The sequence below is a fragment of the Bufo gargarizans genome, chromosome 2 (assembly GCF_014858855.1).
Source record: "Bufo gargarizans isolate SCDJY-AF-19 chromosome 2, ASM1485885v1, whole genome shotgun sequence".
Classification (NCBI taxonomy): domain Eukaryota; kingdom Metazoa; phylum Chordata; class Amphibia; order Anura; family Bufonidae; genus Bufo; species Bufo gargarizans.
The window spans coordinates 78458921-78603099 of record NC_058081.1 but is presented as its reverse complement, the minus strand read 5'-3'; the positions used below and the strand labels follow the sequence as shown (position 1 = coordinate 78603099).

The 144179-nt window shown below is 43.6% G+C and overlaps 1 protein-coding gene across 2 annotated transcripts; it reads right to left on the bottom strand.

The window, feature by feature from the left end:
- Positions 1–50098: 50098 nt before the first annotated feature.
- LOC122929494 (serine/threonine-protein kinase 10-like) lies at positions 50099–114802 on the bottom strand. 2 transcript variants are annotated; one of them, XM_044283097.1, is made up of 18 exons: positions 114318–114802; positions 88901–89065; positions 88668–88716; positions 85750–85899; positions 83696–83768; positions 83145–83339; positions 82688–82769; positions 82457–82570; positions 80071–81702; positions 78614–78801; positions 67758–67881; positions 67264–67443; positions 64379–64505; positions 62918–63042; positions 59875–60060; positions 51757–51882; positions 50393–50506; positions 50099–50306 (listed from the first exon to the last, which is right to left on the bottom strand). In XM_044283097.1, the coding sequence occupies exons 1-18, from the start codon at positions 114462–114464 to the stop codon at positions 50202–50204; spliced, it is 3882 nt and encodes a 1293-aa protein (XP_044139032.1). In that variant the 5' UTR covers positions 114465–114802; the 3' UTR covers positions 50099–50201. The 2 variants fall into 2 exon arrangements, with proteins under 2 accessions (XP_044139032.1, XP_044139033.1); XM_044283098.1 differs by having other exon boundaries at positions 78614–78783.
- Between the last annotated feature and the right edge of the window lie 29377 nt (positions 114803–144179).

Genomic DNA, 144179 nt, shown 5'->3' with positions numbered 1-144179 from the left:
GCTGTACTCAGGAGAAGTTGGGGAATGTGTTTTGGGGTGTCATTTTACATATACCCATGCTGGGTGAGAGAAATATCTTGGCAAAAGACAACTTTTCCCATTTTTTTTATACAAAGTTGGCATTTGACCAAGATATTTTTCTCACCCAGCATGGGTATATGTAAAATGACACCCCAAAACACATTCCCCAACTTCTCCTGAGTACGGCGATACCAGATGTGTGACACTTTTTTGCAGCCTAGATGCGCAAAGGTGCCCACATTCCTTTTAGGAGGGCATTTTTTGACATTTGGATCCCAGACTTCTTCTCACGCTTTCGGGCCCCTAAAAAGCCAGGGCAGTATAAATACCCCACTTTGGAAAGAAGACACCCCAAGGTATTCAATGAGGGGCCTGGCAAGTTCATAGAAATTTTTTTTTTTTTTGCATAAGTTAGCGGATATTGATTTTTTTTGTTTTTTTTCTCACAAAGTCTCCCTTTCCGCTAACTTAGGACAAAAATTTCAATCTTTCATAGACTCAATATGCCCCTCACGGAATACCTTGGGGTGTCTTCTTTCCGAAATGGGGTCACATGTGGGGTATTTATACTGCCCTGGCTTTTTAGGGGCCCTAAAGCGTGAGAAGAAGTCTGGAATATAAATGTCTAAAAATGTTTACGCATTTGGATTCCGTGAGGGGTATGGCGAGTTCATGTGAGATTTTATTTTTTGACACAAGTTAGTGGAATATGAGACTTATATGATGTACATGTCCGCATGTGTTTTGCGGATCCGATCCATGTATCCATGGATCCGTAAAAATCATGCGACGTCTGAATGGAGCCTTACAGGGGGGTGATCAATGACAGGGGGTGATCAATGACAGGGGGTGATCAGGGAGTGTATATGGGTGATCACCCCCCTGTAAGGCTCCATTCAGACGTCCGCATGTGTTTTGCGGATCCGATCCATGTATCCGTGGATCCGTAAAAATCATACGAACGTCTGAACGGAGCCTGACAGGGGGGTGATCAATGACAGGGGGGTGATCAGGGAGTTTATATGGGGTGATCATGGGTTCATAAAGGGTTAATAAGTGACGGGGGGGGGGGGGGTGTAGTGTAGTGTAGTGTAGTGTAGTGTTTGGGTGCGACTTTACTGACCTACCTGTGTCCTCTGGTGGTCGATCCTAACAAAAGGGACCACCAGAGGACCAGGTAGCAGGTATATTAGACGCTGTTATCAAAACATGTCTAATATACCTGTTAGGGGTTAAAAAAATCAGATCTCCAGCCTGCCAGCGAGCGATCGCCGCTGGCAGGCTGGAGATCCACTCGCTTACCTTCCGTTCCTGTGAGCGCGCGCGCCTGTGTGCGCGTGTTCACAGGAAATCCCGGCCCTCGCGAGATGACGCGTATATGCGTCGTTGAGCGCAGGGCTGCCGCCTCCGGACCGCACATCTGCGTTAGGCGGTCCGGAGGCGGTTAATACGCAATGGCGCAAAATACGTGAAATACTTACTAACCACTGGCCCATACTGCTCTCAGATAATGATTTGCGGGCGACACTTTGGGACTATCCCCAGGTTACATGGTGATGTTCCAAAAATCTGGGTGATATGCTTACCAACAGTCACTATGTATCCCCATCGCCATCCTATATCTTTGGGAGTAAGGGCCCTAAATGGGGCTCTTACCCATGTAACAACTGCCAGGCGTGTAGGTAGATACATGGTTCGAACCTCCACATTTATGGACTCTGAGGGTCTACGGGACTATCATATTGTACATCATATCATATGCAGAACTGCATCTGTGATATACCTGATTACATGTCCCTGTAATCTCCTGTATGTTGGGATGACTACTAGGGAGTTGCGTGTTAGGATATTTGAACATGCAAGTAAGATTAGTTAATTTCGAACGATAATTTGCTTTCCCTTACGCCTAACAGTGGCACAGATGGGGTATTCTGCCTCTGTGGACTGGTTAGGACAGGTGGAAGCTTTAATGAAATAATAAAAAACTGACATAAACACGCCCTCCCTGCCCCCAATAAAGAGGGGTGTGACCCTCAGAACCTCGTGTAATTACAAGTAGACAAAAATGACCACAATTAAAAAAGAAAAAGGGGGGGGGGGATTTGTGTGCCACTGTTAGGACTAAGGGAAAACAAATTATCGTTAGAAATTGACGATTCCCTTACGTCCTAACCAGTGGCACAGATGGGGATTTAGCAAGTAGAAACCCCCATGGGAGGGTCCTCATGCCTGGCGGAAGATAACACTGTCCGGCGGAAGATAACACTGTCCGGCCAAATGAGGAATAACTATGTATTCTAGTATCCACTCTATAGTGTGAGATAAAAGTGGAGTGAGAACTCCAAGAAGCTGACTTACAGATCACGTCCAATGGGATCGAGCTTCTCTATGCAAAAGAAGTGGCCACTGCTCGAGTAGAGTGGGCCCTTACAAATTCAGGGGGCTCCGAGCCCTGAGACATAAGACTCCCGAATTGCCTCTTTAATCCAGCGACTGATGGAGGGCTTAGAGGCTTTCCTCCCTTTATGGGCACCGGAAAAAAGGATAAGGTGGTTTTCATCCTTCCTAAATACCTTGGAGCGTTCCAGGTAAATCCTAAGCCATCTCGAAATGTCGAGGGTATGGAGCCCTCTTTCCTCAGAGGAGGGGGGTGGAGCCAACGTTGGCAGGGAGATCACCTGGTTGATATTGTCAAAGGAAGGAACCTTTGGGATGAAGGTAGGCAAAAATTTGAGAAGTACCTGATCCTGCAGGAACTTTGTATAAGGCTCAAAGGCAGAAAAAGCCTGGAGTTTCCCAACTCGCTTTGCAGAGGTGACAGCCAGCAAAAAGGTGATCTTCCAGGTCAGGAACTTGAATCCCGCCTCCTCTAGGGGCTCAAAGGGGGGAGATGACAACCCCCTGAGTACGACCGATAAATCCCAAACAGGGATAGGTCTGATTACTGTAGGCTTTAATCTTGAGGCTCCCCTCAGGAATCTCTTGATAAGGGGGTCTTGAGAAATAGCTCTGTTGAGACAAGCAGAGATTGCTGAAATCTGCACTTTAAGGGTAGCTGGTGATAGCCCCCTGTCCAGACCGTCTTGGAGAAATTGAAGAATTATCGGGATGGAAGCTTCAGCGGATGTTTGCTGATGCCTTGTACACCAGGATGAAAAGATCTTCCAGAACCTCGTTGCCATGAGATCTATCTCTGGCATGCCCCACCTGAGCGTTATCTCCTTGAAGACCTCTGGATGAAGTGACCATTCTCCGGTTGGAAGACCTCGGCTCAGGCGATCCGCAATCACATTGTGAACTCCGCGAATGTGAACGCCTGATAAGTGGTTGAGGTTCAGTTCTGCCCAATCCAATATCACCCCAATTTCTCTCAGAAGACTTTGTGACCTCGTGCCTCCCTGCTTGTTGATATACGGCACAGCGGTCATGCTGTCTGACTGTACCTTCACTGCCTTCCCTCGAATGACGGGAGCAAAATGAAAAAGAGCTAGTCTGATTGCTCTGATCTCCAGAAGATTCGATGACAATAACCTCTCCTGAGGTGTCCAAGTTCCCTGGACTGTCTTGTCCTGAAGATGCGCACCCCAGCCTACTAGGGATGCGTCTGAAGTAAGTATGATCCAAGAGGGCTGGATCAGGGACTTGCCGTCCGTGAGGTGGGACCACCACCTTAGAGAGGATCGGACTTTGTAAGGCAGGGAGAGCACGGAATTGAGTCCCACTGGACTGTGATTCCACTTGGCTAATACTTCCGACTGGAGCGGACGTAGATGCCATAATGCCCAAGGTACCGCCTCTGCGGTTGAAGACAGTCCCAACATCCTCATCCACGTTCAAATCGTTACCTGTTTTGGTACAGAGAGAGAACGGGCTGTCTGTTGCACGGATTGCCTTCTTTCGGGAGTGAGATGAATCGTCATCCTGACTGAATCCACCATGAACCCCAGGAACCTTACCGAGGTGGCTGGTTGAAGTTGGGATTTGTCCCAATTGATTATCCATCCTAACTGATGTAGGAATGTAACAGCCTGTTGGATGTGTTGGGACAGGATCGCTTGGGAAGGAGCTCTGAGTAGCCAGTCGTCCAGGTATGGAACTATACTCAGGCCCTGAAGCCTTAGTGCGGCCACCACAGAGACCACCACTTTGGTCAAAGTGTGTGGGGCTGAAGAAATCCCAAACGGGAGGGCCACAAACTGAAAATGTTTTAGGACCCCCCCCCCCCCCCCCCCCCCGATGTTTACCGCGATCCTTAAGAATCTTCTGGACCCAGGATGGATGGGAATATGGAGATAAGCATCCTTGAGGTCTAAGGTTGCCAAGAAATCTCCCGGCATAAGAAGATTGGTCACTGACTGGATAGTTTCCATACGGAACTTCTTTTGTTTTATGAAACGGTTGAAGAACCTCAGATCTATAATCATCCTCCAACCTCCGGTATTCTTGGGTACCAGGAAAACTGGGGAGTAGATACCTGTTCCCCTCTCTTGGAGAGAAACCTCTTCTAAGGCCCCCTTCTGGAAGTATTCTAGCACGTAATTTTCTAGAATCTTTTGCTTGTTGCAGGGAAGAAGCCTTGTTTGGACGAACTTGTCCAAAGGGGGACTGCTCAAGTCCACAAGGTAGCTCTGAGAAATTACCCGCGCCGAGGACTTCTTGGGGGGTCTAGAACCCCGAGAGGATTTTCCTCCTCTACGGGAGCCCCAATTCCTCTGGGCTCTGGGTTGAGGTTCCGCCCTGGAACTAAACCCCTTGCCCCGACCACGAAAGGACTGCTGGGTAAGGGACTTGCCCTTCTTGTCCGACAGCCCTTCCATTATTTGGTCAAGCTCTGCACCAAAAAGTTTGCCGGGTTCATATGCCATGGCACAAAGATTGTGCTTTGAGGTCGTGTCGGCCTTCCAAGGTTTCAACCAAAGCGGACGCCTGCCCGCGGTTGAGAGAGCCATGGACTTAGATGCCAGCTTCAATTGTTGTGGAGCTGCGTCACACAGGAAGTCTATGGCAAGGCTGGCCCCTAAATCATCTAAAGGCCCCCAGCAGCCCTAAATAGTGAAAAAACTCCCCGGCCGACGCAGCTGCGATCGGCCGGAGAAAAACCCGGAAGTGACGTCACCTGACGTCACTTCCGCAAGATGGCAGCGCCCAGCCGAACATGCGGGACGCCGCTCCCGCCGCTTCAGACCTCGAAATGAGGTAAGGGTGAACTAGCTAAGGAGTCACAGCTCCCAGGCGACAAGGAGGAGCGGACCCCACCGAGGGATGGAGGAGTGACCACCCGTCCTGTCCAGTCCGCAGGACAGAAAAAAACACAAGGTTCTGAGGGTCACACCCCTCTTTATTGGGGGCAGGGAGGGCGTGTTTATGTCAGTTTTTTATTATTTCATTAAAACTTCCACCTGTCCTAACCAGTCCACAGGGGCAGAATACCCCATCTGTGCCACTGGTTAGGACGTAAGGGAACCGCCAAGCAGCTACCACTGAGTATGACGAGTTGAGCCAATTTAAACCTATAGCCCTGCACTTTAGGGCTAAACATAATTGTGACCCCGATGTTTACAGGTTAGGGGCATAGACAGGGTCTCCATGGGCTGTCGTGGAGGTGATATTAAGAAGCGTCTCCTGCAGCTGGAGACAAAATTGATTGTTCTGCTCAAGAGCGAGATCCCTAGAGGTTTAAACGAGACAGCTTCAAGTCTTTTCTATAAATCGCGTTTTTTAACTTTTATTGTTGGTTGTCCTTTTATTATGTATTTATTGCTGTTATTTGTTTTTCATAGTGCATCTAATTTAACCCTGCTGCAATTTTGTGTGGTTCAACTGGAGACATGTGAGACTCTGGCTTAGGGAAGAATAACTGCTATTGGAACAATGGATATCCATTAACATCCTAATACCCACATACATGTGTGGGGGAGGGGGGTTTGGCTGCTGCTTTTCTTTATACTTTTTGTTAGTATTTGGCGACTTCATGATGTAGTTGGGGCATCGGCACTTATAATGCACTTAGCATTTATTTTTGTAGGGATATGCTCTGTGACTATTGGTCTCAGGGCCGTATTGCACGATGCACTATTTTATTGTCTCCACACATTAGATCCACGTTATTTATCTTTATTTTCATAATGTGGACTGGATTTATATTTTGTGTTCTGGTATTGTCACATGTACTGCACTTTATATATGAATTTTATTTTTTAGTATATGCAATATATTAAATTATATACGGAAGAGGGGGATGAGAATTTTAAATTAATTTTATTGACTGACGGGCGCCCTCGTGTCATGTGATCGGACTGGAGGGGTGGGTGGCTGACCTTCTTCAGCGTGGCTCATTTCTCCTTGCCTGGCCATGTGACGCGATGGGCGTGCCTTGCTTGGTTTCCGGGTGGCGTGCTTCTATGATGTCATATCCTTAATAGCTGGGCGCATGGGCAAAGTCAAATGCCGGTTGTGGACCACACTATTTAAAGACGGACACCTGTGTGTAATCTTTACCTCCCGACGAAGCCTTTCTTGGCGAAACGCAGGTCGAGGGGCAGCTCCGATCAGACACCCTGTGTTTCCGCATATCATGGGTAACTCATGTTTTGCTTTATACATGTCTAGTATGTTATTTTAGTGTCATTGCTTACACATACCACTCTTGCTTCACCTGTAGTTTAGTTATTATGTGATCTGGCTGCCTGTATTATACGGGATGGCCACAATAGTTACTAGTGGTGGGCAAGTCTGTTATGTGTGACCTTATTGATCCTTTACATGTGTGCAATACATATGCTTATATGTCACTCTGGGTGAATTTACAGTTTCCCCATTAAGATGCGGTTTCACACCCACTGTTTTATGACATATTTTCCTTGTTAGTCTGGTATATGTGAGGGTGGGGGTTCACGGTCCCGCTACACGGGGCGTCCCATCCTCCTTTACCTCGTGCCTTCGTGTTATTGTATATTTATTATTTTTCGCCCTAATAAACTACATATATTTTGTATGAGTGTTCTCTCATTCTTCGATGGGGTTATTGGTCTCTTTTTCTCTTGTTGGTTTCACATTGCTGCTCCTTCCTGTGCACTCCGAAGTTGGCTAAATGCTGGCATAGCACATGGGTACCCTGTAAGCATGTGCTATGCCAGGTTTAGCTGAGCAGAGCGGGCTACAAGTCCTGCATGTAAGCTTTTAGCAAAGCAGGCACAGGCAGGAGCCGCTAAAGGGTACCCATGTGCTATGCCAGCATTTAGATAAGTTCAGGGGCACAGGCAGGAGCAGCAATGTGTGCTCCTGCCCGTACTCCGTTCTCTGCGGCCCCATTGATACAGTGCAGAGTCCGTACTCCGTACACCTCTGACAAGTCGGCGACGTGCCAGAAGAGGGAATTTAAAGCGTGCTGGAAATCAGGGCTTTGGGGGAGGAGGGGGGGAAGTTAACCTCAATAAAGCATATTAGAAAAAATTTTTTAGGGCATTTGGGACATTAAAGAGTAACTAAACTTTTATTCAAGTTTTTTTTTAAAGTGTAAAAGTTGTGTTGCTAAGAAGAGTCTGTCTTCAGCATTTTACTGAGCGCTGAAGACACCTGTGTGTTACAAGTCAGAAAGGCAGGGTGATGGGGCACATGTACCTGTCAGTGACAGGATCTGTATGTTAGGCCTCATGCACATAAACATATTTTCATTCCGTTTTTTGTGGACTGTATATGGAACCATTCATTTCAATGGGTCCGCAAAAAAAGGAAGGTACTCCGTGTGCATTTCGTTTCCGTATGTCCGGATTTCCGTTCCGCAAAAAAAAAATAGAACATGTCCAATTATTGTCCACATTATGAACAAGGATAGAACTGTTCTATTAGGAGCCAGCTGCTCCATTCCGCAAAAGATGGAATGCACACGGATGTCATCTGTATTTTTTGCGGATCTGTTTTTTTGCGGACCGCAAAATACATACGGTCGTGTGCATGAGGCCTTAGGCTATTTTCACACTGGCGTTTTGGCTTTCCATTTGTGAGATCCGTTCAGGGCTCTCACAAGCGGTCCAAAACGGATAAGTTTTGACCTAATGCATTCTGAATGGAAAAGGATCCGCTCAGAATGCATCAGTTTGCATCAGTTCAGTCACCATTCCGATCTGGAGGCGGACACTAAAATACTGCATGCAGCGTTTTGGGGTCCGCCTGACGAAGCGGAGCCAAACGGATCCGTCCTGGCACACAATGTAAGTCAATGGGGACGGATCCGTTTTCTCTGACACAATCTGACAGTTTGAGAGGTGGGGTCAAATCTACCCCTCCCATGTTACCGGGCACTTCAGTGTATAATTTTAAAAAAGGCGGTGATTGGATATATTAAGTCCCTAATACAGTCAGGTCCATAAATATTGGGGCATCAACACAATTCTAACATTTCTAACAAAGCTAAATGCGGTCCAACGAAATATTAGAGTGTGTGACCTTTTTTTTTTTTTTTTTTGTGGCGACTTTCATCAGCATGATGAGCCCTACCTGGTTTAATAGGGTTGAACCTGGCGACAAAGCGTCTTAAATCATTGTAAACAAAGTTCTAAACAAACTAATGTTGCAACTAGTGCAGATACTTTCTAAAGGTCATTGTGTACATGTTGTTGACTCTGTTCATTCCTGCCTCATTCAGTGGCCAACTCGTGTACCCGGAATGAGTCAGTCAGAAGACTATTACAAGGCATGGCTGGCTAGACACCCAGACAATATCCATTCTTGTTCACAGCACACAAGGTTATATATTATACAAAAGATATACAGATACAGAGCACAGCGTTATCAGTCAAACATGAATACTCAACACAAAAGTAACGGCTACATGCTTGCTTAACCTTGTTCAAGAAACAAAAGACTATACATAACACAAACATGAATACTGAGTGCAATGAGTGCATTTATGATCATTTTATATTAAAATGAATACTGGATGCAAAATAGTCTAAATGATCACATATAATCATTCACATATTTTTCTTCTACCGCTCTGTCATAAGTTTCAGCTTCTCTGGTGACAATTAGGCAACTTTTGATTAGTGGCAACGGCTTAGAGACACAGAGTTCTTCTATAAGTGTTGGTGTTTCTATTGGTGGTAGGATGGTTATGTTATATTTTCCTATGACACACAAGGATGATCTTTCCGAGGCGATCTCTAGGTCTTAACTTTCTACCAGCTTGGCTCTAATTACTGAGCTGGTGTTTGTGCTTTTTGAGGCCATTGGGATGTCATTGAGGTTCTCCTCACTTACTTGGGTCCGACTCCCAAAAGTCTTGCATTTTGGGCATTGTGGAAGAATGTATGCTGATCCATACTTTTTACAAATAAAACCCACAAAACTTTTTCTCTGTCTTAGGAGGTTGTATCGTGATCTTTATATAATGTCCCACCCTGACCAAGAGGGTGCAGTTTCTTCAGATCCACCTCAATTTGTTTCAGTTCAGTTGTTGAATCTTTGGTATTGTCTGCTCTTTCAGGAGCAGCATCCAGTGGAACAACATAAGCCTTACTCCTGTTCTTTTCCAGAAATGTTTTCATGTCCTGGCAGGGATTTTAGTCCTGTTTCCTGAAGAGTCAGAAAATCAAATCACATTTCAGGACTTACAATGCCCAAACAGGTTCCACTTCCCACTCTTCTTCCCTGAATCCTGAGAGCAAGCAGGTAAATGATTACAGAACCTGTCCATTTGTAGAAAATACCTGCAGTAATAAAGTTTATATTCTAAGCAGTTCACTCTCCTACAAAACCCTCAGATCAGTTTAGGTAGAACATGGAATTTTATAGGAGTGACCGGTGACATCACAATAGACTCCATTACATTGTGAGGACTTGGATGTGGGGCTCGGTGACATTGTAGAGTGAAGGGGTAGATGTAACTATATATATATATATATATATATATATATAGTTGTATTCAAAATAATAGCAGTGTGTTTAAAAAAGTGAATAAAGCTTAAAATCCATCTAATAGCTTTTATTTCCATACACACAAATGCATTGGGAACACTATACATTCTTTTCCAAATAAAAACATGAAGAAAAATATATCAAATTTGTGTTGTTCCTCTAAAAGAATTGAAGAAAAGTGAATATTAAACTGTTCAAAAAAACAGCAGTGTTTGTATTCTTCTTTACAAACTCAAACATTCACTATATAAGCTGAAAAACATTTGAAGATTTTGCTTTCCTTTGAATCATTTTACTAATATCTAGTTGTATAACCGCTGTTTCTGAGAACTGCTGTACATCTGTGCTGCATGGAGTCAACCAACTTCTGGTCCCTGTGAACAGGTATTCCAGACCAGGATGATTGGACTACATTCCACAGTTCTTCTCTATTTCTTGGTTTTGCCTCAGAAACTGCATTTTTGATGTCACCCCACAAGTTTTCTATTGAAATAAGATCCGGGGATTGGGCTGGCCGCTCCGCAACGTCAATCTTGTTGGTCTGGAACCAGGATGTTGCACGCTTTATGGTGTGTTTGGGGTCGTTGTCTTGTTGGAACACCCATTTCAAGGGCATTTCCTCTTCAGCATAAGGCAGCATGACCTCTTCAAGTATTCTGATGTATTCAAACTGATCCATGATCCCTGGTATGCGATAAATAGGCCCAACACCTTAGTATGGGAAACATCCCCATATCATGATGCTTGTCCACCATGCTTCACTGTCTTCACAGAGTACTGTGGCTTGTATTCAGTGTTTGGGGGTCGTCTGACAAACTGTCTCCGGCCACTAGACCCAAAAAGAACAATCTTACTTTCATCAGTCCACAAAATGTCTCTTTAGACCAGTCGATGTGCTCTTTGGCAAATTGTAACCTTTTCAGCACATGTCTTTTTTTCAACAGTGGGACTTTTTGGGGGCTTCTTGCAGATAGCTTGGCTTCACATAGGCGTCTTCTAATTGTAACAGTACTCACAGGTAACTTTAGACCTTCTTTGGTCTTCCTGGAGATGATTGTTGAGTCCTTGCCATTTTGGCTATTCTTCTATCCATTCGAATGGTAGTTTTTCGCTTTCTTCCACGTCTTTCAGGTTTTAGTTGCCATTTTAAAGCATTTGCGATCATTTTAGCTGAGTAGCCTATCATTTTCTGCACTTCTCTATATGTTTTCTCCTCTCCAATCAACTTTTTAATCAAGGTACGCTGTTCTTCTGAACAATGTCTGCAATGACCCATGTTCCTCAGAATTTCAGAGAGAAATGCACTGTAACCAGCATGTACAACATTTGCTGCCTTCCTTCCTTAAATAAGGGCAATAATTGCCATCTGTTTTTCAAAGAATGAATGACCTCACTCATTGAACTCCACACTGCTATTATTTTCAACTTGCCCCTTTATTTTAAGTGATTGAATCACAGAGAATCAGCAGCATGCATGTCATAACTGTTGGGTCTGTTGGGTTTCTATTACTCTACTACACCTGCTAGTAAATTATTTGCCCTGAGCTGCTCAGGAGTGGGGGCAGCGGCGGCAGGGCACAGGGAGATGAGCGCTTCAATTGTGGAAGCGCTCATCTCCATAGTCATCTGTATCACCGTCCTCAGGACAGCAATACAGATGGCTGTGCTGCAAATGCAAACGGGCAGGGGAGGGAGAGGCGTGTCCCTCCCTCTGATAGGCTGCAGGCACTAGGCCGGCATCGCGCCGCCTGAGCCGTACAGCGTGGGACACAGGCCGGAAGAGGCCTGCATCGCATCGCTGACATGGACATGTTTTTTTTTATATTTTTATATGTACAATAGTTTTACTGGCACATTGGGGGGGGGGGGGCTCTTGTTACCGGCACATTAGGGGGGGGCTCTTGTTACTGGCACATTAGGGGGTGGCCTCTTGTTACTGGCACATTAGGGGGTGGCCTCTTGTTACTGGCACATTAGGGGGGCCTCTTGTTACTGGCACATTGGGGGGGCTTTTGTTACTGCCACATTAGGGGGGCCTCTTGTTACTGGCACATTAGGGGGGCCTTTTGTTACTGGCACATTTTATATGGGGGGCTCTGTACAGTATATAAACACAACCAAATTAAGTTGGTCAGACTACTATTGGTAACGATGGGCTAAACCCTTTAAATCCAATGAAAATTCACAACTAGTGGGTAGTTTAATAAAACTTAACATTTATTAATGTCAAATAAAATAATAGGCCCTTTAAAGATTCAAAATATTGCATTGAATGCAACCAGTTGGCTGCATAAGTATCTATAATAGCAGTGCTATCAAAAAGAGGGACGGGACCAATATACACGGATAGCGGTGCCAATAGAGTAAGAGGAAATTATATATAGATAGAAGGACACACTGCTGGGTCAAAAACCCTAGGTGTTCCTAACTCTACCTCCTTCCCCCTTCCGTAGTGTACTAGCCCTGTCGTCACCCTACCTAAACATGGACTGCCCAGCTTTGTCCGACAGATAGAATAAGGTCCAATGGATCCTAATAACCTCTATCAGCTAAGGAGAGCAAAAAGACTGACAAAAAGTTAAGGTTGGTTATGCTGTGTCACAATTTGTCTCTTTGTGGCCTACAACACTAAATGCACACAACACTCTAGGAACATAAAAATCCCTTGGTACAAATAATCACAACATGCCCCGACACGTTTCCTCAGTGGTTACCAATTCCTCAGGGGACTAATTCATATATTTGTGATCACTATGTATCAGGTCACTATTCAAATGGAGTGTATACAGGAGACACAAGTCAATTGTACTCCAGGTTGATACAATATGGTCAACCCAGGTTACTAGTGACTACAAGATATCTTGTCACCAATCTGATCAAGTGTCTCAGATTGTAGGTTTGTGACCAATGGATGTCAGGTCACCATCCAATCTAAGTGTATACACCGATCATAAATCAGTTAAATTTCAGGCTGCTATAGCCAAGTCAGCCCAAAATTTTTGTGACCACAAGTTTCCGGGTCACCACTCAAAATAGGTGTGTCCAGTAAACACCAGTATCATTATAGTCCAAGCTCATATGATAAGACCAGCCCAGATCTAATTCCATTCAATGCTCATTAAGATGTTAACTCCCATACATTGAATCAGCTATCCTGGTCAGATGTCACCAATGAATATTCTCAGCTGTTTAATGGCGTGCGCACAAAACGCTAAACAGCAATGGTATAAAGGCACAGAGTCACAATTTACTTATCTGTTCAATGTTCGATACATTTTGGGCTGACTTGGCTATAGCAGCCTGAAATTTTAATGATTTATGATCGGTGTATACACTTAGATTGGATGGTGACCTGACATCCATTGGTCACAAACCTACAATCTGAGACACTTGATCAGATTGGTGACAAGATATCTTGTAGTCACTAGTAACCTGGGTTGACCATATTGTATCAACCTGGAGTACAATTGACTTGTGTCTCCTGTATACACTCCATTTGAATAGTGACCTGATACATAGTGATCACAAATATATGAATTAGTCCCCTGAGGAATTGGTAACCACTGAGGAAACGTGTCGGGGCATGTTGTGATTATTTGTACCAAGGGATTTTTATGTTCCTAGAGTGTTGTGTGCATTTAGTGTTGTAGGCCACAAATAGCCAAATTGTGACACAGCATAACCAACCTTAACTTTTTGTCAGTCTTTTTGCTCTCCTTAGCTGATAGAGGTTATTAGGATCCATTGGACCTTATTCTATCTGTCGGACAAAGCTGGGCAGTCCATGTTTAGGTAGGGTGACGACAGGGCTAGTACACTAGGGAAGGGGGAAGGAGGTAGAGTTAGGGACACCTAGGGTTTTTGACCCAGCAGAGTGTTCTTCTATCTATATATCATTTCCTCTTACTCTATTGGCACCGCTATCCCTGTATATTGGTCCCCTCCCTCTTTTTTATAGCATTGCTATTATAGATACTTATGCAGCCAACTGGTTGCATTCAATGCAATATTTTGAATCTTTAAAGGGCCTATTATTTTATTTGACATTAATAAATGTTAAGTTTTATTAAGCTACCCACTAGTTGTGAATTTTCATTGGGCTCTGTACAGTAGCATTTTATACTGGGACACATTATGGTGGGTACTATGGGGAAGGGGGTAGAGGAGAACTATGGGGTCATCTACGTACAGGGGACACTAAGAAGGGGTATTTTATACTTGCAAATTATGAGGGACACTGAGGGCATCTACTGTGGGGCACTAGGAAGAAGGGGGAGAGGAGTAATATTGGGGCATTTACTGGGGGCACTATATAGGGGTATTTTATACTGGTACATTATGGGGGCACTATGGGGACATTAGCTCAACTGCGGGCATTACAAGGGGGTATTTTTTGCACTATCACATTATAAGGAGAATTATTACTACTGGGGGGGGGGGGCATTATGGTGGGCTGTATTACTCCCCTATGGTATGACCCCCTAGTAGCAGCACCAGCCTCTCCCTGCTCTGCTATCCCTCTGCCCCTTCTCTAAATCCTTATTATGAAATCTTTCTCATTAGGATAAAACACATCAGCTCCGCCGAGCCCCCGGCCAAGTGTGGAAGTGGCGTCCGAGATCCCCAAGGGCCAAGCCAAGTAACTGTAAGTTTTCATGTGAAATATATTTGTTATACACATATAGCAAACACTGTACCACACAATATACAGTATACCGCTACACTGTGCCACACAATATACAGTATACCGCTACACTGTGCCACACAATATACAGTATACCGCTACACTGTGCCACACAATATACAGTATACCGCTACACTGTGTAGTCTGGTGGCAGCGGACAGAAAAATAATCTGGAAGTGCCCCTCCCGAGACCAGGCTCTGGATCCGCCACTGTAATAAGCAGTAATGATCAATCACCATGGCCCCTATAAAGCTGAACAGAAGTAAGTTGCGCATTTTTTTTAAGTAATATACATTTTATTAAAGGGAGGGAAAGTTGTGCTGCCTACAGAAAATGAAAATTTTTGGTAAGTAAATTTTCGTTTTAAAGGACATTCTATGGTAACACATTCACAAATAGGACCTACAAAGCAGTGTTCAAGTGGGTGGGACAGAAGACTCCATTAAAACATTTCATGGCAAAAATAGAGGCCTATGCAGAGAAAAACACCCAGTTTGTAATTCTTTATTGGTGTTGAAGATGTTGACCATGTGGCAGCATTGCAAATTTATTCCAGTGGCATGTACCCCAGATAGGTGCAGGAGATTACAGTGGAGCATGTAGAGGGCGTTCTTACATGAAGAGGGAGCTGAGAATAATTGGGCTCATATAATCATATTACTTGCTCTCTAGCCTTTATTGGGTCCTTGATGCTAAAGAAACCGGGCCAAAGGTCTGTGAAGGTATCTGTCTTTTCGATATGTGTTAAAGGAAATGTGTCATCAGAAAACAACCTATTGATTAAATCACATTTTTCACATACTTTTAAATAATTTTTGGTGATGCTATTTTAAATTTTCCATGTCAATATGTATATTTAAACAAAAAACATAAAACCCTGCAGTTTTTACCCTGGCCACTAAGCCTAATATAATTGGCACCACTTCTTGGTCTGTACAAATCACTTTACTGCAGTTACCTGCTTATCTAAATGCAGAGGTGATATCATTACAGGCAGGATTAAAATGACAGATAAGACAGGATCCACCATTCATAATGATTGTCAGAGCTTATCTGTTCTTTCCTTGTACTATGACCTCTGCACAGGTCACAGAACATGCCTAGAAAACTCTCCCATTGAAGTCAATGAGGTCCCCTCCTGACCATTGTGTCTATGAGCCATGGGGCTGCCGTAAAACAGTTTTCTTAATACTTTCTGAGTACTGTTTAAATCAGCTCAGGCAAAATGGCCGCCTCCATAATCAAGTTCAGGAAATATAATAAAAAATTCTGCAATCAGAAAAAAAAAAAAAAAGATAAGAAAAAGGGATATGTGCTATCATCTGATTTTAAATGGCAGAAAAAAAAATTGGTGACACATTTCCTTTAAGACAGTCCTTCAAACATCACAAGAGTGCAATGTCTCCTGCTCATCACCTTGTGGATCTTAGATATTTGAGATAAGGTCCTTTGTATGACAACATCCTATTGTAAAATAATACACATTGTAGAGGTGATGACAATTATCAAGAAGATCTTGAAAATGATGAAACTGAGAGACAAATCCTCCAATGTTTTAAACCGATGCTTAGTCAGTACAGCTAGCACTATAGAAACAAGAAGAGGCAGGTCAATGAAATGCTGGACTGAGATACGTTAAGGCTCGAAAAGAAAAGCCTGACAATATGGTGGCTAGAAATCTTGCTTTGCAACTGTGCCTTGATGGTGGTGAATTGCACCATGAGTGTTAATACATTCTATAACAATCTCTAGGTAATTGGATTCCAGCTCACCCGCCTTTTCTTGCAAGGTGCACGGATATAAAGGATGAAGCCTTGTTATAGAATAGGTTGAAAGGAAGGAAATCCGGCACTCAAAATTGATGAAGTCGTAGGTTCCTTTATTTGGTCATGCGATGTATAATGTACAGAGGTACAGAATGATTAATAACCAGTGATGCCCTTGTCAGTCTACGCGTTTAAAACGACAACGTTCTTATTTATGACTGTCATGAATAAGAACGTTGTCGTTTGAAACGCGTAGACTGACAAGGGCATCACTGGTTATTAATCATTCTGTACTTCTGTACATGATACATCGCATGACCAAATAAAGGAACCTACGACTTCATCAATTTTGAGTGCCGGATTTCCTTCCTTTCAACCTATTCTATAACAATGTTATAGGGCTTCAGGCAGCTAACACAGCGTCAATAACCTCAGTGAAAATTCTAGGTATAAGTCTACATGCACACGACCGTATGTGTTTTGCGGTCCGCAAAAAAAAGGATGACGTTTCGTATGGCATCCGTTTTTTTGGGGCGGATCTGTTTTTTTTGCAGATCCATTGTAATAATGCCTATCCTTGTCCGCAAACTAGAAAAAAATAGGACATGTACTATTTTTTTTGCGGCGCAAAGGAACGGACATACTGATGCGGACAGCACACAGTGTTTTTTGAATGAATGGGTCCGCATCCTATCCGCAAAAAAAATGAAACGGACACGGAAACAAACAACGTTCGTGTGCATGTGGCCTAACAGGTAGTCCTTGCCAGCTTCCACACCCAACCTTATGAGGCCAAAATGGGAGAATGTCTGTTTCCTTCTTTCTTATTTTCCTGACTTTTCCTAAGCCTTCTTGGCATTAATAGAAGAGATGGGAATATCATTGTTTTTTTTCCCCTAGGGTCTTAGCCTCTAGAGTTGTTTTTTCTCTTTTTTTCACTGTCTTTGAGAAAGTTCCATTGTTGAGACTTCACTCCTCTAGATGAAGCTCATTGCAGTCTGTTTAGTGATATAAACTGTTTGGTAAATTAGCTTAACTGAAGAAGTACTTGGTGGTCGCACAGGGAAGGACGGAAATGAGCTAAGGTCCATCTGCCAGCCCTAAGATATTTCAGGTTGGATAACAACCTCTTCTTCTTGTGCCACATTCTTTGGACCTCCAATCTCTCTACATGCGTACCCGAGTCACAGGCGGAGTCATTCATAGTGAAGACTTTTCTGAGGCTGGGAAATGGACGTGAGATATGTTAGAAAATCCAACATTTTCATTTCATAGCAAAAGGACATTTTGGAGTGAGAAAAGAGATGATTGCATCAGAATTTCCGATGAAAACAGGTATTTAAAGGGGTTCTCTGGGAATTAATTATGAAAATATTTAAATATTACTTTATTATAAATCTATTCCCAAATACCTTCCATTAGTTGTAATGGCTTGTTTTGTCTAGGGAGCAATCATCAGGGGAAATAAAATGGCCGCCATCCTATTAGTACACACAAAACCTGTCCTTATCACACAATAAAGAATATTTACGTATTTTCATTTTCTTAATTCCCAGAGAACACCTTTAAGCACCTAGGTTGTGACTCCTTATAATTGATCAGGGAGCCATTATCTTTTAACAGCTTTACCATAGGTAATATGGAGATGTGCAGATAGACATCTGAGAGATGTATTGTGGCCAGAAAACATTTTTCTCCAAAACACCCTTGGTTGTTGAATTTCACCAGGAACCTCTCTTAAGATGACACTTCTTCTAATACCGCCTTTTCCAAAGACCCCTGGAGGAGATAAGAATTATTATTTTTTGTGTGTGCATATATTTCTCTTATTGATGAGAAGAACCAATGTATAATGAAGTGCTGGACCATGCAGAAGAGATTTTTTATTTTTTTTGGCCACATCCATATGCCTGGTGTCAAAGATCTGAAGTGTTCTGGTTAGGTCTGAACTTTGAAGATCTTCTTTCTGACCCTGAAACATTCCAACGGATGCTCTTCTCAATTTCTGTCAACTTGAACTATTTACCATTGTTCAGAGATTCAAAAATGTCTCTACTTAAAGTCCAAACAAAAAACATGGGTGAAATGGCAAATTGGAAAACATGGTTCTTGTACTGTACATCAGTAGGCCTCTGTTTGGTTCGAATGTCTCATCTGGAAGCATTAGTGAGTATCAAGAATCCTTAGGAAACAAATCAGTGTTCATAAGAGCTAGGGGTCATTTTATTTGCCACCAAAGGTGAGGTATAATTTTATTTTTTGCTTTCCTATCTATGGGTCCCTTCAGGTGTGATGACTCCCCCATTGTCGGATGTTTTGATTTGCACAGCGAGGAGATGCAGGGATCAGAAGCGACGTGGGTGCCAGGCAGTGGGTTAGTATAACCTATCCTAGGGGCCTTGGAATTAGGGGAGTCATTATAGGGGTTGGATAACCTCTTTAATATATTAAGTCTTTGCACCTAATTTTACTTCTTCAAGCACAGCACCTGCTGAGTGGAGGTATGGTCTCCCATGTCAGACCAGAAACCAGCTTAACCTCTGCTTAGTTTTCCATATTAAGAAGAACTGGACCTGCCCAGGACTGACAGGCTGCAAACACACAGATACAGTATCTAAAAATAAAGACATCAAATTATTTGATTTCATTTTGCAGAGAATACAGTGTATGTAATTAACAAGTAGAGCAGACATCAGCAGCTAAGCCTGCTGGCATTCTCTGCAGTGTCTGGATTTCCAAGACTTCTCCATGATAGGCAGTCACCTAATAACAAAATACACACAGTATGAGAACTCTGGAGGAGGCCCCAACATAGCCAGAAAAACAGACATCTCCCAGAGGACAGTAGAGTGTCAGGTAGCATACAGAAGAGCCAGAGCAGCAGAGTAACACAGCTTTCGTAAATGCAATGATATTGTTCACAAATTGCTGTGTGCAGCATAATACTGAACTGAAAGTCACAAACACCAGGTAAGAATAGAATGCAAATGAGCTCTTAACAAGCTCTACCTTTAACCTGTTGCGGACACATGACGTACAGGCATGATGTCCTGGTACTTAAGGACACATGACGTACCGGTACGCCATGTGTAGTTCCGATCACCGCCGCCCTGTGGGCGGTGATCGGAACAAGGTGCCTGCTCAAATAATTGAGCAGGCACCCAGAGACAATGCGCTGGGGGGACCTGCGGTTTGCGGCTTTTACAGGTTGCTGCGGCGACGGTGCCATCGGGTCCCCGAGCGGCTGTAAGGGGGACCCAATAAAATGGAAGGCAGCGCGATGCCTTCCGGTGACGAGCCTGTGAGATCCATCCCCCTAGATCTCACAGGCAGGAACCTGTATGAGTAATACACACTGTATTACTCATACAGCTAATGCATTTAAATACAGAAGTATTGGAATGCATTGTAAAGGGGATTAGACCCCCAAAAGTTGAAGTCCCAAAGTGGGACAAAAAATAAAGTGAAAAAAAAAGTAGAAAAAAATAAGTTTCCCCCCCCAAAAAATTAAGTTTCAAGTAAAAATAAACAAAAACATAATTTTCCCCAAATAAAGTTAAAAAAATTGGTAAAAATTAAGTATCGCCGTGTCCATATCAACCGACTCTATAAACATATCACATGACCTAACCCCTCAGATGAACACCATAAAAAATAAAAACTGTGCTAAATAAACCATTTTTTTGTCACCTTACATCACAAAAAGTACAACAGCAAGTGATCAAAAAGACGTATGCCTACTAAAATAGTACCAATCTAACCATCACCTCATCCCGCAAAAAAATAAGCCCCTACCTAAGACAATCGCCCAAAAAATAACAAAAACTATGGCTCAGAATATGGAGACACTAAAACATCCTTTTTTTTGCTTTAAAAAAGCTGTTATTGTGTAAAACTTAAGTAAATTTAAAAAAGTATACATATTAGGTATCGCTGCGTCCGTAATGACCTGCTCTATAAAAATATCACATGACCTAACCCCTCAGGTGAATACCGTAAAAAAAAAAAAATCAACGGTGTAAAAAAAGCCATTTTTTGTCAACTTACATCACAAAAAGTGTAATAGCAAGCGATCAAAAAGTCATATGCACCCCAAAATAGTGCCAATCAAACCGTCATCTCATCCCGCAAAAATATTACCCTACCCAAGATAATCGCCCAAAAACTGAAAAAACTATGGCTCTCAGACTATGGAGACACTAAAACATGATTATTTTTTTTGTTTCAAAAATGAAATCTGTTACGGCATACAAGGGAATGCTCCAAACTCCGAACAGAACCTCACGAATAGCTGCTAGCAGACGAATAGGAAACGCACCCAAGAGGCTTACAATCCTAGCAATCAGTCTCTAACAGCATACAGTGAATCCCCCCAAGAACGAGACGAGGCTCCGTGTTGAGGGTAAAGCAGTGGACCAGCCAGAGCTGTGTGTTTAATGTTCTTATATAACATTCTTACACACTAGTACCACCCACAGGGTTTTGTAAAAACAACCAATAAACACGTACAATACAGTAAAACACTCCCACACAAAATTCTCCCCTCTGCCTGTGATACAATTACCTTACACAATGGGTTGATGTAATTATCACAGGCAGGAGAATACACAATGTCTTCTGTCCTGGAGACAATTGAGGAGTAATTCAATTATCTCTCAGGACAAAGGGAAATCGCCAATTCACACGTGGAGACAATAGGACAGACATCACTACTCAAATATACAATGTCCCAACCATTACAGTAAACATAGACATTTAACATATCCCCAGATGGCTTGGATCTGAGCGCTCAATATAACCAAACAGCGCTCAGATGCCACAAACACAGTCAAATCGCCATGGGGTTTAAGTTTAGCATGGGCTGATGAGAGGGCCCATAATCCTGGGGCAAGAGGCTGGCAACCAGGTTTCTTCACCACCCAGTGTCGAGGTTGGTTTCGCCACAAAATCATTGTGTAAAACTTACATAAATAAAAAAAATAGTATACATATTAGGTATCGCCGCGTCTGTGACAACCTGGTCTATAAAAATACCACATGATATAACCTGTCAGATGAATGTTATAAATAACAACAAATAAAAACCATGCCAAAACAGCTATTTCTTGTTACCTTGCCTCACAAAAAGTCTAATATAGAGCAACCAAAAATCATATGTACCCTAAACTAGTACCAACAAAACTGCCACCCTATCCCGTAGTTTCTAAAATGGTGTAACTTTTTGGAGTTTCTACTCTAGGGGTGCATCAGGGGGGCTTTAATTGGGACATGGTGTCAAAAAAACAGTCCAGCAAAATCTGCCTTCCAAAAACCGTATGGCATTCCTTTCCTTCTGCGCCCTGCCGTGTGCCCGTACAGTGGTTTACGACCACATATGGGGTGTTTCTGTAAACTACAGAATCAAAGCCATAAGTATTGAGTTTTGTTTGGCTGTTAACCCTTGCTTTGTAACTGGGAAAAAATTATTAAGATGGAAAATCTGGCAAAAATTTGAAATTTTGAAATTGTATCTTTATTTTCCATTAATTCTTGTGGAACACCTAAAGGGTTAACAAAATTTGTAAAAATCAGTTTTGAATACCTTGAGGGGTGTAGTTTCTAAAATGGTGTCACTTTTTTGGAGCTTCTACTCTAGGGGTGCATCAGGGGGGCTTCAAATTGGACTTGGTGTCAATAAACCAGTCCAGCAAAATCTGCCTTCTAAAAACCGTATGGCATTCCTTTCCTTCTGCGCCCTGCCGTGTGCCCGTACAGCGGTTTACAACCACATATGGGGTGTTTCTGTAAACTACAGAATCAGAGCCATAAATATTGAGTTTTGTTTGGCTGTTAACCCTTGCTTTGTAACTGGAAAAAAAATATTAAAATGGAAAATCTGCCAAAGAAGTGAAATTTTGAAATTGTATCTTTATTTTCCATTAATTCTTGTGGAACACCTAAAGGGTTAACAAAGTTTGTAAAATCAGTTTTTAATACCTTGAGGGGTGTAGTTTCTAAAATGGGGTAACTTTTTTGGAGTTTCTACTCTAGGGGTGCATCAGGGGGGCTTCAAATGGGACATGGTGTCAAAAAAACAGTCCAGCAAAATCTGCCTTCCAAAAACCGTATGGCATTCCTTTCCTTCTGCGCCCTTCCGTGTGCCCGTACAGCGGTTTACGACCACAAATGGGGTGTTTCTGTAAACTACAGAATCAGAGCCATAAATATTGAGTTTTGTTTGGCTGTTAACCCTTGCTTTGTAACTGGAAAAAAATTATTAAGATAGAAAATCAGCCAAAAATGTGAAATTTTGAAATTGTATCTCTATTTTCCATTAATTCTTGTGAAACACCTAAAGGGTTAACAAAGTTTGTAAAATCAGTTTTGAATACCTTGAGGGGTGGTTTCTATTATGTAAGCCTCACAAAGTGATTTCAGACCTGAACTGGTCCTTAAAAAGTGGGTTTTTGAAAATGTCTGAACTATTTCAAGATTTGCTTCTAAACTTCTAAGCCTTATAACATCCTCAACAAATAAAATGTCATTCCCAAAATGATCCAAACATGAAGTAGACATATGGGGTATGTAAAGTAATAACTATTTTTGTAGGTATTACTATGTATTATAGAAGTAGAGAAATTGAAACTTGGAAATTTGTAAATTTTTCAAAATTTTTGGCAAATTTGGTATTTTTTTAATAAATAAAAATGTTTTTTTTTTTTACTCCATTTTACCAGTGTCAAGAAGTACAATATGTGGTGAAAAAACAATCTCAGAATAGCCTGGATAAGTCAAACTGTTTTAAAGTTATCACCACATAAAGTGACACTGGTCATATTTCCAAAAAATTGACTGGTCTTTAAGGTGAAAATGAGCCCGGTCCCTAAGGGGTTAATGTCACCAGATGTAAGGCAGCTATCCTATGTCAATGTTCAATACTTTAAATAGGACTTCAACACTTTAAACAGCTATCCTAAGTCCATGTTCAACACTTTAAATAGGACTTGAGACATGACTCAGATATTAAATAAGCCTGAAACGTATCTGCAGACAGCTGTTTCGGGGTGATTGCCCCTCATCAGTGCAGAGCAGAGAGTACTAGCTTAACTGGATGAGAGACCTAAGTTGGGATTTCATTGGTACTATGTCTGCTTGTGGAGAAAGCGCCTTAATCGGCGTGAGGAGATTTATAGGCCATACATGCGCCCCTGAAATTCTGGGAAGAAAGGAATGCAAATAAACACTGATGAGGGGAAATCACCCCGTAACAGCTGTCTGCAGATGAGATGCTGGCTTATTTAATATACGAGTCATGTCTCAAGGCCTATTTAAAGGGTTGAACACTGACTTATAGCAGTGATGGTGAACTTTTTAGGGACCGAGTGTGCAAACTGCAACCCTACAACCTACCTTTTTATTGCAAAGTGCCAACACAGCAATTTAATCTGAATATTACAGTCCAATATAGTATATCTTTCATGTACTTTATAATTTAGCTATAATAGCCTGCCTACATTCAATGCGATGCCTGTGATGTTCATAGTGTGCCCTGCGCTTATAAATGGCAAGAAGAGTCTAAAACATACTGGTACATCTTAGACTTTTTCCAGGGTGTGGGTGCCCACACAGAGGGCTCTGAGTGCCGCATCTGGCACCCATGCCATAGGTTCGCCACCACTAACTGATAGGTTAGCTGCCTTATATCTGGTAGCACTAGAGTCAGAGCTTGTTAAGAGCTCATTTGCATCTCTTTCTTCCCAGAATTCCAGAGGAGCATGTATGGCCTATAAGTCTCCTCACGCTGATTAAGGCGCTGTCTCCCCAAGGAGAAATAGTGCGGACCAAACACCAGGTAGCATACTGTAGCAGAGCAAAACACACTCATGTTTAGTATACGTTATCTGCTGTACTTACCTGGGAAAGTAGGGGGCACATTTTTCTAGGTGAGTATAGCATGATACTGAACTGAAAATCACATCACCGGCACAAATAGCCAGTAGCCCACAGCAGCTGAGTAAAACACTATGCTTGCACTGACAATGCCTGAATACCTGGATAAGTAGAAGGTGAAGTTTTGCTGGGTGAACGCAACGTTATACCGAACTGAAAGTTACAGTATACCGCCATCACAAACACCAGATAGCATACAGCAGCAGAGTAAATACAGTTCTGATAAATGAACTTACATCTACCATATTTAACATGGTAAGTAGATGTAATTTGTTGGGCGTATGCAGCATTATTGTAAACTGGTAAGTAGAGGGCGCTATTTGCTGTTCATCATAGTGAACTGGAAGTCACAAACACCAGGTAGCATACCGCAGCAGAGTAAACATAGTTCAGATATTTGCAATGACCATGTCTGCCTTACTTACATGGGTAAGTAGAGGGCACAGTTTGCTGGGTGAATGCAGCATCATATTGATGGTTCATATGAAAACCAGAAGTCATTCCCCATCACATCAGGCATCATACCGGGTAGGTCCATGCGTATCATCGGCGTATCATCAGCTCCCCTACACCTAAAAGCAAATGCTTAAGAAGGCCACATAGAGAAGCACTGCACCTACAGTGCTGCCCATAATTATTCATACCCCTGGCAAATTTTGACTTAAAGTTACTTTTATTTAACCAGCAAGTGATTTTTTGATGGGAAATGACATAGGTGTCTCCCAAAAGATGATAAGATGATGTACAAGAGGCATTATTGTGGAAAAAAAAACATTTCTCAGCTTTTATTTACATTTGAGCAAAAAGTGTCCAGTCCAAAATTATTCATCCCCTTCTCAATAATCAATAGAAAAGCCTTTATTGGCTATTACAGCATCAAACGCTTCCTATAATTGCAGACCAGCTTTTTGCATGTCTCCACAGGTATCTTTGCCCATTCATCTTCAGCAATGAGCTCCAAATCTTTCAGGTTGGAGGGTCTTCTTGCCATAACCCTGATCTTTAGCTCCCTCCACAGATTCTCAATTGGATTCAAGTCTGGACTCCTGGCTGGGCCACACCAAAACGTTAATGTTGTTGTCTGCTAACCATTTCTTCACCACTTTTGCTGTGTGTTTTGGGTCATTGTCATGATGAAATGTCCACTGGTGCCCAAGGCCAAGTTTCTCTGCAGACTGCCTGATGTTGTCCTTGAGAATCCTCATGTATTACTCTTTTTTCATGGTGCCGTTTACTGTGATTAGGTTCCCTGGTCCATTGGCTGAAAAACACCCCCAAAGCATTAGGTTCCCACCACCATGTTTGACAGTGGGGATGGTGTTCTTTGGGTTGAAGGCTTCTCTTTTTTTTACGCCAAATGAAGGAAACATCATTGTGACCAAACAATTAAATTTTTGTTTTATCTGACCATAACACAGAAGACCAGAAGTCTTCTTCTTTGTCCAGATGAGCTTTTGCAAAGGCCAAGCAAGCTTTTGTGTGCCTTATCTGGAGAAGTGGCGTCCTCCTTGGTCTGCATCCGTGGAACCCAGCAGTGTGCAGTGTCCGTTGGATTGTCTTCCTTGAGATATTGCCACCAGCAGAGCCCAGATTCACCAGGATGGCCTTGGTGGTGATCCTTGGATTCTTTTTCACCTCTCTAACTATCCTCCTGGCCAGCACAGGTGTCACTTTTGGCTTCCGACCAGGTCCTCTGAGATTTTCCACAGTGCGGAACATCTTGTATTTTTTTAATAATACTTTGCTCTGTACCCACTGGAACTTGAAAACATTTAGAAATTACCTTGTAGCCCTTTCCTGACTTGTGAGCAGTCACAATGCGCAGCTGCAGGTCCTCACTGAGCTCCTTTGTCTTAGCCATGACTGTCCACAAACCAACTGCAGAGAGCTGCTGTTTTTCACCTGTTGAGTTGATTAAAACATCTGTTCCCAATTAATCAGGGAAATTAGGATGCTTTAGAACAGCTTGGACTATTTGGAATAGTATAGAACTTTTGATTTTCCCACAGACTGTGACAGTTTGAACGGTATGAATAATTTTGGACTGGACACTTTTTGCTCAAATGTAAATAAAAGCTGAGAAATGTTTTTTTTTTTTTTTTCCACAATAATGCCTCTTGTACATCGTCTTATTATCTTTTGGGAGACACCTGTGTCATTTCCTGTCATAAAATTACTTGCTGGTTGAATAAAAGTAACTTTAAATCAAAATTTGCCAGGGGTATGAATAATTATGGGCAGCACTGTAACTCTCAGAGCAGGGAGGCAGTATACAGATAGGGAGCCCTGAAAAACCTTTGCCTGCTCTGGAGATGTGTCTGTGTAAGGCTACTTTCATTGGGATCTGGCAGAGGATTTCAATACCGGAAAAAAAAAATTTCCATTTAGTCCTCATGCATTCTGAATGGAAAGAGATCTGTTCAGGATGCATCAGGATGTCTTCCGTTCTGTCCTCATTCCGTTTTGTGACCAGACACAAAACCGCTGCAAGCTGCGTTTTTTATTGTCCGGTCATAAAAATGGATTTGGCACTGAAAACAACATAAGTCAACTGGCGACAGATCAGTCACCCATTGACTTTCAGTTGTATTGGTTGACGTATTCCGTTTTTTTCTGTTTTTGTTTCACACAACCGCATACTAGCGGAACTAATGCATCCTGATGTGCAAAATCAAAACTGATCCGTTTAATTCCGGTATTGAGATCCTCTGCCGGATCTCAATAACAGAATTAACAACGCAAGTGTGAAATTAACCTAAGGTGTAGACAATATGTTGCAAGAGGCATGATGTAATAAAAATCAGGGGAAGTGCCTGTGGGACTATTAAATGGTTAGTTTAAAAAAAAAAGTTTTATTAAATAAATAAAAAGTTCTAAGTAAAAAAATACACGTATTTTCCTTTGAAAAAATGATTTTTAATGGATAAAAATTGCAAAAATAAAATCTCCACATATTTGGTATCCCTACATCCGTAACTCGCACTACAGAAGGATGTAATTTATCCCATACCGCTGCGTTTTGCTTATTCAACAAAAACGTGTATAAAAATTGATCAAAAATTGTTTATGTGCCCAGAAATTATACCAATGAAAACTACAAGTCCTGCAAACATCAAGCCCTCGCATAGATCCGTAGAAAGAAAAAAAAAAGTACAAAAGTCATAAAACAAAAATGTATTTGGTATCACTGTAACCGTACTGACCCAGAGAGTTATCATATTATTTCCCTCATCTCCCTCCCAGAAAGAGCTTATAAAAGTTAATCGGTAAGTTATGTGTACCGCAAAATGGCACTAGTAAAAATGTTAACAATGGAAAATAAAAAAAAGCTATAGCTCTTGGAAAGCGCAGATGAAAAAATGTTAAAAATCCTCAATCCATGATCCTCAGCCTCGGCAAAGCCGCATCGGGAGGGACGTGCTGCTGAGCCACACCGCCTGGTGACGCGACCACATCCTTAGCAATAGAATGCAATGCCCTGTTTCTCCCCGCAGCAGGCGTGTGCTGGGAGAGATTAGCAGTGGGCTGATTGCACAACCTCTCTATTACTGTGTGCTAGTGTTTCTGAGCACTGAGCATGGACCTATCAGGTTCTGATTCAGGGACTCGGTGCCTATTTAAATCCCTTCCTGGCCGTACCCCAGTGCCAGTGATAGTGTTTGACTCACTAGCTGTGTTCCGGTTTCTTGCTTATTTGGATTGCTTGTGCTTGTGATCCCACCTTGTCTTCGGACCACTCTCTGTCTCTCGTTTGGTACTGTGTAGTCCGTATGGTTCTGATCTTGGCTTGTCTTCTAATCACTCTTTGTCTCTCATTTGGTACTGTGTAGCCCGACTGGTTTTGATCCATTTACATAGTACTCTGTACTGTGTTTGTCTGTCTTTGTTTGTTAGTCCGTCTCTGCACTTATATAACATAGGGACCATCGACCAGTTGTGGTCTAGCTATTTAGGGCTTGTTCTGCAAGTAGGTTGGGAAAGGGAGCTGGGTACTACCAGAGCTCACTGTCCTTGTCTGTCCCTACCTACAGTCGTTACACAGGGCCAAGCAGTGTAAACATCATCACGCCTGGTCCTGTCAATCAAAGTGGAGAGGGTGCGGCATTTGCAGAGAGAGCAGAGTTTCCAGGTGTAATGGTAACGTCCCCTTTGCTCCTAGTTACTAATTTACATATATTAACACAATTTTTCTCTGCAATACAGGCACATATGAACAACAGGACCAACACGGATGCCTTCAGCTGCCAAGTGCACATGTAATAGGTCGGCCAGTTTCATAGGTACAAATCGGCTGACAGATGCACTTTAAGGCCTAAAACAGGCTGGTCACTAAAGGGGGTTAAGGAACATTTGCTTGCCCCTAGAGAGAATTTTAAGATTTAAAGCACTGCAGGCAACATGGTTAGATTGCTTGTTTAGGGATCATACAAAAATTCTACCATGACAGTTATTGGGGGCTTTGTGTCCGGGATCCCGATAGCTGGGAACGTACAAAAGCCGCGGTAGGTAAGATATATTGTTCTTACTTTGCCTTTCTATTTGTTCAATGTCATAGTTCCAAGACATTGTCTTTCTGTGACTCTTTGGGATCAAAAGACACCTGTGATGTTGTGTACATGTGAGTGTGCATGCTATGTGTATGTGTGTTTATATGTGTAGTAATTACATGTTGTGATGTTCTCAGGGAGAATATCTATCCAACATTTCTGATATCAACTCAGTGGCCATTGTATACAGATAATGATAATACAGTATATAATGAGAGAGATCTTCTGTGATGAGGATATTGGGGAATTTGGTCAATCCTTCCCTCCTCCTCTATCCATAGACTTGCATTGGTACAGTATGGGTAATGTGATCCTGCTGTGGAGCTACTGCTCCCATCTGGACATTTCTTGCTGATGGGACAAGTTGCAGGGTTTCTTGTGGTCGTGTACTATTGATATATTCCAAGTTGTGTGAAAAATAAGGGAACAAAGGGACTTTTTATGTGCATTATGAAGTGTGTGTGAGTAAAGACTAGCACAGGGGTCAGTAACCTCCGGCACTCCAGCTGTTGTGAAACTACAATTCCCAGCATGCTCTATTCACTTCTACGAGAGTTTTCAGAAGAGCAGAGCAAGTATGCATGCTGGGAGTTGTAGTTTCACAACAGCTGGAGTGCTGGAGGTTGCCTACCCCTGGACTAGCGTATGCTATTCTAGGCCAGGAATGTATGAGTGCAGATGCAGGTAATAGTAAACTAAATCTGTAAATAACGTTATGTCACAAGAGTTTTAGAAGGATTAAAGGTAAGTTGGTGGCTTATAAGATTGTATAAAACCTGATAGTATATTTCCCAGCTTATGATTTTTAGAGTGTGTTTCCATGAAGTCAGACAAGAGAAGCCAGAGGCTTCTAAGCGTACGGTAAGTAAGAAAGTGATATACCGTAGTAGGATTAAGTAAACATAATTACCAAATTTTTCTACCCATAAGACGCACCTTTTTTCCTCCGAAATGGGGGGGAAAATTCACTGCGTCTTATGGGACGAATACTAATAAGCGCTTACATTATGGAAGCGCTTATTAGTACAGGAAGACCGGGAAGCGGTGAATGCAGCGCTCCCTGGGCTCTGTACTCGCTGCTTCCGGGTCACAGCACAGCCGACGGCAGGAAGCGCTGGAGGTGAGGAGCAGTGGCATGCAGAGCAGGAGAGGTGTTTTCGTATTTTATTTGCTGTGAGTCTGGGGGCTGATTTGAGGCAGGGGGTGGATCTAAGGCTGGGGGCTGATCTCAGGCTGGGGGCTCATCTGTGGCATGGGGCTGATCTGAGGCATTAAGGGTTGATCATGGGGGAGCTAATCTGTGGCATGGTGGGCTGATCTGAGGCATGGGAGTCTGATCAGTGGTCTGATTGGGGGTCATTCACATTGGGGTTTGAGCTGAGGTCTGATTGTAACATAGTAGATAAGGCCAAAAAAAGACATCTGTCCATCCAGTTCGGCCTGTTATCCTGCAAGAAAAAACAAAACAAAAAACCCCTGTGAGGTAGAAGCCAATTTTCCCCACATTAGGGGAATAAAAAATTGCTTCCCATTTTCGGTGCATCTGACACTAGTAAGGAACCCCTCATTTCAGAACGGATCTTCCCACTCAACGTTCAAACGCTGGCAATCGCAAGGCATCACCAACATTGACAAACTTATAAGCACGCAAACACGAATGGTTAAACCACTCCAGGACTTGCAGAAGGAATACCCACACATAGTTTTTCCCTTTTTCCCATACTTACAAGCAAAAAGCTATATCAATGAAGTGATTTCCGCCTTGACGGAACGTGAGTGGAGTCCATACTTTAAAAAATGGTTCTCGAATCCCAATGAGGGGAAGAAACAAATTTCAACAAATTACAAATTCCTCCATGTACCAATTGACTATTCCACATCCACAGTTCCCATGACTAGATGGCAGACAGAGGTACCACAAGCCACCCCATCAGTGATACTCCGGGCACTGGAATTCTCATACAAACATTTACCTGTAGCAAGATACACAGAGATGATCCTACAAATCTGTCATAGATCATATCTGACTCCGAGAAGGGGGTTTAGAATGGGTATATATGACACCACCAATTGCTTTAAATGCGGGACTTTGGACGCTGGACTTTACCATTGTCTATGGGACTGTCCAATGATAAGAAAGTTCTGGGACAGAGTCATCACCTTCACTAACTGCACACTTGACCAATTTTACCCCACGCGACCCACTTTGGGCGCTGTTCGGTTATGTGGATAAGGACAAATACAACTGCACCCCGGGATGTAGGAAACTGCTACACTTTGTGGCAGCGGCGGGCACCAAGGCAATTTTGCAAGTCTGGCTACAGCCCACAATTCCCCCTTTTAAATTATTCTTGGAGAAACTATCTTATATCATGCGCATGGACTGGGTGGAGGCGTCACACCAAAAAGACAAAAAAGTAGAACATTTCTTTCAGGTGTGGGAAAGCTTTATTAATATACTGCCGTTACATATCCGTAAGGCCATACACGAATGCTTTTCGGGGACCACATGGTTTCTGCAACAGATGACAGCTGGCGAAGAACCGGTTCTACTATCCTGATTGGGGGGGGGGGGGGGATCATTGAGCCCAAACAGTCCCGAGCATCTCCGTTTTTGTTCTAGTCTTTTCTTTATTTGTCTGTGTCGTTCTCTAATTCACTACTACAGGGTACAATAGGAATGAGACAATATCAGGGCATCTACCCCGGGAGCCCACTGGGGATCATATCAGTCTATAATATTAAGGCTCTCTCGGGGATGGCGGCTATTGTATCCCACGGAGGCGGACGGCTAATACTGACAGCTTAGTTGGGTTTTTGTCAGCCTCTGTATGTTCATGGACACTACAACTGGTAAATTACTTTGCATTTGTAAGAATGGATACCAATAGTAGCAGTGCGACACTGCCTTTGTTTGTATGTTTATTCTTTAAATATTTGAAAACTTAATAAAAACAGTTTAAAAAAAAAAAAAAAAAAAAAAATTGCTTCCCGACTCCAATCAGGCAATCAGAATAACTCCCTGGATCACCGACCCCTCTCTAGTAGCTATAGCCTGTAATATTATTACGCTCCAGAAATACGTCCATGGCCCTCTTGAATTCCTTTATTGTACTCACCATCACCACCTCCTCAGGCAGAGAGTTCCATAGTCTCACTGCTCTTACCGTAAAGAATCCTCTTCTATGTTTGTGTACAAACCTTCTTTCCTCCAGACGCAGAGGATGTCCCCTCGTCACAGTCACAGTCCTGGGGATAAATAGCTGATGGGATAGATCTCTGTACTGACCCCTGATATATTTATACATAGTAATTAGATCTCCCCTCAGTCGTCTTTTTTCTAAAGTGAATAACCCTAATTTTGATAATCTTTCAGGGTACTGTAGTTGCCCCATTCCAGTTATTACTTTAGTTGCCCTCCTCTGGACCCTCTCCAGCTCTGCTATGTCTGCCTTGTTTACAGGAGCCCAGAACTGTACACAGTACTCCATGTGTGGTCTGACTAGTGATTTGTAAAGTGGTAGGACTATGTTCTCATCACTGGGCATCTATGCCCCTTTTTATGCAACCCATTATCTTATTGGCCTTGGCAGCAGCTGCCTGACACTGGTTTTTGCAGCTTAGTTTGCTGTTTATTAAAATTCCTAGATCCTTTTTCATGTCAGTGTTATCGAGTGTTTTACCATTTAGTATGTACTGGTGACTTGCATTATTCCTTCCCATGTGCATAACCGTACATTTGTCAGTGTTAAACCTCATCTGCCACTTATCTTCCCAAGCCTCCAATCTATCCAGATCCATCTGTAGCAGTATACTGTCCTCATCAGTGTTAATTACTTTACACAGTTTAGTGTCATCTGCGAAAATTGATACTTTACTATGCAAGCCTTCTACAAGATCATTAATAAATATATTGAAGAGAATAGGGCCCAATACTGACCCCTGAGGTACTCCACTAGTGACAGTGACCCAATCTGAGTATGTACCACTAATAACCACCCTCTGTTTTCTATCATTGAGCCAGTTACTTACCCACATACAGACGTTTTCTCCCAGTCCGAGCATTCTCATTTTATATACTAACCTTTTATGTGGTACAGTGTCAAATGCTTTGGAGAAGTCCAGATATACGACATCCATTGATTCGCCGCTGTCAAGTCTAGAACTTACCTCCTCATAGAAACTGATTAAACTACAAACCGGATTCCAAAAAAGTTGGGACACTATACAAATTGTGAATAAAAACTGAATGCAATGATGTGGAGATGGCAAATGGCAATATTTTATTTGTAATAGAACGTAGATGACAGATCAAACGTTTAATCCGAGTAAATGTATCATTTTAAAGGAAAAATACGTTGATTCAAAATTTCACGGTGTCAGCAAATCCCAAAAAAGTTGGGACAAGTAGCAATAAGAGGCTGGAAAAAGTAAATTTGAGCATAACGAAGAGCTGGAAGACCAATTAACACTAATTAGGTCAATTGGCAACACGATTGGGTATAAAAAGAGCTTCTCAGAGTGGCAGTGTCTCTCAGAGGCCAAGATGGGTAGAGGATCACCAATTCCCACAATGTTGCGCAGAAAGATAGTGGAGCAATATCAGAAAGGTGTTACCCAGCGAAAAATTACAAAGACTTTGCATCTATCATCATCAACTGTGCATAACATCATCCGAAGATTCAGAGAATCTGGAACAATCTCTGTGCGTAAGGGTCAAGGCCGTAAAACCATACTGGATGCCCGTGATCTCCGGGCCCCTAAACAACACTGCACCACAAACAGGAATGCTACTGTAAAGGAAATCACAGAATGGGATCAGGAATACTTCCAGAAACCATTGTCAGTGAACACAATCCACCGTGCCATCCGCCATTGCCAGCTGAAACTCTACAGTGCAAAGAAGAAGCCATTTCTAAGCAAGATCCACAAGCTCAGGCGTTTTCACTGGGCCAGGGATCATTTAAAATGGAGTGTGGCAAAATAGAAGACTGTTCTGTGGTCAGACGAGTCACGATTCAAAGTTCTTTTTGGAAATCTGGGACGCCATGTCATCCGGACCAAAGAGGACAAGGACAACCCAAGTTGTTATCAACGCTCAGTTCAGAAGCCTGCATCTCTGATGGTATGGGGTTGCATGAGTGTGTGTGGCATGGGCAGCTTGCATGTCTGGAAAGGACACCATCAATGCAGAAAAATATATTCAGGTTCAGTTCAGATTCAGAAGATAATGCCAGACCACATTCTGCATCAATCACAACATCATGGCTGCGTAGGAGAAGGATCCGGGTACTGAAATGGCCAGTCTGCAGTCCAGATCTTTCACCTATAGAGAACATTTGGCGCATCATAAAGAGGAAGGTGCAACAAAGAAGGCCCAAGACGATTGAACAGTTAGAGGCCTGTATTAGACAAGAATGGGAGAGCATTCCTATTTCTAAACTTGAGAAACTGGTCTCCTCGGTCCCCAGACGTCTGTTGAGTGTTGTAAGAAGAAGGGGAGATGCCACACAGTGGTGAAAATGGCCTTGTCCCAACTTTTTGGGGATTTGTTGACACCATGAAATTCTGATTCAACATATTTTTCCCTTAAAATTGTACATTTTCTCAGTTTAAACTTTTGTTCCGTGATTTATGTTCTATTCTGAATAAAATATTAGAAGTTGGCACCTCCACATCATTGCATTCAGTTTTTATTCACGATTTGTATAGTGTCCCAACTTTTTTGGAATTCGGTTTGTAGTTTGACATGACCGATCCCTCACGAAGCCATGCTGATATGGTGTTATTTGCTTATTTCGGTTGAGATGCTCTAAGATAGCATCTCTCAGAAAACCTTCAAACAGTTTACCCACAACAGATGTTAAACTTACCGGCCTATAGTTTCCAGGCTCTGTTTTTGGACCCTTTTTGAATATTGGCACCACATATGCCATGCGCCAATCCTGTGGGACATTCCCTGTCAGTATAGAGTCTGCAAATATCAGAAATAAGGGTCTGGCTATGACATTACTCAATTCCTTTAGGATACGGGGGTGTATGCCATCCGGTCCTGGCGATTTGTCTATTTTAATCTTTTTAAGTCGCTGATGTACTTCTTCCTGGGTCAGACAGGACACTTTTAATGGGGAATGTGTTTTTGCATTCTGCATTGTGGGTCTGATCTGAGGTCTTATTGGGGTCTTATTAACATTGGGGTCTGATCTGAGGTCTGATTGAGGGTCTTATTAACATTGGGGGTCTGAATGGTGGTCTGATCTGAGGTCTAATGAAAAATATTTTTTTATTATTGTCCTCCTCTAAAACCTAGGTGCGTCTAATGGGCAGGTGCAGTCTTATAGGATAAATAAATACTGTAAATCTTGGTTATGTGTCCTCTTTAGACTCTGAACAAATTATTTTCTGAATCATATATAATACAGAATATACATGGATATACCTAGGTTGCAATATCTGGTATATCTGCAAGATGGCAATGTAGTTTACCTCATGTATATAGACAAAAGAATCCATTGCTTTCCCACCTAAGAGCTATCTTGATTCATTCCAGATGCCCTGCTCTGGAGACATATAGATCCATGTTATAATGCACGTCACAATCCTACTGGTGGATTTGAATTCTAGAATGGAGGGGAACACCCAGGTCTAGCTCTTTAAAGGGGTATTCCCATCACAATGATCACTGTCTAATCTGGTTATGACGTGACAGCGATCATTTTTGTAAATATAATCTATTAGCCAATTCCCACCCTTCTTTATAAAATTCTTCCCCATCTTACCCATTGTTGTCATTGGTTTCCCCCTAGTTACGGCCACATCTCGCCTCCTGATTGCAGGGGCCGCGCATGCACAGATGATTCACAGCGATCCAGTGGCCGGCCTCTTCTTTCATTCATGGACGCGCAGGCGCAGCTCCGTTTTTGAAGCGGCACAAAGGAATAAAGATCAGCGCTGGGCGGCCGCGCATGCGTGGATCTTTATTCCTTTGTGTCGCGTCAGGCTACTTCTCAGAGCCTCCTCAGTGCCTTCACCTGCAGGAGCAGAGGGCTAGGAGCAGAGGACAGGAGGCAGGATGGGGTCAGGCTCTGGACAGCAGCATGCCTGATCCGGGGGGCTCCAGCAATGGAGCCGTGGGGGATTTTTGGCTGCTCCCTTCTGGTTGTGTTCATAGTGGCTGCTGCATTATTGAATGGAGGGACACAGAGGGGATGACATTGAATGGAAGGACACAGAGGGGATGACATTGAATGGAGGGACACAGAGGGGATGACATTGAATGGAAGGACACAGAGGGGATGACATTGAATGGAGGGACACAGAGGGGATGACATTGAATGGAAGGACACAGAGGGGATGACATTGAATGGAGGGACACAGAGTGGATGACATTGAATGGAAGGACACAATGTGGATGACATTGAATGGAAGGACACAGAGGGGATGACATTGAATGGAGGGACACAGAGGGGATGACATTGAATGGAGGGACACAGAGGGGATGAAATTCTGAAGTGGAGGGACACAGGGGACGCCATTATGGAGTGAAGGGACACAGAGGGGAGGACATTATGAAGATGAGAGAATGAAGGGACATTGCGTCCGCTGTGTCCCTCCATTCCATAATGTCCTCCCCTCTGTGTCCTTCCACTCCATAACGTCTTCCACCTATGTTGCTCCATTCCATAATGGGGTTCATCCTGAATTCCTTTATTGTCCTACATTGTAATATCATTGGTGCATTTGGTGGTGCATTTATTCAAATAAAAATGATACTGACCTATTTTGAAGTTGCCCTGGTCCTCCAATACTTCTCCAGCATGTCCTCTCTCCACTTCTGTCTCCGAAGCCTTTGGGCGGCTGCACATGTGCTGATCTTCATATACGCTGATCTTCAGATCCAGCTCTGCTACATCTGTCTTCCTCTACACTACCAGCACTGTGGATGAAAAGCTTCATCCACAATGCTGGTGGTGGAGGAGGAGACAGATGTAGCAGAGCTGTATAAGAAGTTGATCAGCCACAGTGCTAGTGGCGGAGACAGATGTAGCAGAGCTGCATAGAAAGCTTTTCATCCACAATGCTAGTGGTGGAGAGGGAAACAGATGTAGCAGAGCTGTATATAAAGCTGTTCAGCAACAGTGCTAGTGGGGGAAGGGAATAGACAGATGTAGCAGAGCTGTATATGCGGCGGTTCAGACACAGTGCTGGTGGTAGAGAGAAATAGACAGATGTAGCAGAGCTGTATATGAAGCTGTTAAGATATAGTACTAGTGGGGGAAGGGAATATGCAGATATAGCAGAGCTGTATATAAAGCTTTTCAGACATAGTGCTAGTGGGGGAGTGGAATAAAGATGTAGCAGAGCTGATCAGGAAGCCATTCAGCCAAACTGATGTTAGGGGACTGGGGAAGACACATGTATCTGAGCTGTATATGCATCTATACAGATACATAGTGTAAGGTTTATACATAACTGTAGTACAGCTGTAATGGAAACAAATCTGCATCAGTGCCGGTGGGTGGGGGTTGGTCATGTTTTATGGGAGTCAAAAGCACAGATTATAAGTCTACTAGCTAAGATGCTTTTGGGCTAATGTATAATATGGAATTATAGTTTTCGCTGCCCAGAATGGGTTTGTAAAAGATAATATTGAGATTTTGTGTGTAAAACTGTGCAGGACAGCCACATGTTACTGTACACTGAGCTCACTTATCACAACTCTCTGAGTAACGATTCCCCAGCAGGGGGAGGGGCCTCACAGACACTGCAGGCTGCCAGACTGATGAGTCATACTCTTCACATGAACTAGCACGCAGGACTCAGCTCTCAGTGTGATGTCATAAGGAGGCGTGGCCGGCCTTCACTCAAACTGCCTAAGCCCGCCCAGCCTTAGCAGCAGGAAACCAGGAAGTGAACAGCAGAGCTGGCTGCAGGTGAGGACGAAATAGCAAGATGGGAATACCCCTTTAATAAAAGGAATCTTCTGATTGTTTGGGTCAGAAGAGAAAAACCCAGATAGCCTTATGAGTTATGTCTTCTCTTTTAAGTTACATTCTCTTATCCCTAGAGAGGATTTCGGAGCATTGAAGACAACATGGATAGATCTCTTGTTTAGGGATCATACCAAAATCCTACCATGACAGCTTCTATATTGTTACATGAAATACCATCAGTAATAAATATATAATATCACAGTGGTGGGGGTCTGACTCTGGGCTCCCCTGCCGATCAGCTGTTTGATGGTATGCCAAGCACAGTGCTGTACATTGTGTAGTGGCAGTGCTTGGTATTGCAGCTTTTTTTTTTTTTTACTGGAATTAGACTGGGCTGTACAGAGACCATGAAACCAGTGGATATGATGTTACAGGGTGAGGAAGAGGCTGTAGATAGTGCCTGGCCTCTGCCAACAGCTAATTAGTACCAGTATTCAGACTTCCAGTCAGATATTGATGACCTATGCTGAGGGCAGGTTGTATCAAGAAACATATTCTACATTTTTCAAACCAGCTCCTGGATCTGAATACTTTTGTAATTGCATGTAATTAAAAATGTAGTATAGCCACTGAGCTATTCCATAAAATATATCCGTATAGCGCCACCTGCTGTTTGTTATTTTCCTTTTTTTTTGTCCATCTCAATGAACTGGTGCTTAGTTTAAATCTTCAACTGCCACCTGCCATATGTTCGGTCAGAAGCTGTGCCAGTTACAGAGAGAGAGCTGCGGCAGAAAGGACACGCCCCTGAGCTGCTGCAGAAAGGACACACCCCTGAGCTGCCAGGCTGAAGATAATCTAGTAGAGCAATTGGAGCAGTGAATGTGGAGATCTCTGGATCCATGTGAGGTACAGAGCTCGTTCTAGCTTTGTTAGGAAGATATTGTCATGGACTATATGATGTCTGATTTTAATATTTTTCAAATCAATCATTTAATCATTTAAACCCGTTTAATATCCTTTTCCTAGAAACATTATTCTAGGGATAGTTTGTGATTTTTTTTCTAATTACACACTCAGATTCCATCCCAAAATACATAAAGAACATCTATTTTAAGAATGCACAAAAACTCACTAGTTTCCAGTAGATACATAAGGTAGGACAATTCCACATGAAATGCATTAGCCCCCTTTGTGCTGTTCTGCACTTCAGTCCGTCTATATGCGGAGCATCAAGGATTCCCTGTTAGGGTGGAAATCTGTTGGATATACTGAAAGTGTCATGTCCTCTTCACGTTGTACTGCTGACACACGATTTCCAGGTCCTGATAGTTTATTACTTTCATACACAGATGGATTTTTCTATAAGGATACGTTCAGGGGCGGATTGGCCATAGACCCTCCATGGGAAATTTCCCGGTGGGCTGATGCCCAGGGGGCCACTTAAGCCCTCTTGATTCCCATAGGCCAGGTACATAGCGATCTGATGCTCAACGGCCACAGGTGTCCTCCTGAACTCAACTGTATTACCGTCCTCATGGCGGAGATACAGTTAAATACTGTGACAGAGGCGGCAGAATTTTGCGCTGTCCTGTGGTATATGGTTCTGCAGGGGCAGTATTCTACGGTATTACAGGCCCTGCCTACTTCTCTTGTCCCTGTTTTTGCCCGTCCTCTGTCAATGTGGACCCGCCACAATCCAGTGTAGTGCAGATCTGGAATTTTCTTCTTTTATAATATTTTGTATTTTAGTAATATCTAGCCAATGTGGAATTCAGCAGAGTCTGTCGGGTGGTCTCCCCCGCTGCACACAGTAATTCACAGCTTCCACTGTATGACTATGTAATCAGGGGTGACACCTGGACTCGCCGACCATCGAAGCTGTAATAGGACGCCTTCACACACGGCAGATTTTGTGGCAGGAAATTCTGCAACTGAAAATCAGTTCCATTCACCTTAAGGCCAGGACCACACTGCGACTTTTTGTAGCGCGACTGATTGATTTTAACTATTGAACTACAGCTGCAGTCCAAATGAATGCATTCTTTTGGACTGCCGCTGTCATTCAATAGTTAAAATCAATCAGCCGCGCTACAAAAAGTCGCAGTGTGGCCCTGGCCTTATGGGGCTTGCAGGAATCCATGTGCTTGCTGCCCCATTCAAATGAATGGAACTTAATTTCAGTCGTGGAGCTTTCTGCCACAGTTTATTAGCTGGTTGGTTCATTCAGCAGGTTGAAGGAAGAATTGATGGGGCATGTTGAATTGTAACATTCCCAATCCTTTGTTCTCTATGGAGTTTTGGCTGTACATCAGCCTTTGTCAAGCATCTACTGGATTGTTTGTAATAGATTCAAACTTTCACTTATTGCACACGTGGCTGCTGCTTTTTCTAATTTGTGGACTTTTGATTTGGAGGTGATACAGACTCCGGTGTGCATCGGCTTTCCTGACGCAGAGGGCGCTCTACAGATTATTCTTATTTTTTATGTTAAAACAAAGACTGAATGCTCAGCAGTGTCTGCTGTGATCTCATTGATCTTTGGTGCCTAGTGAGCATGAAAAAAAATTAGAATTATTTTTTTTGGCTAGCAGGAGCAGAGGTTATCCCTGTTGGGCTCCATTCACACGTCCGCAAAATGGGTCCGCATCCGTTCCGCAATTTTGTGGAACGGGTGCGGACCCATTCATTCTCTATGGGGACGGAATAGATGCGGACAGCACACAGTGTGCTGTTTGCATCCGCAATTGCGGATCGCAGCCCTGATCTTCGGGTCCGCAGCTCCGCAAAAGATAGAACTGCGGACAAGAATAGGCATTTCTATAGGGGTGCTGGGCGGGTGTGTTGTGGATCCGCAATTTGCTGGTCCGCAACACACCACGGATGTGTGAATGGAGCCTTAGGCTGGGTTCACACCTGAGCGTTTTACAGCGCGTTCCTACGCCCTGTAAAACGCTCAACAAGGAGAAACCAATGCTTCCCTATCGGCATTGTTCTCACCTGGGCGTTTTACAGCGTGTACGATCGCGATGTAAAACGCCCGACACCCCAAGAAGTACAGGAGCTTCTTTGGGGCGTCTTGTCGCGCGTTCCCGTACATAGACTTTCGGGAACGCGCGACAATGGGCGTTCGCTTGTCTCTGTATGCGCGATTGCAAACGCCCGTACAATCGCGCATACAGAGCGCTCCATCGCGAACGCTCAGGTGTGAACCCAGCGTTAGGCTAGGTTCACACGGGCGTGACGGATTCGGTCCGGATGCGTTCAGGGTGCGTTCAGTGAAACTCTCACTATTTTGCAAGCAAGTTCAGTCAGTTTTGTCTGCGGTTGCGTTTAGTTGTTCAGTTTTTTCCGCGCAGGTGCAATGCGTTTTGATGCGTTTTTCACGCGCGGGATAAAAAACTGAAGGTTTACAAACAACATCTCTTAGCAACCATCAGTGAAAAACGCATCGCACCCGCACTTGCTTGCAGATGCAATGCGTTATTCACGCAGCCCCATTCACTTTTATGGGGCCAGGGCTGCGTGAAAAACGCAGAATATAGAACATGCTGCAATTTTCACGCAACGCAGAACTGATGCGTGAAAAACAACGCTCATGTACACAGACCCATTGAAATGAATGGGTCAGGATTCAGTGCGGGTGCCCCGTGGTCCGCAATGCACAAGCACAGTCCGTGGGGCAGCCGCAGCAGATCGCTGACCCATTCACTTTAATGGGTTTGCGATCCGGCCGTTCTGCAAAAAGATAGGACATATTCTATATTTTTGCGAAACAGAAGTATGGGACGAAACCCCATGGAAGCACTACGGAGTTCCGTGCTTCGGTTCCGCATCATTCCGCATCTCTGGATTTGTGAACCCATTCAAGTGAACGGGTCCGCATCAGTGATGCGGAATGCCCACGGAACGGCACCCGTGTATTGCAGATCAGCAAATGCGGTCCGCAATACGGCAATAAGAAGCACGCGTTCGTGTGCAGGGGGCCTTAGGCTGCTTTCACACTAGCGGTTGTACTGGATCCGGCAGGGCTCATGAAAAACGCTTCCGTTACTGATAATACAACCATCTGCATCCGTTATGAATGGATCCGGTTGTATTATCTTTAGCATAGCCAAGACGGATCTGTCATGAACTCCATTAAAAGTCAATAGAGGACGGATCCGTTTTCTATTGTGTCAGAGTTAAGCCTCATGCAGACGTCCGTGGAACACGATCCGTGAGATGCCGGACTGGCATTGCAAGAGTGCACGGCGTCATTGGTTGCTATGACACCGTGCGCTCCTGCAATACCAGTCCGGTATCTCACGGACCGTGTTCCACGGACGTCTGCATGGGGCTTTAAATGGATTGACTTAGATTGTGGGTCATGACGGATCCGTCTTGCTCAGCATGCTGCGGTTTTATCTCTGGTATGAGAACGCAACCAAACTGAACGGAATGCATTTTGGAGCATTCTGTTCTGTTCAGTTATGTTTTGTCCCCATTGACAATGTATGGGGACAAAACATAAGCGTTTTTTTTTCCGGTATTGAGACGCTATGACGGAAAATAGAAACGCTAGTGTGAAAGTAGCCTTAGTCTCTTTATGATCTAGGCAACGTTGCAAAGTTGAACTTGAGGCCTGCAGATAGGGTTAGACTTTAGTCTCTCGTTCGACCGCTTTTCTCATAGATCAAAAAAGTGGCTTTTAGGAATCCTGTTTCTGAGCAAGAAGATGATATCCGGGAATATGATTGTAATAACCCCAATGATACTTCAAACTACTGCCCAGCCTTGCAGGTAAGAGCTATGATAGATGACTTCACAACTAAGCGGCACTTTAAATAAAGGGCAGATTAAATTCGTCTGCTCTTCTGGGAGACTACCTCACCACGGTGATTGCTGTTTTTTTCACAGACAGTGAGTGATGACATTACACCCTCGAGAACCGTAAAGAAGACTCAAGATCCTTTTCAATGGGGTTGTGCCATGAAACATATTTTACGTTTTTTAAACCAGTACCTGGATCTGAATACTTTCATAATACTTCTGATCTTTTCCTTATTTCTTCTCCACCTTGCTGAGGTGGTCGCACATGCTCAGTTTAAATCTTCAACTACCACCCGCCATATCGACTCTTAGAAGCTGTAGCAGTTACAGGAAAAGAGCTACAGCAGAAAGGACACGTCCCCTGAGTTGCCAGCCTGAAGACGATCTAGCAGAGCATTTGGAGCAATGACTGGGGAGATCTCTGGATCCATGTGAGGTACAGGGCTGGTTCTAGCTTTGTTAGAAGGAGATTGTCAGAATATTTTCCTTGTGTACAACAATTATGACTTTATGTCCTAATCGGAAATGTCAAGGAGTTGCCTTTTTAGTGTGTGTAAAGAGGTTGTGTGTTAAAACAAAACTCTCCAGCGCCCCCAAAATTCCTTAATCCTTCGTAGTTTCCAGTGCTGCCACTTGGGTGCGTTTACCGGATGAAACAGTGATGTAGCTGTATACAGCTGGAGATGAGGAACCGAGAGGCAGCGCTGGAAACTGAGAGGGATTAAGGGATTTGGGGTTACTGGGGATAGGGCAAGGGATTGTCCTATATATGACTAGTTCTAGGTTATCATATAATCATTGTAGTCAGGAAACTATTTCTTCACTGAGTCTTTGTACCGCTTCATTATGTAGGTTGATGATGATGACTAATCTGAAGATGGCCATTGGAGCCAGTGTTGAATTTTCTGTGTGCAATGGGACAGAGGCAAACAGGTTATAAAGGCGTTATCCAGGTAAATAAAACGATGACCTATCCAGGGAATCCGAGTCCTGACACCCCCGCCTGTTACAGGGAGACGCTGTGCCCACCAGAGCTCTGATGAGGGGAGCAGGTTCCCGGCAGCTTTCCAAGCACAGCGCCGTACATTGTATAGTGGCTGTGCTTGGAATTGCATATCAGCCCCATTCACTCCAATGAGGCTGATCTGCAACTAGGCCATGTGACCGATGTATGGTGATGTCACATGGCCTAGGAAGAGGCCGCGGTGCACACAGATCGCTGGCCTCTTCTAACAGCTGATCAGCAGGGGTTCCGATGTTGCACACTCACCGATTTGATGACCTAATCGGAGAATCCCATTAAGTCTAGATGGTGAACATAACCTTATTGCAGAGCCGCAGAAGGTGAGAAGCTTAATTCAGTAATGAGAGCAGGAAGGAATGAGGTGGTTCTGTTCTACTATTTCCACCTTTTCTTGCAGGTAAACAGGATAGAAATAAATTATGCTAAAACAGCCAAAAAGATGGATATGAAGCACCTGAAAACAAGTATGTGGGGGCTACTGACCAGTGGCCCTCAAAAAGATGATGAGGTAAGCAGGCCTTGAATGGGTATTCTTAGAGAACACGGCCCGCACTAGGGTTAGGTATCCTGAAGGGGTCGCTCCTTGCGGAGCAAGCACTCCGTATAGGTAGGCAGGGTCTACTAGCCCCTTCCCTCCTTCCAGGGACACACTAGGGACTATGTTCCCGACTTTGCCTACTATCAAGCAATCTCGATCAACCCTAACGCACGTTTTCCAGTGATCACCACCTCATAAGAACTGGACATCTCCCCTGATGCATCTCTAACCTGTCTTCGTCTACTTAGACCCATCCATCTATCCATCAAGTTCATCTCGGGTGAGAACGTTCCTTTCTTTACACTGGTTTTTCTTCGTGCTCTTGTCTTTTGGCCCATCCGGGCTTGTCCATTTATGTATCCTTTTCTGTGCCACTTATTCAAAATTATTTACCATTAAATGTTAAGTTTTATTCCTTTTGGTCCCTATCAAGGGGTCAGTCCATTTGCTATTTAAAATTTGGGATTGTTTTGGTCAAGGCTTCAAGCTAGACCTTGTGCACATTTTTGTAATATTTATATATCCAGTTATTTAATAGGTTCCTCATAATTGGTTGAAGAATGCTCTTTCATTATGTTAGACAGACGCAAGAAGTGAACAGAATTTTCATGGAACATTACATTTTTGCCAATCACTGTGTGTTCTCTCATTCGCATTTTGTTTTTCACTAACACGTGCTATTCACATTTTCCACCGACAACACTCGTACCTATTGATTTTAATGTGTGTGTTCACACATCAGTATTTTTTTTACTGACAATGGGTCAGTGCATGCAGCACTTTTTGGTTATGCGAACCAAACACACCAATTGTGTCTATGGGTCCGTGAAAAATCACTGACCTCTATGATGGCATCCCTGTTTGGTCCGTTGTTCACTGATCAGTGATAGGAGATGCTCTGGAAATTAATTTTCAGCCGAGCAGCATCTGTGGAATACAGATGACACACATAGGGCAAAAAATGGACACACGGACCAAACATGGATCTTTCACAGACATCGTCACTGATGGATTTTTTTGACTGACGGCAAACAGCCATGGAAATGTGAAGGAGGTCTTAGGCTATAATTTACACCAGTGTTTCCCAACCAGTGTGCCTCCAGCTGTTACAAAACTACAACTCCCAGCATGCCCGCACAGCCAAATGCTGTCTGGGCATGCTGGGAGTTGTAGTTTTGCAACAGCTGGAGGCACACTGGTTGGGAAACACTTATTTACACCATATTCCCGTAGACATATGCAATTGTGCATGTATTTAGTTGAATTCCTTTACTATTGATTCCCTTAAAATGGGGTTTCGTTATTGACACTTTTCACCACGAGTGAGTTAAATGTACTCATATACCAGTGGTGGGCAAACATTTTAGTCAACTGAGCCAAATATCAAGAAAACCGCGATTGAAATTTATTTTAAGAGCAAAATTTTTTCCCTACCCGGGAACTTTCACTACCCTCGTCACTTCCTGTTGTGACGCAGCACGTTCCGACGTTTGGAAGGAGGAGGTTCCTAATAGTGGGAGGAAATATGGGTGATATGAGATGTACACGCCCTCTCCAGCTTTGCTAGGTGAAATCGGGCCCTGGGGCGAAAAACAATAAGGGCACCCCCCATGCACATTTCTCCAGTCCAAACAGAACCAGGGCGGCCGCTGCCCCATGGCACATTTCTCCAGCAGTGCCAGCACATGCACAGACATCTCTCTCATGAATCTGAGATGTCTGTGCATGTGCTGGCACTACTGGAGAAATGTGCCATAGGGCCGCCCTGGTTCTGTTTGGACTGGAGAAATGTGCATTGGGGGGGCGAATGACTCAGAGTCATGAGAGAGATGTCTGTGCATGTGCTGGCACTACTAGAGAAATGTGCCATGGGGTCGCCCTGGTTCTGTCACATCTCTCTCATGACTCTGAGTCATTTGCCCTTCCCCCTCGCACATTTCTCCAGTTCAAACAGAACCAGGGCGGCCCCATGACATCTCTCTCATGATTCCCCCACCACCAATCCAATGCACATTTCTCCAGTCCAAAAAACAGAACCAGGGCGGTCTAGTACACTGGCTGGCACTACTGGGACGGGTGAGATGGTGGGAAAGGGATCCAGTAACTAAGTTGTTATAATTAATCAACCTACCTACCTGGCTGCCTCCTGTCACAGTGTCAGAAGATTCTTCTTTGTGTGGGCAGCGGGCCGCAGGCCTTCCCTGGCAGAGTCTGGGCTGTGGCTGGCTACCGCTGGCGCTCCTCTCTCCTTCTTCTTCTCTGCTCTGGGAGCGGAGCTGTGGCAGCATCAGACAGACGTGAAGACGTGCCAGCCTTTGCGGCAGCACGCTTACTCACAGCCACTGCTCGTCGAGTCTCTTAAAGAGGCAGGCAGAATGGGGGTTCAGAGCGGCCGCCGGCGGGGGGCCCCCTCCTTTCCATAATAGTCCGGACTGCGCGCTGCCCAGGACTCCATGCGCAGCTGCGCTTAGCGTAGCAGAGTTAGAAAACTTAGCAGCGCTAGTATTGTGGGCCGGCGCTGGGGGGCCCCTGTAAGAGCCGCATTCAAGGGGCTAAAGAGCCGCTTGTGGCTCGCGAGCCGCAGTTTGCCGACCACTGTCATATACCATCCAAACATTTGCCAAAACCCCTATCTAATGATTGTCTATGGGCGCATTAGACACACACGGTGAAAACAGAGCCCAAACTCACACTTATGACTGTACCATTGTTTTGTAGAAAGCGAATTATTTGTATCCAATCTTAGCCCCATCTACAGGCCCTATTACGCTGGCAGATTATTATTAAGATGATCGTTAACGAGCGTTCGTATGAATGAGAAAACACTTGTTCATCCGATAGTTGGGATCTTTTAACATGTTAAAAATTCCTGTTTTTTCGGAGGCAGATCACGATGTGTAATGGGCTCTCTGCCCCCAGCGCACAATGAAACAGTGTAGGGACAAACAATGCATTAGAGATCGTTCGTCCCTGTACTGAGGAGGAGATCACTGCATGTAATAGCAGCCGTCTCCTCCTCTAGCGAGCAGGCAATTGACGGGAGGGAACGCTTCCCTCTCGACAATTGTCAACTCTATCTGCGCATGTAATAGGGCATTTAGAATGAAACAGAAGCTGCAGTTGTAAAGGATGAGGAAGTTTTCAGCAACAAGTGATCTTCAGAAGAGTTATGGAGGAGGGTAAAAAAGCAAGACAGAAAAACTTTATTTGCCAGTTACACCTGTATGTGTTATCCATGACAATCTTTCTTGCTTGTGACCAGTAGGTAGGGTTGATTGTTCTGTTTGAAACAATACCTTCTTTTTGTCTGTTTGTTAAAAAGCTGCAGAGATATCTATGTTTTTATTCATATGCACATGAGCACATTAGGGCACCAGGGGCTGAATCCTTGGAGCACTGCTTTTGTAGCACCCCCTCTGCTCTGCACACTTCCCCCTCCCATGGTTGACTGGGCTAGACATCAGTATGTGTCCTAGAGCTATGTCATAGCATGTACATATCATATACACTACTTACTATAGCCTTACCATGTTGAGAATATACATTTTCAATGATTAAAAGGCTAATACATATTATTGGTTAATTCACAGGCACAATATATGATTATAAAGACACCAGTAATAGGTATTAACTTTCTAAGTATAGAAAATTTCTACCCTCAATATAGTAAGGCTATAGCCTTTTATTATGTGTTAAATGAGGGAGAAAAAAAATCTCTCCTGTGATTTGAACATGGGACATCTACATGCAAGGCTGACCACTTACCTCCAGGCTACAGCCTTATGTTGAGAAGAGTAGTTTTCTATACTCAAAGCCGGTGCAAGGATTTTTGCCAACACAAGCAAAGCTACATCTTGGCGCCTCCCCCCCCCCTGCAGCTCACCTGGCCCTGGTCCCGTCTGCAGCAGCTGGCTTCTCCTCTGTGTGGTCCTGGTATCTTCTCTCTGCTTCAGACAATCGCTGGTTTGAGGACCGTATTTTTCGCCCTATAAGATGCACCGGCCCATAAAACACACCTATGTTTTAGAGGAGGATAATAAGAAAAAAATATTTTCCATTGCACCTCAGGTCAGACCAGCAATCAGACCTCCAGTGTTAATCAAACCTCAGATCATACCCCCAATGCCTCAGATCAGCCCCCATGTCAGCCATCAGTCAGCCATCAGCCCCCAATGTCAGCCATCAGCCCCCATGTCAGCCATCAGGCCCCCATGTCAGCCATCAAGCCCCCATGTCAGCCATCATGCCCCCATGTCAGCCATAGTGCCCCCATCATGTCAGCCATCTGCCCCCATCATGTCAGCCATCTGCCCCCCATCATGTCAGCCATCTGCCCCCCATCATGTCAGCCATCTGCCCCCCATCATGTCAGCCATCTGCCCCCCATCATGTCAGCCATCTGCCCCCCATCATGTCAGCCATCATGCACCCCCATGTCAGCCATCAGCGCATATAAAATAAAATAAAAATAACCTTTCCTGCTCCTGGATGCAGCCGCTCCTCACCACCAGCGCTCTCGTTCTTCTTCCTGGTTCTCAGCTGTCAGCTGTGAAGGCTGCGCACAGTGAGGTCACATGGTGCGCAGCCCTTTACAGCAGATAGCCGAGCGGAGGACCAGGAAGCGGCGAGTACAGATCCTTCACCGCTTCCCGGTCCTCCTGTACTAATGAAGCGCTTCAGGGTATTTAAAAAAAAATAAAAAAATATTTTTTCCACCCCCCCTCCATCTTTGCGCCCTAAGGCGGCCGCTTGGTCTGCGTTATTATAGCACCGGCCCTGTCTATACTTATAAATCTAATACATACTACTGGTTTCTTTAGAATCATATATTGTGCCTGTGAATAAACCAGTAATATGTATTAGCTTTCTAAGCATAGAAAACCTTGATTTTCAACATGGTAAGGCTATAGTATGTAATGTATTTGATATGTACATGCTAGGGCACAGCTCTGCCCTCAGCATGCTGATGTTTAGCCCAGTCAATCAAGGGGTGGAGGGAGTATGCAGAACAGTGGGGTGCACAAGCAGTACTCCAAGGATTCAGTCCCACCCCCTGGTGCTCCACCATGTTCATTTACATATGACTAAAAACACTGATATCTCTGCATCTGTTTAACATACAAACAAAAGAAAGGTATAATTTTAGTCAGCATGATCAACCCTACCAGGCAATTTGCCAGGTTTAATATGGTTGATCATGCTAACAGAGTCTCTTTAAAGCTGCAAGAAGTGGATGATTTGTCAGATTCCTAATGACTGATGACATACAGTACAAGAATCATCAGCCATATAACTATGAAAAGTAAGGCTACTTTCACACTAGCGTTCGGGTGTCCGCTTGTGAGCTCCGTTTGAAGGGGCTCACAAGCGGCCCCGAACGCATCCGTCCAGCCCTAATGCATTCTGAGTGGACGCGGATCCGCTCAGAATGAATCAGTCTGGCAGCGTCTGTCCTCCGCTCCGCTCAGCAGGCGGACACCTGAACGCTGCTTGCAGCGTTCGGGTGTCCGCCTGGCCATGCAGAGGCAAACGGATCCGTCCAGACTTACAATGTAAGTCAATGGGGACGGATCTGTTTGAAGATGACACAATATGGCTCAATCTTCAAACGGATCCGTCCCCCATTGACTTTCAATGTAAAAGTCTGGACGGCTACTTTCACACTTAGAAAAAAATTTACAATATAATGCAGACGGATCCGTTTTGAACGGAGCCACCGTCTGCATTATATGAGCGGATCCGTCTCAGACGGATCCGCTCTGAACGCAAGTGTGAAAGTAGCCTAAATGTTTAAAGATCGTTCCATTCCCTGTGTCTGAACTGTGGACGGCAGAGACACCTCTGTAAATAATGTATTTATGTGACATTTTTACATTTTTTAAATTTTTTTTCCTCTACATAGTAGAAAAAAAAGAGCAAATAAAACACTTGGCAACTAAAATGCAGTCTTTAATGTATGACACCGACAAAACATTTACAAGAGGGAACTGAATGGGAGAGTGTTTTTCCTCATAGTTTGGGTTCGCTGCTGTCAAGAAGGGGAGAACCAGGAAGTGCACCTGTCCGAGCTTTTGTACTTCTGCTTTCCAGTCCCTGTGATCCGCTGCTGCCTGGAAGCAAATTCTGTGTCGAGGTTCTGAAGGGAACACAACAGCATGTGTCATCAGAAGGACCTATAGAAATATTGGAACTGTTCACCAAAAGTTTTATATGACCCTGTACCTCTTTACTAAGACGTAGACGCTCCTGCCACTGCTCTGACTCCATCCTATGTTCGGCGTCCAACCGTTGTAATTTTTTTATTTCTTGGTCATGAAGAGTTCTCATTTTCTCTTCCTGTTTGTGGAAGGAACACATATTCATGAATGAGAACAGGAACACTTTATGAACAATATTAGGAACTGCTTAGAGAGCAATCCCTTGCTACAGTGGGATTTATGTAAGGCCTTATAAACATATAATTACAGCTTTCCTGTTAGATGTTGTATGAATAGAAACAAAAATTGTGGCATGTGTTCCTTCAGATGCCGTATTATGAAGAATTTCTCCAAAAGAAGATTTGCTTCTAGGGGAGAATATTGTTACATACAGAGCACCATTCTGTGACACACACAGTCTCCTCCCAAATCTGTTTTTAGAAATTTTTAAAAATAACTATATTTCATGTTCAGACGATTTGGGGCTCAGTATGGGTTATGTCTGTGAAGGTTCTCATTTATCCAGGTCATGGTATATCTGTAAAGAATAAATCAAGGCAACTGGACGTACTGTAGATTTCTTGAAAACGTTTCACTCGTTCTTCAGACGAGCTTTCTCAATTCTGAGTGACTGTACAAGAATTCTGGGAATAAATATGTAACTGAATCAACAACTGGTAATTATACCCAGCATGGGGTCAGAGGTCATTATACCCAGCATGGGGTCAAAGGTGTTGATTCTATTATCCTAATTGGAGTCAGTAGGTGATAAAGACTTCCCAGAAAAAGGTGTCAAGACAGCATTGTATGTGGCAGACAATAGATGTCTAACCCCCCCACCTCTATTCAAGCTTGGCTTCTCCCAGAATTCTTGTACAGTCACTCAGAATTGAGAAATCTCGTTGGAAGAACGAGTGAAACGTTTTCAAGAAATCTACAGTACGTCCAGTTGCCTTGATTTATTCTTTACAGATATATCAGTATGGGTTCTGTTTCCTTCTACCCAAATGGAGTCCAATGATATGGACATTGGGAGAGATTTATTATCTTCCTACGCCAGAAAAGTGACGTAAATAAGTTGAAACTGTGTGTTTGCAACTTTTAAAATTTGACTTTCAACCAATTTGTTGCAAGTGCCATTTTTAAAGCCGCCTTCACCACTTTTCCAAAGGGGCTTGTGGCAAGACAGCTCAGTGCTGCTGAAGATTTGTACTCAGGCGCATCCTCCGGCAGTGCAGGGGATACCAAGACCGGCACAGATAAATCTCCCCCATTGTGTCAATTCTAGATGCAGCTTCTTACTGTGTAATCATCTGAACATACAGAAGGTTCAGACAAACAAGGAAGCCTTGGAGAGCTTCTGCGAATATAAATCACGTTGTTCTTAACCTGTATCTGCACCAGCTCCCTGCACGTCTCTTCTAGATGTTCCTTGAACTTCTGAAGCTCTTGTTCTTGCTTCTGCTGCAATTTCTGAGACTCTTCCTTTTGTCTGATTGTTTCTTGTTGCAAGAACTAAAAGGAAACATATCTTTTGAATAAAAATGTAAATTGGACTTTATGTAGCATGGACTTCATGTACTTGTTATTTGCTCTCAGGTCTCGGGTTTCTACAACAAGGTTTGTAGAGGGGAGGTTCCTACTCTGACCCCCCCCCCCCCCCCATTCTTATTTAATATAGGCTATAGAGTCGATAGACCAAACTTTTGACAACTTTTTCCACACTCCAACTACTTCATAAATGGCTGTATAATAATTATTAATCATAAATTTACTGTTGAACGACCTAGTTATCACTGTTTTATAAGAGATAGGACCTGTAGATTGATAGAACAAATCATATATTTGCTGTATGATTACTATTGTTATACTTTCCTAAATTATTATAAAGTTAAATACGTAAAAGGCTTAATAGATTTAATAGATAATACAATATTAGTCATATTTCATCACTTTATTTTGGACTCAATACATTTCTACTCTCTGACTCCACAGCCCGGGTTTTAATACATAACCTTGAGGGCTCATGTTCTGCAACAGCTTTCATGTCTTGTTTCTGTGTAGGAGTACAACCATGGAAGCAACATTATGGGTCAAGAACCACTTTTATTTGATACTAGCTGAAGGACCCGGCTTCGCTCTGGTATATTTCATCTATTTCATTTAATGTTTGTGTGTGACGTTAAAAGATATCAACACTATCCTCGATAACAATGACATCTACAGCACCCCGCCCCCTTAACAGTGACCTCCACAGCCCCCCCACAGTGCCCTGTCCCTTAAAATGGGACCTCCACAGCAGCCCACCCCCTTAACTTTGACCTTCACAGCAGCCTGCCCCTTTAACAGTGACTTTCACAGAACACCACCCCCTTGACAGTGACCTCCACAGGGGACTGCCCCCTTAACAGTGGCCTTTACAGCAATCTGCCCCTTAACACTGACCTCCATAGCGAACCATCTCCTTAACTGTGACCTCCACAGCAGCCTGCCCCTAGGGTGGCCATAGGTCCAGTTTGAGACCGGACAGTGCGGTTTTCAGACTCCCTGTCCTCTGTCCGGCGCAGGGCCTGGAAGGGCACAAGGATGTCCTTTTCAACAGCTCACTCTAAGACAGCAGCACTGTTCTGTCTGAGTGTGAGCTGCAGGGAGAAAGTCACCCTCCCTCCCACCCCTGCAGCTGACAGAAGTTGATTTTTAACCTCATTTTCTCAATCCCTGTCGGCTGAGGAGTGGGAGGGGCGTGACCTAATCAGATCAGGGGCGTGGCTTAGCGGGACCTAGAAGTTGATTTTTAACTTAATTTTTTCAATCCCTGTCGCTGAGGAGTGGGAGGAGGGCGTGGCCTAGCTGGATTAGGGGCGTGTCCTTTTAAACAGCTCAGTCTAAGACAGCAGCACTGTTCTGTCTGAGTGTGAACTGCAGGGAGAAAGTCACCCTCCCTCCCACCCCTGCAGCTGACAGAAGTTGATTTTTAACTTAATTTTTTACAATCCCTGTCGGCTAATAAGTAGGAGGGGCGAGGGGGGGTGGCCTAGTTGCACCTAGAAGTTGATTTTTAACATCCTTTTTTCAATCCCTGTTGGCTGAGGAGTGTGAGGGGGCGTGGCCTAACTGGATCAGGGCATGGCTTGGCGGGACCTGGGGGTGGGGTTTTAAGTTTGTCTTTTGAGGGTGGATACATTGTGGCAGGGGGCATGTCTGGGTTCCTTCCTGCAAGAGTGACGCCCCTCTGGGCACCTTACTGGATCATTTGCATACCAAATAAACTGGATTTTCAGAGGATAAACAACTATTGCTGGAACAAAGGCACATCTGGAAATAAGGTACTAAGTGCTATTAGGCCATGGCTTTACTTCAATAGTGATTATCCTGGTGACAGATTTCCTTTAAAACTCATCTACAGCAGTGAAAATAAATGGCTGGGTTGTTATGGAAACCTGGAGTAAAACTGTGTGTGGAGGCTGAAGGACCTGCGAGCTTCTATTGGCTGATAAGGGTCATGTGACCAAGCTTCTATGGGCTAATGCATTTTTTTGGAATATCTCAGGAACGGTACATTCTAGAGAGCTGAGTCCCAGTCTAAAACCTTCCCGGACACCTGATGTACCCGTGTGCCAAATTTCGTGATTGTAAATGCGACGGTGCGGATTCCTTTAGCGGACATACACACACACACACATACACTTAGCTTTATATATTACATTTATATTGAGCCCCTTGCTGTTAGAGTCAGGCAGGACCCCAGGATTGAAGGGTTTGGGATATAGGGAACAGAAGATCGTATTTCCTTATATGCCAATGATGTTTTATTTTACATACAACATCCTAATACTGAGCGTTATTCAAGTTGATGTTATTCAAACACCTTTGGAGAAGTTTCGGCTCTTGATATTAACTGGTCTAAGACCATTCTTATGTCTTTAGATAGACTAGAACCTTTCAGTGAGGAGTTTTCTAGTAATTTGAAGATCTCTGATTCATTTGAATACTTGGGTATCACTATTTCTTCTAAGACTTCTCTCAGCTTAGGCTTAAAGAGGACCTTCTTTCACTAGTTTAAAAACTAAAAACTAACTATATCTGAGGGCAGAGCGGCGCCCAGGGTGAAAGGTCCCAGGCTATGAGCTGTGCGCTACGATTGGCCAGCGCTGCAGCAAGGGACAACCCTAATACATAAACTCCGCCCAGTACAACAGAGGGAGCTGCAGACACCGGAGCCTATACCGGGCGAACGGAGCGGCACCCAGACATACTAGTAAGTGCAGGGGGACCCCTGGGCGCCGCTCTGCCCACTGATATAGTTAGTTTTTCGTTTTTAAACTAGTGAAAGGTTCTCTTTAAACTGGAGAATTTTTATAAGCCGATGGAACAGGAAGGATAAAATCTTCCCTGTTTCAAGGGCTATTTTATAGCATCACAGTTATGGCTGTATTATGAATGGGAGAAAAGCCCACTTTGTAGACCCTTGGTGAAGATTTCTTCACATGATAATATCTTTACTTTATTGGAATCTGGTCAATTAATCAATCCCCAACAGGACTACAAAGTTGCTGTGAAGCTACTCATCAAGTCCTGGAGTACTATTAGAGATTGGCTGGGAATAAAGGAGTCCCTTTGTCGCACTCCCCTTTGGCATAATTATTATTTACAGGCCTTAGATGAATTGGTTGGGGATCAATATTGGCAAAAGAATAATATTTATTATCTTGCACAAGTGGTTGGGAATGGGCATATTTTTTTGTTTTTGGAGTTAGCGCAAAGAGAAAACACATCTAATTTATCTTGGTTTCGGTACTTTCAGTTACGTTCGGCACTTTCTAGTATAAAAGAAAAATCGCTTTTTGATATAGACACTTCCACGTTTTTGCATGATTTGATAGTAAAGCCAGCACGGAGGGTTAAGATTTCTCAATGTTATAAATATCTACTTAAAGCACGATTTATTAACATATATTCCACTGGGCAAAAGACCTGGAGAAGGGATTGCCCAATGATTCAATTGGATTATTGGGATAATATATTGGTGAATGTGGGATTAGTTTATCATAATTTTTATCACATATTGGTTCAATTTAATATTTTACACAGAATTTATATCACACCTTTATGGCTTAACAAACAGGGTTTGAGAAACACTTCTAATTGTCCATGGTGTGATTCACCTGAGGCCGATCATTTACATATGTTTTGGACTTGTTCAAAACTAAAAGAATATTGGGGGGGGCAATCCATAATTATACTACCCAAAAATTGAAAGTGGCGATTCCATTTACGGTGGAGTCTTGGATTTTGAGTGATCTTTCCAAGGTTGGGTGTCAAATATAAAAGGATTCTTTTGGTTAAAATAATTTTTGGGGCAAGGCTCTTGATTGCACGGGCTCGGTTCTCATCTAATACCCCAAGTATAAATACATGGTTAAAGCTCGTTAACAAGATTAAAAGGTTTTAAAATATTTTATATAAACAAAGAAATTCTGAGGATAAATGGTTCAAGGTATGGGGAGAATGGAATTTTGAATTTTTCCAGCCTCAAACTCCTCACTATCCCCATTCCATTTTTTGACGATGGGGATGGGAGACGCATTGCAAAGGGGTGGGAGTCTGGGAGGGAATGGGGGGGGGGGGTAAGATTGAAGAAAATGGAAATAATAACTTTCATGTTTTATTGTGTTTGGAAATATTATTGTTTAAAATTAAAAATAAAATTTGTTAAAAAAAAGTCACATTTGGAGGGATTTCTATCAAGGGGACCTAACTCCATTTCTGTAGGGCTGATGAAGTGCTGTCCATGTTATCTCTGTAGGCGTGAATGGACTTCTTAATCTCCAATCATGTGGGGCCCCAGCAGCCAAACCTCCCGAGAATTATTACTTGTCACCTATCTAAAATTTATTTTACATAATTTTACATGCAAAAACCCTTTAAGACATGATTTTTTGAGTGTTGGAGGAAGCCAAACAAACAAACTTGGGGGAGAACATACACATTACATACATGTATAAGAGACTATACACACAAAAATGCTGAAATAATGGGCATTTGGTCTTCACTTGTAAATCTGATTATAAATAATATAAGGGCTGACAGGCTGGGAGTGACTCAGTAAGGTCCTGACTCCTGGTAGGTTGTCCCAGGTATCTGGAGCCATGCTGACTACAGTGCACCTGACAGCTCCTGGAGGGTGTGTGGGGGAGGATCCATAGAGCGAACGCGACGATTGAGGTGGTCCCACAGGTGCTCAATTGGGTTCAAGGCTGGGGCATTATGGGGCCAGGGTAGTATTTAGAAGTCTTGTTCATGCTCTTCCAGCCAATGTCAGGCATTTCTAGCTTTGTGACATGTCTCATTGTCTTGCTGGAAAATCCCATTCACCCCAGAGAAAACAATCAGCATGTATAGGTGTACGTGATCTGCAAGGATGGATCATACCCAAATCAGTTAATACTGGACCCAGAGATTGACATGAAAACATTTCCCCAGACCATAACGCTGCCCCACCACCAGATTTTGTTTTTCTAGCAATGATTGCAGTACTCATTGGAGAAGGAAATCCAATCAGCGGAGGTTCAATTCCGATACTTCAGCAAAAATTAAAGCCTTTTTCGCTGATGCAACTTTGTTAGCAGAGGTGTAGTGACCATCCGTCTGCTTCAGAGCCCTTATACACAGTACGGTTCACTGAAATGTTGCATTTGACACACAAGTCAGTGTCTAGTGGCCCCCTGTATCCTTCTCCCATGCCTTGTAGATTTTAAGCGCTTGTGGTCAGGGTCCTCTCTCCTGTACCAGTTTGTAACTCCCTCGCACATCTTTGCACCCAATGTTCATCTCTCACAACAATTTTATGTGGTGCTCCACAGTTTCCACGTCTTTTATTTGCAGTGGTGCCATTTGTCCACTCACAATACACTTTTACCACAACAGAATGCGAACAGTTCACAAACTGCGCAGTTTCCGAAATACCACTTTCCATGGCCTGAAAGCCAATAATCATCACATTTTTGTAACTGATCCCTTTTTACTCAAGGGATATGTGTTCAGACAGCCTATCACATACCTTGCCGATGTCAAAAGTAGAAAGTGGCTTAACTGTAGATATACAGTACATAGTGTGAGGCAGTGACAGGCCTCATATATGAGGGGAGGTATGTGTCTCAGAGAATGGTGCAGGAAACCTATTAGAGGGGATGCATATCATGGTTTTCTGTGTTCCATCTGAGACGTGTCATCAAGGTGCCCGGCCTTGGTAGAGTAAAAGCCATTAGCTTGTGTATCCGCTAGGATAGATAGCGGACGCTCTTATTAACTAGCATAGCTGGTTTCAGCTAATCCAGGCCTGGCTTTTACTTGGAGTAGGCAAAGAGCTGAGTGGGTGCTTATTCCCCACGATATACTCTGGGTTTCACACGTGACCCATGTCCGCGATTGTGTTTAAAAGTCAGCAGCATGAAGCAGGGTGCGTCTGTATGAGTGCAGGGCCGTCTTTAATATTGATTGGACCCTGGGCAAAAATTTACTTGGGCCCCCTGGATCCCGCCTTCCCACACCTTAGCAGGCAATCACGGCCTCCACCACAACACACACACAAAAAATCCACACACCTGGTAGAGTACAGTGAATGACTGTAAATACTTCCAGTTCTGAAGACTCCAGCGGCTCAGGATCAGTGCTCTGGGCTCAGGCTGGAAGTGGGCACCGCTCTGCAGGAAGGAGACCAGGGCTCGGCTCACCCTAGTGTTACAGTGCACCCCAGCACCCACAGTATGCAGTATAGCACCCCACACTATACAGTACCCCACAGTATATAGTAGAGCAGTATAGCAGCCCACTGTATACAGCACCCCAAACTATACACGATACAGCCCCCCACACTATACAGTACAGCAGTATAGCACCCCCCCCACTATACAGCCCCCCCACACTATACAGGCCCCCCACAGTATACAGCCCACCACACAGTATACAGCCCACCACACAGTATACAGGCCCCCACACAGTATACAGGCCACCCCCCCCCACAGTATACAGCCCACCACACAATATACAGCCCATTACACAATATACAGCCCACCACACAATATACAGCCCACCACACAGTATACAGCCCACCACACAGTATACAGCACCCCACTATACAGTAGTTTACAGTATATTAACATAACAGCCCCTGTCACCTTTTTCTGATGTAATCTTTACACAAAAAAGCTCCACAGTTAACTTCTGCAACACTCAGTAGGACCTGTGATGACCTCATAGCCATGTGACCAGTAATTGCTAGGTTACTGGTCACATGGTAATGATGTCATTAAGGTCCTAGAGCAAAACTCATTAAGGTCCTAGAATTAAGATCATTAACACAGTACGATCATGATGCCTGTGTAGCCGACAGCCTGACACCCGGGGCAGTAGCTAGCAGGGCTCAAGAGGCAGCTGCCTTGGGCCCCCCAGGAGCAACTGGGCCCAGGGCAGCTGCCCCTTGGTAAAGACGGCCCTGTATGAGTGAGAGGCTACAGATCACAGAAAACAAGGCGTGTGTGAAGCAACACTGGCCTGTGGACGGATCTAGAGGAGACCCGAGCCTGCATTACTTTATTCGCTTGTTATGGACTGACTATCTGACCCGGCTGCGATCCGGCTGTACTGAACTGTAAGTTGGCTGGAACTATTAATAAACCGTGTTGAAGTGACTTTGTTGTGTCCCTGCCTTTCTTCAACACTGGTCGTAGGAGCTAACGGCTCTACAATAGTTACGGTACTAACACAATCTATATTTTTCAGAAGCCCCAGCTCCCAAGTTCTTCATATAAGAACACAATAATTCACATTTGCAACTAACTTCATGCACCTTTTCATTGTTATTTTAAGTAAATAATTGCATTCAGACTTGTATTTGCCACTATAAATATGGAAGAACATCATAGCAGATAGTGCCCTCCCTAATGGAGCAATGCTCATGCAGAACAGACAGGGGGGAAATCCACTGAAAATGCTTTATGCAGGTGACACCATGGACAAGCAAACTGTGTCACATGCCACTTGGAGTTCATGTCACCATTGCAGCCAGTCATGGGCTGCAGTGGCACACCTGACCCCCATCCATTTCAGAAGTTGACAAGCAGGAACTAGATGTTGGTGGATCAAAGGAGTCGGAACTGAGCCACGGGGAGCAAGTAAATATGTTTCCCTCCACAGGTCTGGTGGGGAGGAGGTCTGCCCAAAAGTGTTTAAAAATCTGTACAACAACGTTAAGTACATGCACACAATGACTTCCTTGTTATATGTCTCTGTGAAAGGGCAACCTTATGTGTCTCACTTGGGCTGCCATCACAGTTTTCAAAAATCCTGAACAGCAAACAATGTAGTGGAATGAGCGTAAGCAATATTTCACTGTGTATCCAAGCAAGCTTACCATATGGGATTCTGGGAAAGAAGGATGACCGCCCCTGAGGAACTCATCCAGCTTTACTATAGATATGGCTAGAAGCATAATGCTGCACTATTCACCTGCTTGTTCCGTTCTTTCTGTACTGAAGCGCTCAGCCCTTGGTTTTTCATTCGCTCTTTAAACACTGCCTGGCGATTTCTAGCTTCCGTACGCTGGGATTTTTGACTCCGGACTTTCTCTTGCAACTGCTGACTCTTCAGCTCGTCCAACAAAATTCCCTGATAATGTTTGAGCCTCTCCATTTCCTGGGGTGGATGCAAATAGTTATTATTCTGGACTCTATATAAATCTTAGTTTATGAGCAACTCTGTAAAAACATTGATTTGATTTGTCATATTAATCCCTTTACAATGATATTTATGCTTTGCATTTAGATGAGTGAGAGCTCTATTCCAGTGGTCGATTCTCTGAACAAGTTCAAGAGCCATGTGGACACCTTTATTGTAAGATACATTGCAAGTTAAATGTACTAGATAAGTGGAATCGAGGCATTGACTCAAGGATTTATTCTGATTGGCATCATTCTAATTTTTCTACCTACCAGCAACATGAGGAAATTGTCTCATTAGGTTTTACCTTCCACTGGATCGACACTAGGATTTTAGGTTGGACTTAAAGGGGTTTGTCCACCCTGGGGACCTTTTCTACATCAGGAACTGCAATGAGAATCATATTTACTTGATCTCCGCCACTGGATTCTGGCTCCATTGCTACCACTCGAGCTCTGCAGATCCCTCGTCTCCTCACATCGACATATGGTTTGCCACAGGTCATGTGACCACTGCAGTCAATGACTGGTTGCAGCAGCGACATGACACCCATGCCTCATGTCACCGACTCATGTGACGCACGGGAGACACATCACCACTGCAGCCAGTCATTGGCTAGAGTGGTCACGTCACCCATGTCAAACCGTATGCTGACACATGGAGACCAGAGATCTGCAGAGCCGGCGGGGCAGGGACGGAGCTCCAGTGGCGAGGACCAGGTAACTATAAATACTACCACAGCTTTTCCCAGTCCGGGAAAGTTAAAGAAAAGGCCCCCAGGGATGAACAACCCCTTTAATGTCCTTTTTTTGTGTTTTTTTTTCAACCTTATCAACTACATAACTTTGTGACAAGCAAATTAAAAAATGTAAGGTTGTGTTTACATGGTGGAAATATTCAACAGAAAATCTGATGTATATTTGCTGTGGAATCCATGGCACAAATCGGACGCTGACCCTCTGCTGCTGTTTTGCAGATTGCATTGAGCAGATCCACCCATTAATTCAGCCCCAATGGGGCTAATCCGTGTGCAGACACCCGCCACAGCTTCTGCGCTAAGAACAGCATGCTCATTCTTTTATCCTCTACGATGTGGATTACAAATCAGCACATAGAAAAATGCATATGCAGAAAATCCATATGAACTACAGCTTGGTGTCCCATTTATATCAATGAACAGTTATTTTAGATGTTTTTTTTTTTTTTTTTTACATGGATTTTGCTACAGGAAACATGCCAAAATCTGGACCAAAAAATGCTATGAGAACATAACCTGGGGGCTACCCTCTTGATGTTGTCTACAGGTGCCATTTACAATGGTCAACATTTAATGCTTGTTAGCAAAGGGGAAAGGGGGTGTTTCTGCAACGGTGGTGTATTAGGTAAATGCTGGCAAGCTTATTGCCCTACAGCCAGAGACCGGTTGGGAGGGAGAGGGGTGGCAATGGTTTATCTCCTTGGACAAATGTAGAAGATTTACAAAATATAGAGGCACATTTATTAAGACCAGCGTTTTAGACGTCGGTCTTAATAAACCCCTAAGCTGGCGGTGGTTCCGCCGAAGTTATGAAGAGGCGCCAGCCCACTTTTTTAGACCTGGCATGAGTGGGGAGAAGTCGCAGATTGCGGCGCAAAAGAACCTTTGCGCCGCAATCTGTGCCAGAAATACACCTAATTTAGGTGCATTTCAGTTTAATAAATGGCCCCCTTAGTGTTCTAAATGCTCTGTGGGAGGATGGCGCAGACACAGAAGCTGTGATCACCCCATCAGTAGCTCTTGTGTGCTGTAAAGTACAGCTGACATCCTGCTGTAATGGCTACAATAAGACAGAACCCAGTTTAATGCCTTATAGACCAACAGTGCCCCTGGATTGCAAGGGAGGATGAGGGGGCTAACATACAGTACTATATGTTTTTATTATGCTCCAGGTCACTTTATTATTATATTAGGAATCAAAAGATATTGGCCCAGATTTACAAATGTGTTAGCTCAATTTGGCACAGCTAGGGTTTTTTAAAAAAAAATCTGAATCATTCAGAAAAAAAAGGTAGGGATTAGCAGGAAGGGAGCAGGGCTTAATTGGGAAATGGACGTGGCCTAAATTGTGCCATTTTGCCCCAAACTGACATAAATTCTGACATAAATTCTGACAAAATTCTGTTGCAAGTAAGCCAACCAGTACTTGGTATAGAGTTAGAGAAAAGTGTCTGTCCCTGCCGCAGATTTATCATCCAGCCTGAGCCCCTTGAGCAATTTGCGGACCACACATGGCCACCGCTACCATAGAAAATGTCTATTCTTGTCCGCAATTGCGGACAAGTATAGGACCTGCTCTATCTTTTTTGGGGGGCCGTGTCCGCATCTTTTGAAGCCCCATTTAAATGAATGGGTCTGCACCCGTTCCGCAAAATTGCAGAACGGAGGCAGACTTATTCATACGGTCGTGTGAACGTAGCCTAACATTGTACAATCTATAGGATTACAAAACCTGCCCCATTATGTTTAGACCCCCTAATGGGGCATAAAGACCCATTTAAATAATAAAAAGTTTATTGAAATAAATGTGCAAAGGAATTAGAATAAACACCTTTCCCATAAAACTAGCTTTCATTAGGCAAAAACACAATAAACAGAAAAAACTCTGGTTAAACGTCTTACGTATCGGAATTTTTAAACGATTAATTCGAGTCCCTGTGCACCCCATTTTGTTATTAGAAGACTGCACATTGCTCATGCAAGCCTGACATCAAGACAACATAATTATCTAGGACATAATCATCTAAAGTAGCAGCAGTCATTTCTATCAGTTCATGAGCAATTTAGATTTTTTACCTTCTCATGCCTTTTGCGCAGCTGATGCTTCTGGAGGGCGTATTGTTCAGTCACCTGATGTCGGAAAAGTTGATATTTCTCCTGTAGATGTCGCTCTTCTAATCTGAGAATCACAGACTCACGAGCTGCAAAAAGAGCACCTTTTATGATAGATGCAACATATAAGGTTAAATAAAAAGAGGAGTATGTGGGCTAAAGCATTGCAACTTAAACTGTCAGATGGTTAATGGGCCACCTTGGTATCTCCAGCTATGTATAAAGATGGTGATTGGTTAGATGCTCAAACTTGTATTGACTCCGGTAAGCCTATATGGACATAGGCATCTCAATGAGCACTGAGCCCACTAGCGAAGACCATTTCTTGAAATCAGCTATTGAAGACCAATATACAGTAAACAATTGAGTCCCATTATTATGGCTACCAGTTGATGTTCAGAGTAACCTCTGTGTGCAGCCGGGACGGCAGCTAGACAGGAGTGACTCAATAAGGTCCTGGTAGGTTGTCACAGGCATCTGGAGCCATGCTGACTGCAGGGGGTGTGGGAGGGGATCCATAGAGTGAACACAATGATCAAGGTGGTAATTACAGGGCCAGGGTAATACTTGGAAGCCTTGGTCATACTCTTCCAACCAATGTTGGACAGTTCTAGCCATTCAGCGTTGCATTGTCTTAGTGGAAGACCCCATCCATCCTAGGATAGACAATTAGCATGTATGGGTGCACATAGATGAGTAGTTGCAGAGAATGCCGCCATCAGCTTGTGTTCTTCCAGCACTGGTTGCAGGGTGTTTATTCTGTGATGTTTCTTGCCTGACTCATAAATGTCCATCCATTCAATGAAGCAGAAAATGTGACTCATTGGAAAAGGCAACCCAATACTGTCGCAGAAATTGAAGACTTTTCTCCCCAAGCAACTTCATTATCAGAGGTGCAGTGGCCATCCATCTGCTTCGGAGGCCCATATGTAGTAGGGTTCACTGAACTGTTGTTTTAGACCCACGTCTGTAGCCCTCTAGTTCATTTTGGTGGTGAGCTGCTCCACCGTAGCGTGTTGGTCTACCCTCGGTCAGATTGATAGCCAATGTTCACCTCTCACATCAATGGTACGTTGTGCTCCGTAGTTTGGTGCCATATGTTCACTCACGATACACTTTCACTAAAGCAGCACACAAACAGTTTACAAAAATTCTACAGTTTCAGAAACACTGTCACCCTTGGCCCAAAAGCCAATAATCATCCTTTTTACAACTCTGATAAATGGCCCCATTTACCCATGACAGCACCGAGAGATACATGTGCAGACAGCCTATCACACACAAGCCGTCTCACCACACGTGACTTCCTTCATGAGCTACGCACTGCCAACTTCGAAAGTAGGAAGTGGTCATAATAATGTCAATCGACTGTGTATATTATAACGCACAAGTTAAACATTTCTGTGATCTCACTTGAGCACTTACCTTTTTTGAGACTGTGGATTTTACAGAGGTTTTCTCTCTCTATGCTCATGACCTTCTTTTTATGTTCATTTACTACTTTCTGCAAAGCCGAGTTCAGCTCCTGCTGTTGCTCTACAAGAAATTTCTCCTGTAATGAAAGGAGCCTTTCAGTAGTGCAATGTGTCTGTGAATGAATGGGATCAGCGGGGGACTGAGTGTAGTGCTTATAATCTGTTGCTATTTGTGTACATCTATTATGGTGTGTTTTACCTGTGTTCCATCCCTATGTTTTACCTCTAGGTGGCACTAAGAAAAAAAAAAGATTGAGATTCCTCCGTGGTTGATACCTTTTAATGGCTAACTGAAAAGATGATGACAAAATTGCAAGCTTTCAAGGCTACTTGGGCCTCTTCATCAGGCGTCTGCTTGCAACCTAGTCATCATCTTTTCAGTTAGCCATTATAAGGTATCAACCACTGAGGAATCTCAATCTTTTTTCATTCTTTATTTACTGGCTAACATGGTACAAATTTATATATATATATTTTTTTTTAACAAAATAGGTGGCACTAGAAAGGCAGTTTTATTCCTTCTGGAGGAGAGCTATTTTGTATACTTTCCCCAGGAAGCATTGCCTATACGACTCCCTTTACCAGCTGGGTCTCCACGAGGAGAAACAGTACCTTCCAAGAGCTATGTTTTGTCAAAAATAAGAAACAATTACAGAAAAGTAAGAAAACCTTTCTGAAATGTACAGCTAAAACATAGACTGAAAATAAGACCTTGTGAATCAGAGTTAGACTTAATCATCTCAATACCAGAGAAAACTCCGATGGGCTCAGTCCTTAATACAATAATGGGCCCCAAAAAGTTCCAGCAGAAGACAATCTCAATTAGAGCTTACTTTGGAACCAATCACTTTCCTCTAGCTTCCATTTCTTATGAGTCACAAAAATCCTAATACACTTTACTGATGATACGTTCTGTGTGTACAAAGATAATACTTTTCACATATTCTGTATAGATGGAGGATAGACCCTATTTCTAGGTGTAAAAGTGAGTTCAAATAAATGATTTGCCAAATGTTTTTGTGGAAATGTAAATTGGCGGCTAGAGCCCAGCTTACAACCAGTGCCGCCTTTATAGTTATGAGGGGGCTGCCCCTCTAATGCTTGATTTATACCACTCTGGAGCTAAAGAAAGGTGCACATCACCAACTAAAGGGGATGCAAGAAGGTGCCATGAGTGGGGCCATGTGAGCAGTGATTTTGGCCTGCATGTTCAGAAGATGACGATAAGGGGCCAGTTATAAAGAGCCAATCTGGAGCCATGTTGGAGAGTGTGGCATGAGCAGTATGCTGTGCCCTCACAGTCCTACTGGAGGTGAGCATTGGCCCAATGCCTGCTGAAGCAGGTGCTGCAGCAGGTAAATACATTACAGCATGTGCAGGGGGAGAGGGAATCTCCTTTGCGTGAGTCTGGTGCATAAATGTTACTAAAGTGGTGCAGTATTCCCTGCACTCAGCACAAAGTCCCCTGCTGGAGGTGCGCCAGAAGATTAGGCCCCAGCACAGATTGGGCCTGATGAGGTCCCTAGCTAGGTATGCATAGCAGCACTCACTGAGGCTGCAGTGACCTGAAGATGGCCGCATGTAAAAATGGCAGCCTAAACATGTGTGAGTAGAGAAGGAGCGTGTCTCCCATCACATATGCCACCAACACAGCTACAGCTAGGTTAGATGACCCTGCAAATGTGACCAGCTGCAGCAATGACTGGCATGGGAGGATAGGGAGTTTCCTTCCCCGCCAGGTGCCAGCTCAGGGCTGGGTGCCTGAAAGAAGAGGGGCTTGGGTTAGCTTTGCTGGGCCAAGAAAAGCAAAAGGCCTGGTCTGTTTGTCAGCCCCTTGGAATACTGGAGGAGTAATGTCCAGCGCAAGTGTGACACGCTGAAAATAGATAGGGGATCCAAAGCCAAGGAACTTAAGTTTAAGAGGTCAAACATGGCCCCTGGATTAGAGAGGACCCCTTTGCTCTAGGGAACATGTAGAGACTGTATGACATGAAACTAGTATGTGGATGTGATCTTCTATGAGAGACTGCAGCCAATAAGCCTAACAATCAAGCGTGCTAGTCCCTATACCCATATGGTCTATGTAAATATTGTGCTGTGCAACATTCAAAAGTATTATGCCCTCCTGTGGATTGTGTGTATATATTGCCTACCTAGTTTCTGCTCCATCCTAGGAAAACATAGAGTATGCCACCCATACTTTACAGAAAATCTCCCCCACTGAATAAATTTTGGATCATTCGGAATGGCAACATTCCCCCAGCAACCTACCACCCATCATTCATGGCCGAGCTCACTAATACTCTTACAGCTGACACCTGGATCCCAGTGTTATGATTTCTGAATATATTCACTATGGATGTGATGTTGGATGTTCACAGATTTAAACCATTGTACGTATTTTGATGGTTGCATGGCTGGACCTAGTCACTACTAACACTTTCCTTTTTCCATCTTACCATTCATTATCCCTGATTTTTCCAATACCACCACAAAAATACGGTATAGAAGATTTATGCATAAAAAGACCACAGTGTAACCCCATCCCCAAAGAATCGTGTAAAAGCCTGAAGGGAAAGCCTGAAACATGTCAATTAATATTCAGATATTTTAGACTTCTAATACATTGACACATTTTCTTCTTCTCTCCATATGGTGCCTTCTGGAAAGTTGATCTTCTCCACCCACATCCCTTTCCAACAGCCAATTTGTATTATACTTGTAGAACAGTTGGCTGACATGATTGGACAGCTAATTGGTATCAAAGCCTTGTGATTATGAGTTATAATATTATTTTAAGATATATCTGGTTGAAGGTAGATAAAGCCAATTTACCTCTTGCCTTTTGTCCTTCAACTCCACTTTCCTCTTGTTCCTCTCCTTCTGATGCTGAGCCTTGATACGGAGGGCATCTTGCTGCAGGCGGTTGGTGTGCTCCTGCTCTCTTCTTGCTCGTGCCTGTTCCATCTGTCTCTCCAAGGTTTCGATCTCTCTCTCATAATACTGCTTTTTACTCTGAAAATGTATGCAAACCTCTGTGTGAATACATGCAGGTCAAGCGTCATAACCTTGATGTAAGAACATCTACGATGCATCCTGTGTGTTAAGACAAGGATTAGACATTAGTATTGCAAGCATGCATCCCTGTCATCCATATTAGATCTCTCCTGCTATCTATAAGTAATAGAGGGGATGCCTGGGAAAGGCTTCTGCTTGGCCTCTAGTACAAGACGCCTGTCAACAGTTTGTGCTTGTCCTCCCGAATGTCTCGGCGCATCCCATTGTCTACAGCTTCCAGTCCAGCTTTGTCTCGTGACCCCCCCACTTACTATAATCTCCTGTTCAATGTGTCGGAACATGATCTCCCTTTCTCTTTGCATTCGCTGCTCCAGCTGGCTCTGGGCTTTCATCTCTTCCTTCTGCAGCACCCTCAGCTGCTGTAGCTCCTGGCGCCTGCAGAATACATTAAATGGAATATTTCATGTGCTGCTGGATTAAGATTCTGCGGTTGCCAAGTATTGTAGAGCTGCCACAGACTGGCAGAGCATGTGAGGAGCTGCAGTCATACCATACCTAGACAGCTACAGGTCAGTGGTTCTAATCATGATGAAAGTGTACCCCTCGCCTACACACAGTGGAAGCAGCCATTTTGTGGGTTAAACCAATTTTCCCCGACAATACAGCTTGACAATTCCCCTAGAAACATTACCATTAAAGGAAGCATCTGTGATGTCATTCGTTTCTAAAGAATTTATAGACTGCATTCTCATGAATATTCATGCAGTCCATGTCTTCACTATTTAATTGCCAAGTACTTGGATAAAGGCACCTGTCGCTTACACACAATGAAGCCAGCCATTTTGTGGACCGGAACACCATAAAATGTCAATTCATTAGCAAACATTGCTTTGTTGGTCCTAATTTCGGTCCTGAGGATTTCAGCTTTTGTGTGAGGTTGTAAAAGGGGAGGGCATGAGCATTAACTTTCCTGTAGAGGAACGACTCATTTACTAGAAGTGGCAGAATTGTCCTCCTAAAGTTCAAGTTGACCCTTAAAGACAGCAGGACATCCCCCACCCCCTCTCTCGGCACAACCAGAGATGAAATAAAAGTACAATCTCCAGCTGAATTGCTCTTTAATGTCAGCTTGTGAAAGAACTTTTTTTTTATGGAAAGTGGTTTTAGCAGAAACAGCAGAAGTCCTCTTCTTAAAAAAAAAAAAAGGTCTTAGGAATGAGAAAATATGAGACTTTGAAACCCCTAAAGGCTTTATGGTATATGCAAATATATATTTGCAACCACTTCTTATCTGAAATAAAATAAAATTGGGCAATTCGATTTGATTAAAAATCTCCAACCGTTTTTGTTTACAGCCCCTGTGCAAACCAATGCAATTCCAGACTGCACACCCTGTGTAGTATGATCCTGCAGTCACAGTCCCTTCCATCTGTCCTCTACGTTTTGCTATGATACTCAATATATATTAAAATAATTTAGGGGAAGACGGAAGGGAATAAAGGGCCAAGAGATGATGTATGAATGTTTGTTTGCTCGTTCATTGCGTTGATCTTACACTAAACAAAAAAATAAATGCAACACTTTCGGTTTTGCTCCCATTTTGCATGAGCTGAACTCAAAGATCTGAAACATTTTCTACATGCACAAAAGACCAATTACTCTCAAATATTGTTCGCAAATCTGTCTAATTCTGTGTTAGTGAGCACTTCTCCTTTGCCGAGATAATCCATCCCACCTCACAGGTGTGGCATATCAAGGTGCTGATTAGACAGCATGAATATTGTACAGGTGTGTCTTAGACTGTCCACGATAAAAGGCCACTCTGACATGTGCAGTTTGAAAACACAGCACAATGCCACAGATGACGCAACGTTTGATGGAGCGTGCAATTGGCATGCTGACTGCAGGAATGTCTACCAAAGCTGTTGCTAGTGCAATGAATGTTCATTTCTCTACGATAAGCCGCCTCCAAAGGCATTTCAGAGAATTTGGCAGTACATCCAACCGGCCTTACAACTGCGGACCACATGTAACCACACCAGCCCAGGACCACCACATCCAGCATGTTCACCACCATGATCGTCTGAGACCAGCCACCTGGACAGCTGCAGCAACAATCGGTTTGCATAACCAAATAATTTCTGCACAAACTGTCTCAGGGAAGCTCATCTGCATGCTCGTCATCCTCATCTGGGTCTGGACCTGACTAAAGTTCATCATCGTAACTGACTTACAAGAAGATACACCTAATTTATGACGAGGCTCAGGCCTTGTCATTAATTAGGGCCTCTTCCGTCAGTCCGTGCTCCTAAACAGAAATCTACAGCAGCTTTGAGCTGCCGTAACGTTGTGGCTTCATTTGCGCCAGAAAACTGGTGTAAATGAAGATAAATTCATTGCCGCTGCTGACCACACACCTATCTACCATTCTCACGGCCCCTGTTTAAAAAGTGGCAAGGGTTGTGTAAAAAAAAAAAAAAGGAAGATATGATGGTTCCCCCATAGTTCTACATAGGCGCTGAGGACCAAAAAATGGTAGGGAAATTGTAATCAAGATTAATTCAAAGTCACCCTTTAAAGTGGTTCTGCAGTTTTTTTTTAAACTGATGATCTATCCTCTGGATAGATCATCAACATCTGATCGGTGGGGTTCCGACACCCAGGACCCCTGCCGATCAGCTGTTTGAGAAGGCAGCAGCGCTGGCAGTAGTGCTGCTGCCTTCTCGCTGTTTACCGCAGCAATAATGGAAAGTGAATGAGAGGCAGGGACAAACATCCATATGACAACCCCCCTCCACCTGATAACTGCAACGTATAAATCGATTGGCGCTCGTGACAATTTATCTGCCTGCCTAAAAGGGCACTCACACATGACTACATTGGAGGAGATTTATAATCTCCCTTACGCCAGAAATGTGGCTTTAAAAAGTCGCAAGCTGTGTGTTTGCGAATTCTTTAATGCAACTTTTTTTGTGTCTCTTTTTACACCACTCTCACCACTTTTCCAAAAAGAGGGAGTGATAAGGGTGGGATTTCCCCTATTAAGAGGGATAGATTTATCAAGACCTGTTCTTTCTGCACTGGTCTTGATGTCCTCTTCACTGTCAGAGTGTGAGATGGGGAAACAGCTCTCATTGTTTGAACACTGTTTGTGTGGATTAAATTAAATGTTTTGGACTGACATTCTGCTGTTTGGCCACAAGATGCCGCTGTTTTATAGGCACAGCTGACTGAATGCATATATATTTCCATATTCATGAGAGGTGTGTTTTTTTCAGAGCATGTAGCTGAGTGAAGCTGATCGTTGTCCAAGACCCAGATCCTGTCCAACATACACTGCAGTACCGCATGCTTGTTGAAGAGACGTTTGTTCTGTTCAGAGTCACCAGCAGATGCAAAGCAGACCCGGGTTGGTAAGATCGTGCACGCACCTCATTACTGAGACCAGGCCTGTAGTTAGTTAGTTAGGGTCTCTGTTTGTGTCAGGCTACAAGTGTTGCTACTGTTACTGCAAGGACTCCATTACTCAAAGGGACATTGCACATCTGAGAGCTGATAAACACCCCCATGAACTCCATCCAGTTCAGCGTTTTTTGCTCAGAATAATCAGGCACGTGCTACCAGACTAGTTATAGAGCACGGTAAGATTGTAAACTGTTGTGTTGCACCGCAGGTTGTCCCGTAATAAGCACCCAAACAATTGTTTGTGTTTGCTTTAGGGTAATAATAGGTACGGCGAGGCAGTTTTAGTTGTGCCCGCCAGTAGGCAAATTACCACAAAATTTCCCCCAGCATCCATTAGAGGGCTGTGCAATACAGGAGTCTCAGCCTTTGAGCTGATTGTATGTAAATTTATTTTATGTTCTCAGCATTTGTGGTTGTGTTCAGTACCATGTGTTAGTAAAATCCTGTTTTTGCAAAAGCTGGTGTCTGAGTTGCTTTCCTCGTCCGTGACTTCACTGTATCCTAGGGAGCCCACCCCGGTACACCGATTACAAGAAGATACACTTAATTTATGACGAGGCTCAGGCCTTGTCATTAATTAGGGCCTCCTCCGTCAGTCCGTGCCCCTAAACAGAAATCTACAGCAGCTTTGAGCTGCCGTAACGTTGTGGCTTCATTTGCGCCAGAAAACTGGTGTAAATGAAGATAAATCTGTTGCGGCTGCTGACCACACACCTATCTACCATTGTCACGCCCCCTGTCTAAAAAGTGGCAAGGGTTGTGTAAAAAAAAAGAAGGAAGATATGATGGTTCCCCCATAGTTCTACATAGGCGCTGAGGACCAAAAAATGGTAGGGGAATTGTAATCAAGATTATTTCAAAGTCACTCTTTAAAGGGGTTCTGCAGGGTTTTTTTAACTGATGATCTATCCTCTGGATAGATTATCAACATCTGATCGGTGGGGGTCCAACACCCAGGACCTCTGCCAATCAGCTGTTTGAGAAGGCAGCGGCGCTGGCAGTAGTGCTGCTGCCTTCTCGCTGTTTACCGCAAGCCCAGTGACGTCACGACTAGTATCAAGGGCCTGAGCGGGGCTAAGCTCCATTAAAATGAACAGAGCTCTCTCAAACAGCTGATCGGCGGGGGTCCCGGGTGTCAGACCCCCACCGATCAGATGCTGATGATCTATCCAGAGGATAGATCATCAGTTAAAAAAAAAACTGCAGAACCCCTTTAACTTGATCATAAATCCAGTCTATTCTCCAGGAGACATATAGTTAGATTGAGGCGCACAGATTTTAAGTGTTGCAATTCAAAAGTGTTTATTTAATTATACAGTAGTTTCATCCAATTGCCCAATATTTGTATCCAAAGGTATAAACAGAATCTCTAGACCGGACGTTACGGTCCCAATAGACCTTCATCAGCGGTCACATTTTATCTGCAATAATATAGAATAATAGAAATGAGCTGGACGAGAAATACTGAAGAAATTGCGGTATATACATTCAATAATATAGAAATACATTAATCCAAGACGTTGCTAAATATACAGCATAATGGAAAATCCACATGGAAGGGAATTATACTAAGGCTTGATCCGGATTTTGTATAATTCATAAAGTGCTCATGTAGATTCAGACTCATTTGTATATAAAGGTAAGTATATAGAAGATAATGCCGGGTATACCTAATCAGCAAACCATCACATAATAGGTTTATTTGCTATAAACATTGGGCACATATATAAGCATGCATGCTGGCCTTACTACGTATATGCATATTAATTGCAGATGGTATATAGGAGAAATGCTCAATGTGCAGAATTACAAACTGAGAGCTGCTGAATACACATATTCTATCAATTAGTGCTGAGTACATCTAATATATGCTCCAATGTCACCCCCAAGTGGGAACCGCTGAGTGAATTGCATCATGTGGCAAATGGAGGACGCCGGATACGCTAAGCACCTGTGAAAATAAAAGGATTAGTCGAACCTGTACCTGCTCTGGCAGGAATAGTGGGTCTCAGGGCGTTGGATATGCGGCATCTGAATCGCGCCTGCCCTGGTTAAAATGTCCGGGCTCCTGGTAGTTCCAGTCATGTGACCGGAAGTTACGTGGCTCCTGGTAATCAAGAATGCATTCCACGTGGACGTCACGTGACAAGTGGAGATCTGGATGTGCGTTCAACCATTGTATACTCTAGCAGTTGCGCTAATGTGTGAACTAAGGGGGAAATATAATCAGTATTAATGAGGGGACAATATATGGCAAATATCAGGATGCCTTTTGAGTCTAAATGGGCATTCTAAGACAACACGATACTGTGTGGGAGAAAATACAATTAAAGGGAAAAATTAAAGGGAAAATGGGGGAAAAGGTCATCTCACCTGATACAGATAAAATTTATTTTCAGCGGGTCTGTGGAAAAAATAGAACAATGTTTAGACCATATACATATCATCTATGATTATACATTAATAAAGAAGTCACATTCGCGATTCAGACAGTTAGGTAAAAGTGTTCCTAATTTATGAATCCAGAGTTCATCCCTTTATTTTACGAAGAGTGTCCGGTTGCTTCCTCTCCTGGGTGGATCAACTTTTTCCAAAATCTGAAAACGGAGTTGCGAGATTTCATGTTTTTTGTCCAAAAAATGGTATGGTATTGATAAGAAAGTGTGGCCAAGTCACGACTTGTGCTTACTTATTCGATCCCGAATATGTTCCGTTGTCTTGCCCACATATGCGAGTCTGCACGGGCATTTTATTAAATAAACCACAAAACTGGAATTGCAGGTATAGAATCCTCAGATTGGAAAGATCTGTCCAGTACATGGATGCATGGCATATTCACCCTTTATTACGCTCGAGCACTGGGCGCAATGTAGACAAGGATATGTGCCTTGTCGTCTACTCCGTAATAAAGTCTGTTTCGGTGGTTTGGTAAAACTGCCTATGTCCGCCTTGACCAATTTGTCCCTGATATTAGGAGATCTTTTATATCACGTCTGGAGGGGTTGATTGAATTCTTTCTTATTGGGATAAGCTTTAGCTAAAAGTGGCCAATGTTGTTTAAGAGCCTGTTGTATTTTTGGCATTAAAGGATGGTATGTGGTTACACATGCTATTCTGTTTTGGTTATTGGGTATGGGTCGTGACTTCGGGGTCTCTTTTAGGTTTTGTAGAGCATTGTTTTAAATGGTCTCAGGATAACCCCTATTTAAAAATTTCTTGGTTATAGTGTCAAGTTGTATCGTTTTCATCGTATCACTGCTGACAATTCAGTCAACCGGTGTATACTGTGACCGGGGTAAAGATTTTTTATTAGCCCTGGGGTAGCAGCTTTTGTAGTGGAGGGGACTGTTGCAATCGGTAGGTTTGTTGTACAAATCTATAGATAATTTTCCTGTTTGGTCAATTTTGACAAGTGTATCGAGGAAGCTAATTTCTTCTTTACTAGTGCGAGAGCTGAAGCCAAGTCCATTGTGTATCTGGTTTAAATCTTCTACAAACTTGTGTACAGTGGATATGCGTCCCCTCCAGATGCAAAAGATGTCATCTATAAAACGGTGCCAAACATCAGCGTATTGCTGAAATAACGGATTTGTATATACGTGAACCTCCTCAAACGCGATCATAAAGGCATTTGCATAAGGCGGGGCCATGTTATACCCCATCGCGGTACCCCTTCTCTGGCCATAGTAAGTGTCGCCAAACAGAATTTTTTTTTTTGTAAGTATGATCTCAAGAATTTTGAGCAAAATTCATGTTGTCTATTATCCAAATTAGAGTGGTTGTGTAAATGTCTTGCCGTGGCTTGTATCCCTTTATCGTGTGCTAAAGATGTGTATAAGCTATTGATGTCTAAAGTTATCATGACAATTTCTTTTAGTTTTCTAAGGAAATCAGTAGTGGCTAATATAAAAGATCTTGATGTCTTGATCAATGGTGTAAGTATTTTCTCCATATAGATGGCTAGGGGAGAAAAAATATAGTCAGTCGAAGCAACTATAGGACATCCTGGAGGGTTAATAAGAGTTTTATGGATCTTGGGCAGTATATAAAAAACAGGAATGATGGGATTCTGTTAGGTGAGGAAAGTAGCAGTTTTGGAATCAATTACTCCTGACTGTGAGTATGTATTAATGGTGCTGGAAATAAATGCTTGTATCTGTGCGGTGGGGTCCCTAGATAATGTTCTGTATGTCTCTGCATCTGAGAGTTGTCTCCTAATCTCTGTCAAGTAATCCACCTTGTCCATAACGACAAGGGCTCCTTCTTTATCCGCAGGTTTGATAATGATTTCCTTGTTATATTGTAACATTTCAAGTGCTAATCTCTCATCAGGAGACAAATTGTTAGTATATTTATAGTGGCCTTGTGTATTTGCCATTAGTTTATTCTTTACTAAATTATCAGAAAGAGAAATGTATGTCTCTACTGGATGTTTATTTTTGGGCGGCATGAAGGAGATTTTATTCCTCAATCTTAGATTATCAATAGATAGTGGTGGATGTGCCCGGTTCTTGCAGTGGGAGTTCTTGAAAATGTGTCTTAAGTCTTAATATCTGGTAGAATCTTTGTAACTCCTGTTCTAGTACAAAAGTATTTAATTTTGGTGTGGGTCAAAATTATAGACCCTTCTGTTGGACAGTAATAGATGAAATGTTAATGACTAAATTGTCCTCCTCACCTGAGAACCGTGTCTGTAGGCGTTCTTGGCTTTCTGCTGCCCCTCCTGGTCTTCCGCATCATTCTTGCTTTCCACGCGCCACACAACTTCTGGTCACATGACTGCAACTACCAGGAGCCCGTACATTTTAACCACGGCAGGCGCGATTGAGACACCGCATATCCAACGCTCTGAGACCCACTATTCCTGCCAGAGCAGGTACAGGATCGACTAATCCTTTTATTTTCACAGGTGCGCAGTGTATCCAGCGTCCTCCAATTGCCACATGATGCAATTCACTCAGCAGTTCCCACTTAGGGGTGACATTGGAGCATTTATTAGATGTACTCAGCACTAATTGATAGAATATGTGTATTCAGCAGCTCTGTTTGTAATCCTGTACATTGAGCATTTCTCCTATATACCGTCTGCAATTAATATGCATATACAGTCAGGTCCATAAATATTGTTTGCATATGTGCCTCCCACTTGTTAAGGGATCAAAAGTAATGGGACATAATAATAATCATTAATCAAACTTTCACTTTTTGATACTTGGTTGCAAATCCTTTGCAGTTAATTACTGCCTGAAATCTTTAACGCACAGACATCACCAGATGCTGGGTTTAATCCCTGGTGATGCTCTGCCAGGCCTCTACTGCAACGTCTTCAGTTCTTGCTTGTTCTTGGGGCATTTTCCCTTCAGTTTTGTCTTCACCAAGTGAAATGCATGCTCATCAGATCCAGAACAGGTGATTGACTTGGCCATTGCATAACATTCCACTTCTTTCCCTTAAAAAACTATTTGGTTTATTTTTCAGTATGCTTTGGGTCATTGTCCATCTGCACTGTGAAGCGCCGTTCAATAAGTTCTTAAGAATTTGGCTGAATATGAGCAGATAATATTGCCCGAAACACTTCAGAATTCATCCTGCTGCTTTTGTCAGCAGTCACATCATCAATAAATACAAGAGAACCAGTTCCATTGGCAGCCATACATGCCCACGCCATGACACTACCACCACCATGCTTCACTGATAAGGTGGTATGCTTAGGATCATGAGCAGCTCCTTTCCTTCTCCATACTCTTCTCTTCCCATCACTCTGGTACAAGTTGATCTTGGTCTCATCTGTCCATAGGATGTGGTTCTAGAACTGTAAAGGCTTTTTTAGATGTCGTTTGGCAAACTCTAATCTGGCCTTCCTGTTTTTGAGGCTCACCAATGGTTTACATCTTGTGGTGAACCCTCTGTTTTCACTCTGGGGAAGTCTTCTCTTGATTGTTGACTTTGACACACATACACCTACTTCCTGGAGAGTGTTCTTGATCTGGTCAACTGTTGTGAAGGGTGTTTTCTTCTCCAGGGAAAGAATTCTTCGGTCATCCACCACAGTTGTTTTCCGTAGTCTTCCGGGTCTTTTGGTGTTGCTGAGCTCCCCGATGCATTCCTTCTTTTTAAGAATGTTCCAAACAGTTGTTTTGGCCACACCAAATCTTTTTGCTATGTCTCTGAAGGTTTTTTTTTTTTTTTCCAGCCTAATGATGGCTTGCTTCACTGATAGTGACAGCTCTTTGGATCTCATCTTGAGAGTTGACAGCAACAGATTCCAAATGCAAATAGCAGACTTGAAATGAACTCTGGACCTTTTATCTGCTCATTGTATTCGGGATAATGAGGGAATAACACACACCTGGCCATGGAACAGATGAGAAACCAATTGTCCAATTACTTTTGGTCCCTTAACAAGTGGAAGGCACATATGCAAACTGTTGTAATTCCTACACCGTTCACCTGTTTTGGTGTAAATACCCTCAAATTAAAGCTGACAGTCTGCAGTTAAAGCACATCTTGTTCGTTTCATTTCAAATCCATTGTGGTGGTGTATAGAGCCAAAAATGTGATGGTTTGCTGATTAGGTATACCCGGCATTATCTTCTATATACGGTACTTACCTTTATATCCAAATAACTTTCATTTCAATGAGTCTGAATCTACATGAACACTTTAGGAATTTATACAAAATCCGGATCAAGCCTTAGTATAATTCCCTTCCATGTGGATTTTTCATTATGTTGTATATTTTGCAACGTCTTGGATTAATGTATTTCTATATTATTGAATGTATATACTGCAATTTCTTCAGTATTTCTCGTCAAGCTCATTTCTATTATTCTATATTATTGCAGATAAAATGTGACCGCTGATGAAGGTCTATTGGTCTAGAGATTCTGTTTATACCTTTGGATAAAAATATTGGGCAATTGGATGAAACTACTGTATAATTAAATAAACACTTTTGAATTGCAACACCTTAAATCTGTGTGGCTCAATCTCACTATATGTACATTGGCTGTTTTCAGCCCTTGATTGGCAGCAGAGCTTGTCGAATAGAGTGCGGTTCTCCACTTCATCACATATTCTCCAGGAGACATCAGGAAGGAATTTTAGCCTCTAATGAGGCCACTTTTCTAAACTCTGATCCCCTAATGATCAGTCGATCACTTTACACTCCACAACTAAAACCCACAGCGGCCACTGCAGGAGAAATGCGGTATTACATGGCACCTATTCAAATAGATGTGCAACCATATAATGCATAATTGTGCCAAGACTGACATAGTGAAATCCAGCCTTTGCAGAAGCTCTCCACTCTACTTTATAGAGGGGGTTCCATGTTTATATTCCAATTTGTAGTTTTTTGATTAATCTCGATAGACATAGATGTTACTATCTTTCAGACTGTGACTTTAATTGGAAAGCCTGCCTTATTGTGAATATACTAGCGGAGTACCTAGAATATCTTCATGCTTTGTTTATATGGCACACCTCAAATGATATGGGAGATCAAACACCCAAAGGGAATACTCGGAGGCCTCAGATTGTCCACACTATGTATCCTGTTATCCGCATATATGCTCAAAACACAAATTACAGTATATTAATTGATTAATATGCTTTGACACAAGATGTAACATATTCATTAATGACAACCCAAATCATACATAGAAAGCCATACACATCAAATGCCATTTTTACCTCTTACCTCACTGTTCGCTCTTTGATATCTCTATGACTTGGTTGAGCTTTGCATTTACATGAAGATACTTTCATTTCCTTTCCATCCACTATGAATCTCCTGGTGATACGAATAGTCCTTTCGGTGTCCAGGGAATAGATGTCCTTTTCCTCTGAATTTGAATCTTCAAATTGCACCTTGTAAAGGGGATTGCACTGAGGAACATTAACCCATATATAAAAGTTTGGAAATACTACATAGAGTTGATACTTATATTTATCAAGGTTACTTAAAAGGACGGGTCAGCACATTTGTACCTATGAAACTGGCCTGTTACATGTGCATTTGGAAGCTGAAGGCATCCGTGTTGGTCCCGTGTACATATGTGCCTATGTTGCTGAGAAACATGATGTTTTAATATATGCAAATGAGCCTCTAGGAGCGACGGGGGCGTTACCATTACACCTAGAGGCTCTGCTCTCTCTGCAACTGCCGCGCCCTTTGCACTTTGATTGACAGGACCAGGCATTGTAAACATCATCACACCTGCCACTGTCAAAGTGCAGAAGCCGGAGGCAGTTGTAGAGAAAGCAGAGCCTCTAGGTGTAATGGCAACACCCCCATTGCTCCTAGAAGCTTATTTGCATATATTACAACATAATTTTTCTCAGCAATGCGGGCACATCTGAACATGGGACCAACACAGACGCCTTCAGCTGCCAAGCACACATGCAAAAGGTCAGTCAGTGTCATAGGTACAAATCTGCTGACAGATGCCAATGTTCAAGCATTGTTTTTACATTGGGGATGCAAGTAGTTGCTAAAACAGACGGACATTGTGATTTTGGAGTATGCTCTTAGGTCCTGTTTACACGTCAGATCCACCTATACAGTTAGCCGTGAATTTTTATTTAGTTTATATGTATTGATGTTATTATGGATCTATGTATGCCTTTATGAAGGTGACCATGTAAGCTGTGTATTTTTTATATGTTGTTCAGCTTTTCACTTTTTATGGATATGCCACTGTATAGGCGACCCACTGTGACACAATCTGCTTCTCTTTCCGATATAGTAGAAAAAAACTTAGAAAACCTTTTAATGTATATACCGGAAGCTATCTGGCATATACACCAAATGTAGTGCTCAAACACAGTGTACACAACTCCTGTTTGGAACTTCCATCTCAGATTCTGTCACATTGGACAGATAAAAATAGCAGTACATTGAGCGCTATTTTTTCATTAAACGACGGACAACTTGGTGGAACCCAACAAACCCTATTGACTAATAATGGGCTCCATCAAATTTTTTATCGGTCAATAGATCAGGTGCAGCACCATTACAACGCAAGCTACGGAAGTGTGCAGTCATGTATCTAAATATATGACTATATGTCATCGTCTTGCATTCCCACAGGCTAGGGGGCAGCAAGATATTTGCTGTATTTTGCAGCTATAGTTTTTATATTTTAGGCTTCATACCTCATCTGTTGAAGGCATGACCTCCGTTATGCTTATCATATCTTGATTTTTCTCCTTCTGTATATTGGATTCACCTTTGACTTCAGTAGGATGAACACACCATGAGCAACGGGCAGAGTTCAACCTCTTTTTGACTCCATGTTCCTGAGGAGCACCACTCCCACCTGAACGCATACTTCTGTTCCTGGCATCGTCAGCAATGACACCTTCATCAGATGTTTTCCCATCTTCTTTATGGAGTGAAAGTGTTTTTATTTGCTTAAACCTTTTGCTTACTTCATACTTCAGTGCTGTTTCTGTTAATATGAACCGTGATTCCAAGTTGAACTCTTTGCCTGAACCTGCTATTGTCCATCTTCTTACTAATCTGATGGTAGAATGTTTATTACTTGCGGTACCAATAACTGGTGAGATAGGTATGCATGCTTGCTTATAGCTTTTTGATGTGTGGTTGCTGTATTGCTGTGTATGAAGTCCTTTACTGTTCTTACAGTTAGTTTCTTCTGAAGTTGGTAGATTTGCCCGTTCCACTACATTAGTGTTTAAACTCTCCTTGTCAACATGTTTTACATTCAATTCTAAAGATGAAGTCTTCTTCTGCCCTGTAATAAAGTTGTCCTCCACTACATCCTTTGTAGCAACCCATTTTACTGATGCTTTTTTTCCATGTGAAAATGAAAGTGAATGTTTATGTAATCCAATATGTTTCTCCTTTTGAGGTACAGACCGTTTCAAATTGACCTGGAGTTCTTCATTCATAGAATGGAAAGTCCTTTGGTCTTTAGTCTTATTCTCTTCACCCTCATTACAATCTGACTTTGCCTTCATGCGCATTGGTTGCTTATCACCTTCATTAGCGAGATGTGAAGTTTTATGAAAGTTTTTTATTATCTGTTTTTGTCCATGGGATAATTCTGCTTCCAGTGTTATCCAAGCAACCGTGGAATTTCTCTTACTAGTACATGGCACTGACCATGTCTTAGTCAATATCCTGGCTGAAGAACTAAGATTTTCATTACTTCTCCACTGTTTAGGAGCAGGTGTTAGAGAGCTGAACAAGCCTTGACAAATGTTATGTGATTGATTTAAAGAAGTCATGACATCACATTGATTTTCTGGGACTAATTTTGCAGTCTCTTGAAATCCTATATTAGCTTTCTCTTCAGAATCTTCATTAGCAAAGCAGAGAGTGGCTGTACCTGTATCCATATCATGATTACCAAGTAAATCAGTGACCTTGGTACTGACCCCGTTTTCACCCGATACTGCAGAATATTGACATAATCCTAATTCCAAGTTTTGAGGGTTAACAGCAGTGACTATTGGAGGTATGTGCTGATTCTTGACATGTTCTCTGTTCTTTATTTCAAGCTGTTCACTGTCAGCCCTCCATTTAACAGATGCTCTGACTTCTCTTGAAAATGAAGGAGCAGAACGTCTTCTCATCTCTTTCAAGAAACTAGTTCTTCTTTGTGCTCTCATTGGTGGTTTTTGGTCTGTGTTTTTATTTAAAGGATTTCTTTTCTGGGTGGCTTGAAGACCATCTTCTGTTTTTAAAGAGCAATTACGTCCAGGAGACTGAGTGTCCATGGGAATAACTTCTTGACTTTGGTCATTGCGTGCAACATCATTCTAAAAAAAAAAAAAAATATTTAATTACCTTTATATTTATTTAAACATTGACTAACTGGAATACAAAAAGTGGGTCACCGAGTACTAAAGAAAAGCAACAAAAAGCTACAATGTTGGGGATAAAAAAAAAAAACATGTTTCCATGCACTATATGCCAGGGGTGCACAAACTGCAGCCTTGGGGTGACATGTGGCCTATAATGTGATTCTCTGTGACATTCAGCCATCTAGATACAGAAATTCTTATGTGTGTAGCTGAGATAAGTGGAGTGGCACACCAAACAGGAGTGGAGACGAGGAAGTACTAATAGTCCACTGTATATACAGTATATATCTGGGTTGACCATAAATCAGGAGAATGGATAAAATTACCAGTTTGGCACTTGATAGTTTTTCACAAAATCTATATTCTGCAGTGGAGAGAGGCACATGCATTCATGTTCTTCTCTCCGGAGGACTGTTTGGGAGAGAAGGGGACCCCCCATTCTAACAATACATGGGGGTCCTGGCAGTGGAGCCTGCACCAGACGTTTGTTGCCTTTACTTTTGATATGCTATAAATGTCTTAGATGGGAATACCCTATTTGGAACACCCATTTTATTGCAGTCCTTGGGTGTTGTTCCATATGTCAAAGTAGGCCTTGTACTAGAAAAGGTTGTGCACCCCTGCACTATACGATATGGTATCTCACAGTCGCATTCTTATTATTCTAAGATTTAAGGACAAAAGTTGATAGAAGAAGGTCTCTTCTTACCACTGAGTCACAATCTTTCCCGTTTTCTTCTATTTCTTCTGTAATTTCTGCCAAAACTTCAGCCACAAGTTCTCTTAATGGAGCATTATCAACATCCTTGGACACAAAGGAGTGCTAGATAAAAAAAATAAAAAAAATAAATGCAGGAGCCAGGATTCTTATAAGTATTTTATTAAATTGGACTTTTCTTGTTGTCCTCTAGTATTTTCAAATGTCTTTACCATAACTAACCTCAAGAAGCTCACTGGTTGAGGATCGTTCTTGGGGATTCCTTTGTAAACACTTGTATAAAAAGTCTTTAAAGTCTTGAGACCTAATTAGGACATAGAATGAGAGCAAGTCACACCAGGCTAATGGCAGTTGACTACGATTGGGAAATAATTCTGAGTTTGATGGAAATTTTCAGTGAATTAATCTGTAGGTGTTTTCCTATTAAGGCCTCTTGCACACGAACATGCCGTGTTTTGCGGTCCGCAAATTGCAGATCCACAAAACACGGATGCCGCCTGTGTGCCTTCCGCAATTTGCAGACAGCCCATTATAGAAATGCCTATTCTTTTCCGCAAAACGGACAAGAATAGGACATGATCTATAATTTTTGCGGGGCCACAGATGCTGAACCAGACCAAACTCGTGTGCAAGAGGCCTAAGTTGCATAATAAACATAACTGCAGAAAACCTTACTTACCACAAATGCCGATACTTCAGACTCGGTGCCTGAGACTTAAGAATCTTGAGCAAGACACGAGTGGGATTCATTTCGTGGTTTGGAGGTTGAGTTTCAGCCAGCTCAATAAGAGTAATGCCCAGAGACCAGATGTCAGCCTTATAGTCATAGGGGGCATCTTTGCATGTCTCACACATTACCACTTCAGGGGCCATCCTAAATGTATTCATGAAGAAAGTACTTTGTAATTCAGAGGAAGAAAATCTTCAAATTCTACTTGAAACGCATACACTGATCTGCCACAAAGTTAAAAGCACAATGGCACAGTGATAATGGCACTTTTCAAGGGGTGGGATATATTAGGCAGCAAGTGAACAGTCAGTTCTTGAAGCTGATGTTTTGGAGGCAGCTTGCTACATATATGTAGTTCTCAATATTAGGCAGGGGGCTTCAGTGTTCTGATAATTGGTGTGTATGGTCAATTGCATTTTCCTCTAGCATGGCTTATCTGCTCTTGCCCATACAATAATTATTATTAATAATGAACAATTAAGAAAACATCATTCTCTCACCAATAAGGAGTTCCGATAAAAGAGCTCCGACGCTGCAGGGTCTGACTGTTCACCGCAGAGACACCAAAATCCGCTGATAGAGACGAGAGATAAGTTTAAAACATATATAGTTAATAATTTCCAAGAAAGATGAAACTATGGGAGAATTTATTAATACCGGCATAACAAACTCCAGTCTTAATAAAAAGAGCACTGAAGTATAATGTCATATCTATTAAAGGGATTGTCCAGGTTCAGAGCTGAACCAGGAAATCTCCCAGTTTTCACCCAGGCGGCCCCTCTGACATCAGCATCGGAGGATTTCATCCTCCGATGCTCCCCCTTGCTGTATCGTGCAGGGAAAGGGCTATATGTTTACATTTTTACACTGCTTGCCCAGAAAACGCGCTTGCCCTGTGCGATTCAGTGCAGGACAAGGGAGAGCATCCTAACATGAAATGTCAGAGCGGCTGAGTGGGGGAAGAAGAGGATATGTCCAGGTTCAGCTCTGAACCTGAACAACCCCCTTAAAGGGATTCTGTCAGATAGTTTGAGCCTATAGAGCTATGGACATGTGCTACTAGATCGCCACTAGCATGTCTGCACTATACATTCCACATAGCTCTGAGTGCTTTTATTCAGTCAGTTTTTTTTTATATATATATGTAAATGAGGCAAGTAAGGAGCCCAAGGGGCTGTTATTACCGTTTCTGGAGCCCAGCCACGCCCACTGTGAAGGAGCCCAGCACCGCCCTCTTTGAAGGAGCCCAGCCACGCCCTCTTTGAAGGAGCCCAGCACCGCCCGCATCCTCTGAATCTCCTCCTTGCTCCCCGGATGTCACATAGTTGAAGCGCTGTAATCTCGCGCATGCCAGCTAGAGCATGCGCAGTTCGTTCCCTGAGGCTAATGCCAGCACAGGGAAGGAACACCATGCCGCACTCACATGCGGCATACTCGCGCATGCGTGAGATTACAGCGCTTCAACTCTGTGACATCGGGGGAGCAAGTAGGAGATTCGGAGGATGTGGGGCGGTGCTGGGCTCCTGAAACGTTGGTGAAAGCCCCCTGTTTTTTTGACTAAATAAAAGCACACAGAGCTATGGGGAATGTATATTGCGGACGTACTAGCGGCGATCTAGCAGCGCATGTCCGCAGCTCTATAGGCTCAAACTAGCTGACAGAATCCCTATAAGAGTTGTAGGCACCGTATCTATCCCTAGAAACACAATTTCTAAAGGATCATATCCAGTGTCGGGCCCACCAGTAAAATTTATTTTGGGGGCCCACCGAACGGATACATTTAAATATAATAAATAATTTAACAAGTTTTTAATATGAACATAAGCTGTATGTAGTGCAGTAAGTCTACTGTGTTGTGTGCCACTTGTGCAGGGGGTGGGAGACCCACGCTGCTCAGGGGCCCACCGGGGGATTCACCTGTACCCCTGTGGGCCAGTCCGAGCCTGATCATACCTCCATAATACATGTTTTGCTGGAACACGTTATATTTTTCTCAGGGATTTATATGCAGAAAAACTTTGGGGGTAGGAGGTGTACAGTATGGTCCTGTAGGTACTTTATTACACATACAGTATAGCGTGAATCTGTAAAATGGCTGTGCATATATAGCCTTAGGCTCAGACTTTTGGTGGTTTTCATTACTACAATATAATTATATTTCTGTTTTATGTTCTGTTTATGTTTAAAGAGCACGTGTCAGCAGAATCAACTGAATTAGACGAGGCATACTGTCTGGTAGGGTTGATTCTACTGATTAAAATGATAACCGTCTTGTGAAAATTAGTTGCAGTATTCCCAAGAAAAAAAAAGTATTCTTCATGCAAATAAGGGTTTCAGTGCACCAAAGGGTGGGGCCTAGCCTCTCAGTGCACCTCAGCTCCTTAGATTTTCAGTCCTGGCCCCACCCCTCGGTGCACAGAAGCCCTCATCTGCATCAACACTGTCAGGCAATATGATTGGTTTAAAAGGTTTGATCCCGCTGAGAGGAGCTCTTTCATAACTCACCAACATACATATGTAATGTGAGCTTTTGCAGATACAGAACAACTCTTACCCAGACGGATCTCTCCATGTTGTGTGAGCAGGATGTTTCCAGCCTTCAAGTCTCTATGGATGATTTTATGTGAGTTTAAATGCTGGAGACCAAGGAGAGTTTGGTAGCAGACCACCTGGATCTGGCCCTCTGTCAGGCCATGTCCCAGCTCTGCATTGGGAGGGGTATGATACAGAAATTAGACATAATCGAAGACTTTGAAAAAAAGGATATTAGAAAACTTAACAAAAAATGTCACTAGTACATCTGTAGATGTGTGAGGGTGCCTGCTGGGACCACCAGAAACATGGATACTACAAACCGGATTCCAAAAAAGTTGGGACACTAAACAAATTGTGAATAAAAACTGAATGCAATGATGTGGAGATGGCAAATGTCAATATTTTATTTGTAATAAAACGTAGATGACAGATCAAACGTTTAATCCGAGTAACTGTATCATTTTAAAGGAAATATACGTTGATTCAAATTTTCACGGTGTCAACAAATCCCAAAAAAGTTGGGACAAGTAACAATAAGAGGCTGGAAAAAGTAAATTTGAGCATAACGAAGAGCTGGAAGACCAATTAACACAAATTAGGTCAATTGGCAACATGATTGGGTATAAAAAGAGCTTCTCAGAGTGGCAGTGTCTCTCAGAAGCCAAGATGGGTAGAGGATCACCAATTCCCACAATATTGCGCAGAAAGATAGTGGAGCAATATCAGAAAGGTGTTACCCAGCGAAAAATTGCAAAGACTTTGCATCTATCATCATCAACTGTGCATAACATCATCCGAAGATTCAGAGAATCTGGAACAATCTCTGTGCGTAAGGGTCAAGGCTGTAAAACCATACTGGATGCCCGTGATCTCCGGGCCCTTAAACGACACTGCACCACAAACAGGAATGCTACTGTAAAGGAAATCACAGAATGGGCTCAGGAATACTTCCAAATTAAATCATTGTCAGTGAACACAATCCACCGTGTCATCCGCCGTTGCCAGCTGAAACTCTACAATGCAAAGAAGAAGCCATTTCTAAGCAAGATCCACAAGCTCAGGCGTTTTCACTGGGCCAGGGATCATTTAAAATGGAGTGTGGCAAAATGGAAGACTGTTCTGTGGTCAGACGAGTCACGATTCGAAGTTCTTTTTGGAAATCTGGGACGCCATGTCATCCGGACCAAAGAGGACAAGGACAACCCAAGTTGTTATCAACGCTCAGTTCAGAAGCCTGCATCTCTGATGGTATGGGGTTGCATGAGTGCGTGTGGCATGGGCAGCTTGCATGTCTGGAAAGGCACCATCAATGCAGAAAAATATATTCAGGTTCTAGAACAACATATGCTCCCATCCAGACGTCATCTCTTTCAGGGAAGACCCTGCATTTTTCAACAAGATAATGCCAGACCACATTCTGCATCAATCACAACATCATGGCTGCGTAGGACAAGGATCCGGGTACTGAAATGGCCAGTCTGCAGTCCAGATCTTTCACCTATAGAGAACATTTGGCGCATCATAAAGAGGAAGGTGCAACAAAGAAGGCCCAAGACGATTGAACAGTTAGAGGCCTGTATTAGACAAGATTGGGAGAGCATTCCTATTTCTAAACTTGAGAAACTGGTCTCCTCGGTCCCCAGACGTCTGTTGAGTGTTGTAAGAAGAAGGGGAGATGCCACACAGTGGTGAAAATGGCCTTGTCCCAACTTTTTGGGGATTTGTTGACACCATGAAATTCTGATTCAACATATTTTTCCCTTAAAATGGTACATTTTCTCAGTTTAAACTTTTGTTCCGTAATTTATGTTCTATTCTGAATAAAATATTAGAAGTTGGCACCTCCACATCATTGCATTCAGTTTTTATTCACGATTTGTATAGTGTCCCAACTTTTTTGGAATCCGGTTTGTAGTATCATGGTAGTATACATATGCTGATATAATGTCTTTGAGCAGGCACCATAGGAATAATCATCAGAGCTAGAGCTAATGATCCCACCATTGAACATAATACAAGTCTCTCGGATAATTCCTGCAGATAGAACACAGGAGCAAGAGACATCGCTCATGAAGAATCTTAGCCATGTTACCTGCATTCTACTGCTGTGTGTTCAAACTAAGGTGGCCATACAAATTAGTCTAAAGTTCGATAGTCAGTGTGAGCAGTACTGTAGTAACAAGCTCCGTACACTATAAGTCTGACTGAGCTACACCCAAACAGCCGATCAGGTGGAATCCGGGGTGTCGGACCCCCACCAATCAGCTAAAGAAGGCCTATCCTGAGTATAGGCCATCACTTATTAAAGGCTGGAGACGAATGACCTTGTTAGCCAACTGATTACAGACCATCTGAAAAAAAAAAAAGTTGGCTGTATTTAAAATGTCAGCCCATAGTCAGAGGAAAGACACAAGCGTGGATGAATGAAGCATTTTTCTTTAAAAGAACCTGATCTTTCATTCTTTGCCCAGTGTCATTGAACATGTATGGCCAGTCTGGACGACTGTAAAGCCCAATGTGGACTAAAATGTCTCCATCTACAAATGATTGTTCAATTAGTGTTTGTTCCACCATCCACCTATTTTTATCTAATATCTATTACCAGTGGTCATTGACCACCTTTAATGTGTGTGAATTGCTGTCTGGTTGGGGCAGCCTCATTGGATTATATAGGACTTACCTGATATACGACCTAGGGAATAAAACTAGAAATTTAGGGAAGGTGGAGAGCAATTCACAGCACGGTGGAAGGAAGGTAATACAGGTAAGGTTTTTCATGAGTGCTGTCTCTACTCTTCTGTCCTGTGCAGGCATTATCGAGGAAGTTTGTATTACGTTCATTGTCCAGGATCGTTAGCACTAGCTCTGATTATAAGAGACCTGCAATCTTCAGATGTCTTCAGAGTTACATGTATAAAGATTGTGTTCTTCACTGACCTAGCATAACTCCATCAAGTGCCCCTCCAGCACAGAACTCCATTACGATCTGCGAAAGAGAGAGAAATATCTAAATTTCTAGTACCACATCCTTTGTGCCCAATGTTGACCAGAATTTGGTCAGTTCTGTAATCACCCACATGAGCAGTATCCTCTGATGCTAGTACGACACTTAATAATACATTTCACAAGAAATGCAAATGTACTGTATGTTGATAATCACATCCTCTTACCCAGAGCTGTTGTTCCCAGAAAACTGCCTCTAGGAGTCTAAGGATGTTGGGATGCTGGCATTGCCCCAAGATATTAATCTCAGATACGTGATCTTCCAAGGCTTCTTCAAATGAAATTTCAAGTATCTTGACTGCAGCCAGTTCCCGTGTTTCCTTATGATGGGCCTGAAAAAAACATCATTATGTAATGAGATAATCAATGTTGTGCAGAAGCATAGCTTGTAGTTCCCACTGCCCTGGTCCAGAATATATAGTGTACCTGTCTTCTGTCACCAAATACAGTATAGTGGTTTTGACTGGAACCCCTCTGCTACACAATCTCTGCTACAGCACATTCTGCACCAGTCAGTTACAATCTACTTTTTAGGTGATTTGTTGACCACGGTTAGCTTTAGGACTAATATTAATAGCCATGTATCTCTGTACAGACATACTATGGAAGTCATAGACTTCTGTAGGACCCTACTGTACCCCTATATGCTACCAGTCCCAATTTTATGTAAAGGTTTTTGGATTACACATAGAGCTGTATTGGATTATGCAGAAAACAAATTGGCATGTCTCATTGAATGCCGTATTCTGGAGCTATTGTTCTCTAGAATCATTGCCTGTAAGGAAGAGTTACTCTGTGATACAGCCCCGTATAGAGCACAGTATGATGGTATGGAGCTTCAGGGGCTCAAATAAAATGTCTCCATGCCCACCTCAGCCACTAGTCATCAACATTTCATTCAACAGTGTTTTCAAGATATTATTAACATATTATTGTTAATTATTGTTATTTTTTTTAAGCAAAATTTAGTTGCAGTGTCTCCATTTCTGAACTACATTTACGACTTTAAAGGGTTAAAAAAAATTATGGTATACTCACCTCTTTTTCCAGAGCCTTTCTCTGCCCCTCTGGTCTGGTCCTAGTGCCACTGCTTGTTTACAAACAGCAGCAGTGATGTGCAGGTATATGGCACATAACTGCTGAAACCAGTCACTGTCCTCAGAGGTATACTAGTGATTGGCAGTACACCTGCATGATACTGCTGCAACCAATCACTGTCCTCAGAGGTATACTAGTGATTGGCAATACACCTGCATGATACTGCTGCAACCAATTACTGTCCTCAGAGGTATACTAGTGATTGGCAGTACCCCTGCATGATACTGCTGCAACCAATTACTGTCCTCAGAGGTATACTAGTGATTGGCAATACACCTGCATGATACTGCTGCAACCAATTACTGTCCTCAGAGGTATACTAGTGATTGGCAATACACCTGCATGATACTGCTGCAACCAATTACTGTCCTCAGAGGTATACTAGTGATTGGCAGTACACCTGCATGATACTGCTGAAACCAGTCACTGTCCTCAGAGGTATACTAGTGATTGGCAGTACACCTGCATGATACTGCTGCAACCAATCACTGTCCTCAGAGGTATACTAGTGATTGGCAATACACCTGCATGATACTGCTGCAACCAATCACTGTCCTCAGAGGTATACTAGTGATTGGCAGTACACCTGCATGATACTGCTGCAACCAATTACTGTCCTCAGAGGTATACTAGTGATTGGCAATACACCTGCATGATACTGCTGCAACCAATTACTGTCCTCAGAGGTATACTAGTGATTGGCAGTACACCTGCATGATACTGCTGCAACCAATTACTGTCCTCAGAGGTATACTAGTGATTGGCAATACACCTGCATGATACTGCTGCAACCAATTACTGTCCTCAGAGGTATACTAGTGATTGGCAGTACACCTGCATGATACTGCTGCAACCAATCACTGTCCTCAGAGGTATACTAGTGATTGGCAGTACACCTACATGATACTGCTGCAACCAATTACTGTCCTCAGAGGTATACTAGTGATTGGCAATACACCTGCATGATACTGCTGCAACCAATTACTGTCCTCAGAGGTATACTAGTGATTGGCAGTACACCTGCATGATACTGCTGCAACCAATTACTGTCCTCAGAGGTATACTAGTGATTGGCAGTACACCTGCATGATACTGCTGCAACCAATCACTGTCCTCAGAGGTATACTAGTGATTGGCAGTACACCTGCATGATACTGCTGCAACCAATCACTGTCCTCAGAGGTATACTAGTGATTGGCAATACACCTGCATGATACTGCTGCAACCAATTACTGTCCTCAGAGGTATACTAGTGATTGGCAGTACACCTGCATGATACTGCTGCAACCAATTACTGTCCTCAGAGGTATACTAGTGATTGGCAGTACACCTGCATGATACTGCTGCAACCAATCACTGTCCTCAGAGGTATACTAGTGATTGGCAGTACACCTGCATGATACTGCTGCAACCAATCACTGTCCTCAGAGGTATACTAGTGATTGGCAGTACACCTGCATGATACTGCTGCAACCAATCACTGTCCTCAGAGGTATACTAGTGATTGGCAGTACACCTGCATGATACTGCTGCAACCAATCACTGTCCTCAGAGGTATACTAGTGATTGGCAGTACACCTGCATGATACTGCTGCAACCAATCACTGTCCTCAGAGGTATACTAGTGATTGGCAGTACACCTGCATGATACTGCTGCAACCAATTACTGTCCTCAGAGGTATACTAGTGATTGGCAATACACCTGCATGATACTGCTGCAGTTTGTAAACAAGCAAAGGCAGGAGAACCTGACCGGCAGGGCAGCAAAAGGTCCTGGGAAAGAGGTAAGTATATTTCATTTTTCTATAGACCATACGGGGTCATGCCTAAGATTTTTAATTATCTCAAACAATCCCTTTAACCTGCATTGCAGCTAACAGCCTGAGGGCTATACAGGATGACCTCTGTAATATGTGAAGACTTTGCATCTATCTTATAACTTTATACTGTAGCATTTTAGGTACCTTATCCTGATCAGGCCTACTAAAGTTTGACTAGAATGAACAAATTATAGGGGCTCACCCTACTATGGATATAGTGCTCTTGTCGATTTGACTCACCCTATCAAAGTAATAGAAATCAATTGTATATTTAAGACAGGCACTCTACAGCTGAAACCGTCCAGAGAAAGTATATCCTTAAATGAATATTTAATATTGTGCAATCACATTAATAATAGATAAAATTCACATCTACATTCACAATGAAGTAAAACCTGTTCTAGAACATAATTAAAAATATTAATAAACAAGAATAAAAAATAAAAGAAAAATAATGTGTATCATACGGTGGTGATATTGTACTGGGAGCTGTATGTATGGTAGGTCTGCTGGTAGCGTTATATATGATTGATAGTATTAATAGCTATCATCCAGACAGCCTACAGAAAATCACCACAGTAAGTACCACAATTGTGGCGGCATTGGGCTATAGATAATAACACATTCACATATGCTAATGTAAGTTAACTATATTGACGTAGTTTGTTAAATCCACTGGAATTCTGTCTCCTTATAGAGATAATGTCTCCTTTAGGTATAATTCACTCTCAGTGGTGGTTATTGGTTAGTCCACCAGATTAGATACACAAAATGGTACATTTGGATGTTCAGATTGTATCCATTGTGTGATTATGTCACTCAGCCATATTATTAGAGGTACTGTCCCCCGGTGATCAGTGTTAGATATTCACTGCCTGTCTATAGCAATCAGTGCACTGACCTCTGTTTCCTCCTTCCTATAGCTGGTTCCGCTATTGTTACCTCTACTCCCGGCCGCGTTCTCTGCAATCCCCGAAGTCGGTACCTGGCGTCCCACGTGTCTCAGTGCACTAGTTTTAAACTTCTCAACCTCTTGGCGAGATGGGGTCTCTGGGAGGAGGATTATATCGTCCGTGAAGCGCTTCACATTATACAATAATAGAGAGATATTTTTCATACATCCATGGATTTTAGTAAGTGGGTCTCAGGGTTTGTAAGGGTGTCTATGTCCGCCAGATGCGTTTCCTGACCGACTCCTTCCTCGGTGGCTACCTACACCTGGGATACCCTGCCCACGTATATAGCCCTTTGTTCAGTCATCATAAAAACCAAAACTGGATTTCTTGCTGTCCTCCCATTTTTTGGCGACTTCTTCATTGCTCCAAGTTTTCCAAATCAATCATATAAAATTTTTACTCGTCCAAATTTCTTTGTTTTCTTCTTCTTTATTAAAATATGAATGTACCAACTCCAAAAAAACACATTGCGTTTGTGATGCATTTTCAATGCGTTTTTTTTGTGTATTGTTGCATTTTTTGTATATAGTTACTTTTTGTCTTCAATTATGTTTACACATAATTATTTTTTAGTTGTAAGTTTGCATAGCCCCAAAAAACATAATAATATATAAAAACATATACAAACATATAAAGATAAAGAGTAGAATATCCATATTACTGTAATATACTCTAAAAAACTACCCCTCTTGCTATAATCTATTCAGGGATATAGAATTATTAAAAATGTTCTACTTATTTTTCTTTCTTTATAAATTGTACTCTTATAAGTTTTATTTTTACTTCAGTTTTATTTCTGTATACAATTGCTTTCTATAGTTTATTAACCAGATTAAACTCAGGTTTATCGACTGCGATCTTTTAAAAAGTCGCAAAAATTGTCACAGTCTTAGGCCTCATGCACACGACAGTGTTTTTTCACTGTCAGTGATTTTGCTTCAGTTGTGTTTCCTTGTGTTTTTTTTGTCTGACAGGGGAAAAAAAAGGAAGGTTAATGAAAAGTGTAATTTTATTGCACCAAGAAAAAAACGGACACGGACCCGGACCCGGAGGACATACCAGTTGTGCATCCGTTTTTTTTTTGACGGACCCATTGACTTGAATAGGTCCGTCCTCCGTTTTCCACTGACAAGAACAGGACAGGTTATATTTTTTTGACGGACTGGAATCATGGATCACGAACGTGGAGAAAAATCTATCGGAGGACTATAGTTTTTTTTTTCACAGCTCCATAGAAATGAATGGGACCTCTGCTAAACTGTGAAAAATGACGGAACGGACGCGGATGCACACAACGGTCGTGTGCATGAGGCCTAACTCCTGTAAAGGGGGGTTTACAAAGTGGAAACATCTAAAAGACAAACGTGTTAGACTGAAAGATGCAGGAAATTTACCAAACTTTGTGTGACATTTAATAAATGCAGATTCTAGCAAAATGCCTCTCATGATAAATCTCCTCCTCAGACTTTATTTTTAAGACTGTGTATAAGATTGAATTTTCAGCTCCTCTCATACAGATGCTATGATGTATAGAATTGAACATAATAAGGCAGACATATCTTCACCTCTCATCTTATGTCGGAAGTCTTTGTGGTTTTTCTTCTGCCTCTCAAGTGAGTTCTGAAAGGAAATGCCCAAACAGTCTACTCAGATGGAGGAAACATCTAGTCACTTTATATCGTTTATAAATTATTTCAGTTTTCTGCAATTTCCTACTGGTTCTCTTTGGCTCAGTTTACAAATTATAGTCCAATAATTGATTATTGTGACGTTCACCTGATTTGACCATTTGTAAAGCTAGATTTACACGTACTGGTTTTCACTATGGTCCAAGCATGTCAAATTTAGATTAATGTCAGATGAACCCTCGTATTTTAGTGGGACCAGATGACCATCAAATATGTACGGGGGCCTCCCTACTTTCAGATCACAGGGGAGATGATGACATGGTCTGTTGAAATTCAACATGCCTGATCCATTTGTTCTCAGGGAAGCTATGCCTCTACCAACAGACAGCTGTATGGCAGCCATTTACTCCCCTCTCCCTATTCAGGAAGAGTTATGAGGGAGGAGTACACCTGGGTTTACACCTGAGCGTTTTACAGCGTTTTACATTCCCTATGGGAATGGTTCTCACCTGGGCGTTTTACAGCGCGTACGATCGCGCTGTAAAACGCCCGACGCTCAAAAAAGTTCTTGAGCTTCTTTGGGGCGTTTTGTTGCACGTTCCCGTACATAGACTTTCGGGAACGTGCGACAATGGGCGTTCGCTTGTCTCTGTATGCGCCGGTACAATCGCGCATACAGAACGCTCAGGTGTGAACCCAGCGTAAAGGAGTTGCCCAGGTTCAGAGCTGAACTCGGACATATCCCCATTTTCACCCAGGCAACACCCCTGACTTGAGCATCGGAGCAGCGACGAACCGGCTCTCCTTAGGGCTGCCAGGCAGAGGCTTAGGCCCAGCAGTGAACCCGGGGACTTCACCAACACTGATGGACGGGCTTTAGCGCTGCCCTAGCCTGTAAAACGGCTAGAGCAGCGCTAAAGCCGGCCCATCAGAGCCAGTAACATCAGTGAACACACTGCTGGGCGGAAGCCTCTGCCTGGCAGCCCTTTGGTAAATAAAAGAGCCCTTGCGCTGCTCGATCCTGCGCAGGGCAAGGGAGAGCATCGGATCATGAAATGCTCTGATACTAACATCAGGGGGGCTGCCTGGGTGAAATTATGGGTATGTCCGGGTTCAGCTCTGAACCCGGACAACCCCTTTAAGAAGACGTGGGGTCTGTCAGGATCTGCTATGGCAATCAAGGCTCTGTTATAAATGGGAGTATCATGCTAGTGTGGATGGAGAGATATACTGAGATGTCATAGTATCTGTCCAGACAAAACTCCATCTTCAGCTATTGCATTCCATAGTTTTACTGCTGTTAATGTAAAGAACCTATTCCTGTATTTATGGAATCGTCTTCGCACATATATTGGAAGAAACATTTATGGGTCAATTCCTTGCATTGGCCTTGTCTATGTCTATGTCTATACATATTAATAAGGTCACTCTAAGATATCTTTTTCCAAGCTAAAGAACCTAGATTTTCCCAGTTTTCTATCAGTCTAGTTGCCTAGACCATCTCAAGCACTTATTTGACCCTTTTGAAGTTTAGAACCTAAAACAAACCCCCATATTCAAGATGAGGCCTTACAAACCAAACCAAGTTAAAAGTTAAAGAGCCAGCATAGGAAGCAGAATACATGGAATGATTTTAAAAAATTTTTTCCAGAAAACCATTCACCAGTTTGTTATATAAAAAAAAATGACCTAGAATATTCAGATATAGGTTGTTAATATGTGATAAAAAAAATGATGGATGTGTCCCTTTAAATCTTCACAATGAAGCGCAGTTTTAAGTATTGTCAGAACGCTGCCTGTTTGGAACAAGGTAGAGGATTATGCAAAGTTTCTAATTTTAAATCATAGTAGTTTTCACAAAAAGAGGAAACCAAATCCTCTGAGATTAGCCATATCCTGCAAAGATAGACAACACGTGAGTACAATAATGTGACATTGTAAAAATTTAAGTAGAAAGGATTAAAGCAGTGGTCCCCACACAATAAAGTGCATACTGTACAGGTGAAACTCGAAAATATAGAATATCAGGCAAAAGTCCATTTATTTCAGTAATGCAAATTAAAAAGAATTGCATTAATGCGGCTTAAAATTAGAATTTTGTGAAAAGGTTCAATATTCTAGGCTCAAAGTGTCAGACTCTAGTCAGCTAAATAATCCATACCCCCTGAGCAAAGGGGACCTCAAAATTGAGACTTTGGGGTTCCATAAGCTGTAAGCCATAATCATCCAAATTATTACAAATAAAGGCTTGAAATATCTCGCTTTGCATGTAATGAGTCTCATATGTTAGTTTCACCTTTTAAGCTGCATTACTGAAATAATTGAACTTAGCGCAATATTTTTCGAGTTTCACCTGTATAAGTTAGGGTTCTTAAGGGGTTTTCAGAGCCTTTTTTCTTCTCTGAACGTCTAGGCCAGTGATGGTGAACCTTTTAGAGACCGAGTGCCCAAACTGCAACCAAATACCCACTTATTTATCGCAAAGTGCCAACACAGCAATTTAACCTGAATACCAATATAGTATATCTTCCATGTACTTTATCATTTAGATATAATAGCTTAATAGCCTACATTCAGTGCACTGCCTGTGCTGTTTATAGTACGTCCTGTGCTGATGAATGGCAGGAAAAGTCTAAAGCATATTGGTACGCCATAGACTTTTTCCAAGGCGCGGGTGCCCACAGAGAGGGCTCTGAGTGACGCCTCTGGCACCTGTGCCATAGGTTCGCCATCACTGGTCTAGGCCATGTGACCCATGAACGTGATGTCACATGGCTTAGGGCTCTTTCACACCTGCGTTCTTTTCTTCCGGCATAGAGTTCCGTCGTCGGGGCTCTATGCCGGAAGAATCCTGATCAGTTTTATCCTAATGCATTCTGAATGGAGAGAAATCCGTTCAGGATGCATCAGGATGTCTTCAGTTCAGGACCGGAACGTTTTTTGGCCGGAGAAAATACCGCAGCATGCTGCGCTTTTTGCTCCGGCCAAAAATCCTGAAGACTTGACGCAAGGCCGGATCCGGAATTAATGCCCATTGAAAGGCATTAATCCGGATCCGGCCTTAAGCTAAACGTAGTTTTGGCGCATTGCCGGATCCGACGTTTAGCTTTTTCTGAATGGTTACCATGGCTGCCGGGACGCTAAAGTCCTGGCAGCCATGGTAAAGTGTAGCGGGGAGCAGCATACTTACCGTCCGTGCGGCTCCCGGGGCGCTCCAGAGTGACGTCAGGGCGCCCCACGCGCATGGATGACGTGATCGCATGGCACGTCATCCATGCGCATGGGGCGCTCTGATGTCATTTTGGAGCGCCCCGGGAGCCGCACGGACTGTAAGTATACAGCTTCCCCGCTCTCCACTACTACTATGGCAACCAGGACTTTAATAGTATCCTGGCTGCCATAGTAACACTGAACGCATTTTGAAGACGGAGCCGTCTTCAAATGCTTTCAGTTCACTTGCGTTTTTCCGGATCCGGCGTGTAATTCCGGCAAATGGAGTACACTGCCGGATCCGGACAACGCAAGTGTGAAAGAGCCCTTAGGCAAAGCTGCAGGGACACCACGGCGCTACTGCGAGTGCCGATGCCTTCTCAGACAGCTGATTGGCGGGGATCTTGGGTGTAGAACCCTCACTGAACAGATACTGATCCAGAGGATAGGTCATCAGTTAAAAATCTCCGAAAATCATATTGAGCAAAATTTCATACTTCGGGGCGTGGCTTGCCGCGGACAGGAAGAGACGTGTGGTGAGGGAGCTCTGTCCACTCGATCTTGCATCTACCACCATCCTGTTGGAAAACCGCCTTATACAGCCACAAATCACTCATTTTGGAAAGCTGTAACCCGCCAGCTACAATTTGACCCTATCTGGAGCTCTGTGAGTGCCGGTGAGCCGGAGATGTATTCGGGGCCTAGCTAACAGGCGGCACCCGGATCCGACACACAGACCGGGACATTGATTTTACAAACCTCCCAGCGAATACCTATAGGGAGAGGTGATTACCGGAGCTTCCCTGGATGGGACCCCGCTGCGAATAAGGAACCTGTGCAGTGTGGGGTAAAAATCCCGCTGCGCGGAGTGTTAGCAGCGCGTGGTAGAACCGTCTGAAGTAAGGCGCCATCTTGAAAGGGAGCATCGCCGGTGTAGGATTAAAGATCTACTCTGCACTGATCGGAGCTGAGGCTCTCTGAGGTGAAAGGAGGCCTGCTGTTCAGTCCTTTTCGGGCTTTGCATTTTGAAGGTACTGTGTCTGTGTCTTTGCAATTTATACTGGAGGAACCAGCGCCATTATTAAGGCCTCTAAGGACTCCACTTTCCGTTTAAAAGTGAAGCGCCACTAGCACATATCGCATCTGGTCTCCCCAGTTATCTCTGGATGATTTAGTGTGAGGACTGAGTCCTAATGTTTTAAATGTCCCTTCTTTTACTTTTTGAGAGGAGGTCTCTTTGTTCCACGTATTAGAGCCACAGGCTCAATGTTTTCAGATCATTAATTATGATCTTTCCTGGCTGGACACCTTTATAGCACATGTGAGGATATACAGCACACAAAGGCATAGCATCCATAAGTGATTTCTCCAGCAACTAAGGGACTTAAACCATCTATCTTGCAATGGTCAAATACGGCCAACCTGTCCCTAGAGATCCTAACATGCCTCAGAAAACTCTGCATGGCAAAGGCAATATGGAAAAATTTATCACAAAAGTGTCTGCAAGTGCTGAAACCTCTGCTCCTGTGAATCTACCTTTATCTTTAAGTGGCACACTGCAGGATGAACCACAAACTACAATGCAGACGGATCTCCCTCTATCAAGGGACTTTTTTCAGCAAACCCTCACCAATGCCCTGTCGCCTCTAGCACAGAATTTGCAAGAAATTAAACAAGATCTACGCCATATTGGTCATCGTGTGGATAGTTTGGAGGACACCACTGCAGAACTCTGCAATCATTCTAGAGAAGTTGCCACTCATTTTCAAACATGTCAAGATCATCTGAACCAGATTTACATTCAAATGGAGGACCAAGATAATCGCAATAGGCGCAATAATTTAAGAATCCGTGGCCTTCCTGAAACGTATACTGCAGAATCTCTACTCTCAACGGTGAAACAGATTGCCATTACTTTATTGGGAGATCATTATCCCCTCTCCATTGAAATTGAGAGGGCACACAGAGCATTAAGACCTAGGCCCAACCCTAATGATCCCCCCCAGGGATATTATTTGTAGATTTCTGGACTTCAGAGTCAAGGAAGACATGTTGGGGAAGGCTAGGGTATCCCCCTCTTGGTCCTTTGAAGATCACCAGCTTGTGCTATACCAAGACCTAGCTCCTATAACTCTGCACAAAAGGAAACAACTGAAACCTCTCACAGATTTGCTGCGACATAGGAAAATATTATACCGCTGGTTGTTTCCGTTTGGACTCTCCACTACGGTGGCGGGGAAAAGATTTTCTATCCGTCGATATGAGGACCTTACGGAACTTTTGTTAGCACTGGGAGACCCCATGATCTCCATTGAAGATTGGTGCAGTGTCCAAAATCTACAGGCATTTCCAGTGATACCAGCTCCGATTCTGTGGTCCACTGCACAAGCTGGCAGGCATGGGAAAAGTAATAAGAGAAAGACTGATCGGTTGTCCCCTAAACAACCTGATGAGGAGATAACATGAATGTGTTCTAATGTACAAATTTTCTTATGATGTGGGAATTCTCATGTATCCTAAACGGGGACACTTACGTTCTTCTATTCTGTATTCGATCTATCATTAACCCTTACATAATCTGCCTAACATTCCTTCTTCTCTGTCTGTAGGGTGAGCTGAAATTGGTAACACCTCCACTGTTGTAGTTGCTATGCCAAATCTCTTATCTTTTTTGAATACTCTAACCTCAAAATTACTTACGGTTCTTACAAATTAAGGTGATCCTGTCAGGATCTTTCTGTTTAATTTGGAAACCTTTGCGCTCCTGAAAACTCATGGGCGCTTATCTCTGGTTTTTGTACCAATATAGGCATGTTTGCCTAGTTTTACTTTGTAATCTTGTTAACTCCTGTTATTTCTTCCAGACTCAATGTGATCCTGAATCTACTGTGTCCGTCGCGCCGTCTGAAATCCACCGTTCTCTCCAGTTTAACGCTAAGTACTTACCTATCCCCACAAAACCACAATGGTACTACACCTAATGTCTGTAAATGTAAGGGGTCTAAATTCCCCCTACAAGCGCTCTGCGCTGTGGAATGATGCTAATAAGACCAAGTGTGATATAGTGCTAGCTCAAGAAACTCATTTGTTGACCAAAGATGTTGGTAAGTGTTCGAATAGGCACTACCCACATCTTTATTGTGCATCGGCAGAAGTTAAAAAAGCTGGGGTTCTTATAGGGGTTAGGCGTTCGGTCCAATTTAAAGCACATCAAACTATTATTGACCAAGCGGGACGATATATTATTGTCACGACCCTTGGTCATGGTCGTGACTCCTTGGGTGCCGCATGCTGTTGCCCGCGGTTTGGGAGTTCGTCAACCGCAGCTGGGGCACTTAGTTGTTTGCCTCAGGTGCGTTTGCCGCGGACAACAAGTGTGCGTGCGGTTGCCCTTGGCAACGGGTTTTGTGTGAATGCCCGTTTGTGTGCACTTTGTGTTGTTTGTTGTGCACGGGGTGATGTTTTATGTGCACCTGGACTCCTCCCTTCACCTGCGGTTGTCCGCGGCAACGTCTGGCGACGTTTGCATGCTGTGGAAGTGTCTCGGCCTGTTGGCTGTTCTGGAGGACACGGTTGCCACGCATGCCGTTGCCGTCGGAGACAGGTGAGTGAGGTTGTGTGCTTTCCCCTTTATGTGAGTTTCCCTTCTGTGTTGCTGGAAGGGTTAACTCCCTTCCCAGTGTGTGTGACTTCACTGGGTGTGTGCTGATCGTTGGGTGGGGCCTCTTGGCCTATAAAGCCTCAATCCCTGGCTGGGCTCAGTAGGTTGCTCTCAGCCATGCTGGCTGGAGCAGCCTCCTGTCTCCTCCATCTGCCTGGTGGGGACCATCCTTCTGGTCATAAACCATTGTCAGTTAATACTATGTTTCACGGTGTTATCTAGGTGTGTGTGGGGTTATCTTGTTAGTGCAGCTTATGGTTTCCTGGTTTCCCGTGTAATGTCTGGTGTGTGCTGTGTCCTTTATGTTGCTGTGGACATCAGCACTTGTTCATGGGTTCCAGGTTTGTGTGTCTGTGGCAGGTAAGTGCAGGACTAGTCTCCCTTACCTGTCATTTCCATATGTCTGTTGATGTTCCCCCTGTGTTGCTTGGCCGTTGAGACCCCGGCTCCTCCGTGCCTAGGAGGAGTAGGGCGTCTGACTCTGTCCCCTAGTACAGGGCCGACTTGAGGGCTCGTAGGGACTGTAAGGTTCCGGCGTATGAGTCCTCCTACCATCAAGGTCGGCTCATACTGATAGGAGACAGGGTCAGCGTTAGGGACGCAATAGGAGGTGACCTGCTCCCTAACTCTGTGGTCCCGGCCAAGGGGTAACCCTATCATCTCCTGGCACCGCACGGCTGGGGGTTTCCCCCACCGCCAGCCGTGACAATTATCCTTCTTTGCTCTATCAACCATGCTGAATACACCATAGCTAATGTCTATGTACCTAACTCTCACCAGGTTTCTTTCCTTACAAGGTTCTTTAAGAAGTTGTTGAATTCTGCCAGGGGTTCCATCATTCTAGGAGGAGATTTTAACCTGCCCATTGATCCTTTGATGGATTGCTCCAAGAAAACAGGGAGTCATCGGCCTGCGTTGGGTAAGCTTCTCAAAACTACTCCCCTACATGATATATGGAGGTACCAACATGCGACAGAAAGGGATTATACCTTTATGTCTCAGGTTCATATCTCCCAATCTAGAATCGACTACTTCCTTATTTCCAAAGACCTTCTGCATAAAACCACTCACACAGCAATAGGCAATATTACATGGTCTGATCATGCTCCAATCTACCTACACATCTCAGATAATTATCCTAATCCTAACCCACCGCTTTGGCGCCTTAACTCATTTTTGCTGAGGGATGAAAATCGGCACCAATTATTCTCTAAAGCTTTGGACGAATATTTTGTTCTTAATGACACGCCAGATATCAGCATCTCCACATTATGGTGCGCCCATAAATGCTTCATGAGAGGCCTTTTCATTCAGACTGCGTCCAAACTTAAAAAGCAAAGGGATAAACAGATGCAGGATATCTTAGCTCAAATAGTGGAGGTAGAAACGCGATTTAAGGAGACCCCTACAGATACATTATCAGCTCAACTCACAGACTTGCGCTTTCAATTACGCTCTCTCTTGCTCTGCAAATTTGAAAAGGCCCTAACCAGATCAAAGGCAAAATGGTATCACTTAGGAGATAGAGCCGGGGCTATGCTAGCCCGCAGACTGAAAAAAAGGGAGATAGCCTCCCGTATAGATTCAATGAAGCAAAATAATGGAAAGATAACTACACATCCGATAGATATTGCGGATGCGTTTGCAGATTACTATAGTTCTCTTTATAATTTTAAAAAATGACGGCGACATCCCACAACCTACCTCACATACCATACTGAATTTCTTAAAATCAGTATCTCTTCCAAGTATTGCCTCCCATGATTTGGAATTGCTCAATGCCCCCTTTTCGGAACGGGAAGTAGATATAGCTATTAAATCATTAAAATTGCATAAAGCTCCAGGCCCAGATGGCTTTTCGGGGGACTATTATAAATCCTTTAAAGTAAGCTTACTACCATACCTTACGCGGCTTTTTAATACATTCCTTCTCCCGGGTACTATACCCAAAGAGATGTTATGTGCTATTATCACAACAATCCCTAAACCAGGGAAACCTCATGATACTCCAGCAAACTTCCAGCCCATATCTTTATTAAATAATGACTTGAAATTATTCTCTAAACTGCTGGCCCTGAGGATACAGCCCCTTCTTCCTAAATTGGTGTCCACGGACCAGGTTGGTTTCATCCCTGGCCGTCAATGTAGAGATGGTACTTGTAGAGTAATTGATCTGCTCCAAATAGCGGATACCTCCGGTGCACCCACAATATTTATATCGCTCGATGCTGAAAAAGCTTTCGATAGGGTGCACTGGGGGTTTCTGACGGAGGTGTTAAATCATTTTGGGTTCCGGGGACCTATCTTGTCAGCTATCTTAAATCTATACTCCCTTCCATCTGCTCGAGTATTAGCATCTGGCTTTTATTCCAAAAGCTTTGATATAACGAACGGTACCAGACAAGGCTGCCCTTTGTCACCGTTGGTTTTTGCGCTAGTGATGGAACCCCTGGCAGAAAGAATCCGGTTGGACCCAGGCATTTTGGGCATACATGTGGGTAAGGCATCACATAAAATAGGACTGTACGCGGATGATGTCCTGTTATCACTTACGAATCCAGAGATATCTCTCCCCAGCGTCATGGAAGTCTTAAAAGAATATGCACAAGCCTCTTTCTACAAACTTAATGTTACAAAATCGCATATTCTCCCATTTGCGATCCAAGAACCTCTCAAAAGGGAGCTCCTGGCGAAAGCTCCATTTCAGTGGGCAGAGGATGGCATAACTTACCTGGGCATATTATTAGCACCTCGTATACTAAATTTGGTGAGAAGCAATTTCGATTCCCTGAGAAAAGAATTACTAACAGATTATGCTGAGTACTCTAAGCTGTTTTTATCATGGTTGGCCAGAATTAATGCGGTCAAAATGATGATTCTGCCTAAGATCCTCTATAAACTTAGATGTATCCCTCTTATCATTCCACAAAAAATATTAAAAGTGTTGCAGTCGGACCTTATAAAATTTATATGGGGTAACAAAACACCTAGAGTGGACCGTCGAGCCCTATACCCAAAGCTGAGAGAAGGGGGCCTTGGGGTCCCGGACCTCAGTCGTTACTACAAGGCGAACCTCATTGAGCAGACTAAAGAGTGGTGGGCGCCTTCCTCACTACAGAGATGGCATGAATTAGAATCCACCTACGCAAAACGGGGTTCTCTCACAGGCTTTCTTGCCGCCCTTTCCCTGGAAGCGCCTAAATCTTCACCCCCTCTCTTGACTATGCAAGCGGCAGTTTGGACCTGGTGCCATTATATAGAGAAAGGGTTGCTTTTCTCACCTAAGAGATCTGAGATTCCACTGGTAGTGCTTACATATGGAGTTCCCGACCTCTCCTTAAAGGAATGGGAGAAAGCAGGTTTTGAGACCTTACATCAAAACTATGGTATACCTAACACTTGTTTCTATCAATACCTACAAGTTAGACATATGCTGCACAGAACGAGACCTCCTATTATTTCATTGAATAAAACTGCCCCCTTTGGTAAATATTTTACTAGTACGACAGGTCAGGGGAAGGGCCTAGCTACTGCATATCATGCACTAGACCCTACTCTAGAAACAAAGCTGAACTTTATGGTGAAGTGGGAAGAAGAATTTGGGAGCTCTTGGTCGGTCGAGGAGTGGAGGGATGCCTTCCACTGGACGATAGCTACTGCCAAATGCATTAATCACATTGAACAAAATAGGAAAATACAACTTAGATGGTACTTGACTCCAGCCCGTATAGCACACATGGATCCTGAATATAGTTCAAACTGCTGGAGGAATTGTGGGGAAAAGGGAAGCTTATCACATATGTGGTGGTCGTGCCCTATTATTCTCCCTTTTTGGAGGAAGATTTTTGACCTTATCTCGACAGTGGCGGGCTTCCAGATCCCCCTCGACCCTCCATTAGCTGTGCTGTCCATCGGAATAGGAAGTTTACCTCACTCCCATAGATCGGTTATGATGGGCATTCTCTCGGCTGCAAGGAAGCTTATTGCGACCTCCTGGAAGCTGCCCATTACTCCTCAGGTATCTGATGTGATCTCACTAGTTAACCAGTATATGCAACATGAATATATATATGCAGATTCTCACTCTGAACGCTTAAGGGCTCATAAAAGATGGGAATTATGGAACTCTTCCCCGTTTGCAGTTAAGATTCACTCTTTGCCTTTGTAGTAACTGAGGCTGTGGTATACATACATGGCGGGAAAGAGCGGTGGATGGAGGACGGTGGACGGATAAAGGTGTAAGGTAAACACATATAGGGGCACGCTAAAGTATAGAATAAATTATATCTCAGGAATGGATCGCAAGTTCTGGATTCAATCTATTAGTTTTGTTCTTGGATTGACTATGTTACAATCTGCTGTATATGTCATAAATATGCTTTGCAGATATTTGGGATAGTTGCTGGATTATACAAGTGACATTTATTATCTGGCATTCTTATGTTGGTTTAACTATGTAATATCACAATACGAATGTCAAGTTGTACTTTGAAAATTTTAGCATTGTTCTGGCTTATGCAAGTGACATATTTACTGTCAGATTTCCTTATGCTGAAAAATCACTAAAACATGAAAGTTTAAAAAAAAAATGTAATACTTCAATATTTATTACCCTGATTCTGCAGTTTACAGAAACATGCCGCATGTGGTCATAAATCTCTTCATGGGTACACTGCAGGGCTCAGAAGGAAAGGAGCGCAATATTGTTTTTGGAAGGCAGATTTTGCTGGAAACCGCTAGAAAGGAAACCCCCAAAAAGTGACCCCATTTTTGAAACTACATCCCTCAAGGAATTGATCGAGCGGTGAAGTGAATGCTTTGACCCATCAAGCATTTCATAGAATTTAGAAAAACTTAGTTGTGAAAATGAAAAATTACATTTTATTTCCCCAAAAATATTGCTTTAGGTCCAAAATTTTTATTTTCACAAGGTGTCACAGGAGAAAACATACCTCACAATTTGTCTTTTTGATCACTTTTTTTTAACCATTTTTTGGGAGATGAGGTGGGCAAAAATTGCAATTCTGTCAGTCATTATTTTTTATTTTGTATGAGGTTCTCCATGCGGTATATATGATAACTTTCTTCAGTGAGTTGATATGGTTATGGCAATAGCAAATTTATATAGTCTTTTCATGTTTTACTAATTTTGCAGCATAAAATCATTTTTTTATTAAAGATAAGTTATATTTTGCATTGCCATAAACCAACATCTATAACATTTTTATTTTTCCACCAATGTAGCCGTGTGAGGGCTTGTTATTTGTGGGATAGCTGTAGTTTTTATTGGTACCATTTTGGGATACATATGACTTTTTGATCACTTTTTATTTAATTTTCTTGGGAGGTGAGGTGACAGTTCCATCATTGTTTTTTAATTTTGTTGTGGCTTCAATTATAAATGAGTGGATATGGGAAAAAGCATTTTTTCATTAAAAATGTTTGTTTACATTTTTTTACACTATTTTTTAATGAAGTCCCACTTGGTTCTTCAAGATCCAGTGGGGCTGATGGCTGTACTGTACACTGCAATATTCACCTATAGTACTGTTAGATTTACACTGTCAGGACCTGACAGGGTTTGGTACATGGCAAGCCTGGATGAGTTTGTAAGGTGTCCGGCTGTCATGGTAACTATCGGGAACCTTCCATTGTAGCGGCCTGATAGGGGGAGAGGGAGCTCCCTCCCTCTGTTAACCCCTTACATCAGCAGTCGCTACCGACTGTGGCATGTAAGGGCTTAAACTACAGGGATCGGTGCTAGCACTGATCTCGGCCATTACAGCAGAGTGTCAGCTGTATGTTACAACTGATACCCGTTGCATTACACAATACAGGCGCACAGTGGGGGGACCACACTGCAGGCTATTGGGGGCATCCAGAGCACAACTAGGACATCAGTGGCACAAACTGGGCATAGGAGGCATGGGGGGGGGGGAGAGAACATAACTGATTCCAGGCTCTGATTCTCAGAGTGGAGGTCATAACTTGAAACCGGAAGAATTAGAGTAAACAACGCTCTGATTGGTTAGTCTGCACAGTGATCCACTTTGATTGGTCCCTTGACGGATTCTCCTGTGTCTCTGATCTCTAGGCTTGAGCAAATCGGGCTCGGACTACTCTATCCGCACCTGTTTCATTTAAAAACTCCTTACCACAATAAAATGTAATGGCTACGCTGAGGCCTTGTTCTGCTCGCCACAAGTAACGCAATACTTGCTTAGTCTCGTGCCTGTGGTGTCACATTTCGGTTCTGCGCATAAATTACTGTTTCAAAATCCAAAGCTGAACTGAGGCACAAACCCGAGTTTGGCTTCGGATTTTGAAACAGCAGTTTATGCGCAAAACCGAACTGTGATGTCACAGGCACGAGACTAAGCAAGTCTCACGTTACTTGTGGCGAGAAGAACAAGGCCTCAGCAGAGCCAATACATTTTATTGAGGTACAGAGCCCATATTCTAAACAAAGTTTTCAAACAAACTGGGTTTGGATAGAGCAGTCCGAACCCGATTCGCTCAAGCATACTGCTCTCCATGAAAGTGGAGACTCACAGCCCCAGTTCAGGCACCACTGTATGCCCGATTGCAGTAAATTACATACACAGTTACGTCCATATGCGGGAAGGGGTTAAACAGGAACTGTCATTTCCCCGGACATGTCTGTTTAGTAAATACTTGCATACATAAAAAAAATAACCATTCTGACATATTTTCTTAGAACTCTGCATAGTGCCATTTCTCTTTTGTTATCCTCCTTGAAAGTCTAGATAAATTGACAAAGGGAGTTCTCGTTGACCTTGTAAAATAGATGTGTTCCATACACATGTTGTCACTGTCCTATCAGACTGTGCAGAACGCCCTATTAATATAAGGAATGGTAGCACATACTTTTATTACATTTTAAGAAGGAATAAGAGGAACATCATATTGCAGTATTCTAAGAAATTATGTTTTAAATGGGGAATACAAGCATTTACTAAAACAGATTAGTCAGGAAAGCCTCTTTAAACACAATGCGATGGTTCCTCAGAAATAAGGGCTAAGCTTGATGGGGGACTTCCCTATTACACCAGAAAATAACATTAGTTTTTGGGTCTGGTTATCAAAAAGAAAAGTTTACACATTCCAACACTGTAATACTAATACACAGATAAATGGACCTTTCATGGATCTGGGAAACCCCTATGGGGGCTGAAATGCCATCTATTTCTTGCCACTTTTTGAAAAACAGTGAGAGTAGATAGATTTATACAGTATCTCACAAACCTGAGTACATCCCTCACATTTTTGAAAATATTTTATTATATCTTTCATTTTTTATATAATGTAAAGTACCGTACATTGAGTTAGAGGAGGATTTCCATGGTTTCCACACCCGAGCAACATCCTCCACTCTGTCATCACTAATGACTGCCATCTTTTCAAAGATAGCCATTTTACTCATTCTAGTTTTAACTACTGCAATGGCGGTGGTGGAGGTTTTTCAGCTAACCGCAATATGTATACGGGCTGCAAGAAGGAAGAATTGAGCCAGTACGGGGTCTCGCACCCAGGAGGCATACAGCAGGTGATTTACAGAATATATTCCCAAAAACATTGGTCAAGGCAGAACAGATGGAGGTCCAGAAAGTATTCACAATGGTGTAGGCCCACCAGGTATGGTATATGGAGCTCACCACAGCACAGCCCTAAAAGCACAGCGGTGAGACTGATGGATAGATACGATTTAAGCGCTCAGGGCCACAGTATGCTCTATGAAGAACTTTAAGAGATGTTTCGATTAGATTGACCTGCCAGCTACCTTAGCCAACAGTTTCACAGCAGGATCACCACGTCGACACAGGCATCTGTTAGTGGATTAGGATATTCTCCCATCTCAGCATAAAGGGCAGTTTGCTTTCCTATTAAGGTGTATTAAACTAAGTATAAACATAGGAGACCAAACCATTTCTTCGGAAAGAGTATAATACAAAGCGTTCAAGAGGGGAATAGGTAGTATCAGCTATATGCCTAACTGTCTTCTTCCAAAAAGAATCAAACTGAGACAATCTATAAAATTCCCGAGAGGGAGGGGGGTATGCATCTACATTCTTTTACAGAAGTTTTATCAGTTTTTTTTCCCCGCACAAGGGCCATTTTACTTGTTTTGACATGTACAAATTAAAACCTAAATTACAAAATTAAAAAATCATACCCATATATTTTACGAAAGTAGACATCTGGCACATTGTTTAAATGCTACTTAGCCCCTTGAATGCAAAGACACCTTCATGTAATTTTGTGTTAAATTTTTTAAATAAAAATTGCATCAAAGTTGACATTAGTTGCTAAAAGCATAACCCAGGCAGAAAGTTATACACACGCACTACACTTTTAAAAATGATACATATCACTTAGGCCTAAATTTAAATGCACATTTCTTCTTGAAATCACCAGAACTGGAAAGACCAAAACTCTTTAAAGGCTATGTACTGTACATCTTCGGGAGCAATTTTTTTTTTAGATTGCTCATTGTGGGCTAAAAATAATTTTTTCGATTGGTCTTTTATTGAAAAATATTTAGTCATTCTATCACAAAGGGTGGACTATCTATCTGTCTGAATCATACTTTTCACTTTCACTTTGTGCCGGTCATCTAATAACCCTTATCTCTAAATTACTAAGAGGTCATAAACATTTATGCCACATTGTTATCAGTAAGATAAGAACTGAGCTATACTGTGTGTTTAGGAGATCAGAGATCAGCGATAAGGAGCCGTCAGCTGAGCTGCCTGATGGGACAGAGTGAAAACAGACAGCATGCTACTAGAGAATCTCAAGACTGTACAGAGAAAAAGGCTCAACATTTTTAATAGAGAACAATGTGTACATACAGTATATATTTTTAAAGGTGGAAATTTAAAAAGTAACACCCTGTAAAATACAATGGCTATATGTAAAGCACTCCTAAATCCTTTATATTCCCTGAAAGCAAGCATCCTTTGTGACAAACAAGATTTATTTATAAAGAAATTCATTAAAAACATTTGGGATCATTTATCAAACTTGTGTAAAGTAGAACTTACTTAGTTGCCCATAGCAACCAATCCACCTTTCGTTCCACCTTTAATTTTTCACAGCTCCTTTTGGAAAATGAAAGGTGGAATCTGATTGGTTGCTATGGGCAACTAAGCCAGTTATACCTTTCACCAGTTTGATAAATGACCTCAATTATGCGTAAAACTCAAAACAAAGCAAAGGTTCGCACATAAAATGAAGTAGAAATAATATATCAAGGTTTTCAAAGTTCATATACAGTATGTATATATCACAAGTGTACACATCAACAACAGCGCGTGTTTTCAATAACACTGAAACTTAAGGCCATGTAATATTTGCCCGTCATCTACAAATGTGTTAAGAATAGATACTGTAGACTCAGGGGCGGATTGGGAACCTAAAGTGGCCCTAGAAAAAAATACCTATATTATGGTAGGAGGGTCTAAATTGACAGGAGGCGTGGCAACAAAAGTAGGAGGGTCAGCAATACCATGGAGCAAAATACCACAGTGCAGCACAATATCTTGCCCCAAACGCTATATTTCCGGGTTGGCCATTCTCTCTCCTCCTCCTCCAGTTGTGTCTGATTAAGATGTGAAGCATAGTGCTTAGGAGGTGAGATGCAGGACAAAGTTGAATTCAGGAGGACATGTTGCTGGGCGGATACATGAGTAGCTGATTCTCACAGAGTTAATTACCACTGATAGCTTATTCTGTACCCAGCCAGCAGCAGAGATGGGGGTTTGGGTGGCCCCCTGGGCATCGGCCCACCGGGAAATTTCCCTGTAAGGTCTATCACCAATCTGCCCCTGTGTACACTACAAACATCTGCTGTCTACCAAAATCTACATTTTCAGAGAGCACAAAGCATACCATCTATAAAAATACGACTAAATAAATAATAGACGCAACCACCTTCATGCAACTTTGCAGCAAATATAGATGATAAACAGACGTGATGTTTTATTGTTATTGGCTTGTTTTATCTACTATCCTGTAAGTAGGCTTGAGTGAATCGGGCTCGGACTACTCTATCCAAACCCGATTGGTTTGAAAACTTTGTTTAGAAGATGCACTTCCTACTGCAATAAAATATATTGGCTCCACCTGTAGATAAAACCAATCCTGTGTGGTTCTGCCGCCACCAACAGTACTTCACTATCGAGTATCTTTTTTTCTTTTTCCTGCTATGGGAGCTTATGGCGAAATCCAAGGATTGTGTGGTTGCGGCTAGCTAACGGTAAATGATGACTGGAAGCACTGAGGAGTGGAGCAGGAGGAATCCTCTATACAGAAGTTGTGTGTTCTTATATGTCCTTTACTATTTCTATTAGAAGGAGTAGCCCGGATTCACTTGTATAACAGACTGACTGTGTAAGGAGAACCTACTTTACGGATCATACAGCGCCCGTGCACCAAAACAAAAGACTTACTATTTTATTTATTTTAGAAAAAGGAGAAGTGCATCATGGGTTTGGTTGGATACAGGAACAGGAAGTGCTACATACAGGATGGAAACAAACCAGAAGGATTGGGTTACACGGTGAAAATGGGTCTGGAGAGTCCAAATTGAAAAATAAAAGCATGGGGAAGATGTATATGAGGAAAGGAACTACATGAGAATGTCCCATAGTAATCCTGGGAAACCCCTTTAAAGAAACCATAAAAATGTGTGTTCAAAACACTTGTTTCACTACCAAAATAACAAGGCCTTCAGAGTTGGTAAATTACTGACACTGTAACACCCAGCAAATGAAAGATGGTTAACATGCTGAAAACCTTGGTGGTAGGAAAATCCCCTTTTTTAAGACTCTTGTGTGAATCCCTTAGACAGAAATAAACATTTGTAGTACTAATATTACTCTCCATCTATGTGTTCTTTCACACTAAATTCTCATAAATGTCCCCAGTTGTTTCTATGGTAAAGAAATTGCCATGTGCAGTTGGTTAATCCTTCCCTAGTCCTACAAAAGGCACCAGGGGCACCTGTAGCCAGCTGTCCGGACCCCTGCATGTCCTGCTCTCAACTATATCTGCATCTTCAGGACACAGATACAGTTGATTAGAATGGTGAATCAGTAAGCCGTTAGCTGTCTGCTTCAATGTTCCCCTGCCAGTGTTGGCAGTGCACAACGCAATGACACCATCATGCCTGTTGAGGTGAGCCACAGATAGAAAGACACAGAGCAGAAGTCTGCTCCACACTGTGCTGTCTGTGGCTCAGTGCAGTAGGCATGATGACATCATCACACTGTATCTGCCAGCGCTGAGCCACCAATGGCAAATGGAGAAGCAGGGAGCTGACGACAGCGGAACGTGGGGTAGGTATATATTAAAATTGTAGGCAATAGGCGGCGTCACTCCAAGGGGGGGTAGAAGTAGGCTTTACCCTGCAATCTTTGGAGGGGCTTTTAAGGGGACACTTAAGACGGCATCATATTGTGTGGGGTACTGAAGGGCATTACTATTGTAAGGTGGCCCTAAGGGGATTGGGTGGAATTAGAGGTATGGGTTATTGTTAGAAAAAACAACTTGCCACAGTGTGCTACACACCAATGGTTTTGTGCCTCCTTTTTATTTATTTATGTATTTATTTTTTGCAGCTTGGACCTTCACCCAATGGCTAACCATGGTATATGTACTTTTACAAAAAGTACTTGAGTACTCCTGCCTTAGAGTATCTAAAAACGAGGTAGTGTATCCCCCATGTCTCATCTAGGGGTTAAAATATTTTTAGTGATGTATCTAAATGAGCATACGAGTCCTCTCTGCGTGCTTTCTTGTCCAATAGAGCAAAACGGGATGGTACCTTCCAACTGAGGTATCAGGAGGAGCCCTCTTGGCAAGTCAAAAGGGTTCATGTGCCTTTTTCTACATACAATGTATGTAATGTATTGGCACCTCAATAAGAAGATCAGGTCAAGACCATTTAATGTTTTCAGGTAAATCTGCTATCTTCACTTTAGTGGGGTATCTTAAAGGGAACCGGTCACCAGGATTTGATGTATAGAGCTGGGGACATGGGTTGCTAGATGGTCGCTAGCACATCCGCAATACACAGTCCCCATAGCTCTGTGTGCTTTTATTGTGGAAAAACCCTGATTTGATACATATGCAAATTACCCTGAGATGTGTCCTGTAGGTGAGATGAGTCCAGCGTGGTGGAGCTCAGCAACGACCCGCATCCTGAGAATCTCCTCCTTGCTCCCCGACGTCAGACAGCCAGAGCACCGTAATCTCGCGATGCGCCAGCTAGCGCATGCGCTGTTCCTTCCCTGAGGCTGATGCCAGCACAGGGAAGGAACACTATGAGGACACTGCACATTCGCTAGCTCGCGCATCACGAGATTACGTTGCTCTGGCTGTCTGACGTCGGGGAGCAAGGAGGAGAGTCTGAGGATACGGGGCGGTGCTGCGCCCCTTCACGCTAGACTCATCTCACGTACAGGACACATCTCAGGCTAATTTGCATATGGATCAAATTGTTTTTTTTCCCACAATAAAAGCACACAGAGCTATGGGGACTGGATATTACGGATGTGCTAGCGGCCATCTAGCAACCCATGTCCTCAGCTCTATACATCAAATCCCGGTGACAGATTCCCTTTAAATAAGGTGCTCAGTCAGATGGTACAAAGCAAGAATCGAGAGTATAATGTGATATACAATAGCAGATGACAATACTGCTTTCTCCATGACAAAATATTTGTGTGCAATATATTTTAAGTTGATTATTTAGATCTACCACACAAAACATTCTTTTGTGGATTTTAGGCCAGTAAAGGACTAGCAACTACATTCAAACACTCAGAAAATGATCTGGAAATTAGAGACAGTGGATGACTGGTAACATGTTTATACCCGAATACTGTCATATAAAGTCAAATAATTAGACTACACATTACCTACACAATACAGCTATCCAATGCCAATATAGTACCGTCATAAAGTATCCAAATGATACTTACATATGGTGACCAGATAATACTATCATATAATGGCTGCACAATACTGCCAATCAAAGCGACATGCTCCACTCTAGGGTTACTGTTTAAAAAAAATAGAGGCCCTTGGCAATTGCCTAGTTAACACACCAGCCCTGGATAACAGGACATTACAGTGAATCATAGAGGCTCATGTATTGTTCTGGTATTTATTATTGTATTACTTACCTTGTAGACTTTTCCGAATGCCCCATCTCCAAGCTCAGAGAGAATTTCCCAGTTCTGCTTCGGGTCAGTATCCCGACAGAGCCACTGACATTCCACTAAGCGCTTCTTTTCTCCTCCGTACCTGAGAAGCTTCAAGAAAAAGGCCATGATGGGAGGTGCTGGGCATTTGCAAAGCAATGATTGGTCCTTATGGCTCAAGGTGGATTCATTCACGTCCAAGATGAGAGAAATAGAAAGTTAAAACCCAGGCAAAAAAATATTCCAAGGCACAAGTGTGCATATAAAATGTTGAGTAAATGGAAAGAAGTAGAAGCACAATCTACTAATGGACGATTACAACTGTGTATATAATATTGAGCATCACCTTAGAGGAATGGTGATGAGATAAAATACATGTGGGATGTGTCCATTATGTAGTGACTCCAGTCAGGTCCATAAGTAAAATATAGAAGAAGAGAGAACAGACTGATAATATAGGATGCCCAACATCTCACTAGCGTACAATGCACAGGAAGTAGAGCACTGCATGAAGGAAACTATATGCTACCTCCTTCTTCTAACCACACATTAATTACTGAGAGACTCAGCTGCACTAACATCTAATGGCAAGGAAACCAGCGTATCACACAGGTGTAGTATACAGAAGGCAGATCTCCTCTTTGTTTGCATGCTTGACTATACAGATGGACCCAATGTCACCAGCAAAGCTCACAATATATAACCCTATTTATAACATTTATGTAAAACTGAATGCTCTTCTATCCAAAAATAATTCAACATATGTGAATAAATGACAAGTCTGGTTACTTAGTTTTAAGTGCAGGGGTGGGTTTTACCACTACACAAACCAAGCAAATTCTTGGAGCACCATAGGTCAAGGGGACTCCTGTTACCCACAAGTGGTTGGATTAAAAAATAAAAAATAAATAAAGGTGTGGATGTACCACCGCTGCAGCCTGTTCATCTGCACTGGGGCCCAAGGGGGGCCCTCTTAGCTGTAGACCAGCAGCAGATGAACCTAGGCTGCACTGCTAAGCTGAGAGTGGGGCTTAGCTGGCAGATGGAGGTGGAGTTTAGTGGTGAGATTGGGAGCCCCCAGACATAACTTTGGGGCCCCAGAAATGTCAAATCCACCCCTTCCTAAGTGACCACTTCATTACTTGCACTTCCTGATCTTGTAGATTTGAAGTGGAAGCATTTAAGAGTAATATCAGCTCAGCCAAAAATGGGTAGACCAGGCAAACTTATGGAGATCATAAACTGAAACCAGAATATCTCTTTAAGGCCTCGTGCACACGACAGTATTTTTTTGCGGTCCGCAAAAAGGGGTTCCGTTGTTCCGTGATCCGTGTCCGTTTTTGTTTCCATGTGTCTTCCTTTATTTTTGGAGGATCTCCAAAGATGAAGGAAAGTAAAAAAAATCTAAGTTTAGTTTTCCATGCAAATGATTGGAAAAAAACGGACGCAGACGCGGATGACAATCTTGTGTGCATCCGTGTTTTTTACAGACCCATTGACTTGAATGGGTCCGCAAACCATTGTCCGTGAAAAAAATAGGACAGGTTCTATTTTTTTCACGGACTGGAAACACGGATCACGGATGCGGATGACAAACGGTGCATTAGCCGAGTTTTCCACGGACCCATTAAAAGTCAATGGGTCCGCAGAAAATCACGGAAAACAGAACAACGGACACAGGACACAACAACGGTCGTATGCATGAGGCCTAATACTAAACACTTCATTTAGAAAAGTGGTTGTACAGATCGGTGAGGAAACATCAGGCTGCAAGCCACTTATAAGGCGCAAACCTCACAGCACCCATCTCAGTTACCTTAGTGCAGAGGGTGGGCTGGATAATTTAGCATTATGGTAAAAATACAATTTCTCCCAGCACTTTCCAATCTGACATTTTTTACAGAACACAATTTTCCTTACCCAGTAATTACTGATTCCATAGCACAAAATCATTAGATGAATGTTTACGTAACAACTATGCAAATTAATAGGGAAATCTGGAAGAGACGGGGAGACCATTTCAGTATAAAAATGTGACCAATAATTTAGATAATTTTCATTGACAATAAGTATCAATCTTGCTGTTTATTGTACCATTTATACTGGACAATTATTGTTAGGGTTTGACAGTGTTAATGTAGTAATAGACTCCGTGTTATCTTTGAACAAACTTTTCCAAACTTCTTAAGAACATTCTAACACAGGGTGTGGGAATGGGGTCGTGGACCATAAGACTAGTTCAGATTGCTACACATTCCATCATTCCTTGCACTGTCTTGTTATGAGGCTGTCATGCAATGTTTCTTCAAATCTGATTGGATCAGTGTCCTATACCATAAACATCAGAATGGCTTTGTGTTTGTGTCTGTATAAATAAACATTGAGAAAGGGGAAACCTGAAATTTAATGTACACTAACTCTGTGTTTGCTTGTTGTCCCCCAGCCGGTGAATTGCTTGATGCTCGATGACTTCATTTTTAGAGGAAGCTACCCTGACATTAAGTGGGGGCTCGTCCGGGATCACCATCACGCCTACCTTGACTGAAGCAAGAAGGGAGCTCCTGAGAGGAAAGGAGAGACGTAAAAACCACGATGTGTAAGTCCTTGTCTTACTTATTTGTCTCCTTCGCTCTCTAGGTGAGTTCTCTTTTCAGTCCAGGTGGGAAACGGGGAATCTCTGAGAACTTGTCAAGGTTCATTTGTCTGTCCTCATTTTGTTTGTAATGTGTTTGTCAGTACACTAGGCAATGTTTGTGAAAGAAGAGTGAATAAAAGGAGAACTTCTGTTGTGATTCTAAGATGTGCAATACCAGAATGAAGACTGAGATAACACCAAACGGCAAGTCCAAGGTGTTTCCTCTGGACCCTTGATCCCCGGGTCCACTGGAATCAGATCAGAGTTGATTTTTTAGACTGATTTGTGACAGCCAGGATTGAGAAATAGACAGTAGGACAGGATTCTATGTGAGGGAGTTTGAGGCTGCTATAAGAGATGGTGCATGTGGAGTGAACATAGACAAACCCTGAGATTATTCTGTGAAACAGGAAATTAGAATAGATCTATGCATATCTAATGGTTGTGTGAGACAGTGAGATGCTTTTGTGAATATTCATGGTGGGCTAAGGCCTCTTTCACACGGGCGAGAATTCCATGCAGGTGCAATGCGTAAGGTGAACTCATTGCACCCGCACTGAATCCGGAACCATTCATTTCTATGGGGCTGTGCACATGAGCAGTGATTTTCATGCATCACTTGTGCGTTGCGTGAAAATCGCAGCATGCTCTATATTGTGCATTTTTCACGCAGCGCAGGTCCCATAGAAGTGAATGGGGCTGATGAAAATCGCATAGCATCCGCAAGCAAGAATTTCACGCATGGTTGCTAAGGAGTCGATCGGGATGGAGACCAGATCTTTATTATTTTCCCTTATAACATGGTTATAAGGGAAAATAATAGCATTCTTAATACAAAATGCTAAGTAAATTAGGGTAGAGGGGTTAAAAAATAATAAACAAATTTAACTCACCCCATCCACTTGGTCGCGTAGCGAATCTCCTCTTCTTTCTTCAGGCCCTGGGTAAAGGACCTTTGATGACGTCACTGCACTCATCACATGGTCCATCACATGGTCCATCACCATGGTGATGGGCCATGTGATGAGCGCAGTGACGTCATCAAAAGTCCTTTACCCAGGTCCTGGAGAAAGAAGAAAGAAGAGGCGATCCGCTAAGCGACCAAGTGGATGGGGTGAGTTAAATTTGTTTATTATTTTTAACCCCTCAATGGACATTTTACTAAGCATTCTGTATTAAAAATGCTATTATTTTCCCTTATAACCATGTTATAAGGGAAAATAATAAAATCTACACAACACCTAACCCAAACCCGAACTTCTGTGAAGAAGTCCGGTTCGGGTCTGGGTACCAAACATGCAGATTTTTCTCATGCGCGTGCAAAACACATTAAAACGCTTTGCACTCGCATGGAAAAAGTTTCCTGCGACGCACCCGCATCCTATCCGGCCCTCACACGCGACGCCCGTGTGAAAGAGGCCTAAGGGAGAGAGTGTGGTTGACCACATTTTGGGATTCTCTTGGCGGTGGTGACTGATGTATCTGTATCTAGAGGAGAATATTTGCCCCTCCTATGGTGAACAACACCCACAGAGTGATCCCGTACAATGTTTTATAGCACAGGAATTAAACTCCTTCCACCCTATCTATTCAGAGGTATTCCAATCTGCTATCCCTACTGCCCTGCATCCTCCAGCCTCCCCCTTCCCCACACACACACACAAATCCCTCTCTATTAGATGCATATCATGAAAGAAGAAGGGACATACTCTCCTAGGCTTCCCCAAACATCTTTCTGCTGCAAAACTCACTAAATATGAAGAAGCACTTCTCACCCCTCCAAATCATACACTGCATAGTTATGAACCCAGCTACATTACTTCCACTGGGTCCAGAAGAGGGTAATGAACAATGGGCTGACCGGGAAGAGATTAAGGAAGGCAGGTATGATGAGTCCAGGGAAGAAACAAAACAAGAGACAGATGCACAACTGGGGTGGGAAAGAAGTCAGAAGAGGAGGTTACCATTTAATGACCCAGATGACATACATGACTGTTTTGTAGTAATGATACAAACTGCGAAAGTTGCCAATGTGATAAGCAGGCCAATGCCTAATGCAAATCTTGAGGTTGTTTTTTTTTTTTTTAGATAGGTCTTGGTACTACCTTGAGGGAGAACCACAGACACGATTTGCTGTTACCACCTTACATGAAGTACCGCTCTTCCCCCACTTCCCCATGGGATGTCAGTACAGGAGGTGGAATTGAAGGCACTCACTGAAGCATGTATGATGGTGGAAGAACATGTTGCAAACATATTCACTGACTCCAGGTTTGTTTTTGCTTTAGTGCATGATTATGGAACCATTTAGAAACGTAGAAACTTTGTTGAATCCTCAGGTAAACCACTAAAGAATGCTGAAATCGTTACCCAATTGTTCAGGGCCTTGCAGTTGCCATTGGTTGATGTTATCAAGGTACAGATGCACAAGAAAGATACCTCTGCAGAATCCAAGGGAAACTGCAGGGCTGATGAAGCAGCAAAAGCTGCTGCTCTACTTCTCTCCTCATGATGGCAGTGTACCACACCACAGCAGCATCAGGAAGGGTGGATAGGTCATCATTGCTGGCCCAAATGCAGAACCAGGCTTCCAATGAGGAAATGAGTGGATGGAAGGAAAAAGGGGTCTAAGAAGAGGCAATAAGAAATCTGGGCAGTAGAGAATAAGCTTTGCCTGGCCCAAGCCCTGTACCAGATGATAATCCATATGGCACATGGACCCACGCATGCTTCAAAGGAAACCATGGTAAGTTTGGTAGGTAATTTCTGGATTGCCCCGGATTCAACAATGTGACTACAGGCTTCGTGTAGGACTGCCTGATCTGTGCTTGCCATATCACTGAAAAGACGATTAAGGTTTCACCTAAGCACACACCAAAGCCATAATACTCCTTCCAGTGACTGCAGATAGATTTCACCCAACTACCAAAGGTGGGACAGTATGAGTTTGTGCTTGTCTATGTGGATTTCTTCTTATGGTGGCCGGAAGCATGGCCTTTTACCTAGGCAAATGAGAAGGGGGCAGAACAGGCTCTACACACCTTCTATCAACCAGAAAGTAGTGGTAGGATGGAGATATTGAATAGCACACTTAAGCTCAAAATCCAGAATGCAATGGCAGAGAATAGAAATAGAAAATCCTGGACTAATTGTCTCCCTATTGCCCTCTACTCAGTAGGAACCAGTAGAGATGGCCTTTCGGTTCGCCCGGCGGTCGTTTCGCAGCGAACATGCAAACATATATCAATGTCCGCCGGCACCATATTCTTTTGCATTGTGCCGAACTTTGACCCATGACACATCTATCAGGTGGGACAGGACAGCCAATTGAGATGTTTCAGCACATGGACACACCCCCACCCTATCAAAGAACATTCTGTCTTTTGCCAGTGTAGGGAGAGGTTGCTTTGTGGAGCAGGGACAGGCTGTTAGGGACACCGAACTCTAGCTAATAGGGCCACAAAAGTCCTTTTAAGGACTGGTAAAGGGTGGGCTATCGATAGGTGTGATATACTGAGGGGTGTGATATACTTATAATATACTTTCTAACCTAGAAAGTATATTATAGTGCATTTGTATTGTTCAGCAGTTGTGTGCAGTTCTGCTGCTATACCGCAGCTATATAGAAGGATAAGCGCTTTTGGAACAACTATTTGCAACGAATGTGATATACCTGTTGCCCCCAAAAAAACGGATTGAGGGGTGTGATATACCTGCTTCCATAAAATACAGATTGAGGGCTGCGATATACCTGTTGCCCCAAATAAACAGGGTGGTGTGATATAACTGTTGTGGATTTTTTTTTTATTGAGGGGTGTGATATACCTGTTTCCACAAAATTTGATTGAGGGGTGCAATATACCTGCTTCCACAAAATACTGATTAAGGGGTTTGATAAACCTGCTTCCACCAAATATTGATTGATTCCTGCTGTCACGTACCGGTTACCGGACCGCCCACCGCATCATGTGACAAGGGTTTCCCAAGCCCTTCAGGCCGATTCACCTCACGCCCTCACACGCTGTTACGCCCTACGCCGAGCTGTAACTGGAGCATAAATCGCCACCTGAAGCCTGCACGCACACCCACGCACTAACACGACACTTTCACAGCCACCACCCGTCAGTTATAAGGTCGACAGGACAACCCTGAGTGTTCCACTCGCAAGCAGACACCCACACGATAGCAACATACAGCCTCAGACTGCACACACACTCTTCATAGAGCTAACAGGTTCTTAAGGTTACAAGACAAACCTTTTAGGTTTAATGTATAAAAAAATAGACAGTACTTGGTTAAAAAAATTATTAACAAGAGACATACATAAATGGAAAACAACTGTAAAATAAAAAGGAGAAAACAAGGAAAGTTCTAATACTTAACATTTGTGTGGTAAAAGTCCTTTCCTCCCAGGAGATTTGGGCAGAGTAATGGTGCACAAACCAATTCGTTTGGATCTCCCACTTTATGACACCAAAATATCCCAGGAATCACATTTTTATGTCTTTCCTCCAGGGGCAGGCCTGAGGGAAATTTTCCCTCCCACCTCTGACTCAGCCCCTCTGGGCCGAGCTTCATTACCCATGCAGCCGGCCCACTGGCCATCTAGGGATTAGGTAAGAAAATATCAAAAAGATAGTTTCCCAGTTGCCCTATTGAAGATACAGACCCCAGCCCTTCTTCATAATTCATGTCTCATCGTTCCGAGTCCTAGCATATCAAACGAGACACGTCCAGGACGCTCAGAAGATGAGATCCTTATTTTAAGAAGATGAAGGCGAGTTGATACGCCATGTCTGGTGTCCATGCGATGCCCCCATCATACCAGATATGATGAGCTGGGTTTTGGAGACGTCAACCCCATCCTGAACAACTTCCTCATCCTCTGTATGTGCACGCTCTTCACTCTCTGCTGTGTGCACCCCCAAATACACCACCACCACCATAGCCCCTCGACTCGAGTCAGAGGAATTATTTTCCCATCCATTCCCATACCTTACCGATGCCCAGCCATTCTTGACATCGGATGAGGAAGAGGAGGTAGCAATGGCCGCCACCCAGCGGTCTGACGACAATACCCAGATCAGCCCAAGGAGGGCGGTCCCCGCTGTTGCTGCCTACTCCGAGATCTCAAATGTCAGTGGTGGTGAAGGTGACGATGATGACGTGTCCATGGACGTCACGTGGGTACCCACAAGAGAGGAAAAGGAGGGGAGTTCAGAGGGAGAGACGGAGCAGCAGAGAGGGAGGAGAAGGAGGTGAAGCAGGCAGAGCTCGCAGGACACAGGAGGCAAAAAGCAGACTGAAAATGTAATCTGGAGCGAGCCATCCAACATGCACGGTCACTTCTAGCTCTCCCAGTACGCTGGCACATGGCTCCGCAGTGTGGGCTTTTTTTAACATGTCAGCTGATGACAATAGTGTTGCCATCTGCAGCCTGTTCTGTCAACGCAAAAGTCGCATTAAGCCCAAAACTCACCTAGGGACGACCGCCTTAAGAAGGCACCTGGCCTCCCATCACCGAGTCCAGTGGGAGCAACGCCGTCAGAACCCACAAAGCCACAATCCCGGCGCTCCTTCTTCTCCTTTCACCTCCCATTTGTCCTCCACTCCACCTCCCACCGTGCCATCGTTGCGTTCATCTGGCAGAGGGCAGGCTTCCGTGGCCCAAATTTTTTAGCGTAAAAAGTTGATGACGCTGGATGACCCTCTTTCCCAACGGCTGACCAGTGGCTTGTCGGAACTGCTACCCCGCCAACTACTTCCATATAAACTGGTGGACTGGGAGGCCTTTAGAAAATTTGTGGCCTTTGGCACACCACAATGGAAGGTCCCCGAAAGGAAATATTTCTCCCAGAAGGGCATTCCAGAGCTATATGGCCACGTTCAGCGGCAAGTGAATATATCTCTGGCACACAGTGTCGGTGCCAAGATACATCTGACCAAAGACATGTGGTCTAGAAAACACGAGCAGGAAAGGTACATAACTTTTACTGCCTACTGGGTGAACCTTCTGACGGCAGTCAAGAATGTAACCCGTGGCTCCGGTGTGGATTTGGTGTTACCGCCAAGGATTGCATGCACGCCTGCCTCTTCTCCTCCTACTCCATACTCCGTCTCCTCCTTGGCTGACTCCTCCTTTTCCACTGCCTCTTTTGCTGCGCCCCCCAGCTCCCCAGAACCTATTTGACGTCCCAGGTGAGACGTTGCCATGCTGTGCTGAGGCTGTTGTGCCTGGAAGCCAAGAGCCACACCGGTCATGCACTGCTTTCAGCTCTGCGGTCACAGGCCGATCAGTGGCTAACCCCGCTCAATTTTACAGTTGGTAAAGTGGTGTGCGACAATGGTGTCAATCTGCTGAGTGCACTGAAACTGGCAAAATGACACTCGTGCCGTGCATGGCACACGTCCTGAACTTAGTGGTACAGCGATTCGTTGCCAAATACCCCTGGGTCCAGGACGTTTTGCGGCAGGCCAGGAAAATCTCTGGCCATTTTAGAAGATCTTACATGGCCATGGCTCGCCTTGCTGACGTTCAGCGGCGACACGACTTAACCGTCAGATGTCTGATTTGTGACAGCCCGATGCCCTGGAACTCCACCTTGTATATGCTTGATAGGCTGCTGCATCAGCAACGTGCCGATAACGACTACCTGTACGAACTCTGCAGCAGGACAGGTTCTGGGGAGCTTGGTTTCTTTTTACCGCGCCAGTGGCTGCTCATGCGCGATGCATGCAGACTTCTGCGGCCATTTGATGAGATCACCAAACTGGTCAGTCGCAGCCAGGGCGCCATCAGTGAAATCGTACCTTACGCCTTCTTTCTGGAGCATGCATTGCGTTGTGTCATTGATCAAGCCGTCGAGGAGCAGGAGCTGGAAGATGAGGAATGAATTCCCAATGGGGGCTACTCCATCTGAGACAAATGAAACACCAAAACTAATTTCCATATAAATATAAAAAATCCATATATAATAACATAGTCAACCAAAAAGAGATATATGGATACCCACTAGATCATACAAAATAATGTCCCAACTCCCAACGCAAAATGTAATGAAAACATACACAACTTTATTATAATCACATAAATAATTACGATGGACATAACTCAAGATTAAGTGCAAAGTGCGATCAGCAGCAGAGTTGATGAAAAGATCTGTATATTCATCAACAATGATGTAGTCACTGATTTAATCAATGAAATAAAGGGAAGAAAATATATACACCAAAACAGTATATACCACTGGTGCCGCGATATGGGAGGTATATGGTCATAGAGTGTGAAAAAAAAAATAAAGCTATATGAAACTGATATGAATCACCAGCAATCAGTGACATATAGAGAAAAGAAAGACCAGCGAAGGCAATATTGCAATGTATACTGACCACAATGTTGACCTCAAACAATCCAGGCACCACCAGTCCACTCCCCGACGTGCGTTTCGCGTGCTGCTTTCTCAAGGGAGAGAGTGGACTGGTGGTGCCTGGATGGTTTGAGGTCAAAATTGTGGTCAGTATACATTGCAATATTGCCTTCACTGGTCTTTCTTTTCTCTATATGTCAGGCTCCTTTCACACCTGCGTTCAGGTGTCCGCTCGTGAGCTCCGTTTGAAGGGGCTCACAAGCGGCCCTGAACGCAGCCGTCTGGCCCTAATGCATTCTCAGTGGAGGCGGATCCACTGAGAATGCATCCGCCTGCCAGCGCTCAGCCTCCGCTCCGCTCAGTGAGCGGACACCTGAACGCTGCAAGCAGCGTTCAGGTGTCCGCCTGGCCGTGCGGAGGCGAGCGGATTCGTTCCGACTTATAATGGAAGTCAATGGGGACGGATCCGCTTGAAGATGACACCATATGGCTCAATCTTCAAGCGGATCCGTCCCTCATTGACTTTCAATGTAAAGTCTGAACGGATCCGTTCAGGCTACTTTCACACTTAGAAAAATTTTCTAAGTTATAATGCAGACGGATCCGTTCTGAACGGAGCCACCGTCTGCATTAATATGAGCGGATCCGTTCAGAACGGATCCGATCGAACGCTAGTGTGAAAGTAGCCTGACTAATTGCTGGTGATTCATATCAGTTTCACCTAGCTTTTGTTTTTTTCACAGTGTATGACCATATACCTCCTGTGTGCCATATAGCGGCGCCAGTGGTATACAGGTCCTTCTCAAAAAATTAGCATATTGTGATAAAGTTCATTATTTTCTGTAATGTACTGATAAACATTAGACTTTCATATATTTTAGATTCATTACACACCAACTGAAGTAGTTCAAGCCTTTTATTGTTTTAATATTGATGATTTTGGCATACAGCTCATGAAAACCCAAATTTCCTATCTCAAAAAATTTGCATATTTCATCCGACCAATAAAAGAAAAGTGTTTTTAATACAAAAAAAGTCAACCTTCAAATAATTATGTTCAGTTATGCACTCAATACTTGGTCGGGAATCCTTTTTCAGAAATGACTGCTTCAATGCGGCGTGGCATGGAGGCAATCAGCCTGTGGCACTGCTGAGGTGTTATGGAGGCCCAGGATGCTTCGATAGCGGCCTTAAGCTCATCCAGAGTGTTGGGTCTTGCGTCTCTCAACTTTCTCTTCCCAATATCCCACAGATTCTCTATGGGGTTCAGGTCAGGAGAGTTGGCAGGCCAATTGAACACAGTAATACCATGGTCAGTAAACCATTTACCAGTGGTTTTGGCACTGTGAGCAGGTGCCAGGTCGTGCTGAAAAATGAAATCTTCATCTCCATAAAGCTTTTCAGCAGATGGAAGCATGAAGTGCTCCAAAATCTCCTGATAGCTAGCTGCATTGACCCTGCCCTTGATAAAACACAGTGGACCAACACCAGCAGCTGACATGGCACCCCAGACCATCACTGACTGTGGGTACTTGACACTGGACTTCAGGCATTTTGGCATTTCCCTCTCCCCAGTCTTCCTCCAGACTCTGGCACCTTGATTTCCGAATGACATGCAAAATTTGCTTTCATCCGAAAAAAGTACTTTGGACCACTGAGCAACAGTCCAGTGCTGCTTCTCTGTAGCCCAGGTCAGGCGCTTCTGCCGCTGTTTATGGTTCAAAAGTGGCTTGACCTGGGGAATGCGGCACCTGTAGCCCATTTCCTGCACACGCCTGTACACGGTGGCTCTGGATGTTTCTACTCCAGACTCAGTCCACTGCTTCCGCAGGTCCCCCAAGGTCTGGAATCGGTCCTTCTCCACAATCTTCCTCAGGGTCCGGTCACCTCTTCTCGTTGTGCAGCGTTTTCTGCCACACTTTTTCCTTCCCACAGACTTCCCACTGAGGTGCCTTGATACAGCACTCTGGGAACAGCCTATTCGTTCAGAAATTTCTTTCTGTGTCTTAACCTCTTGCTTGAGGGTGTCAATGATGGCCTTCTGGACAGCAGTCAGGTCGGCAGTCTTACCCATGATTGCGGTTTTGAGTAATGAACCAGGCTGGGAGTTTTTAAAAGCCTCAGGAATCTTTTGCAGGTGTTTAGAGTTAATTAGTTGATTCAGATGATTAGGTTAATAGCTTGTTTAGAGAACCTTTTCATGATATGCTAATTTTTTGAGATAGGAATTTGGGGTTTTCATGAGCTGTATGCCAAAATCATCAATATTAAAACAAAAAAATTATTGAACTACTTCAGTTGTGTGTAATGAATCTAAAATATATGAAAGTCTAATGTTTATCAGTACATTACAGAAAATAATGAACTTTATCACAATATGCTAATTTTGTGAGAAGGACCTGTATACTGTTTTGGTGTATATATTTTCTTCCCTTTATTTCATTGATCAAGTCAGTGACTACATCATTGTTGATAAATATACGGATCTTTTCATCAACTCTTGCTGCTGATCGCACTTTGCACTTGCACTTTATTTCTCGACCCGCCAGTCATGCACCACTAGCCCCAGTGCTTTTTTAATTGTGTTTTTAATTTTGTGTTATGTCAATCATGACTTTAAGTCAGGACACGGAGGATCCTATTGCTTGAGGGTACAGTTACCAAGGCAACTAACCCCTCCCCTCAATCCCAGTGTATATAAGGTCTCTTCCCATCAAGATCCTCCTCTTTCTTTGCTGCTACCAGATAAGTATAGGGTCTTTCTGTTCCTGATTCGTTTTCTGGTGTTTTTGTTTAAAGGTGGTTAAAGTGGTTTGCCCGTCCGGACCCTCGGTCTCCCCTTGACCCGGAGCTCCGGTCTGGGGCATCGTTTGTCTATTATATGTCTTTTTCTCTCAGGATATCTTTCCTTCAACTAGTGGTTCATTTTTACCCAGCTACGCCTGCGTCTGTCCTCAACCTTACTTCCGGCTTGCTCTGCAGTACAGCTCATGCCCCTACTTTACCCGCTGTGGGCGTCCGTCTCCCCCCACTCTCGTTTTTTTCTTTGGCACAAGCGCCATTTTTTCCTTCTTCTTCGTCTTCAGTTAGCTCCTTCCAGTCCCGAGATCTCGCGATATTCCGAGATCTCGGGGGAGGAGTCTGTCTCCAACATCGGGCAGGTCTTCACTGCTTACTACCCGCCCATGCCCGAGATCTCGCGGAGTCACGCGAGATCCCGGGCGGAGTTTCATTTTTGCCTTCTCCTCATTGGCTGTTTGCCCCGACCACGCCTCTTTTACTGTTCCCCGCGCTGCGAGTGTGCAGCAGTCTCCTTCCGGCCCTGCGGTTCTTCGGTTGTGGCACACCTTAATGCGTCTGCTCCTTACATCTATTGGTATATATATTTCTATTCATTCTCCTCTCCAAGTCTGTGTTTCTAATCTCCTCTCCATTTTGTTCTAATCCTCATCATGTCCAATCAGCCCCCTAGCCCCCCTGCGCTACCCTTACCAGCTCCCTCTTCCAGGGGTCCTACTTCCCTATCCCCCAGGAGGGTTATGGAGCCCTCTGCGTATGAGGCTCAAGCGTTAACCTTACAGCAATCCATCTCAAATGCGATTATGACAGCTATGGGATCAATGTCCTCCGTCCTCACACACTCCATTTCCCAGGTCCTGGTAGCCCAGCCTCATGTTACACATCAGAGTTTACAATTGCCGCAGTTACCACCTCTGTCAGCCTCCAGAACGCTCATGAATGATGGCTCTGCTCCTTCAATTGAAAACGCGCTTGGATCGCGTAAAAGAGCCTGTCCGCGCCAGGCAGAACGCACGCGGTTGTGGAAGTCGGCGCGGTCACAGCCTAAGCCTGAGTCCGACTCTGATAGAGAGTCCGAGGAGGAGGCGCAAGTGCAGTCTCTGTATGGTTCAGAGGAGGATTTGGCCGATATTGAGGTGGATCCGATTACTCAGGGCGACCCTGCTCTGAGCCGGCCGTCTACTAGCGCCTACCCCTGATGTAGCGTCGGGGCACGCCGTTTCCCTTATGGATCCGGCAGGGAGCCACTGTTTGACCCGGACTCATTACACCACCCCCGGTCCGCTGAATGGCTCCCGGCCACACATGTGGCTCAATATATGGAGGCCATGATGCGCAAGCATCTTAATAAAGATCCCCGTAGCAAATTGAGGGCTGAATGCCCGCGGCCACTCATCCCGCATAAGGTATGCGACACACCTGTAGTGGACCCCCAAATGGTCCAGTTTTTGGCCAAAACAGGTTTTAACCCTCGCAAGCTCCTGGATATAACTGGCCCCCTTGCAAAAAAAATTGATATGGCCGAATCCGCTAAAGCGGTCAGTAAGCAGGTGGATGCTAAGGAGCTCAGAGGATGGATCCAGAGGGCTATATTTATAGCCGGTAACATCAATACATTGCTCGCCGTATCTAGCGCTGTCTGAAGCTGGCAAGCATGCCCCAGGGCTCTTATTTGGGGAGTCTTTCATTAAGGAGCTCGGCAAATATGTGGGGGCCTTTACGGCCCTTGATAAGGCTCAGACGTAAATGCGGAAGGTATTTCCTAGTCGTTTCTCCACCAGGGCCGGCAGTTCTCGGGGCCGACTGTCCGGCCGGTCCCCTTTACATACCGAGCATCGCTTCAGGATCAACGCCACCAACCCGCGTTTTTTCCCGTCCCGTGGCGGACCAGGTTGATTCAGGGGGTTTCGAGGAAATCCATCGGCCAGACGTCCATATGGTAAGTCCCAGTCCTGTACTTTCTTCTGTCATTTGCATCGGGGGCAGATTCCGTCATTTTTCGAATGCGTGGGCAAGGATCTTCTCCGACCTCTGGGTTTTGTCCACGGTCAGAGGTTTTGAGATAGATCTTGTGGCCAATCCAGTTGGCCTTCCCCCCCATACCCTATGGTGTTGTCCGGCCCAGCTTGGGCGCTCGTCCACAGCAAGCTAACAGACTTATTCCAGAAGGGAACGATAGAGCTAGCCCCCACAGGACACGTCAGGGTCGTCAGCAACATCTTTTTGGTGCAGAAAAAAGGAGGCCAGATGCGCCCCGTAATCAATCGCAAATCTCTAAATGTGTTTGTCCAGTATCGCCATTTCAAAATGGAGGGAATACACCTCCTAAGGAACATGCTTCTCCCGGGAGACTGGATGGACAAACTGGACCTCAAGGATGCTTATTTCACGGTCTCCGTAGCTTCCTCCTCCAGGGATCTTCTAGGTTTTCTCTGGAACTACCAGGTTTGGCGTTTCACGACTCTCCCTTTCGGCCTCTCCTCTGCTCCCTGGTGCTTCACCAAGCTGATGCGCCCAGTGATAGTTTGGCTTCGCAGCCGGGGAGTGCGATTGATTATCTACCTGGACGATATTCTGTTCATGGCTCACAGCCCTGCTGTCCTCCAGGAACACTTAGAAATGTCCATGCCGCTCATCTCCAATCTGGGTTTTATAATCAATCAGGAAAAGTCATGTCTAAACCCCTCCACATCCATGGAGTTTCTGGGTTTCACCATAGACTCTGTCGCTCAGACACTCAGTCTTCCCCAATCGAAGGTGCGAGCTATTCGCAAGGAGTTAAGACACTCCCTCACCTTTCCTCAAGTGTCCCTGAGGCATCTGGCGCGGATAATTGGTCTCTTGGCTTCGTCCATCCAAGCGATTTTTCCGGTCCCTCTCCACTACCGGGCGCTACAGCGCCTCAAGATTGCGCACCTATGAGCGGGAGCCCGTTATGCGGACACCCTCGCTCTGGACGGAGAAACCAGACAGGAATTAATGTGGTGGATCCACAATCTCTCGGTATGGAATGGCAGGGCGATCTTCGGTCCCCAGCCAGACCTCGTTATAGAATCAGATGCCAGCCTTCATGGCTGGGGGGCTCATTGCAATGGTGTCTCCACCGGAGGTCCATGGTCTCTGGATCAATCGCAGCTTCACATCCACGCCCTGGAGCTCTTGGCATGATCTTTAGCGATCCGGAGTTTCGTCAACGGCACAGTCAGAGCCTGTATCAGGCTCCGTATGGACAATGTGTCGGCGGTCCGCTACCTCAATTGCATGGGCGCCACGCGCTCCTCCGTACTGACACACTTGGCGAGAGATTTCTGTGATCATTGTTTAACCCGAAATATCATGGTGGTGGCGGAGTACCTCCCGAGCCTCCACGATGTTCGGGCAGACTGGAGTTCGCGTTTCATGTCCGACTCCAGCGACTTGAAATTAGATGTGACAGTTTTCTCTGCCGTTTCATCCCGATGGAACCCCTTCTCCATCGACCTCTTTGCGTCGCGATTGAACACACAGCTACTCAGGTTTTTCAGCTGGCGGCCGGACCCGGAGGCGGAGGCGGTGGATGCCTTCCTCCAGCAGTGGTCGGGGTCCCTCATGTACGCGTTCTCGCCGTTCGCGCTCATTCCGAGGGTTTTACTCCAAGTTCGGCATCAGTCAGCTGAACTGGTTCTGATTCTGCCTTTTTGGAGGACCCAGTTGTGGTTCCCCCACCTGTTAGAGTTACTCGTCGATGAGCCGGTCCTCCTGCCCCCTTACCCTTATCTTCTCAGAGGGCCAGTGGGTCAACTCCACCCACTACTTTGGGAAGGGGTCTTACAGCTCCTCGCGTGCAGGGTGTCAGGGATCCCTGGGAGGTCGCTGGCGTTTCGGAGACAACTAGGTTCCTATTGGAGAGTGCATGGGCTCCTGGAACTAGACGAGCCTATCGGGCAGCCTGGGATGCCTGGACTCGTTGGTGCTTCACTCGGCATCTGAATCCCGTTGAGGCACCTGTAAATGCGGTTTTGCTTTTTCTGTCCTCTTTGTTTGAGGAGGGTAAAGCTTATAGCACTATTAATCTTTACAGATCCGCAATTTCGTCCAGACATTGTGGTTTTGTAGGTTGCTCCGAGGCTCTCGTCATTCCCAGCCACCGAGACCTCGCTTCTCGGCAACCTGGGACGTTTCTACGGTTTTGAACTTTTTTGTTGCTTGGCCGTCTAACGGGCAGTTGTCGTTGCAACAGTTATCCGCAAAACTGGCCACCTTATTTTGCCTGATTTCTTGTAAAAGGGTGTCGGATGTGCGGACCTTGGATCACGATGCCCGTTCATTTAATCCGGAGGGTGTTACGTTTAACATCTCCAGGCGTACGAAAACCAACATCCGTTCGGTGTCTTATCCGTTTTTTCCTTCTTCACCACAGTTGTGTCCGGTAGCTTGCCTGCAGGAATATGAATCACGCACACTTGATCTGCGTTCTTCGGCTTATCCACACCTGTTCATCTCCTTCCGCAGACCTTTCTCCCCGGTTGCCAGCGTTACGCTCTCACGTTGTGTTAAGTGGATCTTATCCCTCTCCGGGATGGATACTTCTATTTTTACCGTGCACTCGGTTCGGGGTGCGACGGCCACGTCCATGACAGTCGCTGGAGCATGTTTGTAAGACGTCATGAGATTGGCAGATTGGTCGAGGGTATCCACCTTCCGGGAGTTCTATTTTTCGGCCACCGTCTCACGCTTTTTCCTCTGTGGCGGCTCGACTTTAAACTTGCAATAGGAGCCTCCATGTCCTGACTTAAAATTACATGATTTTCCTATTTCATGACATAAAGTCATGATTTTATGAAGGACACGGAGGCGAGTATTGCCCTCCCTTCTTACTACCCCCCCGGGTTGTCCTTGTTGGATTATCTGTGTAATGCATCAGCTAGCTATGAATTCCTGTTAACCAGTAACAATGTTATTTGTATTAACTATCCTGTTTCCACTTCTCAAGGTTTTTCCTTTTCCAACATTGTCTCCTCAGGTTGAAGATATCAGGCCTTGGAGGGCATACTCCAGCGTGTTTTGCTTCTAAAGTCCAGATTTCCTGTTCTCGTTTCCAGTTGTGAAAGTTTCGGTCGAAGGTTCTCCAGTCATTCCGGTTGTTTCGTCCAGAAGATGTTTATATTCCAGTGGGTCTCAGTTCGAACATGGCAGTGCACAAAGAAAGAGGAGGATCTTGATGGAAAGAGACCTTATATACACTGGAATTGAGGGGAGGGGTTAGTTGCCTTGGTAACTGTACCCTCAATGTTATGTTTTTTTCTTTGCTGCTATGGTAGAGTAAAGAGAGAGTTAAAGCAATACTCGCCTCCGTGTCCTTCATAAAATCATGACTTTATCTCATGAAATAGGAAAATCATGTAATTATTTATGTGATTATAATAAAGTTGTGTATGTTTTCATTACATTTTGGGACATTATTTTGTATGATCTAGTGGGTATCCATCTGAGACAAGTCAGCAGGAGTCTAAAGAGGAGTCAGAGGAGGATGGTGGCTGGGGGGAGAAGACCAAGGACAACATTCTCCTGGGCGATGAGCAGGAGCCAGTGCGCTTTACTGCTTCCAATTTAGTACAAATGGGGGCCTTCATGATCCAGTGTTTGAGGAGGGACCCCCATATAAAAAGCATAAAGGGCAAGGACCAGTATTGGGTGGCAACGTACTTAGACCTCCGGTACAAACACAAAATGGCAGATATGTTACCAGCATCACAGAGGGCTGGCAGAATGCAGCATTTCCAGGCCTTGCTGCGAAACAGGTGCGGGTACTAATCCTACCACGCCTGCAAAAAGAGGGCGGTTTGAAGATGTGTTGGTCACTTCAGATATGAGATCATTCTTGCAGCCAACCCATCGACAGCCATCCTCCGGATCCAGACTCAGGGAGCACGAAGACCGACAGGTGTCCGACTACATCGGGTTAACGGCCGATGCAGGCTCTCTGAGAAGCGAGGAACCCCTGGACTACTGGGTGTGCAGGCTTCACCTGTGGCCAGAACTGGCACAATTTGCCATGGAACTCTTGGCTTGCCCCTCGTCGAGTGTCCTGTCTGAAAGGACGTTCACCACAGCAGGAGGGATTGTGACCGATAAGCGCACTAGCCTAGCTCACGACAGTGTGGACTACCTCACATTTCTAAAATGAATGAGGCATGGATCTTGGAGGAATTCAACACCTGTGACGACTACGTTTAATTGAATTTCCTCATGCCAGCCTACACATATCTGCCACCACCCAGAACAAAGAATGGTCCTTGTCTTATGTATATACAGCGGAATTAAAAGGCCTTTTCTGTCAAGTGAATGCCTAATTTTTGGGGCCTGTACTCCAGTGGCCTACAGTAACATTTTTATACAGTGACCGCCTAATGTACCGCTAGCCACATCATCACAAGTTCTTTTCTGTCAGGTGAATGCCTAATTTTTGGGGCCTGTACTGGCCTACAGTAAAATGTTTATCCAGTGACCGCCTAATTTACCTCCAGCCACATCATCACAAGTACTTTTCTGTCAGGTGAACGCCTAATTTTTGGGGCCTGTACTCCAGTGGCCTACAGTAACGTTTTTATCCAGTGACCGCCTAATGTACCTCCAGCCACATCATCACAAGTTCTTTTCTGTCAGGTGAATGCCTAATTTTTGGGGCCTGTACTCCCGTGGCCTAAAATAGAATTTCTCTAGGCTCCAGCAGGGCACATTTTTGAGAATTTCCCTTTAAGACGCATAAAAATGGCCACTGATTAAAATGCATATTTTTTGTGGGAATTTTTGCCAATGATCCCCCTCTGGTATGTCACTGTCCATGTTGTAGGACTATTTGTGCACTTCTACTAAGTATTTGGTGGCTGCAAATATGACCTGAAGGTTTTTCAGGTTCGTCTGCTATTAAAGTCAATGGGGCCTGCCGCAAACGCGCTGTTCGCGAACATTTGATCGCAATCGCGCGTTCCCGAACCATCATGGCCGATGTTCGTCCATCACTAAGAGCCAGTACCAAGTATGGTTCTGTTTGGGGTGCGCCCAAGACAGGGTATTTTTCACCACAGATGCCAATGTTACATTCTGATCTAACCTCATATGTGAAGGCCCTGCAACAGAAATTGATAGATATACATCACAGAGTGTATGTTTTTCTTCCAGATCCTTTTTCTTTACCTGAGTCCCATGGCCTGAAGCCTTTTTGTCTGTGAATTAGTGTCTATTTATTGAACCTCACAGCACTTTGTGGCATTCTACGGATTAACTCTCTCACGCTCTGCTCGCAGGTGCTAGACTGTGAGGTGCTGATTAGCCTTGCTATGTATTTTGTGTTGAGTGTCCCACCCCCTGCCCAGTAGTTCTCTATAGATCTGCCAGGTCACTCTGGTCTACTTGACCCCGTAAAAGAGGTATATCTGTTTGTCTGTCTCTGTACCCAGTCTGCCTGTCTGCTGTCACTTGTGCCTGTGACTCTGATGTGTTTGTCTGCCTTTTGCCTGGATTCTGACCTAGTCCCATATTACCTGGCCCTGGGTCTGTTCCTTGGATAGTATGTACTTTACCTGCTGGACCTCAGCCTAGTTATGTCTGTGTGCTTTGCCTGTTCCTCTGATGACTTACAGAGGTTTCACAGACCTTCGTGAGTCAGCTGCTAGCCAAACTCAGACTATTCCAAGAGGTAGTGGCCTGTTGGCTCCCCTGCCGAAAAGACCACATCATTCTTTAAGGGTTAAAGGATGAAAACCAGGGTACCACCTGGCTAACTCCCTCAGGAAGCTGGTTAGTTGGCACAGTGGTTTCATAAACATTGTTTGTAATATAAGGTTCTTGAACCTCGCTCCCTTTCAATTTCAACTTACTTCTCCATACCTTGTTCATGGGAACATTTATGGTGTGTATTGTTATTTTATAGATTTCATTGTTTTATAGATGTGTTTTGTGTATAGTCAAAAAAATTACCTCACCTAATCACGTCCATGTTTTTTCCTCAAGGCCTATAAATAACTAAACCAAAACAGGTCTAGAAGGGCTGCAGCACAGTCAACCTACAGTAGGCACAAGCCGATCATCCCCACTCCCTTCACCCAGAACAACAGCAGAAGATGCCTGGTGTGTGACGGATGGAACCAGAACATTATAGATATATGTCTATTGCTGAAACCCTTCATTATCATTGCCCAGTTAGCGTTAGGGAGAATTAGGAATATCTAAGGCAGAGCAAGGTTTCAGAGGTCCCAGAGTCCCACCATGAGGGGCTGCCGGAATCATAGGGGTAGAGTCAAACAGATGCAGGGAACAGGATAAGGTACAGATAGAATGGAGCGAACCTATATTTGCATATGCAAATAGGGGAGCCATGATGTCATAGCCCCACTATTTGCATATGGCGTTATATTGAAGCTTATTTTACTCACGTGGATAGATGAAATGGGCATTCATGATGATCAGTCTGAAAGGACAGCTTGGAAGAAAAGGATTGGATAATGGTCCAGCGATGTCCTTAACCCCTTCACGACTGCCATAATACTATATACGTCCTATCTGCACATACCCCGTGCAACTAGCACGTATATGAACGTTATGGCAGCTCTTTAATCCAAGCGCTGCAAAACGCTTGGATTAAAGCTGCAGTCCGCTGTCACAGACAGTAATGCCGGCAAGGGACCAACCAGAGTGGTCCCTTGCCGGAGATCGATCTGATGGTTTAGTCTGTGCAGATCAATCTGATGGGTTAGTCTGTGCATTCTGCAGATGAGAGCCTGAAATCAGGTAGTGTGTGCTCCGTGACCCCCCCCCCCCCCCCGATCTGTGGACCCCATCTGTGCCCCTGGCATCAATATCTGTGCGCACCCCAAACCCTTCCCCCTGTGCGCCCCACCTGCAAACTTTTTGCCAGCCATGCGCTCTTGTGCACCTCTGTCCTGGCAGTGTCCCCTCCATGCTGGTCGCACCCCCCTCCCCTGCCCCTATTTGTGCCCCCAGCCCCTGATGCGGTCCCCCTGCTGTGTGTGATGGCAGCGGCTCTGTTCATGAGCCGCCACCATCAGCAGCGAGTGTCAGCTGTATGTTGATACGCTGCTATAACCCCTTAGATGCCGCGGCAGTGGCATTCATGGGGTTAATAGAGGGAGGGGATCTTCTATCCTTATTTGGCATGTGGTGAGCGCGATTGCGTCATCAAAGGTCCTTTTGCAGGTCCTCAAAGAAGACTATGCCGACTGCATGATCAAGTGGATGAGGTGAGCTAATTATTTATTTTTTTAACCCCTCAAGCAACATTTTAGTATGCATTCTGTATTAAGAAAGCTATTATTTTCCCTTATAACCATGTTATAAGGGAAAACAATACAGTAAATTGACTTATCAATTTACTAACATCATCTCCTAGCAACCATGCAGTGAATGCAAGCAAGTGCGGATGCAATGCGATTTTCACTCAGCCCCATTCATTTCTACGGGGCCTGTGTTGCGTGAAAAACGCAGAATATAGAACATGCTGCGATTTTCACACAACGCACAAGTGATGCGTGAAAATCACCGCTCATTTGCACAGCCCCGTAGAAGTGAATGGGTCCGGATTCAGTGCGGGTGCAATGCGATCACCTCACGCATTGCACCCGCGTGGAAAACTCACCCGTGGGAAAGGGGCCTAAAAGTGTTTCAAAGTTATTACCAGATAAAGTGACACAGGTCAGATTTGCAAAATTAGGAAAAATTATTTCACGGCACACTCATGTAATTTGCACGATAGTATATATTTTATTTTGTTTTTTGCCAACACCAACTTTATAAATCAGTCGTCACGTAAATTCAGGGCCAACGTTTCGGTCCACCCGGGACCTTGATCACGGCCTATAATAATACAAATAAGTATATGGTATAAGCAAAATATACATTAATAATAAAGGAAAATAGAAAATTAAAGTGTAAAAAATGTCTGATAGCAGGCAGTCCTTATAGTAATAGCACATACATTGGACAGAATCAATCCTACACGTGCTCATATGAGCTAATAGACCAATAAGTACCAAACTTAATAAGACTATTAGAGTCAATATATATTATTGTAAGTTATAAAAAGTATATCTGTCAGTCTATCAGTTATAATTCGAACATTCAAATAAAAGGTATATTATACATAGAATCTGTATACATAAACAGCAGGACGACCCCAGTCATAAAACACCTTGTATATTATTCTAACAGTTTATACATACATAAGTATATTAAATGTATCTAAAGGTACCGTGTGCTAGAAAGATAGTGTTTGTTCGTTGGTGGCATAGTGGAGACTAACAATGAAGCGCCAGTTATAAAGTATCAGCCTCATGTGGTACAGCGTCTGATGTCACTAGTATGCGCCTACATGTCTGTAAGATGCACGCCGCTGGAAGGGGAGGCTGCGCACGTGCCCAGAGCACGCGCATACCGTGTGGTACGCTGGGCGTCCACCCATATCGCATCTCCATGTCTGCACCAAGGAAGCCACCGATACTAGTGCGCACGGGGGATAGTGTTACCGATCATGTGACCGGATAGTATTGAGAATATAATTAGAAGCATAGTATGTCAGAGCAGGGTATTGCCTCCATATTCCATTGTCAATCATAACTCAAATAGCAAGAAGGACATCACTGTGTATAACATGTGGCACTTTTGCCAGAATGATTTATAGGAACCATAACTTACAAACATATAATGGCTCATTAGTCACAGGGTTAGATGCAACTAGGTTAGTAGAGTTATTACATCGATAACAAAGATTATATGGAAATGATATCCTACCTACACCTGTGAGTCAACGGGTCTAAATAGAAATAAAATTAGAGATAAACGTATGAGTATCATGTGAAGATAATGAGGTTCGCAGGCAATATGTGAACAGACAGGTAATACAGGTCCTTCTAAAAAAATTAGCATATTGGGATAAAGTTCATTATTTTCTGTAATGTACTGATAAACATTAGACTTTCATATATTTTAGATTCATTACACACCAACTGAAGTAGTTCAAGCCTTTTATTGTTTTAATATTGATGATTTTGGCATACAGCTCATGAAAACCCAAATTTCCTATCTAAAAAAAATTTGCATATTTCATCCGACCAATAAAAGAAAAGTGTTTTTAATACAAAAAAAAGTCAACCTTCAAATACTTATGTTCAGTTATGCACTCAATACTTGGTCGGGAATCCTTTTGCAGAAATGACTGCTTCAATGCGGTGTGGCATGGAGGCAATCAGCCTGTGGCACTGCTGAGGTGTTATGGAGGCCCAGGATCAGTGGTGTATCTTGGTTTTGTGCTGCCCTAGGCGAGACTAAACTCGGGCATCCCCCTAATATAAATTTGATCCACCCCTTCCTGTCACGGCCAAACCCCTTCCTCTGTAAACCCCACCCCTTCCTCTTTAGGCTCCACCCTTTCCTGTTTTGCATAATAATATTAAAAAATTTATCGCGATAACGATATATATATATATCACAATAAATACCTGTTTAAAAGAAAAAACACAAGGGGACGTTATACTGTATGGGGGCAGCCTCAAGGAGGTGTTATACTGTATTGGGGCAGCCTCAACGAGACGTTATACTGTATGGGGGCAGCCTCAAGGACACGATATACTGTATGGGGGGCAGGGGCAGCCACAAGGAGACATTATACATACTGTATGGGGGGCAGACATAAGGAGACGTTATACTTTATGGGGGCGGGGCCAGGGCAACCACAAGGAGACACTAAACTGTATGGGGGCTGCCACAAGCAAATAGTGCACTCTGCACTGTGTCATAAACAAAGGTGGTATGTCAGACTGTCTATGGTGGCACTGGCCTCTCCTTGAGGCTGCCCCATACAGACTGTATGGGGCACCCTCAAGGAGAGGCCAGTGCCACCATAGACAGTCTGACATACCACCTTTGTTTATGACACAGTGCAGAGTGCACTATGTCAGACTGTCTATGGTGGCACTGGCCTCTCCTTGAGGGTGCCCCATACAGTCTGTATGGGGCAGCCTCAAGGAGAGGCCAGTGCCACCATAGACAGTCTGACATACCACCTTTATTTATGACACAGTGCAGAGTGCACTATTTGCTTGTGGCATCCCCCATACAGTTTAGTGTCTCCTTGTGACTGCCCCCATAAATAAAGGTGGTATGTATGTCAGACTGACTATGGTGGCCCTGGCCTCTCCTTGAGGCTGCCCCATACAGACTGGGGCAGCCTCAAGGAGAGGCCAGGGCCACCATAGTCAGTCTGACATCATACCACCTTTATTTATGTCTCACTCTCACTGTGCACGATTTGCTTTTTAACTCACTCACTCCTGTTTGTTCCTCTGTCTGGACATTCCTCGCAGGGTAGGCCGGGAGTCAGGCAAAGTGGCCAACTCTGTTCTATGAGTCTGACGGACGGTGTGTGAGGAGGGAGCCGGACTTTTCCCGGCTGGCTGTGGCTGCCGCTTGTGTTGTGAATATTCTGACCCACTGCGCATGCGCAAAAAAGACGACTCGGCGCATGCGCAGTGGGCCGGAATATTCTGCTACGGGGGAATCCTCCTTGCCTGCGCCGACAAACCCCCAGCAGAGCCAGTCAGGAGCGGAGGGGAGAGACGCACCTCCCACGTCACTACTGGAAGTGACGTGGGTAGCAAGGCCGGGTAGGTAAAAATTCAGGAAACACCTGGGGTCGGGAGGAGGAGGGAGGAGGAGGGAGGAAGTAAGTCACTCCTTCACTATGCGGCGCCGGCGATGCTGCCGCTCGCAGCAGCATAGTGAAGGATCAGATCGATGTGTACGTTAACTAACTAGGCAAACAAGGCATTTTGCCGCCCCATTGGCAAGTGCCGCCCCAGGCAAATGCCTTGTTTGCCTCGCGATAGATACGCCTCTGCCCAGGATGCTTCGATAGCGGCCTTAAGCTCATCCAGAGTGTTGGGTCTTGCGTCTCTCAACTTTCTCTTCCCAATATCCCACAGATTCTCTATGGGGTTCAGGTCAGGAGAGTTGGCAGGCCAATTGAGCACAGTAATACCATGGTCAGTAAACCATTTACCAGTGGTTTTGGCACTGTGAGCAGGTGCCAGGTCGTGCTGAAAAATTTAATCTTCATCTCCATAAAGCTTTTCAGCAGATGGAAGCATGAAGTGCTCCAAAATCTCCTGATAGCTAGCTGCATTGACCCTGCCCTTGATAAAACACAGTGGACCAACACCAGCAGCTGGCATGGCACCCCAGACCATCACTGACTGTGGGTACTTGACACTGGACTTCAGGCATTTTGGCATTTCCCTCTCTCCAGTCTTCCTCCAGACTCTGGCACCTTGATTTCCGAATGACATGCAACAGTCCAGTGCTGCTTCTCTGTAGCCCAGGTCAGGCGCTTCTGCCGCTGTTTCTGGTTCAAAAGTGGCTTGACCTGGGGAATGCGGCACCTGTAGCCCATTTCCTGCACACGCCTGTACACGGTGGCTCTGGATGTTTCTACTCCAGACTCAGTCCACTGCTTCCGCAGGTCCCCCAAGGTCTGGAATCGCTCCTTCTCCACAATCTTCCTCAGGGTCCGGTCACCTCTTCTCGTTGTGCAGCGTTTTCTGCCACACTTTTTCCTTCCCACAGACTTCCCACTGAAGTGCCTTGATACAGCACTCTGGGAACAGCCTATTCGTTCAGAAATTTCTTTCTGTGTCTTACCCTCTTGCTTGAGGGTGTCAATGATGGCCTTCTGGACAGCAGTCAGGTCGGCAGTCTTACCCATGATTGCGGTTTTAAGTAATGAACCAGGCTGGGAGTTTTTAAAAGCCTCAGGAATCTTTTGCAGGTGTTTAGAGTTAATTAGTTGATTCAGATGATTAGGTTAATAGCTCGTTTAGAGAACCTTTTCATGATATGCTAATTTTTTTAGATAGGAATTTTGGCCAAAATCATCAATATTAAAACAATAAAAGGCTTGAACTACTTCAGTTGGTGTGTAATGAATCTAAAATATATGAAAGTCTAATGTTTATCAGTACATTACAGAAAATAATGAACTTTATCACAATATGCTAATTTTTTTTGAAGGACCTGTATTTAAATTTGGGCAGCAGAGTTATGTAGCACAATCATAGCAACAAATCAAATTCACGGTTGAGTCCATGTGGTGATAATGTTCTGAGCTCATAGATCCAGAAGGACTCCCTTTTTTGAAGTAGAAGTTTACGGTTCCCACCCCTTCTTGGTATAGGAACATGGTCAATGACCTGGAATTGGAGTTGACTAATCCTGTGTTGCATTTGAAGAAAATGATGTGGTATTGGAAGTTCTGCTTTTTTGCATCTAATATCAGATTTGTTCTTACTAATCCGATCTCGTATGGATTGAGAGGTTTCACCTATATAGGCTAGGCCACAAGGACATTTAATCATATAGACAACGTAAGAGGATATGCATGTGTAAAAACCCCTGATATTATAGGTTTTCCCTGAATGCGGGTGTGTAAAGGTATTTCCTTTTTTGACATGAGTACATTGGGCACAATTCAAGCACGGAAATGTGCCATTTTTTTGAGGGGCTAAAGTGGTCTGAACAGATCTAGGTGTATATGAACCTATATCGGTATGAACTAAAGAGTCCCTCAAATTACGTGGTCGTTTGTAGCACATTCTCATAGGATTTCCAAATTCAGGGATGTCAGGATAGAATTGGTGCAGTAAGGGCCAATGTTTCCGAATAATTTGATGTATCTTAGGTATAAATGGATGATATGTAGTAATAAACGGCAAACGTGGAGGGGAGGGAGACTTGGTGGCTGTTGTGGTGGTAGCAGCAATTTTTTTCATTTCCAGACTTGCAAAATTAGACGTGTTCACGGGGGCATCAATGACCCTTGGTCATGAAAGGGTAAAGAAGCTATAAAAGGAGTTAGTGGCTAATTCTCGTAAGTTTGATTGAAGAACCCCCCCCCCCACAATATTTTAATAAGTGTTGTGTTGCTATTGAATGGGGTAAAGTCACTCATTTATGAGTGGACTGTGGTTTGGATATTTTAAGAGATCAATTGGTTATTAAGTTTTATTGGTTAAATAAGTTTATTAAATAAAATGTAATGTTAAAATTAATAGCATTCAATTAAACGTTCAATTCAATTGGTCTTGGTATTTACTAATTTTAATTATATGCGCATAGAATGGTATATGTCAGGGTGATGACATGGTGGGCTTATGACACCTTGTCAAAAAGTGGGGAATTGTTAATGTAACAGACTCCATGTTGTCTTTGAACAAATGTTTACAAACTTCATAAGAACATTCTGACACAGGGTGTGGGAAGGAGTGAAGGGCTACAAGACCTGTTTAGGTTGCCAGAGGCTAAGGCTAGGCAGACTCTGTCCACATACTGTATTTCATCATAGCTTGCACTGTCCTGACATGAGTCCATGTGTAACACCCCAGAGTTGTGTTACTAAACTCATAGATCTCGCTACAATCTGTTAAAAGCATTTACCTTGTCATCTCATGTAATTTCATATTATATCCTCACAACTGTGCATTATAAGCCTTGTTAAATGTATATTGCTGTAATTTCCATGTTCACCAGCAGGTGGCAGCAATGTTCTGGCAAGGAGCTAGGTTCAGTTTAGCACATCCAAGCTGGAATAGTTCATTCCAGTCTATCTCCCCCCTCTGTGAGCAGAGTGGGCTTTGCCCATATCCTGCCTCATGGGGAGGGAAGGAAGTTAGTCAGGAGTGTAGCCCACCCCCTGCTAGGGGTAGGGTGTGCATGCTAGGAGCTCCCAGATATAGGGAATCAAGCCAGGATCTTGTCTCAGCTGAGACATTGATCATCATCCCCAGCCTGAGCCCTTCAGCCTCAGCTGGAAGAAGCAAGCAGACAACTCCAGTTCCAAGAAGAAGCATACCCTGTGAAGATAACTGTGAGTACAGACCAGATACCCAGGAGAAGCCATATTCCTCCTTAAAGCTAGTCAGTCCCCATACAGCAGAAGATAGAAAGTGCAGAAGCCAAATTCCTGCCACAGCATAGAGTTAACAAGCAGACGTCTTTTCCTGCAAGCTCCAATTGCAATTGGCGTCGCGAACAAAACTATAGACTATTAACTACACCTGACCAAGCTATTGCATAATTTGGCGTCAGAGTGCATACCCCAGTCCAGCTCATTGCACATGCCCTGTTTCTTCTAATCTGATTGGATCAATGTCCTATACCATAAACATCTGATTGGCTTTGTGTTTGTATCTTTATGTGTAAATAAACTCTGAGAAAGGGGAACCTAGACTTTAATGTGCTCCAACTCTGTGTGTGCTCGATGTCCCCCAGCCGGTCAATCGCTTGATCTTCGACAACTTAATTTTTATTGCTGCAATACCAGACCCAAAACATAGACAAGAGAAGTGCTGCAGAGGTTTTATTTTAATCTTCTGCAACCCCTTTAAAGGAATACTCTGGGCTAAACTAATAAACTAGGGTAGATTTATTAATGTATGTTCACCCCCTTTCACATTAGAACTGGGTGAGAACTGTTCATATGGTACACCGGTAGTAATACATTTCTCCTACGATACTTAGACTTTTCCTGCCATTCATCAGCGAAGGGCGCGCTATGAACGGCACAGGCAGTTATTATAGCTAAATGATAAAGTACATGGAAGATACCCTATATTGGTATTCAGGTTAAATTGCAGTGTTGGCACTTTGTGATAAATAAGTGGGTTTAGGTTGCAGTCTGGTCACTCGGTCTCTAAAAGGTTCACCATCACTGCACTGGTGTAAGAGAGACAGTGTCTCTTAAATAGGACCTGGTCAATGGTATATAAGAATGCCTTGTACATGCCAGAAAGTAGGCATAATTGAGACTTTGCATGTGCCGAGTCACACTGAGACAGAGGGGTGATGAACTGAAGAAGCTGGAAAATCAGGGGAGCTGCTTTATAGACCCCTGCAGAGATTGGCACTTTGTGTTGTGTAGCTGGAATGCCTCTGTAAGACACCATGGTATGCAGTCATATGACTAGTATATATCTTGATTGTGTCTCATGGTTATCGCCA

Bases quoted from the DNA above. Each gene is read 5' to 3' on its own strand.
- LOC122929494 (XM_044283097.1), bottom strand. From the start codon at position 114,464: ATGGCCTTTTTCTTGAAGCTTCTCAGGTACGGAGGAGAAAAGAAGCGC. The intron at 78,802-80,070 runs GTATGAAGCCTA...AATGTTCCTCAG, and splicing joins TCATGCCTTCAACAGATGAG to TGCAATCCCCTTTACAAGGT. The intron at 64,506-67,263 runs GTAAATTGGCTT...CTTTCATTACAG, and splicing joins TGAAGGACAAAAGGCAAGAG to GAGAAATTTCTTGTAGAGCA.